General features: G+C 25.7%; 4 protein-coding genes and 1 long non-coding RNA gene across 7 annotated transcripts; 2 read left to right on the forward strand and 3 right to left on the reverse strand.

Annotated features, from left to right (window-relative positions):
* Positions 1-13595: 13595 nt before the first annotated feature.
* On the reverse strand, positions 13596-68599 carry LOC122847443 (putative uncharacterized protein DDB_G0282133). Of its 3 annotated transcripts, none has more exons than XM_044145126.1 (9): positions 68522-68599; positions 67579-67654; positions 49069-49112; positions 23516-23915; positions 21973-23414; positions 21771-21825; positions 21347-21505; positions 20203-20900; positions 13596-15942 (listed from the first exon to the last, which is right to left on the reverse strand). In XM_044145126.1, the coding sequence occupies exons 4-9, from the start codon at positions 23768-23770 to the stop codon at positions 13785-13787; spliced, it is 4767 nt and encodes a 1588-aa protein (XP_044001061.1). In that variant the 5' UTR covers positions 23771-23915; positions 49069-49112; positions 67579-67654; positions 68522-68599; the 3' UTR covers positions 13596-13784. The 3 variants fall into 3 exon arrangements, with proteins under 3 accessions (XP_044001061.1, XP_044001060.1, XP_044001062.1); XM_044145127.1 differs by lacking the exons at positions 13596-15942; positions 67579-67654; positions 68522-68599 and adding exons at positions 16821-17988; positions 18945-19076; positions 64950-65594 and having other exon boundaries at positions 19156-20900; XM_044145125.1 differs by lacking the exons at positions 67579-67654; positions 68522-68599 and adding an exon at positions 64950-65617.
* LOC122847464 lies at positions 24163-26822 on the forward strand. The gene is made up of 3 exons (XR_006373374.1): positions 24163-24321; positions 24408-26445; positions 26526-26822. It is a non-coding gene; the product is annotated as an uncharacterized LOC122847464 (long non-coding RNA).
* On the reverse strand, positions 66512-68427 carry LOC122847910 (NADH dehydrogenase [ubiquinone] 1 alpha subcomplex subunit 5). The gene is made up of 4 exons (XM_044145767.1): positions 68423-68427; positions 67579-67654; positions 66757-66918; positions 66512-66682 (listed from the first exon to the last, which is right to left on the reverse strand). Exons 1-4 carry the CDS (start codon positions 68425-68427, stop codon positions 66512-66514), a joined length of 414 nt encoding a protein of 137 aa, XP_044001702.1.
* Positions 68600-69060: 461 nt separating the features above from the next.
* On the forward strand, positions 69061-69686 carry LOC122847911 (probable ATP-dependent RNA helicase DDX27). The gene is made up of 3 exons (XM_044145768.1): positions 69061-69094; positions 69345-69458; positions 69508-69686. Exons 1-3 carry the CDS (start codon positions 69061-69063, stop codon positions 69684-69686), a joined length of 327 nt encoding a protein of 108 aa, XP_044001703.1.
* Positions 69687-70735: 1049 nt separating this feature from the next.
* LOC122847461 (40S ribosomal protein S5) lies at positions 70736-71893 on the reverse strand. The gene is made up of 3 exons (XM_044145177.1): positions 71802-71893; positions 71171-71554; positions 70736-71067 (listed from the first exon to the last, which is right to left on the reverse strand). Exons 2-3 carry the CDS (start codon positions 71546-71548, stop codon positions 70783-70785), a joined length of 663 nt encoding a protein of 220 aa, XP_044001112.1. The 5' UTR covers positions 71549-71554; positions 71802-71893; the 3' UTR covers positions 70736-70782.
* Between the last annotated feature and the right edge of the window lie 33561 nt (positions 71894-105454).

The raw sequence follows: 105454 nt of genomic DNA on the forward strand, positions 1-105454 counted from the left end.
ATCATCCACTGGGGAGCTTTGAGGACATATCAAAATGACCAACGTTAGAGCTACAATTGTATGCGTTGCCATAAAAAGCGATTTCTTCTCTTTGAAAATGTATTTTTTTATTTTTTTACTATGTAGACGATTCAAGGGTGACTGTTGTCTATCGCGTTTGTTACTTTATTTATTTTTATTTTTTTTTTATATTTCCCATTGATTTCTTTTCTATGGTTTTTTAGCTTTAACACGTAAAGAATTTGGCAAAAGATGTGTATATGGTAACACACGCATTTTGCAGGATCGTATACGATTAGCATGACAACGATGTTGGGGGAGGCGGTACAGATAGTTTGTTACAGACAAAAATTTCAGGGGTAAAACACCCTATGTGAGACAGTATTTTTTATCTAGTCACGGTCAACTGGCTTACCAGGACCTCTTTTCCGCCCATTATTAGCGCCAACACATATACTGACCGGACACTACTCTTTATCTATCGCTTTTTTTTTATAACATTATTATTTTGTTTTCCATCTAATATAACATTTTTTAGATATAATAAATATATCTTAATAAACAAATCATTAAATTTTATTTTTTTTTATATTTATTTTGTTGAATAAAATTAAAAAAATTTTGTTAGTAAATTTAAAATTAACAGTTGAATTTGTTTGTATATATTAGCCGAGATAAAGATTTTTTAATTTTTCTATTTTTTAAATATGCCATGTTAATACTTTTAAATTTCAATAGAAATAATTTTTATTATTATTTTTTTTCAAAGAATATTCAAATTACATTTTTACCAATGTATATAATATCTTTGTTTTATTATGTAGAAAAAGATCAAAACACAACGGTCAAGACAATAAAATTCAACTGTGGGCAGTTTATTCAAGCTGGCACAAAACCACCGTATTGCATGTCAAACATCAATGTGCATTGTGTCTAGATATTATTAAACCTTTTTTTTATTTCATTTTTATATATTTTTATTATTATTCAATATTACTTTTTTTATAATTATTTTTTTATATAAATATATATGAAAAGTGTGGATTTAAAATTAATTTATAAGTGTGATTTAAAATTTATTAACAGTATAATAAATGACACAATGTATATACGCACTTTGATTTATCAGTATGTGAATGGAAATTGTTGAAAATTGGTTGTAAAGGGAATTTAAAATGATCCCCTTGTGACCCCTGATGTTTAACCCGAGTCAAATTCAGTTTAAATGGAATTTCCGTTTTTTTATTTTTCTCGTTTCTTTATGCTTTCTTTTGCGTTTATTTTTTTTATTTTTTCTTAAATATTTTTTTCATTCTTTGAAGGGGGGTAGTATATAGAAAGATTGACGATGAATTTTTGCACGATATAAAAGTACACAAAATCACTGAGACTCTGTGGAGTTCTATAAGTATTCAGGGTGTTAGATTTTTGTGTACTGAAAACGTACGTGGGACACAAACGGTGGTAATGTATAGGGGATGAAAAAGGATAAGGATGCTTTGTACATATATATATAGTATATAAGGGGAAAATATATATATAACTCGTCACAAGAAGCGAGAAACACCGTGGTCGAGCCTTAACGAGGCTAATACACTTGTCACGCGTCAGACTGTAAATCCACTGACATGCTATTAATGTCCTAAAATTGTTGGGCACAAATGTTAAATGTCAGTTTATATATGCTCATATATGCTGGTTATTATATTCACCCTTAATATTCATATCAATATTAATTTTAACAGTTACATAACAATTAAATTTAAAAGAAAAAAAAAACAAAAAAAACATTATTCAAACCAACGAGTGTACTTATGACCTCGCACATTTTTTTTTTCATATTGATATAAAAAAATTATTAAAAAAAAATAATTTAATAAATAAATATTTAAATATTGATAGTAAATTTAAAAAATTAAAATTTTTTTATATTTAAATATTATTTAGAACATAAATAAAAAAAAAAATAAAAAAAATATCATGTGATACATAATATATTTCTGTCCCTTGGTTTCTTCAAGTGGGATTTATAGGGGAAGTTTATTGAAATGGCCAGTTGGACTTGTTCATACTACCCCAGGTAACATTCTTTCATTTCCTTTTTTTTTTTTTTATCTTATACATTTTTTTTATTCATTCTTTTTCTATATATTTTATTTTCTTTCGTAAAATCTTACTGTTGTCTTTTGTAAATGTATGTGTGTGTGTGTGCTAAATCTTTAATATTCCATTTAATATCAGTGGACTTTTTTTGAAATATATATATAGAGAAAACGAAAGACAAGACTGCCCGACACAATCCCACACCCTAAAAACTGAAATGCAATATAAATCAAACGAGAGATATTGGCCTGGTTTTTGCGCGTCGAGGCCGAACCTCCATGGAGCCGACATAATTGTTTTTACGGATTATAAATTTCACTTTTTATCCACTTTTATAATATATATATACATATATATATATTTCTTCCCTTACATACTCAAAACTTTTCTGCCGATTCAATCTCAAGGTTCATGATTTTTTTTTTATTTCTTCAGATTTTATTTTTTTTATTTCTTTTTTTTCATTCATTATTTTATCAATATTAATAATCATAATATTTTATTATAATAAATATTTTTAATTTGTTTATATAGATTTATATAAATACCTAATTCAAATTCATGATATTTATAAATATATATCACAAAGTACCAGAACTTATACTTATTATCACCCAAGTGATATTTATAATGTTTCTATATAAGCATTTGAGTATTTTTATTTTTCCCCTCATCTCAACAAGACTTAACAGGGAGTTAAGATGAGATTTTAGGGTCACTTTAATTAATACTCGTATAAATGTATTGAGAAATTTAACTCATACCACAATTCTAGTCATCGCTTACCAACTACAAACTATCCAAACTTTTTCATTCCCCCCCAACTGCAATACTGTCATTTCATTAATTTACATCAATGTCTTTACTATCGCATGACTGGCAACTTGATAATTTCAATAAGACTTTTAAAAACTTTATTATAAATTTTAAAATCATTTATAATATTTTCTTCTTAAAAAAGCTACGTATTTTATATTTTTTCATGATTAAAAAAATTAAATTAAAAATTATTTTTCTCGCATTAAGATCAAAGTATAATTAAGTAAATCAAAATTATATAATTAGATTTCCAGATGAACCGATTTTTTTTGGAGTTTATTTTTGTGTTAAAGTTGTTGTATTTGTAAAATCAACGATCTAGAGAAATCTCGTTTATCATCAAGGGACCAGATTGACTCTGTAAAACAACAGTTTGTCCTGGTTTATCAGTTGATATAGTAAGACAACCTTTCAGCTCACCGAATGAGGGTTAGCACAAAAAAATAAATAAATAAATAAAATAAAGAGAATAAAAATAAATAAAAAAAAAAAAAATGTCGAGTGTGGTTATCGAGTAGTGGATTCGATCGCATTGTGGTGGTGTTATACTGTGTTACGACGGGTGCCACATACTAATGGGGCATTACCTTAACACCCTACTATACTGAACGTTCGTTGAGTTAGTTACTCCTTGGGGAACAAATAGAAGTGAGATCATATAAAAAAAAAATATATATATATATAACAAATGAAGAAAACACAATGTGGACACACACTGTGCACTGTCTACTGTGTGTACTCTGTCCGCCTCCTGCCTCTGGCGTTTTTCGGCTCCTCATCTTGGCACTCTTTGCTACACCCTCAACATATATCTATATTTTATTTTTTTTCTTGTTCAATCTTACTCATTCTCAACTATCAATTCCCACCCCTTTGTCATTTCTATTTTTCTCCTACTCTTGCTTACTTCAATGTGACATTTTATCCATATACTTTTTTTTTTTATTTATTTTTGTTTTTTTTTTTTTTATCAACATTTTATTTTTATCTGCCATCTACATTACTCTTGATACGTCATATCTTTTATTTATTTATTTTATATTTTACTACTGGATATTTTTAACTGTAAAATATTTATAATTTAAATAAATACTTTTAAATATTGAAATATATATTTTAAAATATAAAAAACAAAAAATATTTTAATGCAAATGAATGACAAGATGGGCCTTTGGGCAAAGATCAAGTTTGTATGATTTAACAATTGTCTTTATAATCTTGGATAAAACTTGAAAATGGAACAATGATGTTGAGAAAAAAAAAAAGTATATCAGTTTGTATAAATCTTGATAGACTTTGAGGTAAAAGAAGAAATAAAAAAAAAAAAAATTAAAATTAAAAAGGGGCGATAATTTTGATGCGCATGAATTTCCAATCGATGTATATTATCGGTTGAGGTGAGTGAAGTTTTGAAGTGTCAGTGGATCGTGATCAAGTGGACCTTCATGTTACGGACAATACATGTTGAATACGGACAAGTGACAATACACTATCATAATATTCAAGCGCATGTTGCTCTTTTGTCAAATAATAATAAAAAATACATTCCCAAGACTTAAAAAAAAAAAACTTCTAAGTACTCTATTCATCTATTTTTTATTACTAGAATTTTTTTTGTTTTGTTTTCTTTTTGATAAGTTGATTTTTTTATTTATTTTTATGTTTCTTTTTTTTTTTTTTTTTACAAAGAAAAAAATAAAATAATTCACTTGAAATTTCTTTTGAATTTTCCGAGTTTTCTTTTACTGTTATTCAGTAAAATGAGTGCAAACTTTTACTCCCAATAACGCCCAATCAGATCACCACTGTTTGGGACAATATATATATTAACGAATAAATGTACATTGGATTTGTTGAATTCGTCTATCATGACGTTAATCGTGAACACCCTGCACTTCAATTGATGAAGGGGAAACAAATCGAAAATATACCAATTAATGTATATAGCTTATTTATATGAAAACTTTTAGTCAAGGTTAAAGAGCAATAAATTTATCTCTTAATGATATATAAAACGACTTAATTGTACTATTGTAATTTCATAAGTAGTATTGCCTTTTCTTATCTAATTGTAATTAATTTTATTCATCAGTTTATTGGATTATAAAACAATACTAATTATCAAACAAAAATTGGCTTTTCATTTTCATATATTCTTTGTAAATTTAAATACAAAGTATACTCTGAAGAAATTAAAAATATAAATAATGTAAAACAATTCTCTTAAAATAAATGAAAAAAAATTGAAAAAAAAAATCACAAGATATATCATGAACTTGTAACGAGAAAAATGGTCAGTAAAATGACAAAGAAATAATAAAATATTGGTAACATATATATTCCAGACAAAAAAGAAAGACATAACAATGATCACACTGGGGGGTCCAAGAAAATATAAAGAAGGGGAAATTTAAACGACGTAGACCAATGGACCGTAGGCTATTCTTTACGTATCTAATTGACCGGGGAGATAACACGGTTGATTCCAAACGGGTAATAACATTTTCTCGCGTTTGCTTTTAATGGTCAAACTAATCGTTGCTGCTGGTACCTTCAAATCATTGATGAACTCACCACCAATTCATCTATACCAGACTTTAATTCAACATTCTTTAATCTCTATAATAAAAATGACTCTCTCTTTCTCTCTATAAAAAAAAAAAAAAAAAAAAAAATACAATCATATAAACATACATACACACATGAGAACGATAAATACCTATAACTATTTTTATTTTATTTTTTTTTCTTTTAGAGTGACAATAAGAATCGGAGTATAAAAATTGAGAAAAAAAAAAAAAAAACACGTGGATCAGTGAAGCCTGAAGCTGAAGACACGTGAAGACTCGATCGTCGTTGGATAGTATAAGTATTCCCGAAGGCGAGGGGCAATTTGTCCCGGTCATTTGGCGAGTCCGTCGGGACTCCCTGACTGTAATCCAATCACTAGCCACACTCCTTTTTTTTTTTTTTTATTTTTATTTTCCTCAACGAGAAAAATTTTGTCTTTTTCCCTCTAGCTTTACTTCATCCTCCCTCAATGAGAGACCTCCTTCTCTCATATATACCTTTTTTCTTCTCATCCCCCAATGATCACACATAACTATGAGCCAACTGTCTCTTCAAACTACATACATTTATACTCACTATACATACTTCAATACCTATCTTTCTTTTTACAAATGCTTTAAGGAATATATCTACTATTGGTTTTGCCCTGTCGCATACTCTAAAGACTCTATCCGGTCATCTATCTGAACAGCTATCCACCTACTGAGGCCTTCGTTTATTTTATTTTTTTTTGTTTTTTTTTTCTCTATACTATACTTGCTTCTTTTTCTTTTATTTTTATTTTTGTCTTATTTTCTCTCTTCATCCACAATTTGTATTCGGTTCACTTTCCCTTAACTTTTTTTTATTTTCTTCAACCCCTCACTATCAGTGCTTGTGTTCACCCATTCTCCCTGGTCAAATTTTTATCCTTTTCTATATAGACTCGAGTTGTCATCGAGACTGTGTCTGACTATGACTATGTATATACTACTGTGAACTCATGTTGACTTCTATCAGACACTGATTGCAACTATCGTATATACTAATGATTTCGACTATATATATTTTTCTTTTCTCAATATTATTTTATCTTTTTAATTTTTATTGAAGGCTAACATTTTCTATTTATGCGTTAAATAAATTTACAATCTAATTACGTTTATATTTTTTCATATTTATATTTTACTAACTAAATATTATTAAATCGAAAAAACAATTGTGAATATTTTTTAAAAATCATAGGAAATATAAGAGGAAAAAAAAAAAAAAAAATTCATGAGATGAATCATGGTAAAAAACGAACAGTATACGTGACATATGCGAGTGGGGTTGGTTGCTTAAACTGGCCTTGTTCCGGGAATCCCTTGTTACCACCAAGTATATATATCCCTTTTATATTTTATTATATATTTTATTATTTTTCACACTTTGTTTGAAATGACCCAACTATGCCAAATCAATTGAACCATTTTTCTTTTTGATAAATTTACATTTAAAATAACTTTTTTTTTGTTATTTGAATAATTAAATAAATGTTGGATATAGATTATATCTATTAGTGGTTAATAATGTTGAATTTAAATATCTTTGTTATGGTAAATTTTGTTGGTTCCGGTAGGTAAAACACGTATCGTCGTTCACACTATTGTAACATGATGCAATTAACGTTAGTTATGATTTAGAGCTTCAACCCCGTTATAGACCAAGTCCCGCATTGATTTACAACCAGCTCGAAAATTAATTTGAATTGTATGATTTATGTATTTTAGTTGAAAATTACATTTATCATTGATTATGACTTTATCATTATTATATTAATTTACCATTTGAATATATAATTTAATTTAAATTTTTCTTATGTTTTCAATTGATAAATAAATAAATTAAATATCTTTAAAAATCTCTCATTAAACCCTCAATTAAAAAAAATAACCACAAGCAAGTAGAATAAAAAAAAAACATAAATGAATAAATAAATTATTAATGTATATATTTTTAAAATATATCAAAAGGATAAATTAAATGTTCTTTGATGAGACATATATTAATTTAAATTTTCAATAATAACTACACGCCTGGTTGATCACGAATGCAACGATAAGATTATCAACTTGACCATAAGATATTGAAAAGCTCCTTGAAGAAACTGAAACTACAACATCAGCATCTGGAAATTTCATAAACCTAAATCTAAACTTATCAAGATATAATATATAAACCCTCAATATAAACTTCAAAATAATCCTATATACAGCTATAAAATAATATCTTTGTAAATATTATCAAATAAAGATTGAAAAAAATAAATAAATAAATAAAAATTTACTTTACTAATACATTGTATGATTTATATAGCCGCGAAAGCACCACACCAGAAATATCAGATATCGTTAATGAATTTTTGGATGTTGTATAGGGTCGAGAGATGAATATATATGCTATTTATTTATAAGGGTGAAAATTTAGTACACATATGAATGACATTTTATATTTCAACTAGAAATTTCAATTTTTTATGTTTTTTAAAAATTAAGAAATTTATCTTTTTATTGATAATAAAATATTGCAATAAAAAAAAAATGCATTTGACAAGTTGTTGTGTATTTCCCATAGGTAATTCAAGATAAATTTACTTTATATATATATAGCTTGAATAAAATAAAGCATGAATTGATCGTGTTAGAGGGAGGAAGATTTGACGCCAGTGAATCGAAATATGCTGGATATAGTTGCACGTTTCTGTTATGGAGATTGGTTTTGCCGTAGGAATACAAAAGTAAGATACATAAAGAGAATATCGACACACAATATACATGTACATGTTAACATTACATGGTAACAACATGAAATGTCCAAAAGGTCAAATAAAAATCATCATGATATCACTTGCACGTTTCACAATAGTTCAAAAAATATTATTTTTTTTTTTTGTATCTAACTAACATTTATTGAGACTGACATCGGACACTCGAATATTCGCAATTTAAATTTCCGGCTTGCATAAAAGAGTATATCAAGAATAAAAATAAAATAAAGAAGAAAAAAAAAAATATATTTATAAAAAAGAATGAAATATAAAATAAAAATTCTTTTTAACTTGAAATGACTGACTTGCCTAATACGATACGAGTAAAATAAAACAATGAAATTAAAGAATTAAAAAAATATATATTTCATGTAAATGAATAAGCGGTCAGTGACCAAAATGCCTTCATTCAAAAATGCTGACTTGACAGCATGCATTTTCAGTGAGTAATATATATAGGAATTATTATTTTTATTTTTCCACACGTTGTTTTGTAATGTCAATGAAATTGTATATTTATTTATCAAATGTATCTATTTAAAATAAATAAATAAATTGATTTAGTAAAAAAATAAAATTACGAATTACGATAAAATATAGTGCATATAATTTTTTAGTATAAAAAATATTAGCTTTGTTGATTTATTAAATAAAATTATATGGAAATTTAGATAAATTATAATTTAAAATTTATGAAAATAATAATATACGTTAACTACTTTGTCAAATTAAAATATTTAAAAAATTAAATTTAGAATTTATATTTATTTATTTAACTTTAGTGTCGATTAATTAAATAAAATATTTCAACTCGATAAAAATTATTTGAATATTTTAAAATCATCTAATCATTTTAATTTTATTTCTATTTATTATATTTAATTAAATTTAGTAATATTATGTTGATCTAAAAATTCATGTAGTTTAAAAGATATAAATACTATATTTATAAATAAATAAAAAATAAAATTGATAGATCAATCTATTTATAATATAAAAATGAAAAAAAAAAAATATAATAATAATTTTTTTATATTCAAAAATGATAAAAAATATTCTTAGCACGCGGCGTATTTCACGCTTAATTTCGTGCCCATTCGGCATTGAATATATATTCTTTGATTTCAAAAACTGGTGTATGCGGGTCCACGTGTGATTTTTTTCATCTACCTCAAGATGTTTTATGCAATATTAAAAAAAATTTACAAAGAAAACGAATGTATAAAAAAAAAAATAAATAAATAAAAATATAAAAATATATTTTCAATATTGATTAAGGCATAAAAATAAAAAAAAAAAAAAAGAGATGGATAAAATGTAATATAAGAAGTGACTTTTCTTTTTTTTTTTGTTTTATATATGCAGTACACATACACACACATGCTTGTATAGATTTTAATAATTATATGGTTTATCGGAAATAGCAATAAATTCAGTATGTCCATCTTATTTCCCCCTTTCGGTCCACCCTAAATTTTGTCCAGTCAATGTGGGGGCAAATGGGGTGGAGATCTGTGTGATATATGTCTTTCCTATAACAACTAGAATCAAAACAGTATGTAAGTCGGTGCATGAGGGGTATTTTCCAATGTCTACTAAACACGTATATCGTCAATATAAAAAAAAAAAAAAAACAGTTGTCCTCCTCCTCCTCCAAAAAAAAAACCAAAACAAATCAAAAAACAAATTAAACCAAAAAAAAAAAAACCAACAAATTGTACTCTAAATATTCCACGTCCTCTATATTGTATAAAAAACTAATTAATTTTATAAATTTTAATTTACAAATAAAATTAAAATAATAATTATTTAAATTACTGTTTTTTTTTAAATTGAATTAATATTTTAAATATTTATTATTAATAAGTTTAAATTAAAAAAAAAAAAAAAAGAAAATAAATCATTATTATTCTTGAGCAAACAAGTGTGTGATAATAATAATTTTAATGTTCATTTTATATCGTTCAACGTGCTGTATCTGGGAGGTAACAAGGGTGTCGTCGCAGTGTGCACATGAGATTAGGGTTGTAGACTGGACCATGGTCACTTTTGTCTATCTATTATACAGTTGTAATATCATAAACAACATTTATACTAAGTTTTGTGTATACATGCCCATGGTTGTTATGTGTAAGAGAGAAATATAAAATAAGAGATCAAAATAGATAAAAAAAGAGAGAAGAAAAAAAATGAATATACAGTTGACTTGGTTGGTTCATGTGGTGTATATACACAAAACGAGCAAGTAGATTGCTCTCAACAAAATTCTATGCAACCCTTTTGGTTTTCCTGCAGTTTACCCGAGACACTGGGCACACAGTAAAATAACCTCCCTTCTAAAATGCTTTTTTTTTTTTTTAATTTTTCTGCATATTTTTTAACGTTTACAACAAACCACAACCACTACTATGTACACCAGGTATTAGCAGTGTGTTTGCTCGTGAATATTCATGTATCTAGATAGAAGAATATATTCACAATGCTTTGAAAATATTCAAACTATACGCATCCCTCAACAAATATACATTATAATTTTTTATTTTAAATATAATAAACGTAGAATTTATATGTATAATTATTTATTTGACTAGCAAGTAGTCAATATCAATTTAGCCTTTTTTTTCTGTTCAAAATGAGTTGAATCGTGAAGTAGTCATGTTCAAAGTCAATATACACATTTACCCTAGACAGAATATTTTTTTATATTTTTTTTTTTTTTCGTCCCTCTAGCAATAAATACGTTGAAAGAAGCTTCGCTATCTCGGGGACAATAAAAATAGATTTGGCCGCGCATTGCCGGATTGCCTGCCGCAAGTTACGATTAAAAGATCGACCGTCGATCCGCCCATGCTATGTTCTGAAATCCTTGGCTTTACTAGTTTGAGTATTGGCTTTCAATATTTTCTTTTTTTTTTTTTAACAAAAAAAAAATCAAACAAGAACACAATATAAAAAAAAAAAACATATTGGTGTATCAAAATATTTGATACAATAAATAATAATAAATAAAAATTATTTTTTATTATTGATGATTGAATAATCATCAATCGAAAAATAATTTTATATTTTTTTCTTCTGACGGATAGAGTTATTTAATAATAAAACATAAAAAAAAAAAATGTTTTTTGATATTCGATAAGACACATGAAAGATTCTTAAAATTACCCCTCCTTTCGATTGTTTTATTTTCTTTTTTTTTTTCTTTTCGTTTTACCCTATCATTCAGCCGACATTCTCTATCAACTCGATTACGAATAAAATCTCTTTTGCGTGGATTAGTTCGCTCAATCAGGAAATATATTCGATGCCCCCATAAAGTGCTCCCCTTAACTTACGTGAAAAAAAATAAAAGCCCCTATGTGTCTTCAACTGTGTTCCACTATATTCTTCATGCACCACATATATACCCCCAAATATTTCCAATAAATCCATCATATTTTATTTATTTATTATTTTTTTTTTTTTCACTGATATACGTCTGTTATCAATTTACTATGTTTTTATTTTTTATCTTGATAAAATAATTGAAAATATATATTGTAATTTTTAATTTTTATGATTACTTTGAAAACTAAATAATCAAAAAATTAAATATTATAATGTTTAAAGTTTTAATAAAATATATATTTATATCCCTGTTTATAATTTATTTTATAAACATAATATTGATAAATATATATATTTATATTTCGATATATACAATCGAGGGTCAGATTTATTTTTAAATCCACATGGGGACTCAATGTACCGCGAAATGTGGCACAAGGCATACGCTTTCATCCTGTCTTATTCCCAAACACCACTGCACACAGATCCGGCTCAATTCCCGAATCCTGAAAATCTTTGAGAGCAAAAAAACCATACCAGTTTTGATATTACCACCCCCCAAATTTGATATAGAGATATGCCATAAAACATACAGCCACTGTACAAATCCCCAAGAAAATTCTTCATATCTATAACCTCGGTCTTTTCCGTTCATATAACTTGACAAAGAAAAAGGAAAAAAAAAAAATAATAATATATATCGAAAAAAAATAAAAATTTAGATGGGGGGCATAGGGAGAGACACTTTTAAACAATTCGTAGTTGAAGCCCTCTCTCGTGTGTTTCATACTTTTATATATATACACATACGAAGGGACAAGAAAATTGCCACAGTAACGTCACGCTCGAAACGATAAGTGACATCTTTTGCTTTATGGATATCAGCCACCCTTATAGATAAAAGTAGTAGAAAAAAAAAAAAAAAAAAACACATATACTAGTAAAATAATTTGGCAACTTATTTTAAAATTTTACGAAAATTCATTGTGGTAATATGCGGAGTTTATATAAAATATAAATAAATTTATTTTGATGGTGAATGAGCGACAAAATTGAAAGTTAATTTAATAGTAGTTAACAAATTGTTAGGGAACGATGAAAAAAAAAACGGGGGGATTTTTGTGTGGTTTATCGTTGGGGATGATGTATATAATACACATTGTTACGCCCTACTACTGATTTGCTAACCACGCGCATGACCTCTTTTATATATAGCAAAAAAAAAAAAAATATCTATACGCAAATTGATGTGGTATTTTTGAACTGGTACATAATTAAAATTGACTTAAATTAAATACAGTTGATTGTATATATACACTAGGTCAAGTAATTGTTTAGGGTGAATTAAAAACCGTAAAATATTTTTCAATGATGAAAAAAAATTAAATATAAAATAGATAGATGATTAAAATTTGTTGGGGGTACTTTATAAAATGATTTATCAATTTTTATGTGTCTTTATTTGTTGGTTGAGAGATTGGATGAATATTGGGGCTGGTTATATGTAACAAGCAACATGAGTATCATATAATATACTTGAGTTGCATGAACCAAGTGACGTAGTTGTTCGGATATTAAACTTTGAAGATGCCGCACTATACTTCAATTTTTTACTGACTCAGCAAGTGTCATTGATAACCTTCAAGGAGAATTGATAAAGTGTTAAACACGAGAAGCAAGATCACATACTTGAGTTATAATACTGCTCGTGTGATCTTGACTTGTATATTTATCAAGGTTTTTTTTTTTTTAATATTTAACATTCTTTTATTAATTTTGAAAATGAAAAAAAGCTATTATATATTTATTTCCCTCTTTGATTGATAATTAATTTAAAGACAGTTTGTTTTTTTAAACAAACAACATTAATAAATTGCAGAAAAAGTTAATTTATTTTTTTTTTAATTAATTATTATTATATTTAAATATTTAATCAATTTTAACGAAAAATTATATGATGAAAATTAAAATTATAAAATAACTGGAGTAATAATTTTTTTTTAAACTCAATATGCCATCTTGCGGATGGTTGAGATAAAATAACGTGAAATAACGGTAACGAATATAGAATTTTATCGTCGAAAGATATTGTCAGTTTCTATCTTACGACATTGAAAATAAAATATAAAAAATTTTGAAATAAAATAAAAATATAAAAAAATATTTATATTTACTATTAGTTGAATCTTGGTGGTAACTTTCTGTAGAATGCTTGTTGAAACCATTGTCTCAATTCATCAACATGAATATTTCTCTGATGTAATTTAATTTCTGCAATGTACTTGAGAATATTTCTACGATCTTCATCTGGATTACATTTTGGTAGTCCACCTTTCTTCATGTATTCAAATAGTTTTTCAGCTCTATCAACAATTGTATCAGATAGACCAGTACTTCTTGCAACAGTATGAGCAAAACTTTTACCACTTTTACCACTAATAAGTCGATAAAGAAATGTAACTTGTTTTTTACTATCAACAATAAATTCAAATGTTTGTAATTTAATAATTGGTGATAATGGTAATAATTCAGCAACACGATGTATATGAGTTGCACATAATACATGAGGACATGAATTACCACGATCAATAAAACCTTTTAAAATACTTGTTAATATTGCTAAACTATCAATTTCTGATGTACCACGTCCAAATTCATCCATAAGTATTAAACTATTTGGTGTTGATGAATAAATAATATTATTTATTTGACGTAAATCAATTAAATATGCACTTGCATCTTCACTTATTGATTGTACTGATGACATTTGTGTTAAAATATGAGTTACAATACCAATAGTTGCTGATTTAACTGGTAAAAAACATCCAATATGTGTTAAATATACAATTAATGCAATTTGTTTCATATAAATTGTTTTACCACATGCATTTGGACCAGAAAAAATTTTAATACAACTTGAATTATCACCAGATATTATATCATTTGCAACATAATTACCAAATAATTCATACAATGGATCTCTTCCTTCTTTAATATCAATAATATGTTGCATAACAATTTCTGGTTTAACATAATTTTGATCTCTTGATACATCAGCAAGTGATAACACTGCATCAAGTTCAGCACAATTTTCAATTGCTTTTAATATTGTTCCAATATATTTACTAACAAATTCAATAAGTCTCAACATTATTTGTTTTTCTCTGCATGTTATCATTCTAACAATATCACCAGTACTTTCATCCAACTCTCTGGCACCATTACTTTTATAATGTCTTGTACCATTTGAAGAAAATACAAATTCTAAACCTGGTATTTCTTCTGGCTCTTCTGGTGGTGCATGATTATTCCATTCTGTTATAACAACAAGATAACCAATACCAGGTAAATAAACATAACGAAAACCATTAATAATGTTTGGTAAATTTTTTAATTCTTTTTCAGCAGCTTCAGTTAATAATTTTGGTAAACATTGTTTTCTATAATTTAACTCATCAAGCTGTGGATCAACACCATCCATAACAATAAATCTTCCTTGTTGTTTACTCATATCATGATCAACAATATAATCAATAAAATAACGTACTCTATGTATATCATCATTTATTGAATTAGCAACTGTTTCAAATATTTTACTCACATCTTTACAACGATTACAAATTTCACCAATAATTGTTAAATGTGATATTGTTTTTGAAAATTTTTTCCAATCAGCTGGTTTAGCTTGTGGTGTTTTATAACGTTTTAATACAGCTGGTGTTAAACGGCTTATTTGTTTTAAGCTTGATTTTAAATTTTTATAAAAATTTTCATTATTTGGATTCATGAAAAATTCAATAATTTTATGACGTTCATTTATTATATTAATATCTCTTGTTGGATGTCTCATTAATCTCCATAAATGTTGTACACCAGGACGTGATTGACAACGATTTAAAAATGTAAATAAATTCATTCCAACTTCAATTGAACATGAGCCATATTTAAATAAACTTGGATGAAATTTCGATTGCATTATATTTAATACATTAAATGTATCTTCATCCATCATTACTAAATCATTTAGCATTATTGAATTAATATAAAGATACTCAATTTGTTCACTTGGATTTAATGTTAGCTTTGACCAATTTTCATCAAGATATTTTAATAATAAACCAAGTCCATGTATCATTAAACTTGAATCAAAATTAAGAACAGAATTTAAAAATGTTATTCTTTCAGCATTTGTTGTATCATCTGGTTCAGAACTTAATTTTAATAATTTAACTCTGTGATAACAATATTCAAAATCATTTTGATTTTTATTTAATATATTTAATGATACTTGTGATACTTGATCAATTGATGATGGTGTTGATGATGATGATGATGTTGATTGTTCTTTTTGATTATTAAATGAATCTTTGATTATTAATTTTTTTAATATACTTTGAAAATCATCTGGTGTACCAGAAGTTGTTACAACATGTCTTGGTTGTATTTGCATATAAAGTGCTTTTGTTATATTAAAATTAAATGTATCTTCAACAATATCATCCATTACAGATAATACTGATGTTGACATATTGTAAGATGCTGCACCTAATTTACCTTTTGACCAGATTAAAGCCAAAACTGTCTCATCAACATCATCCTCAGATTCACCAATTCTTCTTCGACTTGTTGCACTTGATGACAAGGGTGGTGCTGGCGGTGGTGGTAGTGGTGTTGTTGGAACACTTGAACTATCATTTGAATGATTTTTATCTTCATTTGGAGTAATTGTATTTTCTTTTGATGCACTTGTTGAATTATTTGTTGAAAGATCTTTTGTATTTTTATTCGAAGAATTTGTATTTATTTTTGAATCATTTGAGTTGTTTTGTATAATACTTGTGTTCACTTTTGTAACATTTGAGCTACTACTTTTCACTGCTGGTGTTGTATTTTTTTTTGAGATAATTGTATTTACCTCCGATGAACTTGATTTATTTCTTGAAGCACTTGAACTATTATTTATAACACTCACATTTTCTTTTGAAGTATTTGAGTATATTTTTGGTTCACTAGGTTCTTCATCTTCTTCTTCTGATGATGATTCATCAAGCACATTCAAAAAATTCCCTTTACTGTGTATACAAATGTTAACAATTAATACGACAATTTTTGTTATTGTTTTGAGATAAAATATAGAAATTCAACTTACCCTTGTTGTTTGTCACTATCTATTGAATAAGATTTTTCGATATTTTGTTTATTTATTAACCCTTTTGAAGATGACATTGTTGCTTGTTGCTTCAAAGCTCGATTTATTTTATGATGAAAAAAAAAGAAGCAAAATTAACAATGGCGGTTATGATACAGAGTGGGGATAAATATGGAAGGAGTAAATGATCACGTGATACATACCAACTTCATTTTCAAACATTCAAAATCAAATAACAATAGTTTTTTTTTTTTTCTTTTTTTCATACACAATTTATAATCTTTTTTTTTTTTCTTTTACGTAACAAATTAATCGTTCATTTGATTACATTACGTGAGCAAATATCTTAATAATTTTTTTTTTTATCCTGTACATGTTTACATTAATTTTTTTTTCCCCAAAACCTCTTTCCTGCATTTTTTATTTTTTACAATTATTTTCTCGCTTGTTGTAATAAATTTTGACTAAATAAAATCTTTGATTTGGTAACTTAAATAAAATTTAAAAACAATTCAATTTACAATTTAAAAAAAAAAACATATTGATTGTTGTAATTTCCATTTTTTTTTCGATAATAAACAACAAAGTTTAATAAAAAATTTGCAGGCTGGTTAATTATTGTTTTTTTTTTTTGAAAAAAGTACAATTGACTTTCCTGAGTTATAAAAGTTATTTATGAGGTCATTAATTAGTATGCTAAAATTATATTTCAATAAAAGAGGGGAAAATATATTTACAAAAAAAAATACTATCTCTTTATGGATTAATTAATTTTTTTTTTTTTTAATTAAAAACATTGAGCTTTTTATAATTTGAAAAAAGAAATAGTATTATTTATATATAAATATATGTATTTAATATTTTTTGGAAATAACGTAGTATATTATTATAAATTAATTTGAATTATTGACATTGACATTAAACGTGTTAATTACACAAAGAGAATGAATAAGTAAGAAATCATAATAAAATGATGATTTATTATCAACTCAAAACTGTTGTTGTTGGTTGAGGATTAAAAGAGATGGGCCGATAACTTTTTTCACGTACAAATGGTTGAACAGCATTCAATATAAATCCATTAGTTATGTTGACATTATTTCTTTCTTGTTTAACTGGTTCAACTGGTGCTTCCTCTTCTGAGCTGGTAACTTCAAAGCTTTGTGTTGGACTTATTGGTCTCATTGTACTGGTTCCTTGTTGAGCTTCATCTCGTTCAATTGTCTCATCCCTGTTTTATTTATTTTACATTAGTTTATTTATTTATCAAACAACTAAAAAACATTACATTGCACATATGACAAGCAACAAACAAAAAAAAGCAAAAAAAAAAAAATAAAACAATTTATCATACCTCCTTAGTTGTGTTATTCTGAGAAATTATTTCATGAGCGTAGTTAGAAGCGACGTTGAATGTGTTTGCTTTGTTTATTTATATTTATTTTATATTTAATAATTTTTTTTTTTTTTTTTTTTGAGTTTAATTAAGCGTTGTTGTTAGATGACTAGAGGTGTTAAGACTACTTACTTTACATCAACCTTTAAAACCTGTGTAAAATTTAAAAAATTAAATAAATGTAAAAAGCTAATAATTAAATGTGTATTTGTAAATAAATTCTTTCTAAATGGGCTTGGTCCAGGTCCAGGGTGAGGCAATTTTTATATATATATTTATCATCTATTTAAATAAAATATATTAACTTTGTTTATTTTAGTTGATGTGTATCAGTATCTCGTGAGTTTTATATATATTTAATTTATATTTTTTTTTGTTCGTTTGGTTTTGTTGTTGTTGATGTTGTATATATGGTTAAGTCAGTGGGCGAGTCATTGGGTCATGCAACATGCTTATAACTTACGGTCTAGAATTCAAAGTAGGTCATTGCAACGATTTATAAAAAAAAAAAAAAATAAATAAAAACAAGGTTTCATAAGACTTATCGTATTAAATTTGCAAAAAAATTTTTTAATGATAATAATAAATAAACTTGCTCATCTCTTGTGAATAAATATAAATAAATTTTCATTTTTTATCATTATAATTGAGCAAGTATATTAATTTAATATAAGAACACTTGTTGCTGAATGAAAAATTCTTGTTGACCCACTTTGTAAACACCGTTTGTCAAGGATATTTTATTTATCAATAGTTAAGGTCAAGCGGGATTATTAAATAATAATATTTACCTGGTTCTAATAGGTTTTGTATTTTTATTTCCATTTTGTCGTGATTGAGGACGAGTATTTGGCTGTGATAGCTCACTATCACTACTTGCTAATGATGATCTTGCAGCAACTGCTCCATGAGCAAAATCTTTTCTGTTAATTAAAAAATAATAAATCAAGTATTAATATATAATTAATTTCAAGCACATATATATTTAAAATTTTAACTTACCTATAATTATCTGAACGAGGTGTTGAATTTAAATTTCCATTTTTTCCTGCATGTGAATTTGTATCAATAAATACATTAGATGTTTTTGGAATATCGCATACAACTTTTGGATGTACAGTTGTTTGTTTAACATCAAAATGTGATGATGAATCATTGTTATTTGGTCCCCAGTCAAAATACTTTGGTCTGTTATAATCCTTGTACTCTCTTGGTTGTTGTTGATGTATTTGTTGCTGTTGAATTCTATATTTTTCTTCTTTTTTTTTATGATACTCATCACTACTGGCACTACTTTTACGATTGCTATTATTGTTGTTATTAATTTTACCAGGTGATGCTGAAGTTGGTGATGAAGCTGCTGATGATGGTGCACCATCAGGATCAGCTCTTGATAAATTTGTATTATCAAATATTGATGGTAAACTATTTGAATGCATTTCATCCATACTGTATAATCTTAATTGTTGACGTATATTTGCTTTTTCTTTAGCTCTTTTTCTTTGAAATTCTTCTTCAACTTTTCTCATAGCTTCTAATTCATTTTTTCTTTGTCTTTCTTTTGCTTCAGCTTCACGTGATAATTTATCAGACAATCTTTTACGTTCAATTTGACGTACTGTTGATTGAAATGTAAATCTTTTACTTTTTGAATTTGGCTTTATTTTAATATTATTATTATTATTATCAATTTTTTTATCTTGTAAATTTTCTGATATATCTATTGGTGAATAACTACGTTGTTTCATTTCAGATATATTTTCACATGATTTTGAAAAATTGAATGCATCATTTTTATTTTTTCTACCAATATCAATAAATGATCTTTCACGATAAATACCAATTTCATTTTTATTATTATTACTATTATTATAATTAAATTTAAAATTATTATTATTATTAATTAATTCATTATCTTTTTTTCTTAATTTATTTTGACCAGATTTTTTATTATTTTTTTTATTATTAACAACTTCAATTTCTGTATTATAATGATAATTTAAATTTTTCATTTTATTATCATTATTATTGTTATTCATATTTGATGATGGTAAATACATAACATGTCCACCAGATGCAAGATATGAAAATGAAGGTGGTTTCATACTTGTCATTGAAAATTCATTTTTACCAAATGAATCATTGCCATTATAAAAATTATCAATTGTATAATTAATATCCCAACTTGGTAAATTATCAGAATTATCATGATTATTAAATTTATTAACATGACTATGTTGAAGTGATGTTGGTGCACTTGTTGATAGCAACCAATTATCATCAAGTACTTTATCTGTATTTTTTTTCTTATCAAAATCATTTGATGTTAGGCCAAATACACCAGATACAGATTTTTTAATTTTTTGTAATGAATTAAATGAGCCAATATCTTTATTTGGTTTATCAAGTGTATGAATACTATGACGATTATCTTCTCTTGGTAATGATAAAGAAAAAACATGTGGACGTGATGAAAATTTTGTTAATGGTGGCATTGGTGGTGGTGAATCAACACCAGCATCACTACTTGATTCTTCACCAAGATCTTGTTGTGGTGTCCATGTTGGTCTTGGTGTTTGACTTTTTAATTGATTTGTACATGCATCAATTGAATCATCATTTGGTGCACCAGCATCACCTGATATACCAGAATCACCAGAATTTCTTGGATCCAATGCAATTAATGCTGCTGCTGCTGCAGCTGGTGGTGGTCTTGAAAGTCTTTCAATACGTTCTTCATACATTACCTGTAACGATATATAAAGATAATAACAATAATCATTTCATAAATGTAAATTAATAGAAAAAAAAACATAAATAAATAAAAAAGAAAATTCACAACTACTTTACTCGAGTTATTTGAGCTGTTGATAGATGCAAATTGACATTGGAATTCTAACGGTTTATATATTTATGTTAATAAAAATTTAAAATGTACAAATTTTAAATATAATTTATTATAAATAGTTGTAAATAGTGTTAATAAATTTTTTTATTAACACTTAAAATTTGTGATACTAATAAAATGTTGTAAATTGTGTGCACTAAATTTTCAACTTGAGATATTTTATTATGAGAAATATTTCAATGGAATATATATATACAAGTATCCCGTTGAGTTTTCTTTTAATTTTAATGATGATAAATTGTAAATAATGAAAAATTAATAAGTAATAAATTGAATTAAACTTACGGGAAGTTCCTCACTTGCTGTACTCATAGTTGGCCCTGGAGTTTCCAAGGCGGAAAGTAATCTCCAAGCTGCTGAAGGTGAAAATCTTGGAATTTCAAGTTGTTTCTTCGGCAAGGTCGGTCGCAATTTCAAGGCAATATCTTCATTCTGAATTTTATCCTAAAGAAAATAAAAAAAAAAAACAAATTTAATAATCATCAAATTAAATGATCAAGTTCCGTAAGTAAATTTTCCCATTAATTAACATGTTTATATATCAATGAATTGAAAAAAAAATATTTACATTAAATTACTTCCATTCATTCGTTTAATTCAAGTATATTAACTATTTAAAAAATAAAAAAAAAAATTAAATTAGTTTACTAATTACGTTCAAGTTAGAGTTGAAGTTGAAATAATTCAAGTATTTAAAATTAAAACATACCTCGTCTTCTTGACTCGGCAAATTGCCACGAATCCGGTTGGCATTAGATGATAGACTGAAAAAAAAAATTTAATTATTAATTTTTCATATTAAAAATAATAATGATAAATAATAATTAAACAAACAACAACAACAACAACATGCAAGACAAGTTTATAATAAAAAAAAAATAATAAAAATGAATAAATTTTTAATAACTTACCCATTTGTAAAATTCCAGTTTTCTTCAACAATATCCAATGATTCATGACGTATAATAATTTTCTCAGTATTTTTAATATGTTTTTTTTCTTCATTACAAACAACTTCCGACCATTTTTTTTTTTCATTGACCTTGTAATTTTCATTCTTTAAATCATTTTTTTTTCTTCTGGAATCTGAATTTTTTTTTTCTTTATTTCTTGGTGGTTCTGGTGTGCTTTCTCTACCTGAGCCTTGACCTCTAACATCCATTCTATCTAATTTTGTATCAATTCTATCTCTTGATTGTCGTATTACTGGACTTTCTGATCTTGTTCTTCCAATTTCATCAATATTTTTTTTAATTCTATTAATTGGTTCAGCTGTTTTTGATCTAATATTACCATTCATTAGCGGTTTTTTCATACCATCATTATTTTTATTAATATCTTTATTACTATTACGTTCTTCTTGATATTTTTTAACTTTATAAAATTTTGCTGAATTACGTATTTCTTCTCTTCTATTTTCAAATGGTTCAATAATTGTATTTCTTGATTTTCTTGTTTTTAATAAACGTTCATCATTTATAATATCAATATTATTATCAGATATATTTGTTGATGATACAGCACCAATTGGACCAATTCTTTTATCATTATAATTTATTTTATTACGTACTTTTTTAGCAACTTGTATTAATTCAGCTTGAAATTCAGGACTACTGAGACTTCTTTGTAATGTATTTTTACCATCAAATTTTTTTAATTTAGCTTTTTCATTTTTAGACCATCGATCTTGATCATTATATTCACGCCAAACTTGTCGGTTCTCTTTGCCAGATGATACACGATTCTCACTACGCCATCTGCGTTCTCTGTCAAGAATGTTATCGCTTTCCTGCTGTGACGAGTTGTTGTTATTTTTACTATTATTATTGTTGTTGTTGTTGATATTGCAATTATTATTATTGTTATTATTATTTGCTTGTCTCTTGGTTTCAGCACGAGTTTTAAAAAGTCGAGATTTTCTTGGTGGTGGTTGTACATGTATATTATCATCATCATGACAATTTTCACGTTGTTCTTGGCCGCAAATTTCCCATTTGTATGAGTCAGGTGATGAACCATCACCGTTTATTATTACTGCTGCTGGTGATGGTGGTGGCGGTGCTTTGTACTTTTTTTTACCACGATAACGGCTTTCACGTTCAGGATAGTAGCCAGAATTACGTGTATCTGAATGACGTTGTGGTTCTGATGGTGAATAACGTAAATCTGGTTCACTACCAAATTTTTTAATTTCCATCATTTCATTTTTATGATAATTACAATTACATGAACGATAATTACCATTACAATAATTTTGATTATTATTATTATTATCAATACGACTAGTACAACGTGATGATGATGATACACCAATATTTGATGCTGATGTTGAACGACTACGATAATTTCCTTGCTGTAATAAATTTAAATTTAAAAATTATTATTAATTTTTTCACAACAAAAGATATAAAGTATATATGTTATATGGATGTATGTATGTTTGTTTGTATATACCTTGTTAAGATCATGCGGCAATGTCAAAGCTGCAAGTTTACGGCCACTTATGGTCCCACCGTTGTGAATAATACTACCATTATTGGTAGCACGTAATCGATGATTGGGTGGCTCAGGTAAAACTTTATGTCCAGGGGATTGTTGTGTGTAGTTCTGATGTCTTGTCAATTCACGCGGAAATGACTGTGTCCAACCACGTCCCATATCATGTTGTGAAACTGCGTGCTGATGTGAAGAACTGTTGTTGTTGCCCATTTTATTATTATATTTTTTTTATTTTTATAAATTTATTTTTCTATTTCCCCACACCTATACTTTCTTTCAATTTCTTTGACAGTATTTTTTTTTTTTTCTATTTTATTATTTAAAACTTTTTCTTGGTTTGCCATTCATCTCTTATCTGTAACGAAAAAAAAAAATACATATATATAAATTCATCAATTGTCAAGTTAAAGAATACTTTTATTTGCTTGTATACATTTATTGTCAATGTACATGTGAATAACAAATTTATGAATAAGTTTATTTTTTTATTTATTGTTATATTTGTTGTACAAAAAAATAAGAAAAGAGAAAGAGAGATGATATTGACGAAATAAAAAAGAAACTGAAAAGAAACCTTATCCTGGATAAGTTCATTCAAGAAACCGACGATCAGTTGAAGTAAGGGAAACAGGATCGGTACATGCCGCGTCTGGTCGATCTGGACAGGCCAGTTATCTTACAGTTAGACACGTATTAACCTCTTGTCTCGTGTACTCCCCGCAGAGGTCCGCGAGAGTTTATCCGATGCGCTTCTTTCCAAAGTAACCATCCAACAAACACACAATTCTTTTCTTTCTTATCGTTGTTGTTGTTGTTTTTTTATTTGTTTATTTTTATTTTTTTTTAGCTATTCCATTGAGGCACCTGCGACGAGTGTTCACAGTCCGCCCAACCTGCACTCTATATACACATATAATGTGCAAGTATATATTCTACTCTCTCAGTTACTTGATTTTATTTTCATCATCAAGAAATATACACAAGAAAGAACGAGATATATACTCACAAGAGAATCGACTCGAAGTACCGCTAGTCGATGAGCGGCCCCGACCGGGAGGCCGGACTCGTGACCACGGGGAAAATGATAAAAAAAAAAAAAAATCAAGGGGATAAAAAAACACTGATATATAAACAGAATAAAAAAATATATATTTTATATAAAAATAAATAAATATAAATTTAAAAAACAACAACAACAATAACAACATTTGTATCGCTTTGTAAACGAGATGAAAAAAAAATACAATGATCGTGCGCTAACCATCTACCCGCGATATTCACAACGAACCAATGAATTTTATGTATATTTTATACATACCTAATTGAACATTGCATTTGTATGAATAATAACAGAGTGGAAAAAAAAATATTAAAACTAAAATTTATCTACGAATTTGTGTACATTGATGAAGACATAATTTGATTATAAATTATATTTTAAAATTAGCTAAAACTCGAGGTGTTATTCGGATGACAACAAGTGCGATGTAAATGATCAGTTTGGTGGAATGAAAATCTAGTGAAAATATCAAATTATTTCGATCAATCTTTGACATAATTTTGCAAGAACTTGCAACAAGTCAAGAAGAAAAACTATCATAACAAACGACAACTGAAAGTACTGAATATACATGTATATAAACATGGTTGGTGACCTTAACGAACTTGGACTTGGGTGGGTTTATAACGATATCATAGTAATATATGTCTTTTCACGTTTGACCTTGTCTAACATCAATTTTATCTAAAATCTTTTTATCCAATTTCATCTTGGTTTATCTCTGGTTGGTTATATACAAGCGTACATTTTATAGAGTGGTAAATAAATGAATAAAATGAAAAAAGATTAAATATAATAATAAAAAAAAGTATAAGCAGCACAAAGTGCCAAGTGATGCGTGACCAAGGTGGCGGTTATGATAACTCTCGTGATGTAAAGTCATCGAACCCTCTGTTACAATAAATACCCAAGAGACATTATATTATACAACAACAGATATTATTATATAATAATTTCTTTTCTTGTTTTTTTTTTTTTTTCATGAAAAATAATGTAAGAAAGGTCAGTGTGCAGTCGTCTGGCGCCATCATTGATATTTCAACCGCCTACTTGTCTTAAATCCTTCATCATATTGCACCACAATTCCGGATATTGCACTCACATATTTGTGTATAAATAAATGTGGGTATATCTTGTTAAACAACATCATAATTTTCAGGGCAAAATTTAAAAAAAATATTAAAAACAAAACAACGAAAATATCTCAATTTGTTTATTCCATCTAAATCATGACACATGAAAGAAATAAAAAAGAATAATAAATATGTATACTCGAGTGGAGATCAAAGCATGACGATTTTTTACAAAAGATCTTTGTCTTTTTTTTTTTTTTTCAACTATTAAAAAAAAACCTTTTATTTTTTCATATTATTATTACTAACAATAAGATTTCTCAGATATATATACCAACATTATTTTTTGTGTATTATAGTTTATACTCAAGGACGAATTCTTTTCATCTGAATTGAATTGCTCAAGCAAATATAAGAAAATAAATATATAATAAAGCCCCTTTTTTTTTTTTTTTTAATTTAATTTTTTATTTGAGGATATCACACATTAAAATCGTTCAATCATCAAGCTCGTGTTTCAAGCTAAATTGCAGAAATATATAAAATACGCACATAGAGGCCTTTGGGCGCACATCCGGATGACGCAAAATGATGATGAGCGATAAATACTTGATTATAACAACAGCTACCTTTTAAATTTAAAATAAATAATAATGATAATTTTCAAAATAAGAAAGTGTTTTTTAAAAACACTTGACTATCTTGAAAAATAAATAAAAAAAAATATACTATACAGATAATAATCATTGATGGTAATGCATGATAATATATATTTTTTATTTGTTTTTATTGGTTAATGTTTATTTATTTATTTATTTTTGTATATTATCAGACTTGATGGTATATATGGGCACGTCCGTGCACTGGTGAACGAGGATGTGAGATGACTACAAAGTGAATGAATCCAGGAAGGTAACCCGATGCAATGGTGAGGCTTGGCCTCGCACAAGATTGCACATATAGACTTTTTATTTTTTTATTTTTTTACCTAGGACCGTATCACGATGACAAATATTCCCGGAAATACCGTTCAACCAGAACGTACTGTATTCTAATACATATAAATGATCATGGTGATCTTGCATCAACTGATATATAAATTTTAATTTTATATATCAACTATTGAACAAGAAAGACAAATAAAAAAAAAATATAAATTGTTATATAAATTCTTTGATATCACTGATAAATAAATTTTTTCATGACTGAAAAATATTATATTTAAAATGTATTGTTTACGTGATTTTTTAAAAAAAATATTTGCACTAAGTATAATGCATGTTTATTTTCGAGAAATTGTTTTCTTTTTTTAGTCATGGAAAATAATTTTCTCAGTGGATTTAGAACGTGTGATTTAAGTATTTTTAAAATGGGCTAGATACTGATGGAGTCACTCAACCAACTATCATTTGAAATTATTTTTTTTTTTTCTTTCTCAATTTTTAAATTATGATGAAAATTTTTTATGGTTATTTCAATGAAAATTGTGTTTACAAATAAAATAAATTTCTTATTTATTTAACGTAATTATTTAAAAAAAAAAAATTATATTTATACTTATTGATAAAATTAGTAAATTAATTTTAAAATTACAGGAAGTTAAAGTCATGTGACCATCGAAATGACCAGTCTCTAACATTTAAAAAAAAAAAAAAAAATTGTTATTTCTAAGCAATGTTTATGTCATAAATATTACGATAAATTTTGTAAAACACTAGTCTGATTAAATAAAAAATTATATTATACATGCTTGGAGGAGTGAATTTATCCTGTAGAGTTATATAAAAATTTTGAGTTCATATATGATTGATCCCTTGGCCGCAAATGAAAATTACATCTTTGATGGTGTTGGATTTTTTATTTTTTCATCTATCAATTTTTCAGTACTGACCAGAACTATGTAACCATCGTTATTTGATTTTTGATGCGCGTTGAAGCATTTTGTAAATATAAAATGAAAAATAAAATTTGCGAGTATTTTGATACCGTTAGTCTGTAAACTAGGTATAGATATATATGTATTATGGTGCCTATCGGTCATGCAAACGTAACGTATACATTCATTCGAAATAAATATCATGTATTATTTATCAAATATAATTTACAGATATATGGTAATACAAGTACTCAGATAGCCGCAATTTTAACTTGCTTTTTTTTCGGTGACAGTTTTAATTATTACATCAGGATAATTTTTTTATCAAAAATAAAAATTTTAAGGTCACTATCATTTTTTTTTTGAATATCTTCTGATTCATATACGAGATTAATAGCGCGTGATTATTTTCGTCATTTTAATAAATCGTTTTTTAATATTCAAAAGATCAACCACTATTTAAAAAAATATATATTTTGTGTGTTAAAAATTCTTTTCGATACAGTCTGTGATAAACTTTTGTAATAGTTATATCGCCATTTAAATTTAATAGCAATAAATTTTATAGCTGCAGAACAATGATTTCTTTAATAAATAGTGTTTTAATTTTGCTAATGACAACTTCCATAATTTCGGATGCAAGTGAAGTAAGTGGAACAGCTATCATCATTTCACGAGAGGATAATATTTATGATTGTTTTTGGGAGTCATTGTCTGCTAGTTGGTTTTTAACAAACAAATTAACATTGATAGTTAGTTCAAAAAAAATAGATGGGCAACATCTTGCTATCGTGGTATGTATATATTATTAATTTATTTTTAAAATTATTAATTTTTAATTAATTTAATTAAGGTCAGAGGTAGAGCCAATGAATTGTCAACTATTCCAGATGCATACACAGTTATATATTCAAACGATAATATAACTTTTGCCGACTCTAGTAAAGAAACATCATGGACATCATCATTGATCACAGGTGTAGGATCAGGAAAATATTATATTTGTTTTAAAATTATTATTAACGGTGAGTAGATTAAAATGAGTTGTTTGAATTAATTAAATGCATATTGTTGATATTTAATTATTAATTATACAGGAAATAAAACAACAGCAAAAAACCAAGAAGTTAGCTGGAAAATTAAAGAGTTGGAAAAATAAACTCATCAATCATCATCTTTGGAATTTATATTTGTTAAAGATATTTCAAATAATAAAAAATAAAAAATTATTTCATTAGAATATCACGTGATATTTATCATGAGATCAGAAGATACTTTTAAAAACGTGATCACGTTGTAGACGAATGTATTTTTTATCTTTTTGTTTTATTTTTAAATACCTAATGATCTGATGAGAATTGATTATTATTACTTCATAATATTTGTAAAATCAAATCTCGGTCAAACACTTAATTTCTTATCATCGCTATTTTTGTATTTAATTTTTCTTTTATCCAACAATTAAAATTCTGCATTTAAATGTTCAAAATAAATTTCGCAATAATTGACTTCAAACTGTAATATTGTTATTCAATTAAAGTTTAATAAAATTTTTTTTTTAGATCATTTTTTATATAAAAAATATAATTTAATTGACAATAAAATTTACTTCAGGGTTATACATTCAAGAATAAATTTCTTGGTATAAAATTACGCAACTTATTCAACCTAAGTATAATTTTTTTTTTTCTTCATTTTATACTTCATTCAATAAATATATACTCCATCCACAAGCGGAAATCGGAATAATAATATAAATGAAAAATGCAAAAAATAAAAAATAATAAATTTAATGAAAACAGGCTATTGACCTGATGCAAATTTTGGAATATGAATTAAATTTTTCATGTTACTGAAAATAAAGTAATAAGTCTTCAATGACAACAAGGACAACGATGAGCAATCAGGTAGGTGACGTAATTTATCCGGTGACACGACATTTGTGTTATAGTCTAGCCAAATGTCTACACTAATACACTTGAATATACATAAGTGAATGTTACATGCTATTTTTCTAGACATTCATACATCCGGCCATGTTTTATATTTAAAAAATAAAAAATAATCAAGAACAAAAAAAATTTTTAAAATAAAATCAAAAGAGAATTGCGTGATTAAACTACGTAAATCACTGGTTTCACTCCACCTTACCTTGGTATCCTTTAATTAATCATTTAACGCCACTTTGTCACGTTAAATCTCGTCTCTGGTTATTTTCCCTTCTATAACCCCCCCCGTTTACCACCTTTCCGGCAACATCACTCGTTGCTATATAAATCTATGCATAAATTTAATATATTCCCTTTTTTATTTATTTTTTAAATTATTTTTTATTAATTATTTGCAATTATTATTATAATGCCTAGTGGTTATAATATAACAAAAATTTTTAACGTGACATCTACATTTTATATAAATAATTACAAAAATATTTCTGGCTTTTTGCCTCATGGGGTTTTTTCATAACTCTAATTTTTAATTTAAAAAAAAAAATAAATGAATAAATAAATTCTCTAAATTTTTAAGCTGGACAAAAACTTAATGTCTATATATTTCTTGTGTCAAGTAATTTTAAATTTCATTGTTGTTTTTTTTCGTGTTAACCCAGCTATTTTAGTTTCATTTTTGAATTTTTTTTTTTTAAATGAAAAAATTTGGTATTTGTTGGATCAAGATAGAGAGATGATTGAGGATCGTCCTTTTTTGTTTTATGTAGCTGTTACAATTATCACACTGGTACTGAATTATTTTAATTTATTTTTTGAATGATAAATAAATCAATAATAATAAAATTAAAATTAGTAGTTAATATCAAGTGTAGATTGGCCCGCGGTAACATGATGAACAAAATACGTCGCGACATAATTAATATTCTCAAACTAATAAATCGGTATTTACATATGTCTGTCTCTTTTTTTTTTTAATTTTTAATTCTATGTTCATTTATTTCCTTTGATTTTTAATTTGTTTTATTTTAAACTGTTTATGATAGCAAGTGCATCTCAAACTTGATATACACGCACTGGAATTTTCTCTCAAGGCATTTATTTATTCACAACTGCACTGTGTATTAATTCTTATTTTTAATTGTTTATATAGCAAGAGGTTATTTAACCCAGGGCTTAATGCTACTGCATACTTTGCAATGACTTTATGCACATTGTAATTGGCATTTTACTGAACAATTATTCATTTCATTTAGACTTATGATTTTCCTTTTTTTTTTTCAAGCCATCTACTATTACTCGCGAATACGAATTAAAATAAGGTAATCAAAATTTAATTTACTAATAAAAAAAAAAATTTAATTGTCTTTCAAATAGCTGTCGTTATTACGATCACATTGAATCACCCTCAAAAGGATTTAAAAAAAAAACGTTATGCTTGTTTGATGTTTTAGTGGCTTTGATGTCAATTTGATGTCACGTACAGATAATTCAATGACTTGTCAAATATTATTCCTAAAAATTGTCATTAATTAATTTCAATTTATTTATAGATTTATGGAGATATTTTATTATTTTTTCTTTCAAGGATTTTTGTCATTTTGTAGACGACCTCGATTTGTCTGCCTACATTAACTTTATACTACTGAATTAAAATAAGTCTACGCAGTGTTATTAAAATTTTCAAAATTAATTAAACTATAATCTGTATAATTTTTGTTAAATTTAAACTCTCTTATAATTCACATTTTTGTAATAAAATAAATTAACAATATCCACAGTTAAATAACAAAATAAAATAAATTATAAAAATAAAGAAAATTATACGAGCTCAAATCACGCAAGTATGATAAATAAAAATTACCAAATAACTCGTATATAATGTAATATTAAATATTGTTAACCTATAAAATATTAAGAGTAAATTGTAATACCATTAATTTTATTACGTTATGTATACATAATTAATTACAAAAATAGAGTAAAAGCATAGAATAAAATTCTTAATAATCTGCAATACTGATAGAAACGTCGGGGTGTAAAATAAGAATGATATGAGGGAGGAGAAACAGATGAGGTAAAAGAGTTTATATATAAAAAAATGAAAAGAAAAAAAAAAGTTAAATAAGGAAGAGAAGAAGGAGGAAGATCCTCGAGTCTTCTTCAGGGCTCTTTCGCGCGGCTGCGGGTCGAATCATCTGAGAAAATCTCACCACAGCGTTATTATTTACGGCCAGGAAACTGAGCGTGGAATCTCGTCGTTGAATCTGTCACGTACCTTGGTTAAACGCATACGATAGGTGAATGTATCTGTTTATATATACATATATACTTTTTTTTTTTTTGTATTTTTTATTTCTCAAGTGAATCCTTGATGTACGTGTGCAATGACTCCACCACCACTACCATTGCTTGTTGTTGTACTTGTATTTTACATTGGATATTAAATTATTATATATATAGTATAAAATAATATGAGCGCCAGGTAGTTGGTTAGATCGATTGCATGCATAAACTGCCACATCAAAGTCATCAATTACCACTGTTAATTTCATCAGCTAAATATTCTCAATATTTTCTTTTTTTTATCTTTAATATATATCATATATTTTAAACAACTTATATTAATAACTTGATCAATCAATAATAAATATGTACATATAATATTTTTCCTTTTTTTTTTGATTTTTAATCAAAAATATTAATGTACCTGTTACCTGAGTGAAAACGAGAGAATTTATTATAATAAAAAAAAGGGATTCCGATGAGACGATAAAAAAATCGGGTCGTATGTTTTTTTTTTTTTTATTTTTATTTGCTAAAGAAAGTTAAGGAAGTGAGAGTGGAATAAGCCCTGAGGATATATTTGAACAACCAAAATATATTTTAACGTCTTGAATTGTTTATTATTTGCAATTTCTCTTATTTATTTTTTAAATATACAAGCACATTGGCGCGCTACGCGCGCCTGTATCTATACCTTCTAAAAGGTTCATTGTTCATTGATTTTATAAACACAAGTATTATCATAAAAAAAAAAAAGAATGAATAAATTGACGAAAAATTTTTTTAATTTATTTATTTACACATAAATCACACATAATTCACACGTAATTTTTAGTCTAATAACATCAAGATTGAATGTTTACTGAAAAAGTTGTGCTACCTTAATGTCAATTTTTAAAAAAAATATAAAAAATATTTAAAAAAATTTTCTTTCAAATTTATTTCTTCACACATAAAAAACACATAATTCGCACAAAATTTAAAGCCCAATTGCATCGATATCCGATGATTATTAAAAAAGTTGTGCTAGCTTAATATGTCAATTTCTAAAAAAAATATAAAAAATATTTAAAAAAATTTTCTTTCAAATTTATTTCTTCACACATAAAAAACACATAATTCGCACAAAATTTAAAGCCCAATTGCATCGAGATCCGATGGTTATTAAAAAAGTTGTGCTAGCTTAATATGTCAATTTTTAAAAAAATATAGAAAATATTTAAAAAAATTTTCTTTCAAATTTATTTCTTCACACATAAAAAACACATAATTCGCACAAAATTTTAAGCCCAATTGCATCGAGATCCGATGATTATTAAAAAAGTTGTGCTAGCTTAATATGTCAATTTTTAAAAAAAAATATAAAAAATTTTCTTTCAAATTTATTTCTTCACACATAAAAAACACATAATTCGCACAAAATTTGAAGCCCAATTGCATCGAGATCCGATGATTATTAAAAAAGTTGTGCTAGCTTAATATGTCAATTTTTAAAAAAAAGCAGTAAAATTATTTAAAAAAATTTTCTTTCAAATTTATTTCTTCACACATAAAAAACACATAATTCGCACAAAATTTTAAGCCCAATTTCATCGAGATCCGATGATTATTGAAAAAGTTGTGCTAGCTTAATATTAGAATTTTTTGAAAAAATGTGAAAAATAAAAAAAAAATTTTCTTCCAAATTTATTTCTTCACACATGAAAAACACATAATTCGCACAAAATTTTAAGCCCAATTGCATCGAGATCTGATGATTATTAAAAAAGTTGTGCTAGCTTAATATGTCAATTTTTAAAAAAAATATAGAAAATATTTAAAAAAAATTTTCTTTCAAATTTATTTCTTCACACATAAAAAACACATAATTCGCACAAAATTTGAAGCCCAATTGCATCGAGATCCGATGATTATTAAAAAAGTTGTGCTAGCTTAATATGTCAATTTTAAAAAAAAAAATATCAAAAAAAATTTTGTTTACTCTCTTTTTTTTGTTGTTTTTTCGTTACTAACGAAATAAATAAAAAAATAATAGAAAAAGGCAAACAGAAAGAAATTTGTATGAGAGTAAGTGAGAAAAAAACAATGACCAATCAAATGTCCGGAAGACCGATGATGTTTGTCCTTTTTATATTAGGATTTTTACTTTGAGTAGGATGATTTTAATGTAATAAAAAGATTAACAAATACATCATCATTACAACGATCTATATTTAAAATTATTTCCATGTTTTATCATAATATTTTTAGAAAATATAAATAAATATAGTTGAGTTGTTTTTATCATGAATTGCACAGTGGTACAAGAGTAATAGAACAGGATGCATTTCGAGATACCGGAAAGTATGATATCAATCCAAATATAGATAAGACGCATGCTCATGAAATCATAGTCTCCATGATGAACTACTATACAAATATATCGTATAAATATATGCAAGTGAAATAAAGGGATGTATGCTTGAGTTGAATATTGCCTCATCAAAGTATTGTTGAAACTACGATTATCTATTTTTTTTAAAAAAACAACAATAAACTAACTCACAGGACGATCTTCAATGAATGCAATATTATAAAATATTTAATTTATACTGTAAGGAAATAAAATAAAAAAAAAAATATTCCACGAAAAATAATCAAAGAGTTAATTTTTTACGTTCAATTTTAAAAAATTATATGTGCAAAAAATAAAAAAATTTTGTGCTTTAATTTAAAATTTTACAGAATACAGTATATAAATACCAAAACAAAAAAAAAATTAATTAAAAAATTTTTTCAACTTTATTTTATGACTATTGTTGTAATAATTTATTATTATTATTTTTATTAACATAAATTAAAATTCTACTTTCTTTATGAAAACGAAGAAAACAATAGACTTTCCAATGGTATTTAATAGCATGTACTAATCAAGATAAGATTATATATATTTTTATTCGATTCATTTTTTTTTATGTTAATAAAATTGTAAGTAACAAAAAAAAAAGCAAAAACTTTTTATTTTTTTAAAATTCTTTACGTTGATTTTCGTGTTACGCCCTCGTAAGTTCATGGCAAATATTAATTACGTAATGCACATATACAATAAAAAAAAATTAACTTGGCTACTATATAAACATATTATGTATGGTCAGCTGAGTCAAAAAATACATGTGTGGGTGTAAAAAGATGGTAATTTAAAAAATAAAATTAGCATCAAAACAAGTGTACATCATAAATACTGTTAACTTAAAGATATTCTTACATAACAATCTGTCATAAAATAAACATGAGTATATTTATTAAAAAAATTTATAAATATATTTATTAATTTATCTCATTGATGAAAGTAGTTTTGTAATAATCCATGAATAAAATAATATCATACAAAAATGTTGAATGATCCACGTGTTTAACGCTCGTTTATTTTATTCTTCCGGTTGCAGACTTGCAGTAATAATTTAAGTTCATTTTAAACTGCATAGTTTTGAAGAATGGCAGTAGGATTGTGTCTTGAAGAACAAGTGAAAGATAAAATAAAGAATATAATAAAAAAAAAAAAAAAGATAAGAACAAGATGTATAAAGTGGATAAAGAAGATGAAAAAGGACAAGTTGTCTTTAACGATCGAGCTTATATTGCAATGGACTATGAGAGAAAGAATAATAATTCTACGAAGTGATTCTTTACTGAGTTTACAATTCGATTTCGAAGTAAATAAAAGTGAAGATACTCATACCGACCCCACGCAAGACCTTTCAATATGATTCTAAGAAACATTTAAGTTGAACTCTATATACGCACTCCAGCAAACTTATATATCATTGTCTTTTAAATATTATTTTTTAAAATACAAAAATATCTTTGTCAATCATCATCAAAAAAAAAAAACAATACAACAAACAACTACTGAATAATTAATTTCATCCTACAATATATATTTTTAATTTTTATATATTGTCAGAATATATTTAAATACATAACCAAGGTAAATTTAAAAAAAGGAAAAATATTGTTTTTATTTTTGCCAGTCTATCCTTGAGTATATATTGATGTGATTATAATAATATTTTGAAAACAATAATAAAAATACCTGGCGCAAATATAATAATGTATTTGGTTGTCTAGTAAACAAGGCGCCATATATAAGGGTGGTCTTAAACTCAGTAGTACTATTAGTAATTATAAAAATATATAATACTTGTATGAACAAACATTGCAAAGTGGATAGAGGTTAACATAAAGATCCATTGGTAAACACGCATGTGGGTCGCCAAAGATTACATTGATTGCAGCAATTGCTTATATATATTTACTGTGTCTTATATCTCTTCTCTTTAAATAAACGCAAATTATTGACCATTCATTTTTTTAAATATTCCTTTTTTATTTAGGTCAAGATGTAAAATTAATTAAAAAAAAAAATAAAAAGAGAAATTATAGATATTTTTCATGTATGAATATTGAACAACAAAAAGGTCAAAATTTGCATCTATATGTAAAAAAATTTGTATGGTGATAATATATAAATTTTTGTTTAAAAAATGATGAATTGAATTTAGTTATAAATTTACGTGACAGCTGACATATATAGCTGATTTGTTTGTTAATTTATTTACCTTTTTTTTTCGCATCTTTTTGCTGGATTTTATTTTTTTTTTTTTCACTAATGATAATTTAAAAATATATATATTATTATTGCAGTAACGAGAATGTATGGAATTTTAGGGGGAAGACAAGTATACGTAATTTTTATATATAAATGTAGACAGATGCGGAGACTTGAACACGACAACAACGACAACTCTTGTAAACCGTCGAGAGTGTATAACGATAATGTCAATGTCCTTGTAGTCTTTCGGGCCCTACCTATATATTATATGTTTTCTCAACTCACATTAGTGCTAATTAGTGCCTTCCTACAACTATTATATACACAGTATAAATATATCTGCACAGCTTGAATTTCATGATTTTTCACTACTTGGATAAATATAGTTTTTTTTTTTTAATTTTTATAAATAAATAAATATATATATTTCTACGCGCATTTATTCGTCATGCAGATATTTCATTATAAAATATAAAATATTGACAAATTGAATTTATATTTTAAGCTATTTTTTTAACAGGTTAAAATAATTATTTTTATTTGAAAAAAGAGAGACTTGTCTTGGAGGCATTTAAAATTGATGTAAAATAATTATTAAATTTTTCATAGTGATTTTTATTTTTCATTTAATATAATTTTCCTTTCACGGATAACCTTCGTCATGGATAGAACGTAATGCCGTCTGGAAGTAACACCCATAACAGACTATTTCCGCATTCACGCCCGAGTACATTTTAGCGACATTTTGTGAGATATATAATATAAAATAAGATGCATGTATATAGGAAGACCTACCACACTGAACAGTGCTATACATTTTAAATAGAAATATTGTATATCATCATATGGAAATCATTTATTTTCATCTTCACCAACAGAATCACGGCTGGTGGCATTGGTATACAGGTTGGTATTTACCAGTGCCCAGATAGAAAGAGCAATATAACAAGTACACGCCTGATGCTTGTTATTTTTTTTTTTTCTATATACAACTATATATATATTTACTTGTATTTAATTCTCAACTACAGGGCATCAACCTTCAATTTTTCTATCATTTTGTTTTAATTTTTACAAATTATAAATCTCCTTCTCTCAACATGAAAAATTTTGTTTACAGTTAACAATAACCGTGTCAACAATGTGACGATTGAAAAAGTCTATATAATTAAAGTGAAATGAGACCAAAAAAGATTCTCGATATGAAAACAAAAAAGTAGATAATATTATAGTTTATAAAAATGAAAAAATTGTCTAGGATATTCACTTGGGTGCATCGGCCCCTGAGCTCTGATGCCTATACCTTCATATGTATATACATAAAATATATCTATATTTATTATATTTTATATATATGTATAAACAGCATTCGCGCGTACCTAATAGTCAGGCTGAAAATCATCATTGCGATTTATATGCATTCATATATATATGTACGGTTAAACTAATCACAATTTCTGGCTCATATTCACCGATGAGGAAGCAATTTAAACTCAATATATATATACCTGCATGCACACATGCGCACGAGCCAGAAAAAAAAAAATAATAAACAATTATTTTTTAAATTTTATATATATATTTAAAATTCATTTACTATATTATTAAACAAAGCACATACGCTTGTTTGCGACTATAACGCTTCTTTTATTATTTAGGTAAGAGCCTTGTTTTTCATGATAAAAAATATGATTTTTAGAAATTTTTAAAAGTCGCCAGACCATCTGCCAGATGATCCGCTTTCTCAGAAAGACTCTCAATTGGATAAAAAATATATTTAAAATTTATCTAGATATTGATTATACTTTTTGAATAATTAAATTATAATAAATTAAAATAATCAACATAAATAATATAATTATCAAAAGTTTAAATGATTAATATATATTTACAAAGTTTAGATAGTTGAGAGAAAATTGATATATGAAAAAATAAAAGATGATTCAGTTGAAAAATTAAAAATATACATAAAGGCGCGGCGCAATGCTTACTTATCAAAATTTTAAAAAGGTGTGTATAGTTGGAATCTCAGTAATATTACTGCCCGATATTTCTTATCTTAAAGAAAAAAAAAAAGATATACATTACAATGTTTACGGTACTTGTAAGAATTGTAACGGAGATGTGAGGTGACGAATAATAGTATAATAGGAAGAGAGAGGACCGGCAACTTTGTATTTCTTGGGAAATAAGGAAGTACCAAGGCTTGACGGTGAAGCTATTGTTTGGTTGATATAAACATGCGTTAACGTAACACGTTAACAATAATAATTAATTTTTATATTATTTAAAAATATTATTGTAAACTTGAATATGAGATAATATATACGCATGTGTATATACATGCAATCCACATGTTTCAGAGTAATATAATTGTAAAAATAAACATATTTATACGAGAGTAGACAGTGCGAAAGTTAAGTCAGCAGTAAGTTGAATATATTTTTATGAGGAAACAGGCACTATATGGGGACCCCGTTATGATGATTATCGTGTTAAGAGACTTCGAACAACCTCAAAAAGTCCCGCGTGTTTTCAACTGTTATTTTTCCTACGTTAACTCACAACATGTCAGCGGGATTTTCATAATATTAAATATATAATAAATATACAATAGTATATAAGACAAAACCACATAGTCATCTCTCTTTTTCCTGGCTATATTTTATACGTCACGTTTACGTCACTCATTCAGTCAGATTAAATTAAAATTACTATATATATTCATTACATTTTCATTACTAATATACATATAATTTTATTATTTTTTTTTTTTATTGTTTTATATTTAAATTTAAAAAATATTTACATCAAATTTTTTGAAGATTTGAAAAAATAGTTGTTAATAATTTGACGATAGATGTAAATTATTTATGTAAAATAATAAAAAAAAAATATTAGTAAATTTTTTTTAATGATTCTTTAACACGAGAAAGATGAATATAGAGCTTGTGGTGATGTGGCTATCAATTTACGTAACTGGGCGGATTAAAAAAAAAAAAATTTGTTTCAAGCATGAATTGCTGTGGCAAGTGTATAGACCGCACAATTTAAAGTTTTTCGTTTTAGCCCTGAGGCACGTGTTCAATATTGAGATGAACGGCAATATAATCTTTGAATTCTCTTTTTCGGCAGATATTTTTGTTATTTTCTTGTTTTGATTATTATTATTTTTGTTTTATTTTTGAATTGGTGGAATTGGCTCAGGGTATATACATTGAATGCGTCAATTTACGCAGCATGACCATCAACAACGACTCCAAGGAGGAGTTAAAAATGCCGAGAGCAATGCATTGGACTGCTCTCACACGTTGCTTGATCATCACCCTTTGCACAGCGGCACAATTTGCAATAAAGCTCTCGTGAGAACGATCAATTTTTTTTTTATTTTTATTTTTTTCAATCTTTTTGTTTGAAAGCTGTGAGTGAGTTTGCGAAATTCTTCAGATGCATATATAAATATAATGTCAGCCAAGAGAGAATGAATAAAAATAATTTTAACCTTATATGTCTAAAGTACGTATTTTTTTTATTTTTTAATTCTTGATGTTTCATTTATTTTTCAACGAACTTAAAAGTAATTTTTTTTTTTGTCTTTTATTTTATAATATACTAAGAAATAATAATTTTTAATTTTTATTGATTTTAAAATTTAAAATAAAGTAAAATTATTTTTAATTTTAATATTGCGGAAATAGATGAGTCGCGCATTTTTGAGTGATTTAATCACCAAGCTAATTGATCAAAGTTAAATTGATATAGATCTTTCACCTTCTGGACATTCAAGGATATTTTTTATTTAATTTTTTACTGTGAATATTCAGGAATGAAAAAGATCTGGATAACGGAGATTTAAATCACAGTGATTTTATCGTCAGTGTTGTTGAAGTATCGTGAAGATAGGCAATTCCAGCACTAAATAAGTGTTCTATAGTTATGGTTAAACAGTGTTGTATAGGGTAGGTTAAGGTATATAAGGTAGTATATAGTAGCCAAGAAGCAAAAACGTTTGTCGGTCTTTCATTTTATCCTTTTTTTTTATTTATTTATTTTCATGAAGATCTTTGAATGCACGAGTTTTCTTTAGCTATATATAAGATTCTCTTATATGCGTCTATATAATTGAATCTACTCTGTACCTAACTATATTGTATTTATGTATATTTCACTTGAACCACCACCATCATCACCACCACCACCACACGTCTCGCCTCAAGCAAAAGAAAAAAATAAATATAAATAAATACCAGTTGCACGCCATTCAAATTGAATCTCGTGCATTTTTAAATTAACCCAATTTTCTTCATCAAGCTCACTGTTTTTTTTTTCATTCATTATCATTTTTTTAGATTTTTAATTGAAAGTAATTTAGATTAACTGATGATAATGTTTTTTTATATATTTAAAAACTCATAAATAACAAATAATAATTATATATGCAATTATTTTGATATAATTTTTTGTTTAAACAAAGAAAATTGGGTTATTATTTTGTGTTTTGTGTATAAATAAATTACGCTGTAATTTTTTTTATTTACTATCAAATTGGATGATGTCTTATGCAGGTTATATAGAAAGTATATCCTACAAATGATGTTATTTTTTTTTTTTTTTTTGCTCTATCATAAATACATTTTATCGGTTTATATAAAGACATAATTGTGTGGGCTTTCTACGTGACCTAAAGAATCAACACGACGATGGATATAGCCAATCCCTGTCAGCATTTAATCGTTGAATGAAAAGAAAAAACGAAAAAAAAAAAAAAAAGCCGATGTATCGAGGTCAACGACTCAGTATGCATTTCACCAACGAATCAAAGTAATTGAATTGTTGAGATGTCACGTTTAATAAATTTACATCGAAGTCAAGAACATCAAAAATGATCATATCTTGAGCTGAATAATAAATACAAAATACTTGGCTCATAAAATATATAATTTCAAGTTGCAAGTATTGGTGCAACAAAAAAATTAATTTTCTTTTCAATTGTCATTATTTACAAGACTTTTAAGGTATAAAATTATATTCAGTAACAAATACAGAAAATTAAATGCAAAACGATAAACGAAGATAATAAAAAATCTCAACAAAGAATGCATTTAGCAGTAAATATTTTTTTTTTTACAAACAATTAATGTAGGTCAGGTTATTTGTATAAATTTTTCAGAAGAAAAAAATTATTAAGTAGTTCAATACACTGTGTTACCGGTCATCGACACTCAAACTATATCTAAAAAGATAATTGCAATAGACAAGAAGTCAAAATGCAAGAAAAAAAATATATATATATTTATAAATATAAAGAAAGATAAGTGCAGCCTTGCGAAACAAAGAGGATCATAAAATTCAGAAGCATAGTGAAGATGAATTATAGGCATCCAAGCAAGGATTCACAGACGAAAAAAAAAAATAGAAAAAAGATGCAAAAAAAAAAATGAAAAAGACTGAGAAAAGAAAAAAAAAAAAAACATAAATAATAAAAAATGAATAAGTAGCAAAAAGGAAAAAAAAAAGAAAAAGATATTCATTCGAAGTAGTGAAGCAAGTAGTGGAGGCTTCATTAGAAATCATCCTCGAAAGAGCTCCATTGGAATTTTGAGAATGCGGAAGAAAAGGCCAACGGGGATATAGTTAGTAACTTGAGAAGTCAGTCGTTCGTTTCAATATCATAGTCTATGTGCACTGATCCAACCAATCTCTTTTATCAGCCACCAAGTGTTGACCATTTTAATTTATATAAATAATTCTAAAATAATATATATTTATTTAAAAAAAAAAAAACGTCATGTACAATTAAAAATATATATCAGTAGTTTTATCTATAGTTGTAAAAAAGCAACGAGTAAGATGAAGTCAACCGGCACCATCATGATCATCATCATCATCAGGATGATACCTCTGTCTATCAAATACCATTTAAATATGCAACATCTTGTCATTGAACCTATTCTCATGTCGCCATTATTTATTGTCTTATTATTTATCTTGTATCTTATTTCTAATCATCGATCTTTGTTTCTCATCTGACGACGTAATAGCCTTATATACATTACGATACACTACCCAAGAAATTATCTGTCAGAATTCAAGTAATTTTTTCAAAAAACAAGTCAGCCATTTAATTATATGTATATGACTAACAACAATGATGCCAACTTGCTTTTTTTTTTTCTACATCTTTCCTTTTAAATCCTAGATATTTTGTAAAAATAAATTATTTAAATTTTTTTACAGTATAAATTCAAGTGACATTGCAAATTTTAATATACCCCAAAGAAGTTGTTGACTAAATAATTTTTTTAACTATGATAGAGTTGAGCTATCCACATAATTTTTTTTTTATTAAATTGTCTATGATCTAAGCTAATTGAGGAAAAAAAATGATAATTTTTGAAATGGTCAAAAGGGGGTAGGGAGTGGATTTATATGATTTTACGACGACTACTGCTTTTTATTTTTTTTTGACTATGATAGAGTTGAGCTATCCTTGTAATTTTTTTTTAAATAAATTATCTAGGACGTAAGCTAGTTTGGGAGAAAAAATGGGAATTTTTGAAGTGGTCAAAGAAGGGTATTAAAATTAAAATTAAAATTAATTTAATTAAAATCCACTTTCTACCCCTCTTTGACCATTTCAAAAATTCCCATTTTTTTTCCTAAATTAGCTTAGGTCCTTGACAATTTAATAAAAAAAAAATTACGAGGATAGCTCAACCCCATCATAGTCAAAAAAATTAAAAACCATTAAAATCCACCCCTTACCCTTTTTTGACTATTTCAAAATTTCCCATTTTTTATCCTAAACTAGCTCAAGTCTTAGACTATTTAATAAAAAAAAAATTACGAGGATAGCTCTATTTAAATAATAATTGATTATAGAAGTTAAGGACTGGGCCTAAAAATCCTCTATGTTCCCTGTACTTTTAATTTCGAGACGCTAACTCAGACGCTTGCGTCAGGGTCAATTTGCAAATGTATAAATAAAATAAAATAAAAAAACATTATTATTTGTCAAAAAGGATGCACTTAAATGTGCATATTAACATTGTCAAAGTCATTACAAATGAATGATCATTTTAATGATTGGAATTTATAAAAATATCATGAATAAAAAAATAATATATATAGTCATGATATATCGTTATTTGTGCATAACAATTGTGTCTTTATTCGACCTTCACGCATTGAATAGAATATATATTGCTTTATTAAACACAATAATGATGACATTGTGACACGAGCCAAACTATCATTTTAATTTATTTAAATAAAAAAATAACCCTCAGTTATATATTAATTGTTTCTTATTTAGAAAACAATTCCTATTCAATTTTATTAGTCAATTTAAGTTGTATAATTAAAGATTAAATGAAGCTTGAGCAGATAGTTAAATAAAGCGATTTAAAAAAAAATATATAAATATAATTTTTTTTTTCTTTAAACTTCCGGTTTAATTAATCTACAGCATCTTCCACCTACACTAACAACTTATCTTATCTATTTTTCTTTGTATCAAGTATTGTACTTCCTCTTCCTTCTTTACTTTATTATTCTTCATCATCTGCTTTTGCTTTTTTTATTCTTCTTCTTCTTCTTCTTCTTCTTCTTGTGCAACTTGTTCTTATTTTTTTATATTTTTATCTCAGTTTATATACACACTATGATGATGACCAAGTGATGCACCAAAGAGATAGTTATCGCCGCAAGGATTTATCGTTCTTACAGTTGCCGCTGCTTTTCCGATTGCTTCCAAAGGTATTATGAAGTGACGTTGTTTCATCGCCAAACGTGTAATTTAAACCAAGATGATTGATTCTCTAGCACGTGTCTTGTTCACTATAATACACAACGTCATTCTGCCAATAATATATACAACACACACATCTCACCTTTTTTTTTTTTTCTTACATTTATTTTTTTCCCTGTCATATATTTATATACATCAAACAATCGACCACAAAATTGACTGATAATTTTTCTATTTTTTTTTTTTTTATTTATTCATTACTTTTAAAAAATTTATTTTATTTTTTTACTTGTATTCTTTAGTAACTGGTTATTCAAGAACAACAAGACATCTTTTCTATATTACTACATTCTTTGTTGCTTACATAAGAGAAAAAAAAATAAAAAAAAAAACGTGACACTAAACACAATTCAATGTTGTCGTTTGTTGCTATTTTTTTTTTTTGAATATTTTTTTATCAATTCTATGAATGACAAACGAGATTTTACAGCTATATGAAACATTAAAGTTTCACACACCTGTTGATCATACAGTACAGCTAATGAATACGTGTCAAGGATTCAACAAATATCATCATTAAGAAATTAATATGCATAGCATATGTTGTACTATTGATTTCTCATACGCATTGATAACAAAAAAAAAAAAACAATATTATAAATGAAAATGAAAAAAAAAAAAAATTGAATAGAATAAGTTGAAAGAAGAAGAAGATAATAAAAAAATTGATAGTAATAAAATTATAATTTTCTTTTTAATTTGACGAAACAACTTTGTAAGATATCTCATTGTCATGATGATGATAATGATGATGATGTATATAACTATGAAACGTCGAACTAAACGAGTACGTAATCATGTACGTATTGTGCCAACTCAAGAAAGCCAAGATAAAGAAGCAAGAGCCCGTGAATCCTTGCGGAAGACATTATAAAAATATAATAAAATAAAAAAAAAATAAATAAAGTATTAAAGAGAGAATTTGTGCGACTAGGTGAGAGCACAAATTGTGGATAAAGAATAAAATTGTAAATGTATTATCAAAGAATAAAGAAACGTTTAAAGTAAAAGCTAAGGTATGCGCCACTGCAAACAAGCCATAATACTTCAAGCACCTATAGGCAAGTCTACAGGCTGTTTTACCAGGTCTCTAACACAATTTTCTGATCAGAGGTTAATGACACGATAATCATCATCATTATCATCATTCTTCTCGTCATTATCATCATCATCATCAATACTAATCCATAAACTTATACCAAGCCTTTATATCAAAACTTATTTTATATATCCGATGTTGATCATTTGCATTGAACAAGTGCTAATTCAAATTCTCGTATTTAATGAGATAAAAATTCACAAGCTTGCACAAAGCATTGAACCATCAACTGCCTATCAACTATAGAATATAAAATAATATTATGAACTCAAAATAAAATAGGTATATCACGATTTCGATAACAATCAGAATATGTATAAAATTATTTGATTAATGAAATATTATTCAACAAAATATATCAAGATGTTTTTTAGTCAGTGAAAAATTTAGATTGTTTTATTATATTTGATGGTACATATTATAGTTGGCCTAGGGTCTTCAACATGGCTTCAAGCAAAGTACACACACACACAGATGCAATTGCTGATGGTAAACTGATCGTGACTCACTAGAAATTAATGAAGTTATCTGGTAATTTTCTACCTGCTACTGAGAACACAAGGTACTTTACACGTGCAATATATATTTATAAACATGTAACCTTGATACGATGATTTTTTTTAATTTTTCAATTGCAAAATTTTTGAATTTAAATGTCCTAGTCATTTTAATGGTTAAATGATTTTATAATTAGAAAAAAATTTCACGTATTTTCAATTGATTTAAAAATTTCATGGTTCAGTGATTTAAGTGTTTGCTGCATTTTTGTAAATACAATTATTTTTCAAATAGTGCCGCAGAATGAATTTCAAATTTAATCTATTTGCTGAGTCTAGATTTATCTACAGAAAGGGAAATTATATATTTTTTTTCATTTCATTTATCCTTTTTCTTTCATTATTATATATTTCTTCGGAAAGATGAGTAAATTAATGGACAAACAGACGAACCGAAGCAACGACTGGTGGGTGCAATGAGGATGAAAGGAACAAGGAACGAAGCGGAACAATACCAAGAGATGGGAAATTGTCTTTGGCTAAAATTGTTGGTGAGCCCCAGTGAGCAATCAACATTATGCGGCGGTTTTTAAATTTCTTACAATATAGAAACCATATAGACCCTGCACAATGTTTTTTATGTTTAGCTTTCCACGTGATTTCTGTAGGGAACATTGAAAGCCATCCGTGGAAAAATAATATGAAATATTCTCACGCGCAAACTATGAAATCTCAGTTTTAAAAAATTCCTAAGGCTAAATTTCTGTCTTTATTTTTCTACTCTCTCTATTTTTTTTATTCTTTCATTTTCTATGCTCTCTTGTTTAAGCATCAAATTGCATTTTGATTGTATTCACTAAATGCTTGATATATAATCTTTTCTTTCTTCAAAAACACTGTCGACAACTATGTTCTGATTTCCATTTTTCATTATTATTTTTTTTTTTTTAATTAAAAAATTCAAGAAAATAAAGTGAAACACGTGCTTCTATTATTGTTGTAAAATTAAATATTGTTATTTATATGATAAATCATTTAGCAAAGATTGCGATGATGATTACTGATATGCTATTATCTCTTGCATTCAATTGAAAATTATAAATAATTAAATATTAAAAATTATAGAAAGTAATGTCCCAGTGAAAGTCAAATCATGCAAATTAATAATTAATTTATTCACCCCACATTTTAATAGTTTTTTTTTTCATTAATTTTTCATTATTAAAAATATTGTTAAATATTGATGATGAATATATAAATTACTCAATTATTTATTCATTAAATTTAATTACTTTTTTTTTTATTTAAAAATAATATTAAATGATAAAGATCTTGAGATTCTTTTTTTCTTTTTCTACTGCACATTCCAAAATTGATGAATTTCTGGGTTAAAAGCTTCAGGGCATATATAAAAATATTTATACTAAATATAATAATAAAAATTATTACCGTAAAATTGAGATGGATCATTAAAATCAACATGGCAAGAGAAAAAAAAAAAATAAAAGGTGAAAATGTGTCAGAAATATTATTGCCAGTGGCTAAAATTTACAACTTATCACCGGATAAATTTTTCAAAATGGTATATGATAAAGAAAATTTTATAGATAAAATAAAAAATCAAATATAAATTAAAGGGATTTGTTAAAAATGGAAATATGGCTCATCAATCTTTGGCAAATGATGTTGCAGTAATAAACAGATGAAACTGTAATTTCAAAGTCTAGCGGAGCACATACCGGAGGCTTTTCTTTCCTCGTTCGGCACGCGCTGATGACTGCTACTACCTAGGTCATAAATTAAATTACACCGGTGTGTACGATGAAGGCTTTCTCAACGCTACGAAGTGTGTATATGTATTTATATATATATTTGTGGTATATTCTCTGCTGTGCTTGCCTATCACACAGCTGTTTATTCTCAAGACGCCCAAGGCCCATGCGGAAATCAGATGCTTCCAACTTGTTATTATATATATTTTTCATGTTTTTTTTTTTTTTTTTTTCATTAATTTATATATTTAATATCATTCAGTTGAACTTTCCACACTATGTAAAAGAATTAAATATACTTAAAGGGCATTTTATATCTTTACAATAAAACCAAGTCATTCGAGAATTAAAAAAATGAAAAAAAAAAATTTTATTATTGTCTGTAATATAAATTATAATGCAAGAATGTATATAGATGTATTATAAAAGTATTTAAATATATTTTTTTTAATTTCATCAACATTAAAAGTGACGTAAATCACTTGTACTGACATATTTATAAATTGAAAATAATAATCAACTCAAACATGTATAAATTTAACAAGAAAATAGTTGTTTGAATGTATAATTAACATTTATTTATTTATTTATTTTTATTATGATTATTTATGTTTGTTTTTTTGTATTTATTTTAAACTATTTTCAATGTTTAATCTGTATATGAGAGTGCATCTTTTCTCGTTAGGGTTTTTGATTTTGAAAATAGACGAGACACGCCAAGTCGCGTGCTTGATTATACACGAGGTTTAAACTGATAACTATGGCGGTATGTGGTAGTAGATATTTACCATAAATATAATCGCAAAATTATTCTACTATATACTATAGCTCAAACTGAGTGAAAAGATTGTTCGAGAATGATCATCATCTCTGGTGATGCGCATCAATGCACAAAAAAAATTTTAATGTGTTTAATTTATATTTCACCTTTTTTTTTTTTTTTTGTAAATAATACTCTACTATTTTTTTTAATTATCTATTTCTGTTTTTATTTTTCTTTAAAGCATAAATAAATTACTTTTCTTTTTTAGTGAAATCAATAAAACTATTTTTTTTGCAAATTTGTCGAGTTGTTTTGATGGAAAAATAAAGAAAAGTGAAAACCGGAACAGAGCCGTTACGACAAGTACGACATAATATTTATATCGATCACTTAATTTTTTGATTTTTTAAATATTAAAATAACTGTTAATTTATACTTTGGATATTTAGATTTTTTAACTTTAGTAAAGTCTATTGCCAAGTAAAAAAATTCAACAAATTATATAGTTTCTATATTGACGTTGATATTTTTGTAAAATAAAAATCAACAATAGGCTTTTGACAGAGCAAATCAGTTCCAAGAGGAAATGGGTAATCGATCTTGGGTGAAAAGTGCATTCCCGCAAGTTCTTGACCTGCGGCATTATTATGTCTTTCTCAGAATTTAAATGTTTATTTTTCCGGTATTAGTATAGGATTTATCAATAAAAAAAAAAAAATTGTAAAAAACACTCACCGATTTCTTTGAAAAAATGTACATCACAAGATAAATGAAGAAATCTGAAACAAAAAAACCAAAAATTTAGTTAAACATAATTTTTTTAAATTAAATCTTTTTATTTTTTTTTCGATTAAAATAAAGAAAAATAACCCTATCATTACAAATTTGACTGCATCGATAGTCAAGTGCATATATTTTTATGAAAAAAATTTCCCCGGAGGCTGGGAAAGTCGTTTTTAATAATGCCAAGATCAAAAAGAGAACAACTTTCATATATAAATTCATATTCGCACACACATACACATTAAATAATAATTATTAATACAAGAATATCGCGAATTGTGACCCACATCAGTGTAACAGCCTTAGGGAATAATATCACACTTATTCAACATGTCACTGTGTATAACCACACACTATAGGTAAAATAAAATAAATGAATAAATATAAATAAATAAATAAAAAATAAACAAAACGTTTTTCAACATCATTGCAATGTTTTTTTTTATTGCCATTCATTTCTTGAACAGTAATCGCGACCGCCCAGAACCCACCTGTCTTCTCAAGCACCAGCCACAGGCAATTTTCATTCTCGCGACATTCGAAAGTTTGTTGCCATTCTCTCTTCTTTACTTCATCATCACCATCATCTTCGCATCCTTTCTCGTATTTTTTTTTTTTTAAACTTTAAACTATCACGTTGTGATTTTTATTTCTCAGATATTTTTATTTTAAATTTAAACTTGATTTTAAAATTATTTCAATGACCTCTTTAAGGGTCAATGAAAATATATATATTCACTTCCTTTTAATTCTGGTGTTATTTGTAATACCTTTTTTTTTTTTTGTTTGCTCGTTAACTTTCATAATATTTTAGTATATAACGAGATTCGCACGCGACCAATTTCGACAAATTACTAAATAAAAAATAAAAACATTTTTTTCTATGTTGATAAATACAAATTAAGTTTATCCTGATTGTAATAAATTTCTGGATTATGAATAAATAAATACACATGCAATGTATGCATTATTTAATTCAAGATAAATATGTAAACATAGGAAAATTATAATTTTTTTTTATATACTGTGATGTCATTTGAAAGCTTTTTCTTTCTTTTACTGTATAAGCTATGATTATTTATTCATTTTTTTCTCTATTTTATTTCTTTCATACTTGTTGCATCATACAAGTAATTTAAAATGCTAATATACCAGCTAGTAATTCATATACTTGTGAGTCGTAAAAATGGAAAAAAAAAGTGAATGAAACACACAGTTTTAAATGACTTCAATTATTGTCATGAAAAAATAAAAAAAAATTATGTGACAAGTGTACAAAGAATAATAAACATATAATAATATATTAAATTTATTTTTATATACCTATTTACAATCAATCTTAACAATATCATAAAAATTTTATAGCCTCATTTGTTAACTCATTTCTACGTATCGATAATAATAGAAGAAAAAATTTTCTTTTAAATTTAAAGAGTGTATATGAATAAATAGTATTTTGACACTAATAGTTTTTTTGAAGAAAATAAAATTTTTATTATTCATCTCTTTTAAATTATTGCAGTTCTCAAGGAAGTTTTACGTTATATTCGTGAGATTCTGTCTCATTAATTAATTAAAAAAAATTTTAAAATAGTTAAATTACTATATTTTTTTTTTTCCTTTTTAGATTTGTATATTTATAAATAGTAAATTTAAAATTTGTATTTTAATCTTATATAGCATAGTTATTTTTCATTCACACATGTTAATTGTGTGAACAATGAACAACGAAAAACAAAGTGAACGAATTAAAAATATTATTATAATGAGGATTATTATTTTTGACAATTTTAAAGACGATAAAAAAAATATTAAGATTGAAGGAAGAATTATAATAGATAATTTTTATTATAATTTGCACGCAAAAGTGTCATTTTAAGAATGCAGTACAAGTTGATAATATTGTTTTATTATTTTTTTTTTTTTTTCAAATCTCATTAATGCTCGCTCGTGCGATTTAAAATTGCTGGGTATATTTAAATATATATTAGTGTGTGTATACAAAGTATGAGCCCGTTACAGTATCGCACCTGACTTCCGGAAGGTAAAGGACTTTAGATTTCTACGTACCAATTAACGCCACGGAAACAAGTACCACCCAAGATAATCAGTCTATAGCGTGTGAGGCTTATTTGCGATATACTAATTCATATAAAATCCATTTTTTTTTTCTTCAAATTCATTTTGATTTTGATTTAATTATTGTTTAATTGTCAAATTTTTTTTTTTAATATCAACAGCAAGTTTTGCTTACAGTTCAAGCAGTAAAATTTATGTTCGATTGTTATTATACAAAAAAAAAAACAAAATAGAGAATCAATAAAATTTCATAACATATAATACATAGAATAAATGAATAATTTTATTTATTTATATTTTTGATAAAATTATTTTTAGAAAAATATGAATAAATAATAGGAAAATATATAATATATAAAATTGACTGACGCATAAATATTTCCCAGGACTAAATTTGACCCCGTAAGATATACCGTATTGCATTGGGGAGTGGAATAATATATCGGGCGAATCGATGTGCACGATCGCAGGCCAAGGTCACGGTCCCACGGATTCAATTGGATCAGGACCAAGCGAGTATATATGGATATCTCTTAACTCTTTTATATATATAAAAACATACCGACATAAACCAAGATGCGCTTTCTTTCTCCTTCAATACACATATAATAATAAAACAAAAAAAAAAAAATAAATAAATATGTATTGAGAAAATTTTCAGTGTCCCTCTGACAATTCCCGTTGCTTTGGGCGTGTACACAACCAACACGCATTATAACCCACGATTTAGATAGAAATAGATGACCATTAGATACTGTATGTTCATCTATATATTTTATAATATATGTTTTATAGCTTAAAAGAAAAAAAGCAATGGCAAAGGCAGAGCCGCAAGGCGCAAGATAGCTTTAAACATCGAGAAGCGACTTACTTTCGCTTTGTTCCTTCTGTATATAGCGATCACAGCCGCATTCCAAACGAATGGCAAGGACCTCGCGGGCCAATAATCGATAGATTGTCTTGTCTATCGAGGCCACATATTATAAATATCAACAAAATAAATATTAATATTTTATTTTCTCCAACAACTGCTACATACAGATAATCGTTAAAGTAAATAAACAAGTAAATAAATAAAAATATACAAAATCAAGATTATATATATCAAAAATCAAATAACTGATTGTAATTAAAATTTAAAAAACACACACACTCACACATGCATACATGACCCACGTGAGGATTACTGTCAACTTTCAACGTCAATGTCAAAATTTAAGCGTTGTAAATTTGACGTCAATCCTCATAACACCCCCTTCATTCAAATCTGATTTTAATTTGCTAATATTTAAATGAATTTAATGAAAAAGTTTGGTTAAATTAAAAATTGCACACACGATTAAAAAAATAATTAATCAGACAATTGAAACTCATTTACTCAATTTTACTTGAAGATAAAAAATAAAATAATAATATCAGCAGTTATATCATCTCATAATTTATCTTGCAATAAAAATATTAAATTATAATATGTTAGAATATTAATTCACAATAAATACAACAAAAATTATATAATTTTTAATTTTTATTTGAAATATTATTTTGTGTGTATATCTATGAAAGAAGTACCACATACTTTGTGGTATTTTTTTTATAATATACGCATTCATGAGAGAATATGGCACGGATGCTGAAGGCAGACATAAAGGCATTCTTTATCTTCATATAAATAAATAAATAAGAGGCATATTATGAAGAGGAAAGCGCAAGAGCAGCAGCAACAGGCCAATACCTTAGCTAGTTCCTTGCATCGTGCATTCCTTGCGTCACAGTATTACCAGTAGTAGTGCAACGAAGGTCGAATAAATATATATATATTGTAGAATTTACTCTTACAGGTGCGTACCACACACATTGATATATAATATATAATATTAATATATGTATATACATATATACACAAGCTGTTTTATTAATGTTTGCATTACAACCCTAGCTCTCTCAAGAACTCTGACGATGGAAGATTCAAGATTATATGAGATCGAAATTCTTCACATCTCTTGCAAGTGCCTCATTATTATTATTATTGTTATTATTATCATTATTATTAATTTTATTATTATGAAAATAAAGTTGATGTTCATCAAACAAAATTAAACTGAATGTGTATATTTATTTTGTTTATTTTTTTTTTTCATTGAAAGTAAAAGTTTGTAATATAATTTTTCATCATTTGCTGAATCATTGGCATTTACAGGTTGAATAAAAAATAAAAGTGCGTCTCATAATTGACCCAAATGTACAAATCAAAATTCAACAAAAAAAAAAGCAACATGTCAAAAGTTTATTTGTGTCAGTAATATCAGTCATAAAAGAATAACAAAAAAATGTTATTTATCAGACAAATATCTTTGAATGTATTTGTGTTATGCAAATGATTGTAAATGATGTTATTTATTTCATCTTATATGAATGAAATAAAAAATTTTAAAAATTTACGCATCGTGGCATTTACTAAAAGAAAAAAAAAAAAGATATAAATTTCAAATAGATTTTAGAGTTGTTTATACTTTCTCTCTGACCGACATTGTAACACGCATAATTTATGTGTACGTGCGTGTATGCTTTTGTTTATAAATACATGATATATGTGTGGGTAAATTAACTGTGTATTTGTGTAAGAAGCAATCAGTATGCTACAGTTGGTAAAATGCAAAATACTCGAAATTTATATCGAGAAAGACAAAGTGATAAATAGAGGTATAGAAATTCAAATGTATGAGTTATTTACGTGGGTAATTGTTGCATTATACCACTTGTTAAATTGGATCTCTCATCTCATCAACAAACAAACAAACAAACTCAATCATCAATGGGAATTTAACTTGATAATTTCATCATAATTATCTTATTTTTCTTTTCACCATATGACTATTATATTACTTCACACGTCATAAAAATATACTAGTTATAATCATTTTTCTACCCACTTTTTAAATATCTCCTCTATAATATTATTTATATAATAAATTATTATTTATATGCATTTACAATTACCTTTCAATTTTCATCATCATGGGTTAATCATATTCGATGCATATTTTAAAATAATAGACTGAGAAAATATGCAAAAATATTATACAAATTTCTAAAAATAAAAAACTTAATTTTTTGTCGATTTGCACTCAATAACAAGTAATGAAAATAAAAAAAATTATAAACATGTATTAATTATCATCTAGAAAAATTAAAATTGTAAAAAAAAAATTAAAAGATGAATTTTTTTTCTTTTTAAACAACATTTTTTAACTTGACTAAAAAAATTATTTTTACAAATATAAAATTAAGTATTCCAACGTATACTAAATACTATGTTATATAACTAAATGTATAGAAAAAAATTAAAGACAGGAAATATATATTGCCTGATGGTATTCAGCTCACATAGTTGTGCGTGTAATGGCAATTTCTATGCCAAGTTTGTTGACGTTGAATGTCTGCTAATGTTAAACTCATGCGATTGCAATATCTAACTAATCGTATTTGATATTTATTTTTTTTTCAAAATATAAATTCCTTCTTTTTTATACTCAACAAAATAACATACTAGTAATACTAACTGCTAATACCGACAATCGTATATTTTATGGTTTAAAAAAAAAAGTACATTCGTGTCAATCACACACATGTTTAACTACGAGTGTGTTTACTTCAATCAGTTGTAAAATCTTTGGTAACTTAAACAAGTTGATCAATATATATATATATCATTACATGCAGTTAAATATATTTGAAAAAAAATATAATTAGAAATATCTCACGGTAGGTAAATTTTAAACTGATGTATATTATTATTTATTTTTTTGAATATAACAGTAAATATTGAATTGAAGAATAAATATCAAAGTGGACAAGTTGATGAATATTATTTTGTAAGACAGAGAGTTTCACCGTTGCCGAGAAAACTCACACGATTGCCTCATTGACACAAATATGGACATCCATAAAGCATCAAAAGAAACCAGAATTTAATTGTGAGAGTCAACAGAAAAATTAAATGATAAAATTTATTTTTTAATGCAAAGTGTAAACAGTCAATATCATCGCTTAAATTATAATATAAATAAATATTATAAGGGGAGTTTTTAAACATTATTTTGTGTGATTATATTTACACACATATATAATTATTATTTCGCTACAGTTTATTTATACCCACTAGTATTTTATTATTTTTTTACCAAGTCAATCTGATGATAGGATCAGTTTTATTTGATGTAGGCACGTACTTTGCTAGATAAGTATAACTTGCACGATAGCCTATCGCTAACATATTATACACACAAACATGTTTTACTATTTTTTTTTTATTTTTATATATTGATGCAATAGTTTGTATTGATGATGTTTGTGTGATGATGATACTCGATGAAAGGGTTTGTCTATATACGATTATTAGTATTTCTAAATTGTTTCAATCCAATAAATAAATATAGAAAAAAAAAAAAACATTGATTATGGATATTGTGAAAATGATGCGGAAGTATATTTATATATCGATGATGAAAATTGCTTACTTTTTATATATACAAAAAAAAAGTATTTTTTATTTTAAATCAGATATACAAATATCGTATTATTTACAAATAAAAATATTCATGCAAAGAACCAATAAAATAACATTCTGCAAATGACATATCGTAGATTTTTTTTGGCGATTAATGATAATTTATTTTTTTTTCATGGAAAAATTATTAAGTTGAAAGTTGCATTGATGCATCTTGTGAATTTTTTGGTTTATTGCAAAATACAAAAAATAAATAAAATAAAATAATTGCATTTATGTGAAGAAAGTATTTTTGCGTGTCGAAAAAAAAAATAAATAAAAATATAAAAATCTACATGAAAACAATAGCTGATACATTGAAAGCGATATTTTATGAAAAAATAAGATTGGTTTAAATATCTTGTGAAACACTCGCGTGGGAATTTATGTGTTTAAAAAAAAATTAAAATAAAATATAAACAGATATATTGTTTAGAAAATGTTATCAGTTGATTTTTCCATGTTTTTTTATATTAATTTGATTGGAAAAAATTAACGGAATCGAGTATTTAAAGATGTGTTACGTGAAAAATTTTTTCACGTGGCTAAAAAAATTGTAAGATAATAATTTAACTTTTATTACAAAGTTGGTATAGATTGTAATCGGGTAATAATCTTGTGGAGAATTGCAATATGTCTATTCATTGCTTTAACTAAGAAAATTGTAACAAGCAACTAAAGATATCGTTACGAACATAAACTTGGATATAAACGATATCTATTATTTTATTTCTATCACGAAATAAAAAGTTGAATGAAATTTTGAAAATCAGATAAGATAATTAATTTAATATTTTATTTTATATTAATTTATATTTTTAAATATCATATCGTAAATGCAATTATCAATTTAAATATATTCACAGTGAAAGTTTTAAATTATCCGGATATTAATTATTTATATATTAAACCAATCGATTTTTCATTATTATTTTTACATTTTTATAAGCAAATAAATTCTCAGCACAAATACACACACGTGCGTGAGAAGTTGATATACGAAATATATCTTTTCCTATACAGATGATTCATTATAATCATTAATTCGGAAGATTGAAGAATCACGATTATATTAAATTATATAATTGCATCAATTAAATCGATTCAAAATGAAAATAATCAAGGAAGTTATTAACATCACGAAACTGTCTTTCATATCATTTTTCAGACATTTTTAAATTTATAAATACGAATTATCATTTTAAATATTGCAAAATTTATTTATCATCAAAAAAATTTGAATATATCTCGAAGACAACAAGTTTGAAAGTCCGCGAATGCAAGATAATCTCATAATATATTCAAAAATAAATACGAAAAAAAATTTCAGTGAAGACATTTAGATATTTTTTTTTTTAAATATCATATGATGCTTTAAATAATTATGTCCAAATGACTCTATTCAACTAATCTGATGTTAAAAATATGATGTCTGTTATATATATATTAAATCTTTAAGTAAAAAAAAATATTTCCAAGTAACAGTGAAAGGATTTTCGTGATTTTATTAAAGTTTATATGATGAAAAAAAATAAACAATATTTTTTTTTTTTTCATCCATGTCAGAGCATTGAAATAATCTGTGATTAATAACGGTTTTGAAAACCAGCTGACATTGTACAACAGGTTGTCGTAAACTATAATTATTAGCGGATCAAATTTAAATAAAATGCGCAAATATTTATTGAATAAAAAAACGAAAAATAAAATAAACAAATACGAGTAAATAATAAATTAACAAAAACATATTATTTATATATAAAATATTTGTTTTTCATTAGAGAATAAAAATTGCTGGCATATGGTGTTTGAATAAATGTGAGGCAAGTATACAAGTTGCCCTAGGGAATTAAAATAAGGCCACAAGGCGTGTGGTGACATCGATGATAACGCCAAAGAATTTACACTGGCCTCAACCAGTCATGCGTCTTTGCGCAATTAGGTAAATACCTTTCTATCGCTTTTAAACAGCCTTATTTTATTTTTTTTATTATTCTCTCTTACTTCTTCTTTACCATCTTTTTTGTCCTTATTCATTCACATACTATTTTTATTATTTTAAACCAAACACACCCAATGAGTTATTGATACAAGCATTTAATAAATTCTCGTTTGTACATCGTAAAGTCAATTTTTACTTGTTTAATAAAATAAATAAATTAAATAAATTAAATAACAATAATAACAAAAATTAATAATAATAATTCAGATCCACACGCGCAATAGTCAACGAACCTTATCCACTGATTTATTACTTTTAAATTTAATTTTTTTCGCATTACAAGCAAAGTATAACCAAGTGTTTTTCATTTTTTTATTTTTTGTTTGATATCAATAGTATATAGAAGATATTAGTCATATATAAAATTACATAAAGATAATAAAAAAAATAAGCATGTTTTTTTTTGTTCCAATATAAATTCCGCGGGGAGATTATCTTGGTGATATTATCAAATCAGTTGAAATAATATTGAAAAAATGTTATCAATTTAAATACAATTATTTTCCTGTTGACAAAAAATACAAAAAAAAAAAATGAAAAAAATAGACTAAAAATAATTGTATTGATAATATTTTTAGTTTTTTATTTTTGATGAAAAAATATTATGTAGAATAAAAAAAAAATGGATATATTTTTTTGATTTTAAATGTATATAATGTATATGTAGTTTAATTATATCATCTCAATTACTTTCAACATGTTTACATAAATTGTTTAATACTGTGGTACGTAAATATAACATTATTGTAATTAAAACATTGAATCACGTGAATGCATGACCTTGGTTCAAGATGAAATAGTGCATTTTATAATCTTATTTTATTGGTAGATATTATCTTTGAGTATATAATAATTTAAAAGAAATTTCATTGAACAAGAATTGAGTTTAATTGTAGGTATAAGATTTCTAACGGATCTCAGAGAAATATACAAAAAATATAAAATCCCATCATCAGGTTAATGCTCGTCTCGTCTGGATCATCTTTCCAAGAGCGTCTCTTGTCGCAAATGTGTATTAAGCATCGAGCTTTTATTGCTTTTAACTTTATTTAAACCCTGCTTTCCGGTATTTTCATTATTTTTTTTTTACCCCGCATATTAATAACAATATTCTTTTTTTTTTTTTCAAATAGTTGAATATAATTTGCATATATACCTAAGCAGATAGTGAAACTTCCAGAAGTCAATATTGATGATAAAAATTCTACAAAATTATCTATTAAATTAACTAATTTAACTCGTAAAAAACATAAATTTATTTCATAATTAAATATACTGATTTGTCCATTTAAAAAAAAAAAAAATCACACGAAAGAAATATCAATTTTAAATAATTTAAATAAATATCAATAATTTGTTTTAAAATTTATTATTAATTATTTATATTTCCAATGATTTTAAAATAAAATTATTCAGCAATTTTGTTGGTATACGTAATTCTTTGAAAACTATACATATGCATTCCCATTATTTATATAAAAACATAAAAAAAAAAAAAAAATAGTATACTTATTTTTAGAAATTAAAAAACAAAAAAATAATATATTTACGCCTTTTTAAGGAATTTAAAATGCATCTACAATAGACAGCAAATATCTGTTAAAACACAAATGCATTTATATACATTATAGGTATGTCGACGTGAAAGTCGTATGTACCACAAAGTTTTCCTTTCTCGCACGAGTCATAAAAATTACGCATTGTGTTTGGGCTTACTAGCGGAAAGATGCGCTCTTATACTATTCGGCACACACACACACACACACACACACATATCTATCCATTGTTCTTGCAATAACTACAACCATATTTTAAACTATCGAGCCGTTATATATACCATCTTCACTAACATTTATTTATTCATTTATTACCTATTTATATTTATGCAAAAAAACGAAAAAAATTCCACAAACTGTAATAATAAATTTTACATATATATATCCGCATATTTTATTATTTTACATATGGTATATATGCAAAAATTAAAAATAAATAAACATGTCATTTTATATTTAATATGTATTAATTTTTTTTTATTAATTTAAAAAGAAATTTACTAATTTTCTTGTCAAACATAGGTATGAAAATAAAAAATTTAATCGTGCGAAAATAACGGGGGTTATTGAGTTATGCTAAATATATATTATAGAAAACCATATTGAGATATTTTTGCGTGAGAATGCGTGCATATATAGTTGGTAGTATAAATATGTGCGTGTAACAAGTCAATAACATTTCACTCATTTTATATTGTACCCTTATAGGTATAAATATATGCTGATGGAAAAAAAAAATTATTTCAAATATTTATATTCATCCGGTGAAATTTTTAATTTTTTCCATCAATCATTATAGTTTCATTGATTTATATAATTATTTGTGATTATAAATATTATCATTTTATTATAATTGAGTGTGTAATATAATTAATAGTAAATTTATATTTTAATTATATATTTAACCGGTAGTATTTAAAAAGTAATTTTGAATGTAAAAAAAAAATATATTTAAAATAATTTAGTGCGAAAAAAAAATAGTTAAATTATATTTTAAAATTTAGACAGTATTTAGAAAATTTTGAATGAATTTTAAAATATATAAAACTACTTGTTATACTTTCTTTTTTTATTTTTCAATTGAATAATTTACGATAGACTGTAATTAAAAAATGCAGTTGAATGGAAAATATATCTAAAATTAATAATACGTATAATTAATTAAATTTAGTAATGATAATAATAATGATAGAAACACCATAAGTGGACATGACACTAAAGTATAGCTTCAACAATTTTTAAGAAAATTGATATTAAAAAAAAAAAAAAATTGTTTGGCTTCTGAATGACTCATAAACGATATAGAACTGATCGTTTATCGATTATCGTGAGCCCAAGTTTACGTAATATTAGTACAAAGTTTAATTTTTCTTATCATAAATCGTTAAATTAATGTGTCGTATATCAATAAATCATAAAATTGAAAAAAAAAAGAAAAGTAATCTCATTATTTAAAGTAAAAAACGACTTGGTAATACTCGATGAAATTTGTGTGGTTATCGTTATCAGTTGTAAATTGTTTTTAAATTGGAAAAAAAAATTATCTTAATGAACTATAAATTAACTAATAATTATTAACTCATTATTTTTATATATGAATTTATTATTTTTAATAATTATTCATTAACCCACAAGTTTAAAAATAAAATGTAATAAAAAAAAATAGTTAATAATAATATTTATAGATGAGACAATAATTAATAGGTTAATGGTTATTGTATATATGCGTTTATAAATAATGAAAATCGTTAATTACCAGTGAATATGCAATGCACATAAAAAAATAAGGATAATATATTTCTTGTTGTCGGTTTGTAAAAGGTTCCTACACTTGTATCATTTAAATTGTGCGTGTCCTTATATATACAACAACACAATCTATCTCATTTACTCTTATAGAAACTTTGTTTAAACTCATTTTCTTAAGGGTTTTAAATAAAAATTATTGAATTGCATCTAGCACACGATCGATTTATCTACGCATACGGTAAGTTGGAATGTACGTAATCCAACTTTGCGCGCGAGTAATACAACAACTATACAGACATTTGTACGTCTTGAATAAAATGAGAAAACCCTATATAACGAGCCACTATATAACTCGACTTTGTATATAACTAAATACCAAAGCGTGAGAGCAAGAGACAAAATTATATACAGAATATAATGTAAATAAAAAAATATAAAATAAAGATTGCAATTTTAGTTTCGAAATTTATAGTCACGACGATCAATACCTTGGCTTGTTTGCCAATAATATATAAAAGCTAAAATACAGAGAGAGAAACTGATCCATCGATCGAGACTTTTTAAGTGTCACCAATTTAACAGGTTTACTTTTTTTTTTTTTTTTCTTTTTTACATTCAATTTCACAATTTACAAAAAAAAAAGCGAAAAAAATAGTCTTCAAATGCGCGTTCTAAATAACTTGACTATTTTGTTAACTAAATTTTATAAAAATATAAATTTTATTGATAAATTATCAGTATTATCAAATATATAAATCGCAAAAATTCATGTCGTACTCGAAGGTTTTAATATAATTTAAAAAGAAAATCTTTTCTTTTTTCTGGATAATAATTTTATTAGAAATTAATTGAAATGTTGTTGAAGTATATGCTCATTGACGTTTATATCAGATGACGAGGCATCATCAACAACCATAGTCATGTGAAGTCAAGCGTTTCTCTATATGGTACAAAAAAAGAAAAAAAAAAAAAAAAGCCCGAGAAATCGAGAATACCATATATAAAAGAGAGACTCCCTCACACAACTTGTCGCTACAATACCTGTAATATTAGTTTTTTAAATTTAATTTTCTTTCTCTTCTTGAAATTATATATTATCTCTTTATGATAATAACAATATACTAAAATTTCATTCAACTTTTTTTTTTTCTTTTTTTAAATATAACGTGACAATTTCACTTTGAAATAACAAATTAAAAAACGAACGAGTGACTGACTGACAAATATATACGGGTCGAGACATTAATCACTAATGTAATTTATTTTTTTTAATTCATTTTTTTATTGTTATTATTATTGGTGTGTATTAGAGAAACATGTTTAAAGAGATCGAGTGCAAATAGGGCGTGTAGCATGGCTTTTTAATGCTCCAAAAAAACATGCATTTGCAAATTAAATGAGAAAATGAAAATTCATAAATAACAAATAAATTGAATTTAACAAATAATGGATGCATTGCATGCAAACATAGTAGTAACATTGTCGATTAAAAAAAAAAGAAAAATCAAACATTCAACATTATCACTATCTATCTTAATTGTTTGTTATAATTTTTTTAAATCGTGAAATTAGATCGGCTGACCAGCTTTCCGTTTAACATGCTATGAAAGGTTGGAAAGTGTTGATTTTCTAAAATAGATACACACATGAAATCTTATCACTATCGTAAATAATTTATAAATATATATCATGTTTTTTTTTTTTAATCTTTTTCTACTTTTAACTAATATATCACTGTTTATAATTTAAGAAAAAAAAAAAAAAAATCTATCATTGATTATCTAAATATGGTAATGAATAAAATCGACAATTTGTTTGTTTATTTTTGACCTTAATAAAAGTGTCAACAAGACTTAAATAAAAAAATAATTTCAATGACCCACATATATAATTTTTCGTAAGTAAATTAAATAAATATATGTTAAAATTTATATATATAAAAACTTTCCATCATAAATAGTATTTGTTGTGAAATAAAAAAAATATGCTTTTTCGTCAAAGTGAAAAAAAATATAGCTTTATACTACAATAGTGTGAAAATACAGATAATAAATAATTAGGAATGAGGTATAAGAGGTTGATTCATTTGTGTGAGAATATAAACTAAAAAAATTTAGTCAATGAGAAAAATCGAAATATATATGTGAAATCAAGTCAAGATCATTTGTGCACATGATAAAAAATGAAATGACATGTTTGGAGGGGATGTCATGTTTTAAAAGTCATCAAAAAAATTCATATATAATTTTATATGAAGGCGGTGTCGTTATAAATGTATTTACGTTAATCATCGTCAAGTCTTAACGAGCCTTACGTTAAATGGCATTTGAATTTATATATATATGTAGAATCAAAGAGAAGGAAGCCAAGGTGGACAGCCGCTGGTTGTTAGATATATATTCACGCATCCTATGTATGCAAGTAAATATATATTATTTTAAAGTGCAAAAAGCAATGAGAATGCACAAGATGAATATAACAAGATCACGCAAAATATATTAGTCATGTTGTATCTAGTATATTGAAGGTGTTTTTATATTATTTGTAAAAAAAGAATTTCTTAACACAATTTTAAATTATTATATTGAAAATATAATTGAAATTTTTTAAAATACTATTGTTGTAAAAAGAATAGCTTTCGTCAAGCATTATTAAATAATTATAAAAATAAATTTTAAAAAACAAAATTATGTCTTTTTTTTTGTTTGATAAAAATAGGCTAATTATTAATTGAAATTATAAATAAATAAATCAATTAATAGATATAATTTTAAGACTGTAGAATTATTTTTAAATTAATTGCAATTTTAGAATTGGCTGACTATTTATATGGCCAAAGTGTCAAATCACTGATGTCCGACTAAACACGACTACAACCCCTGATTATTAAAATTAAAAAAAAATTAATTTTATATTTTTTTAATATTATTTTCCCATATAAATTGACACTTTCTCATTATTATTGCAATTTTGTAATTTATTGTTTCGTAATAACAAATTCAAATGCAAGTGAAAGTCATTATTTATATATCAAAAAATACTAGCTATAAAATTACGCGGTATAGGATAATAACAACCTCCGGAAGGTAAAAAAAAATTTAAAGTATATATGTTGATATTGAAATAAATTATCTATTTAAAAATAAAAATAGTATGACCATTTTTTATTATAAAGAAAATAATATGTCCTTTGAAAATTCGAGTAAATTGTTTTGCAAAAAATACGAGTGCCAATTTTTTTTTATTGAAAAAAATTGATGCTTCAAGTAAAGCAATTCTTTCTTGGTTGATGTCAATAATGTGTATGTCGGGATGCTGATTCAAAGAATAATAATAAAAATATATTATATATAAAAAATACAAAAATCAACACTACAGATAATCATGCCTTTGGCGTGCCAGTGATCTCTTTCCCACGGCGTCTACCAATATTTCAATCCAACACACAACAACTAAACAAGATTTATAATAAAAACAAATAAGAAAATATATATTCTCTCTTATTTCTCTTACGGTATGCAGAAAAAATATATAACAAATAAAAAAAATCAGCAATATACATTTGTCGATTGTTCAAGTCCAAGTCCAATGAGCCCTCTGAGTAATTGCACTTGGAAAAATTATATAAATAAATAAAAAACAACAAAAACAAAAAAAAAACTGACACGATAAACAATAATCAATTTGTTCATTTTAATTTCACGGAATGAACTTGAAGAAAATATATATATAAAAAAAAAAAAAAAAACATCTCACACAATACTCGATAACTCATTCGACAAGGTGCATGGTTCCTGATCTTTTTTTTTTTTTTAATTTCTTTGTTCTACATAAAAAAAAAATAAATAAATAAATGAAAAAAAAAAAAATCACTATGTAAAGTACACTTGATTAAATTTACCTTTGATCGTTTGTAGTTGATATTTTTATTATTTCTTTTTTTTAATCCGAAAAAATGTTATTAAATTTTTATGTTTTTATAACTCAATAGTTTTGTCATTAAAATTATTGACTGTTAATTAATACAACACAAAGCACAATAACACATAAACAATATTAATGTAAAAAAAAAATAATAAATTTACATTAAAAAATTATAAACAAATTGAACGAGAAGAAATTAAAAAAAAAAAAAAAAAAATTCAAGCCACTTGGCGTTTTGATAAAAACACGCGGATGCAAGTTTGTTTACATTATATCGAGAATAGGTGAATGCACGCGGTGTGGCATAGACTGTGTCTCGAAGGCAAGTGCCCACGAGTGCCAACTGGTGCCAACTGCGGACCCCCATGCCTTCTCTTAAACACGGAATTGCGATCGTTGATCATTTTATTTTTTCCCCCCACATAAACTACGTTATACTCCTTTTTTTTTCCACTCACAATAATACCCCACCTTCGACAAATGATGATTTCATAGTTTACTATTTTTCTATCATACTTTACTATCATATTTTATACGTCAAACTATAAAAATGTATTTTTTTTCATCTGGTACATCAGTGTCACCAAGTTGCATCAAAGTATGACAATATGATGAATTAAAAAAAATTAGAATTAAATAGATATAATTAAAAAAATTTACATACAATTAATTTCGAAACATAATGTAAATTTTTTAAATAAACAAATAGTTATTTTGTTATTAATGAATTTTTGAAAAAATAGCTATTATAAGGCATTTTATTGACGAATAGTTTTAAAAATATTTCAGATAAAATATCGACCAATTAATTAATTATTAATTGTTGAGAAAAAAATCGAATGGAAATTATATATTTTAAATTTAATAAAGAATTTATAATTTTAATTTGACCCCCCAGGTTGAGATGTAATCTTTGAAAAACTAGTTTTATATTGTTGAATAAAATTCTGATATTAAATGTGTATATTGTTCGAGTATGTCTAGATTATACCACAAAGTCTTGAACAAGACAAAAATATGTATATACATAGCATATGGTATTTTGATAATAATGCTGTAATAAAATAAACGTCAGCCAGCGGCTGGACAAGTGTTCAACATCATTGTAATACTGAATTATTTAAGTATCCCGCCGATTTAACGATGCGAATCAAACATGAACCTAATCATTCTTATTCACTTTCTACAATTATCATTTTTTTTTTTTGTCTTTTAAATATTAGTTGTTATTATTTTTAAATATGCACTGCCGACAGTAAGGGTATTTTATTTATAAAAGAGAATCTTCATTTGATGATGACAAGTTAAAAAAAATAAAGTGATATATTCATTTCATTATTTTCTTGATGGCAATGTTTTATGTATTTTTTTTTTGTTAAATAAACACATCAAAGCACATTGTTTTGTTTGAAATAACTTTTGTAATTTTATAAAATCAAATAATCCTTTTTTTTTGTTTTAGACACAAGATTGGAGTGTATTTTATTTTAAATTTGAATAATGATTTTTATCTAATGGACTAGGATTTAGATAATATAATTATTTGTGTGGTGGCCAAACCCATTGGTGCTTGGGTGGTTGAATTGTTGCTTCCCAAGGCTTCCAGTTGATCATTCGACGAGTAAGAAGTAATTCATTTTCAGCCTGAAGGATCAATTCTTCAACTTGACCACATCCAATTTTATTCTCAATTTTTGCAACATCTTCAGTCTAAATTGGATATTATATTTTTTAAATTAATATTATGTGAAAATGAGTAAACAAAAAAATAAAATTTAACTTACAGATTTAACTATTGCAGCTCGTTCTTTGACAATTGATTCAACATTTTTTCTGTAGGCTGATTCAGCTGGACATTTTTCCAATGAACGAAGAATTTTAGCATATAAATTTCCAAGTGTACGACGAGGAAGTTTAGAAACAGCTAATCCAGTTAACAATGTTGACTGTAATAATTGATAAATATTTATTTATATTAATAATGTCAACTCAAATATAAAGTTAGGTTATAAAAACTTTGTAGCTTGTGTTAATGTTATGTAACTTGTGTAACACTATAAAATATATCAGGATAATATTAATAAAATAATTGGATAAATATTTACATGTTTTGCAGCACTAGCCATTGTTGATATTGTCCAACAAATTAAATATTGTTGTCAGGATAATCAGAACAACAACAAACAACAACAGACAAAATTTTCAACACTGAGTCTGTACTGATCTTTAAATCACTGTTTTATCACTGTTGACAAAATAAACGACTACACTACCGATTATTGTCATCATAATGATTTTAATTTTTAAATAAATAATTGAAAATTTAATAATTACTTACCTTGACAAAAAAATATTAAATAATGTATAATTAACTTGCACTAAAATTTTAAATAACCGATTTATTATACGTGGTTTTTATTATCAAGACGCAATGACAAATTATTTATTTTATTTATTTTGTATTGCGCTCAAAGCAGCAGTATACAAATAAAAAATATTAAAACGGAGTAAAATTCAGAATTAACTTGCTCATTGAGTTAAATTTTTAAAAAAATATTTGTTATATTAATTTATTAATTATTAGCAATTTTATATGTAGCACTCACCTCATCAGCAACCTCTGCAGCAGCAGCAGAATTATCAAGGCATTCAGGTGTTTCCAAGCAGACACATTGATAAAATCTGTAACATAAATTAAAATACAAAATAATATTAGTTATTTGTTTATTTTGTCATAGTTTCAATTAATTAAAAACAAATATAAGGAGTAATAATAATTTTAAAAAATTGTTTTTATGTAAAAATCCAGTTAAAATGATGAATATAATTATTCAAAAAAGATCATTTTATTTTATAAATGTTGTAATTAATATTAAATTTAAAAATAAATAATTATTGTTGAATTTATAAAGTGTAATCCAAAAGAAGATTGAAATGGAATTTGAATTGGTCGAAAAAAACGCGCGCTTTTTGACCGAAGATGGCGGATTAAACCAATATGGTGTCTCTACCTATTAAAAAAAGATGGCAACAAAAAGACTCCGTTTTCGGTGGAGATAAATATAATAATAATAATATTACGAAAAATATTTAGACACAAATATTTATTGAAATATCGAACGAATAATATGCCCGATATTAATTAATAACGATTTATTTCATGAAAAAGAAATAAAGTTAAATAAAAATGGACAACGCAAAATCAATTAATTGTGAGCAACTCCGAAAAAAAAAAAAAAAAAATTCCGGCTCGAACAATTAATTGATTTATAATTTTTCATCATCAACCTAAATTAAAAATAAAATAACATGTACACAATATAGCGGTGTAAAAAAAAAACAAGGATATGAGATGATAATTAAGTCGAAAAAAATATGAATAATAAAAAATTATAAAAAAATAAATTTTCAACTAAAATAAGCATCCATTTTGCGAGCCAAATTTGGCACGCCATGAATATGATAAAAAGATATGACGCATAATTAATTGAAAATTTATTTTTGTAATGAATGAAATAATAAAAATGAATAATGATTAATGAACTGTACCAGAAAAGTCACAACAAGCAGGAGCACCACAAAAAGCCATATCTTTTGTAAATATTTACACACAACACAAGTCACACACGCATACGCTGAGAAATCCGAGTAAACCGCGAGAGAGCAAACAAACAACGCGTCTTCTCACTTCAAGTACTTACAACACTGATTCACACCCCCGCAACCCGCAAGTTCGTCTAGTGGCGCTCCATCAACAAGATGGCGACTCTTGATATTCTTGCGCATGCTCAAATTCAAAAAATCAACAATAATAATAGTATCAACATTAATAATAACAACAATTTAAACAGTAGCAAGTAAACAAAAAATTTATTAATCAATTGTTTAAAAGTAATAAATTAGTGACAAGACTGATAGTTATAAAAATCATTGTTGATGATGAAAAGGTTCAGAATTTATCTAAAAATTTTGATAAAGAAAATGACGTATGTATAATTTATTTTATTATTAAAAAATAATAAATAATAATGTTATATAATAATAAATTTAATTTTAGTACCAGTCATGTCAACAAAATAAACAAGAACATGAAGCAACATGGAAAAAAGAAAAAAGCTGAAAGTAAAAAATTAGTCTGTGAACAATTGGTTGATATAAATAATGTTCATTCATTTTATCAAAGGAATTAATCAGGACCCTTGTTAAAGGCAATTGCAACAATAAATTTTCTAAAACCAAGACCAATTTAAACAGCGGCAATACCAGTTGCATTAATGGGTCGTGATATTTGTTTGGTTGTGCAGCAACAGGTACGTTGATATTTAATATTTGTATTCTAAATGTTAATTAATAAATAAAATTAATATTTTAGGTACTGGAAAAACATTAGCCTACTTGTTACCAATACTTGAACGTTTGTTATACCTATCATCAAACAGTCCAGCAGTAACAAGAGTATTAATATTAGTACCAACACGTAAACTTGGTACACAAGATTATCAAACTGCAATACAAGTTGCACATTGCTATGCTAGTTGGTGGTCTTGATTTACAAGTTCAAGAAGCAATGCTACTTGAAAATCTAGATATTGTTATTGCAACACCTGGTAGATTGATTGGTCATATTAAAGAACGTGAGGGTGATCGTGAGGCAGTTTTAGCAGCATCAATATGTCGTACATTTCATGATCATACATATTACTTGGTTTATTGAGTGTTAAAATTGGTGAATTACATGGTAATTTATCACAACCACAAAGAATGGAAAATATAAAAAAATTTAAAAATGAAGAAATTGATGTATTAATTACAACTGATGTTGCTGCATGTGGTTCAGATATATCTGTTGTTAAAACAGTTATTAATTTTGTAATGCCAGCAACAATGCAACATTACATACACAGAGTTGGTAGAACAGCACGTGCTGGTAAAACTGGTGTATCAGTATCACTTGCTGATGAACAAGAACGTTCACTTGTTAAAGATATCCATTAAACAAGCTAGAAATCAAGTTAAAAATTGTATCATGCCACCAAAAAATCATTGACAAATATAATAAAAAAACTTGAATAAGTTGAGCCTGATGTTGAAGCAGTATTACAAGAGCAAAGAGTTGAAAAAGAAATTGCTAAAATTTGATAATAGATCAAATAAAATTATTTAAACATTATTTAAAAGGTCAACAAGAAGAACAAAGAGGATGGTTCTAAACAAAAAAAGCAAGGATACCAGCACAAAAAGAGTTAAACGATTAAGATATGAGTAAGTTATATTTCTTTTAGCAAATTCCATCAACTAAAACAAACAAGTTCTTGGATTTGTTTATTTATATGTATTTACTTTTATTTTTCAGCGAAAATAAGAAACAAAAACACAAGTTAGGTGGTAGACCTGATGGAAAATCAGGAGATAGACCAAGTGGTAAACTAAGTGGTAAACCAAATGGTAAACCAGGTAGTGGTAAACAGAGTGACAGATCCAGAGGAAAATCTGGAGGTCCTCAACAATTTAAAAAACTTTATATTAAACATTGTTTTTGTTAATTATGTTTTTCTTCAAATAAATTATTTGTTTTTTAAAATATTTTCATTAAATTTGTTTTTTTTTTTCTATCTTTCTGTGTTGAACAAGTGTTCATAAAATTAAAAAAATAAATCAGATTATAAAAAAAAAAAGAAAATACCATACTAAAAAAAATTACTATGTTGTTGTTAATTAAACAATAAGGAGTATGAAATAGTCTAATTAATAAAATAAAATCAATTATCAAGGAAAAATTTTTTTTTATTACTTTTAAGAATGACAGATGATTAACGGTTAGATTTAGCAACACGTTCAAGTTCATCCTTTTTCTTGATAGCATATGAGTTTGATGATCCTTTAGCGGCATTGATCAACTCATCAGCGAGACATTCAGCAATTGTCTTGATATTACGGAATGCTGCTTCTCTTGCACCAGTGCATAATAACCAGATTGCCTGATTGACACGACGAAGTGGTGAAACGTCAACAGCTTGACGACGAACAGTACCAGCACGACCAATACGTGTTGAGTCTTCACGTGGTCCTGAATTGATAATAGCTGTGACCAAAACCTATATGACAAATAAAAAACAATAATATTATTAGTTAGTAAAAGAAAAAGAAAGAAAAATAATAATATTTACATGTCAATAATCAATGTAATAATTTATTTACCTGAAGTGGGTTTTCACCAGTCAACAAATGGATGATTTCAAAAGAATGTTTAACAATTCTTACAGCCATTAATTTTTTGCCATTGTTACGACCATGCATCATCAATGAATTTGTCAATCTTTCGACAATTGGACATTGTGCCTTTCTGAATCGTTTAGCAGCATAACGACCAGCAGAATGAGGCAAGTAACGAGCATTTTTTTCCTTAACAGCAATATAATCCTGAAGTGAAATGTCACTTACTGTGACATCCTCACAGGGCCAACGTCCGAACAACTTAATTTCAAGTAATTCAGATGATGATGCCAATGTTGGCATTGGCATTGTTTCGGTATTTTCAGTGGATACCACCGCAGCCTCATACGTTTCTTCCACCATTTTAATCTAAAAAAATTATAAATTATAAATTAATAACACGTCTAGCTGGGGCAACATAACCACTAAAGCCACGAGGTTAATGAACAAGTTTTTTTTTTTTTTTTTTTCGTTGCACTTGATAAATAAACACTACAAAACATCATAATAAATAAATTAAATATTTTTATTTATTTTTTTTTTAATTCTTACTTATATTTATGTAATTATGATGTTTTTTTATAAAATAATAATGAGAGAGTAAAAAAATACTTACTTCTCGGTTGGACTTCAAATAGAAAAGAAAGAGAGGTTACATTGTCGATGAGCGACAACAAGCAGCGACAAACACATTCCACAAGCGACAAGTCAGCCATTTTTTTTTTTATTTATTTTACCGATAACATATCGTCACTTGATAAACTTTGATTTGGCGCGCAATTTTTAAAATTTATCACTTTTAAAATTCACGATTTATTTATAATTTTTTGCAAGTATATATTTTAATTTGTAAATATATGTAATATATATATAATAAACATATGTATTATATGATAATTTAATTAAAATAGAATGAGAAAAAAATTGCATTATTTTATCTAAACGATTAATAGTATTTGTTTGTGCCGTTAGAGTGTGTTGGGGTCTTCAAAAAAAGTTGGAATGAGTTGATTAATTGTTATGATTTTGTAATTAATATAATTTAATAGAATAATGTCTAATTATTATTTTTTTTTTCGAATTAACTTTACAAAAAATAAATAGTAAGAGGACAAAATAGATCTCAAACTTGTAAAAATACTTGAATTAAAATTCCCTCAAAAAAAAAAAAACAAGTTAATATATCCTGTTTCTTTTATATTCTGTATTTCTTTAAAGCAAAACTAATCCAAATTTTCTCAAAGACAAAAAAAGGCGTAATTATCCGGATAAATATTTCCATCAAAAAACAGAAAGAAAAAGTAAAAAATAAATGAACAAAAAATAAAAAAAATAAAAAAAAAAAGAAACGAATAGAGCAGAGTGAAAACAGCAAATTTACGACCCCTTGGTTTCGAATCGTCGAGCCATCTCAGTTTCCACTTTATTACTTTGAGAAAGATTAAGCTCTGCAGTCCGACGTAGGTTCACCACACAGTTCTTAACAAATTATCTCTTTTAAAAAGCTTCCTCTATTACACTTTTACTCTTTTTAAATTATTCACTCCAAACTGACGTAAGATTATTTTTCAAATACTATAAAAATATATATACATTTTTAAAAAGTTTTTCATTTTTTTAATAATAAATTATTTTGTTCGATGCATTATCAAAGTTGTATATATATGTATCTAAAGAAATACATGTATACAAAACGAAGATTGCGGAACAAAATTAGTAACGCTTACGGTGGTCATTATATTCGGCGAGTTTCAAAGTCTTGGCACCACCGACCTCATTGCTCAGAGATGAAAAAAAAAATATATATATATATTCTTCTATATATATATATGATAAAAAGAAAGAAAGAAAAAAAAATAAATAAAAAAAAGTTCTTTGAAAAGTTTTATTACTTTTTCTTTCACTCTCACGAGCGGCACCGAGGTCATTAGCGGTGCACAAGCCAGGTGATGAATAAATATAACAATAATAATGCTATATAATAGTAATACAATAATAAAAGATGACTTAATAAAATACGACCAACATATCGGGCTCCTATTTTTTCTTTTTTTTTTTTTTCTTTTCATATTATCATGAGTAATGAGGAAAAAGAAAAAAAAAAAAAATTGGAGTACAACCTTTACTACTTGCATGGTCAATAATTTTTTTTTTTTATTTATCTTACTTAATCATTTATTTATTTATTCAATTATTATTATTTTTCATTTACAATATAATTAACACGTAATTATTTATCAATCTGATAATCATTTCTATTAATAATTTGCATATTATTTTTCATTTATAATCAAATCATGATTTTCAAAAATAAATATTCATCCTATGTGTGTTTTTATACAATACAATAATTAAAAAAAAAAAAAGTATTTTTTTAATTGCAATAAAAATATTGTAAGTGTGTGTGTGTTTGCGTGAGTGTATATAAATTAATTGCCACTTTCATGCTCAAGCGATTATCTAATTAATTGTGTATATATATTTTTTTAATTTTGATTCTTTTGTTTATTGTTTGATTATTTTATTGTATATAAAATTTGAAATAATTATTATCATAATTATAATAAAAATACAGACAATATGAAAATATTGTTTGACCATTTGTTTATTGTATATTTGTCTGGACACTCGTCTCTTTCCATTCAATTAATTTTGATGAAATGTGAATCGTTATACACTGATGTAGTTTCCTTTGAATAATATCTATCTCACTCTTATACACTATTGAATAATGTATAATATATTTGTTCTTGTTTATTTTATTCAATATAAACTATGATGTAAACAAGGACAGTGCTAGTTTGAGGGAACAACATCGAGCCAATGTTACATTTATATATTCTGTGGCTTGTAGCCTCATATAGCATTATTGTCATGTTTCACCGACACGATTCGCTTCAGTGATGGAGGGTAAAAAATGAAGAAATAGAACTAGCTGATTTTTTTTTTATATTGTTAAGATTGTTATTTAGTTTTTCTCTTTTTTTTTTTTTATATGATTTATATTTTTATGTTTTGAAAATCAATATAATAAAAAAATTATATGAAAATAATGCTTAGTCGTTGGGGTAGTTTTTTGGGGTGTGTATATAAAGAGAGAGGGAAAATGTTTTGGATAACTTATCAGAGAATATTCAAGTTGGGAAACAACAATTATATATATTGTGTAGAAATGTCCTTTGTAAACTTGCCACGAGTTAAATCAGTAATATTTACCGACTAATTTGTTCAAAAGCACTGTAGTTTTTAGGGGATGAATTTGTCGTTTTCTCATTTTATTTATTTCTATCTCACTTTAATTTTTTTTTTCATTTGCTGTTGGCAACCCAAGCCCAATATCCGATTCAATCCATAAACGACCCAAAACTTTTTTTTTTTTTTCTTTTTTTACTTTGTTTTTTTTTTTTTCCTCTATTTGTCGACTTTTTTTTTTTTTTTTATCTCGTTTTTACGTCAGAGAATTTCGTTTGAACAAGCTTTCAACTTTTACACAAACTTTTTCATTTTTTTTTATATATATATTTCCATTAAATTTTTCTTTTACAAAAGAAAGCAATTTTATATTATTTCAAAACTTGTTATTTTAACAGTACGATAGAACTTTTTATCCTTATGCTTATTAAATAATATTGAGTCTTTTGAAAATGATCTTTATCATGATGTATAAAATAAAAATAGCTAACATCTGGACTTGATATGAATTGAATTTTCGTTTGTTCAGTTGGATAAATGAACTCTGTTCAAACATTCAATATTTATTTCAATATTTATATACAATAATATTTGTGAATAAAAAAAAAGAAAAATAAATTATTTAAATTATGTCATGATGATGACGAGGATGATGATGATGATGATGAGAAAAAATAAAGACATTCTGCGAATAATGACTGGAAGATAAGAGATTGTCCTTTGATGTTGGCGCCACGACAATTATTGACGTCGACGTAGTCACATAAAGTCGTCGTAAAACCAAATGGATTTTATATATCTATATATACATGCATGTATTTAAATCATTAATTTATCATACACACACACATACAGTATATGTTGATTATAGTATATTGTTGATAAAATATATATAATTGACGAATAGCCAGTCGTAAAATCATAACTGCAGTTTTAATCGTATAAAATATATAATATAGTACTATCATTTAAAAGAATTTTTTTTTTACACTTTATATATTCATAAATTTATATTACTTTGAGCTATATTATAATATTTGTATATTAAAATAAAAATAAAAAAATAGTCAAGTATTTTTAATTTAAATGTTATATACTTTTAAAAAGTTTTCAATTCAAAAACTAACGGCGCATCGATCTTTGCAATTTAAAGTTTATGTTATATATATGCACGAAAGAAAAAAAAAAAAGGAAAAAATAGAGTTATTATTATTTTTCTTTTTTCATTCCAATTTTCCATAGTTGTATAACCCATCAGACATTCCGCTGTTCCTTTATAACTTTCAAAGAATATAATATGACTTCCATGTTCAGCAATCCGTGGGAATACTAATTTTAAACTCTAGTGCAGTGCTTTGGACCATAAGTATCACTATTATTTTCTAAAATATTACAAATGTTTAAATTATACTCTCTTTCTATTATTCATTTTGTATTTTTTTCTTCTATTTTTATTTGGATTGACTCTGATACATATATATAAATAAAATAAATAAAAAATAAACAACAATTTGATTTTTTTTTTTTCAACACCTGTGTGTAAATATAACCGGTGTTTTAATGGTACATACACAATACACATATTAAACTGCGTTTTTTATTTTATTTTTTACTTTATATTATTTTCGTAACTTAATATTGGATTCTATTCTCGAACGAGTCGCATTAGGATGACGGATATCCGCTTCGAGAATATTTTTGGTATATAAATTTTGAATAAAATGCGGTGTGCATATAGTAAAGCTGAACAGTTGCTGTTTTATTTTTTTTTATTATTTTTTATTCATTGTGTCATTCTCTCGCTTTTATTTTGCAAAATAAATAAATAAAAAAAAAAGTAAAAAAATAATATACGAAATCACAAGGGATGAGAATAAAAATATTTCTGTATCCTTGTCTGGTATGTTATATAGAGTAAAGTGGCAAAGGGGTGTTTCCTAGCAACCCTACAAAATCCTGCTGCTGGGTTGGCGACCAGTGACGTAACAAGGGTACAACGAGCCCGTGTTGATAGATTTATGGGATATAACATCCCTCTTGACAACTACCAAAAAGACATTGAATGCAAAGGAAAAAAATATATATAAGAAAATAAAAAACACAAAGAAAGATTGACGGGATTGTTGAAGATAATAATGACACTTGACGATCAAATGGCATCACAAGTATTTACTTTATTCATTATCTATACGCACGTATTATTTTTATTCATTTCCCGGGATAAATTTTCTTTTTCAAATGATAAAATTATCAACGAAAAGTTTTTTACTAAAAATTTTAATAAATTCTTCAATCAAAAAGCTATCTCTATCTTATATAAAAAAAAAAATAAATAATCAATAATTTATTTAAGAATAAAAAAAAAGTCTTTTAATTTAATGCCTTTAAATGTATATAAAAATAATTTATATTAGTGTCTTAAACATTTTACCAATTGGTATTTAAATTAAAGCAAAAATGAATTAAATTAATATTTAAATATGTGTTGATGTTACATGACCAATTAATAAATGTTGATGTAATAAATTATAAAAATGTCAAGAATATTCGCATTTAATTTAATTAACAAATTTTATAAATGACATGGTTAAATTTTAATCGTAGGTGTACTAATCATTTGGTTTGTATATAATCTACAGTTAAATCTCGTTACAAACCACTGATGATAATATCTTTAGAATATATATAATGGATTAACGTGTAAATGTGTGTATGTAGACATGTATGTATAACCGAATATACACTTTTATTCGATAGTCATCCGCCAACAGATAAATAAATCGTTTGATCGAGTGTGAAAATCTAGTCGAACTGGAAATACATTGTGTGTGGATATACCTGGTCTTTTGTATAAAAAAAATACAACGTAAATGATTGATTGAATTATTTTTTAAATTTAAAAAGATTTATCAATAATTTATATAAATTTATAATGTGTATATTTTATTTATTAATCAAAAATAATGTTAATAAATTATCAAACGGAAATGAAAATTTTGCAAGAAGCGTTGTGTATTGATTATTGAAAATATTTTTAAATGTATATTTTTTATTTATATATATCTATTAATTTTCATGATAAAACAAGTGTATTTATATATCGATTTGAACTTTGAGCAAGTTATATATGATATTGGCGAATATATTTTATTATCAATCAATCAAATCTATTAGTAGAAATATCTATTAGTCGCACTTGTTATTATCTTTAAATAATTCTTGGTAAGTTAATTATACTTTGTAATAGCTGTGTAGTAACTTTAAATAAAAATATATAAAAAAATTTATATATTCAAGATTATTTACGGCTTTATATTGAATTTCTGACTGTGTAACATGGCAGACCTGGTTTTAGTTGTATATGTAGAAGTCACAAAACGCGCTTTGCTTCAGAAACGACCTGCTGGATAAAATTGAGGTCGTGACTTAATGTTTACACATATACTCTCATACAAAAACTGGTAAAATAAAAAATATATATATACAACAACGTATTAAAAAAATTTTAAATAATAAATTTTTTATCATCACATTTATTATTATTTAATATTTTTTGAGTAAATAACTGTTGAAATGTGATTAAATCAGTGCTACTACTTTACTCGTATATAGTTTTATATTTTTTTTTTATGATAAATCTGTGTGTTGTTATTTTTTTATTTTTTATTTTATCAGATATTATTGATTTAATTGTTATCTTAAGTATTTTGGAATATTTATCAAATAATTGCCAATTTTAAATATAGAAAAATAAAATGAGTTAAAAGTTTGGAGCAAATACTTCAATGCATACTTTATATTCCTAATCAATTTGAAGCATTTTTCGAATTACACAGTTAGCACATTTTCTCCAACTCAATATAAAAAGAAGAAATAAAAAAAACTCGTTTATTTAAAATAAAAGAATCATCTTTCTCATCTTTTCAACGATCAAAAATTATTATTGACTTGTGATATTTAAATTATCATCACGATAATAAAAAAGTGAAAGTAAATTTATAAAACAAAAAAAAAAAAAATGATAATAATGATAAAATGCTTATAAAATTTATTCAATTTTGTATATGAAATGATTAACATGAATATTTGTCGCAATAAAAGTCTCACGCTTGTTAATTTAATAAGTATATATAATGAGATTTAGTTCTATCATCTTTAAATCGATGTAGAAAGTTGAACGACAGTGTGGCTTGAGTAAAGTGGTTTAATCGGTGGTAAAAAAAAAAAAAATAAAATGATAAATAAATAACGTTAAAAAAAAATTATAAAATGATTAAAAAAAAAAGCAAAGATGGATTAAAAAAAAAAATCTCAAAAAGAAGAAGCTGTGTAAGAGCTAAATTATGAGGGTGCCAGGCGAGAAGAAGAAGAAGAGCGGCAGTAGAATTTTACAAAGAGAGCGTGCTCATCCTGTATCTTTTGTTTCCTCCTCAGTCTCTTGTAGATATATATATATTTTTTTTTTATTATCCTCTCGTTTTTCCTTTCTTCATCTTCTTCTTCTTGGTCATTTTTTTATTTATTTATTTATTTTGTTTGCTTCTTTTAACTTTATATATATTTTTATTCTTGTATGCCCATCTTTATTTTACGAGCATCTGCGCAGTCAACTTGTTTTATCTATCTCACTTGTACTATTATATCTTTCTCATTTTATTTTCTGATCTTTCGGTGTTTTCATCATGAAATACAAAATACTTGTTTCTGTTGAGCCATTACTGCGATGAAATATCTCTTGATCGTGAAGCTATATACTCGATTACTTTTTGCTCATATAAAGATTCATTTCTGATACCAGGTATATATATACTACTAAATGCTTTTTTTTTTTTTTAAATATACTTATTTACGACTTATTAGCACTACTTGTTTCTTTTAATGGATATTTTGAATTGTATTTTTATTTTTATCAAAACTGTCTGTCTACGGTCATAATCAATTCAAACAAGTGACTTTAAAACTTATTGCACGATGATAAATATATTTTACACCATCAGCATACAACACACACACACAGTTGGATATCACAAGACACCTGTTTTTTATTTTATTATATTTTATTATATTATTGATTATATGTATATTATATTTTAATTAAAATTTATTATGTTTATGTTGACATTATCAATTTTTAACAGTCACTTTCGTTGGACATATAACATAAGTGGTTTCATGATAATCATGACAGTATTAAGTACATCTGTATATATCTATACCAAATAATTTTATACAGCAAGTTTGATAGTTTGTTATTTAGTTTGTTGAATCTATGACATACAGTAGTAGCATATATATTTTAAACTTTTTCTCTTCCTTCATCACTCATCAAGTTGTTTTTTATTTATTTTTATTTTTTTTTTCTATGTGAACTTACGAAACCTGTTATATACGAATGTCTTTGATATTTTTTTATCTACTTGATTGAAGCTTTTTGCGGCATGAATGATCACATTGATTGGCATTTTGTTGAATCAATGTGTCTTTGAAAATTTTACAATTTTAAATTACCTGATTTTTTTAGTTTTAATACAACATCACCCACTGTGATAGACATAAGAATAATTTTTATATATTATATAGATGGACATTTGAGTAAAATTACACAGTTGGATACATTGATGGGTCATTTTTCATATTAACAGTTATTATTTTTGGCTATTTTCCAAGCCAAAACTATGGTTTCTCAGGTCATTCAAGAGGTTCCAAAGAGTAACCATCAATTTTCATGGTATTGAAATAAACACAACAAGGGGTCTTAAATTCAGTGATGAGAGTAACAAATAATTCAAGTATTAACTATATAATAAAATATAGAAAGCTTGAAGTATACCAATCATTCTTGGAATGCAGTGGTCATGAGTGTTGCTAAGCACAGAAAATCCCTAGGGCTCAACCTTGTACCAATGCACACTTATATAGAAAGTTGGATATATACATTTATATATGGAATATGTATGTGTCTGTGTGTAAATGAATACGAGAAATTACCCACTGGGATGTAAATACCAAGCATTTGGACCTCCAATAGCTCTTGGCAAATTATACAGACAAAATTCTAAAAGAGCCAAATGTTTTCGTGCTATTCTTTTCAATTTTTTGCTATTTACTAAAATTAAAAAAGGTTCTAGTCGTTTTTTTTTTTTTTTTTTTTCTTGTAGAAAGATTCATGGTCGAGCTAACATAAAACGACACAAGCGCCAAATAATATTTTAGATATATAAAATAAAAATGTAGAGGTATAATTTTTTTAAATTAATATTGTTTGAAAATTAATTAACAACTTCAGGGAAATTTTTTACAGAATAAATTTCATCATAAAATTATAAAAGCTTATCAAAAGTTTTTATAACTATGTTAAATTTCATAGAAAACTCGTTAATTTGTTTTTTTTTTATTTTTAATTATTCTATTGTTAGAGATTTAAATTTTTTTTAAATACTTGGAATATCAATTGTGTTGTACGTAATTGGCAAAGTATCAAAATATTTACCGAGTAAATTGATCATTTTTATCAATGTTTGAATTTTTTTTTTTCAGTGTAAAGTTATAAATTTTTTAGTCAACATATTTTCAACTGAATTATATGAAAGCCAATAATATATTTATCATACCAAAAATATCTAGAGTATTTTAAAATTCACATGAAATGCTTTTTTTTTTTTTTCAAATACATACCTGACAAATAAAAAGGGAAAAAAAAAAAATGTAAAAAATTAACACATTGCCCGAGGTAATTTATAAAATTACCGTAATACCAATATTTCAGTTTTCTTAATTTTAGTATATAAATATTTTTTTAAATCATTATTCAAAGTATTCGCACCACAGGCAAAAATAAAAAATCTTTTTCTTTTTTTTTTTATTCTCAAAGAAACTTGTCAGTTGTAATTTATTTAGTCCTCAACTATGTCTTTTATCTTAAAGCACTTTACCCGCTGTTTTTCATCTTGTATATACATAGTACATATAGCTATTTCAAAATTATCATATTTTGACAAACGACGCCATATACTCGAAGTTTGCCAGAAGGAATTTTCAGCAACATTGAATATCCAATGATGAAGCAAAATATTTTACTCTTTTTAAAAAAGACATAAAGTAAAGCAAATAATATTAAGCTCTAAATGTATTATTTATATATGGAATATACATCAAGATAAATTATTGAATGATTTTCCAGTTGAAATTCTGTCGATACATATATGCACACATATGGATAGACTAGTTTTACCTTTCTGAATACAATAAAGCCAGAAAGCCAGCTGTTGTAAATTCAATGTAACACAAAGTTTGTTCCTTTTTATATTTTCTCTCTTTTTTTTTTTTCCTCAATGGAGACACACTATCGTGTTCCACAGTGTGAAATTTAACAGACATATATATATTCATCATAAGTGCATGAAGCGATATTGCAACTACCCTCAAATGCGTAAACAGCTTAAGCAATCAGTCAAATACATATATACACACATACATTGGACACACATACATATGTTTATTGGATGGAATATACTGTACTTTAAATGCAATATGCAACGGGAGCTACAAGCTCATCACAGAACAATTGCAAACTCAATCTATGGGGATCTTAAATGCCCTGATCCCCCAGCATATACATATACATGCACACATACAGATAATCGCTACCCTCGTTTGATCCCATCACGATTAAATAACCCCTATATATCGTTGTAATATATTTTATATATATACTTTAATGAGGATAATAATAATATAGTAAAAATATTTTTCAAAAAGTATCATGAAATTTAAAAAACTCAACTTGCAAAAAATTCGTAATAATAAATTCTCAACACCTGCATGTGTTCCACTTTAAAAAATATATAGATGTATATATATATGTATACATACGCATATGATTTTTTTATTTTAAAAAGTAGATTCTCCTCAGGGCAATTGGAATCTTCTAAAAAGCCGTCGGGTATTGAATCACGCCCCCCTTTTCTCTTCGACAAAAAAATAAAATAAAAAAAAAAAAGGAGTAAATAAAGAAAACCTGTTCGGCATTTGGTTGGGGTTTCTTCGTTTACCACATTCACCACGAGTAAAAAAAAAAAATAAAATAAAATAATAAAAAAAACTACAGAGGAACAGAGTGCACAAGGCTTTGCCTCAAACGTGAGAGGTTCATTTCAGAGAATAGCAACATAACATTTTATTTGAAAAAGCCACGTTAAATAAAATGTAACCAGTGGCACTCAACAAAATCTAGTAGATTAAGGTGTTAGACATTTACCAGTAACACAAGTATTTGGTAAAATATATATAGCTACTTTGTACTTAGTACATACACACGCAATTTAATATGTTTGAGTTGCATTATCTGTGTAGGCTTTTCTACAATTTATTTTATTTTTTTATTTTTCATTCAATGAAATTCAATATGTTTATCATGACATGTCAGTTCAATTAAATACTACTACTCAATGACAATTACTTGCTAGTGATGTCATGGTCATCAATAATGGTCTTTATTGTTTTTTAAATTTTTATAATATAATCATTAAATAAAAATATAATTATTATTAATGTTTAAATTATTTTTCATCGCAAGTCACATAATTGTTTTATTTCAATAAATATTTTTTTGATATAAAAATAATCTTTGGCTGTGTCATCATGCTATCAGCCGGTCTGCATACGAATTTTGGATTTGAGATTATTTTCTTATGTATATAAAGTCAATTTATATAACCATGAAAAAGGGGCGTTATATAGTTATGATCATAAAAGAATTAAATCTATGAATAGAGGGTGGATATAGATAAAATTTATTTGTGATAAAATTTCACCGAATTATTTGTTATAATAATCGAGTATGTACTAAGTAATCTATAAAAAGCTGGTCGTAACATGAAGATAATTTTGTGATTTATTAAAAAATTTAATTTCAATTATTTTTGAATATTTTATAATAATTAAATAACAATGAAGCTCTGAAGGGATTATAATACCCAAAAATAAATTGTTAAAATATTCAATTAATTAGTGATAATTTTTTTTGAAATTTGCTAATTTGAAAGAAAAACGATTGTAGTATAGAATGACAAGTGGTATTTTAATATCACAAATTAATAAATTTAATTGATGGCATTGATATGATTGGAGTGAGATGAAAATGAAATAATAAAATATAAAAAAAAAAAGAGAGCAAAGTATAGATTGAACACGTGCTGAGAGAAACGTTAAACACATTTTTGTCGTTTGTATAGAGCAATTAGTATTTATAACAAGGGGTTAGAAGTTGTGAGTAAAATAAAGATAGGACTAGTTCATTTATACAATGTGCAAGTGAGATAATAAGTGAACCGGTGGATTAGGGGAGAGCTAAATAAAAAAATAAAAAAAAGGCTCTTTGCAAGCAAGCATCACGCAAATAGGGGAGAATTTTATGAAATCTAGCTGAAAAAAAGTGAAATAGAGACACGGAGAAATAGAGAGAGCATGAGAGAAAAATAATATAATAAAAAAAAATAAAAAAAATACGACCACATGCCGTGAACAGCTCGTCTTTGCTCCCTACTGTTTTTTTTTTTTTTTTTTTTTTCTATTTTTCCTCTTCGAACGGCGTCGAAACGTGACGAGAATCTCGAATAAGAGACTCTATATTTTTCTCTCTTTTTCTACGAGACGCAATCATTTTTTTTTTTTTTTTCTTGTCTCACACAGAGATATATATTCCCGTAGGGTTTCACAACTGTCTCCTTTTTTTTTCGTTTTCATTCTCTCTCGTTGCATTATAAAAAAAAAAAAAAAAAAAAAATGTATATATAAATTTACATTACGATGAAAACCAGCAGATGAATTTTCCAACTTTTATTTTTCATGATAATTTTAATCGAGCTAAAATTTAAATTTATTTTTAATGATAGAAAAAAAAATAATTATATTATTAAAAGTTTTGAAATATAATTGTTTTAAAAATATAATAATAAATTAATAGTGAATTGAGTTGATATAATATGTGCATATACATATACTTAATAATATATGTACTCGGGGTAATTGGCTACATTGTACCTATGAATTGATACGTCATTAATATTGATTGCCCGGGGCTCAATGCGAACAAGGACGTAACGAGAGACCACAGCGTGAGTTGCTATATAAAAGCGAGAGAGAGAAATATGTATATATATTTACAGACAGGTTCACCAAACGATCTACGTGAACATAGCTTTTCTCTCTCTCTTTATATATATATATATACAGTACAACCCCTGGGGGACAATTATACCAGTGACTAAACAAAGACACAAAATGAGATCTCTTTTATTGCATTTGCCTGACCACTCTTGCTTCTCCAATCACTCTGTTTCCACGACTCCATTTTATATATATATAAGTGGTATTTGCATTGAAAAAAAATCATCATATTGTATGGTGAACCAACGTTAAATTAAATTATCCAAATATATATATCTGTATCTTAAATAAATTAAGCTACTTGTTTTGTTTTTCTTTTAATTTTCTTTTTATCATTTTTTATTGCAAATGTTTATTTTATAAATTATCGTAAAGATGAAAAATCCATTTCAATTTAAAGTACTTTATAATAAAAAAAAAAAAACGATTACTTTATGATCCAATAATCACATTTATTGCTATTTCAACAAAGCGATAAAAGTTTTTTTTTTTTTCATTTTTATTATTGTAAAAAAAATTTATATAGGAAAATAAATTTGTGAAAAAAAAAATTGAAATATGTATATTTGTAAATCACAATGTTGAATGATAAATTTTTTTTTTTTTTTTTTTTTTTTTTTGAATTTTAAAAAACCATCAGAGTATTATCATTTTCAATTTGAAAAAAAAAAAACGTAAAAAGTTTCAAATCGATTTTTATATTTATGATAGGATATCAAACTGAATTGTTGATATATTTTAAAACTCAAGGCTGATGGAATAATAGTTATTCAGGTCGATTTTACATATAATATACATGGTTTATGACAAAAAGGGTAGAACACTTATGTTGCTGAATTGAATATAAGGGTTGAAAAAAAAAAAACAAACCCCTTATTCATGAACCGGAATATGCATGTCACGATTGTGTTTGGCTTGAGAAAATAAAAGTAAAAAAAAAAAACCTTAGATGTTTTAAATATGCTCTTTAACCGACTATGTACTTTTAAATATTATAAATTTATAACAATAATAACTCAATAAGTTATTTAGTTGTATTCCCTATACATTTATATATACAATATAATAAATAATATTATTTTTCATTCAGAGTTTATCCAATTATTATCAATAGCTAAAAAAACTTGAGTGATAAAGATAGATATTTGTATCGTGGGTGTAGATAATAGCTATACCAGTGAGGCGTGTTAAGTTTGAGAATGCAGTTAAATGAAGTAGATAATAATATTTACGACGCGTGTGCAGATACCAGAAATTAGTTGTCGACAGCACAAAAAAAAAAAAAAAAAAGGAAATATAAAGAAATAAAAATTACGGTATTTATATATAACTTTATACTTGTTTTTGAAACAACTCAATGATTATTGTTAATAAAATTTTTAAATTATTTTTCATGAGAAATATATTTAAAAAATATATAGTAAATCATAGTTAAGTATTGGAAATTTAATTTGCTCAGGTAGCAATATAATAAAGCGTATAAAATTGTTAAAAACAAAGTGAAAGTGAGAAGGAGAAATAGAAGAAGAAAAAAAAAACTTTGATCTTAACAAATCACTGGAAGATAAAAGAAGATGCGCAGATGGAAGGTAACATCCGGAAAGGATAAGAATGAGTGAGACTTTTAGATTTGATGTGCTCAAGTACATCTGTGTATATAACTGTGTACCATACATTGAAAAAAAAAAAGAGAGAAAGAGAAAAATAAAGAGAGAAAAATGTGCGCCTGAGAAATCGATAGCTATGCGAAAGAATGATTAAAGTAGTGGGGTCGAAAAATAAGGGGGGTTCATAGGGGAAATAAGGGAATATTGAAGTGAGATAAACATGAAGCTAAAGTGAAATAAAGAGTCCCATAGTGAGTACAGACTTTTCGAAGTAAGTAAGTAAGTGCAAGGTAGACGAGAGTAATTTTTTTTTTTTCCTTTTTTTTAAGCAGGATGATGCTCAGAATTTTTAATGACTCGACTGCGGGATAAGACATTTTTTTCTTTTCATTCTTTTAACTCCCTTTTGTGTATCACTTGATACAATCTTTTTTTTTTTTTTTTTTCTATATATCCTTCGTTATCGCTATTCTATTTTTTATTTTATTCGAAATGTTGCTTGTTGATACAACTGTGCTTTTTTTTTTTTTTTTCATCCCTGTGACCTTTGAGTATATGTATACGCGTACTTAGTACCTAAACTAGATACACTATATATATATATTTATTTTTTTTATAAATATATGCACCAAGCACTCGGCACTTTGATGCTTTTGTTTTTTTTCTTAATTTTATTTTTATGTGTTATTTTTTATATATTTTTTTAATCTTCTTTCTTGTCTCACTTATCCGCCGGCTCATCTCTCATACACCTTGTATTTTCTCATCCCTTCTTCGTGTCAGACAACAACGACGTTGAGTTAAAAAAAAAAAAACCATAAAAATGAAAAATTATTTTCATATTACTTGTCTTTTTTTTTTTTCTGCTGATTTTTTTTTTTTACTTCACTTTATTTTTAATAAAGTAATGCATAATTCAAAAATTTAATGCGTCTAAGATATCAGGAGAACATCCTAATAACATGAGAAGGATATCTCGAGGAAAGGACGGGTTGCAAGCCATTTCCCGGTCGATCGCTTCTCCACGAAACGACATTCCCTTCCGTTTTTGACGTCGTATTGCTTCGGGGTATAAAAGGAGAAAGATGGAGCAATAGTCAGACGGTTAATGCGACAGATGCTGCTTACAAATAAAGGCTACAAGAGAGAAATAAGAGAGACCACACACATACATATATATTTTATATATACATATACACATATACACGCGACATTGCATGCAAGAAGCAATATAGGCGTTTGCCATTTCCTCGTTCCACTTTATACATCGTTGATTTTATCGTTCACCGAACCATTGCCACCCTCAAAAAAAAAAAAATGAAAAAATATAAAATAAAAAACATATATATAATCGAAATTCGCTGGGGAGGTCTTGTAATTCTCAACCACTTTGAGCATTTGTCAACAAGCTCTATTATGAAACAACAAAAATAATTTGAAAAAAATTAAAAATAATCATAATATATTTTAATAATATTGTAATCAATTATTACTATATCATTACTTTGATTTTATATTTAACTTTGAATATATATTTTCAATTAAAGTAATTACTCAAAATTCAATTATTATTTTTAATCCATTTATAAAAATTTTAATACCATTTTTTTTTTTCATCAAATAATGTTAATTCGTTGATGGATGAAAAATAAATTAATCAATTCATTTAATAATATTAATAATTCATGATTTAATAAATGATAAAAGCTGGAAATTTAAATATAACAAAATTATCAGTTAAAAAGTTAATTTATCGGATATTATTAATTATTAAAATTGAATAATGTTGTAATAAATTTGAAGTCATTAAAAAAAAGTGAAAAGATAAATATACAAACAATGAAATTTATTAAAAAAATAAAATATAAAATTAATTTTAAAGTTTTTTAAGTAAAACATGAAAATCTTTCATCAAGCTAATAGCCCAAGGGTAAAGAGAGGATAGAAAAAGCATAGAGTTATTAAAGTAATATATCATTGAGCTAATCAAAGAAGGGTAAAAAGTAGTATGAACGTATATATGTGGCGACATCATACATACACAAGGGTTTAGGCAATTGTTTATTAAAAGAGACCGTGACAATGAACAATGCTCGAAAACAACAACAACAACAATAACAACAACTTGAATTATCGTTGATAAACAGTGGCTCCGCCATACGGATAAATTGCGGTATTATTTTGCAACACCAGTCGACAGCTACAACATGGAAGGCGGAGCTAAACTGCCGGTCGATATGAAATATCCCTCAATGATACAAGCCGAGAGTCGTTCATATATATTTTTTTATTTATTTTTATTATTCCTTTTTTTTTTTCTTATTCTTTTTTATTTTATTTTATGGTTTTTTTTTTCTTTATTTGGCCCGCATGCTCACAACTGACTTTACTACTTATTTTTTCCATCAAAATATTTTCAACTCTACTCTTAACATACATGAAAAATCTCATCTTCAATCTATAATCCTTTCAAATCTTTTTTTAACATCAAAAATTCTACTCAATGTTATTATATACACCCTGACGTATTTCTAACAACAACATGAAATTCAAATTGAATTAATCAGATCATCAAATAAAAAAAAAACTGTAAACTCTTTTATTTCATTTTTTTTTTTGCAAATTATAATTTTTTTTTTGATCCTCATGTCACCATATTTTACATATTTTAAAAATATTTAAAGTTTAATACTGCGCGCAGCTTTTTGGTTTAATATTTATTTTCAATATATATTATTATAAAAGAATTTTTTTATTAATTTTCTTGATGGTATGTCGATAACATGTCAGGGGTAAAAATGTATATTCTATTAATCGTTTTACTATCGATCCAATATAACCATATACAAAATTTGTGGAGAGGTCAATCATTGTTATTCCCTTATATACTCTATCTCTATTTTTTTTCGCTCTTTTACTAACTGATCAATTCAACTACGTTATTTAATTAAAATCATATTTACTTCCGTTGTGCACATTGTTAACTTCACCATGTTATATATTCAAAAATTTATATCGCTATATATGATTCATATATGAACATGGACGTCATTCAACCGAAACAATATATATGTATATGATTTCCAATGTACGCAAATCCCGCAGACTGATTGCATTGGTCAAGTGTTATATCTATAGCTTGAATAACGAGAAAAAAAATAAAAATTTAAACGAAAAAAAAATATTAATAAGCAGATTGTTATTACTATTTTAGGTTTTGTGGTTAATCGAATATATCGTTTGTAAATTTAAATTGAATTCAACATGTATAAACCACATTGAATAATAATAATAATAATAATTTTATTAGTAAATATTTTCAGAAAGTTTCAATTACAAAGAAAAATCTGGAAATTACTTTGTAAATTGTTTTTAGATAAAAATTTATACTTGCAAGTATGAGAGACTTTGTCATTTATTGAGATATTAATATCGTGAAATTTTAAACATAGATATATATATTTATAGAAGGGTATTGTAATGTGTACTAAATTCACACAATAATCCCGCAGGGATATATTATATAGTCGACGCGGTGTTACGATAGATGAAGTAATAATATTTCAAATGTAGATGAGATGAGTCAGTATATAATATGCCAGTTTACATTTTATGGAAATATAATATAATGCATGACGTTGAGTGTTTGTGTATCCGGTTTATGTATATACAAAAATAATAAATACAGTATAAAAAAATATACATAAAATATATAATAAAAAAATAAAATAAAAAACTTTTAACATGAGTAAAACAGCAAAGTTTAAAAAGCCAAACTACAGATTGTTGTTTTTGTTTATTTTTGGGTCGATATAGTAATAATAATAAAACAAAAAAGTTATAATGTATTATTAATTTATAAAATTTTCAATTCAATTGCCATATTTATAAATCAATAAAATAAATAAAATTAAATTTTACATCGTAGATAATATCATTGTTTCTCTGATAATCCTCGATTTAATTTTATTTATTAAGCATTTTATATCGAATGAAATAATTTTGATTAATTATTATTCCGGGGATTAAGTATTTTTTTTATTCCTTTTACTTTTACAAACAGAACAAGAATATCATTAATCAGTCTAATCTAATCTTCTTCAGTCTGTATAGATTTAGATATACCCAAATGATATTGGTAATATTTAACTTTTTATTTTAAATTAAAAAATAAAAAAAATTGCGTGTTTTATTATCATCATTATGATAATTTAATTTTAATACATAAGTTTTGTATTTATAAATATATTTTTTTTTTATCAAGATTGAATAATTAAATGAAATTAATTTTAAATATATTAGCTCGTGTGTAAATGATGAAATTTAAATTTGAAAAAAAAAATATAAATAAAAAGCTGCTGAATTTGATAAAATATGTCGGAGCGTAAATAACTGGTAAACTTTTGTACATATATTTGTAAAATAGGTGTATATGTGTATATACATATAATATAGTATTTCGAGAATAGCCCTCGAGCATTTTGCTGTTTCATTTTGTTCCCGAGAATGAACAGAAATTACGTATCTTCGTCTTGGTCGTCAGTATATATAGCTATATGTATAACCCTTTAGTTTTCGCTTCCCTTTGTAAGCTTTTTGTCTCACTTTTATTCACATATATTTTATGGTTCCATAGCAACGTCTCATTTTCTCTTGCTTCATCTCCATCTCATCCTCATTTTTTTTTTTTTTTTATCTATTTCACTCGAAAATCTTTAGTCTTTTTTAGTCTCTATGTACATTTCATATCGCTCTATCCTTTTTGCACAAATTTATTTTTGCTTTAAACTATCTTTATCTATACTTGTTTTATTTTCTCTCTTACTCTCGCTTAGTTCTCTTTCATTTATTATTATTTTTTTTTTTTAAATATATCTTTCTCTGTTGCTCGGCAATTTTCTACTGATCCGAATGTTTTCTCACTTCTACCAACGATTCTCTGTGAACCCTGTTATTCAGTCTGCATTGCCGCAGAGCTTCGTATCCCAAGGTTTTGCCCAAAGCACCTTTCAGATACTATACTCTTGAGTGCTTTGTGTACAGGTACATGCGCTTCTCTCTTTCTCTATCTATCTATCTCTTTTTTTTTTATTATTATTTTTTTTTTTTAACTCTTCATCTCATACCCTCATTATCTTTGTCTCATTTTTATTTTATTTTTTACTTTTTCATTTTATATTTTACTCTTCATCATTTTATATAAAAACCGATATGATATTGTCGTTTTTAAAATACAAACTATATAATACCATGTCAAAATAAGTCATAGTATACAAAAGAGCATCATTTTTATGGACAAAAATTTGAAATTTTATTTTCTTTTCTTTAATTCTCATATTGTATTGACTATTTTATTATTATTATTTTTAATTTTATTTCGTTTTTAACAAAAACTGACTACAAAAAAGAGGAAAAAATAAAATAAAATTTATTTCATTGTCGTTGATACGATCAGATTGTAAAATAAAATAAAAAAATAACATAATAATTATTAAATTTATCATTGAACTGAACTATATTACTTTAAACATAATTAAGCACGATAAAGCTTGTAAATAAAATAAAAATTAATATATAAATTAAAACTTGAATAAAATATAATACTCATATATCTTGATTAAATAAATTATATTTTTTCTTTTTATAAAAAGTTTCATATCAAAGAAATATACTTGACAGTTTTTATATATAATTAAAACTGTCAAGTTAAATTTTTCTCTGTAATTTTATCCTCAAATTTTAAACAGACATTTTATTAATTTGACAATTTAACATGAAGAATCATCATCAGTAAAAGAAACAAATAAAATTTAAAAAATGAAAATATAATTTTAATTAGTATATATGCGTGTATAGAATTAATTGAGGCAATGAATATACTGCATATAGAAACAGAGTATTATATGAGCAGGCTGTAACTGTTAAAAAGGCAAAAATCAGTTGTGTTGTTATTAGCAAAAGGGTAAGGATTATATATGTGCAAAAGTGAGTGTGAGGGTAGAGTGAATAAACAGTAAAAAAAAGAAAAAAAGAGTGAGAAGATATGAGGCAAATATATCCGCAGTATACTAGAGTGTATAGAGTTTATTGTGGGTACTGTGCGGGTATGTTGAAGGACAGTAGAGACAAGCGATGGCGGTGGTGGTGAAAATGGTTTTGATGCGAGGGTGCGTTTATGTATATATGCCTAAATGCACGGTTGTTCTGTTTTGAGTTTCATCATGGGGATTGTACCGAGGGTTGCTTATTCCGCATGTATATATCTGCCTTCCTTTGCAGTGGTATATTATCATATATATACATCTATATATATTGAAATATTTAGTATACATAGATAGAACTGAGTGTAAGGGAGTCTCGTCGACCCTTGACAACTCTCTGGTTATACCCTGGCTAGATGTACATTGGAAAAATGAAAATAAAAAGAGACAAACTCGGTAAATGCATTACCCGAACAAGAGAGATAAAAAAATTGCCGGCTGTTGGGGATTTTTATTTTTATTTTTTTTGTTTATTTCGGTTCTCTGTCATATTGTGTATATATATATACATTATTCTTTCCGGTTGGGATTCGTGTCGAACGTGCACAGCATCACTCGATCTCTCTTGCAACGTGCTCACGCCAACTCATCTATATAACTATAATATAACACAGACATATATGTACTAAAATGTACACAATTCTTCACCCGCAAAATAAATTAAACAACAAAAAAAAAAAAATATTAAAAATAACAATTTTATTTTATTGTTATTATATTTATTTTTATTTATTTATTTTAAAAAACTTTTTTTTTTTAGTTTCTGCTTTACTGTTCTACCTCATATATGACCTCAACTTTTCAAATATCAATTTTGGAAGAACGTCACATGCAGCTGGTAGTGGTATATTTTTTTTTTTTTTTTTTGATTATTTATTTTTTTATTGCAACATGGTATCACGCGATCGATTGTATCGGAGTGCATGTGCAAAAATATTTAAGCACAAATATAAAAATAAAAATAAAAAAGATTTTTTTTAAGTTAAAATATATATGGTTTATGGTTAGAGTTTAATATAATGATAATAAAAATAATCATGTTGAGTGTGGTATCGGGTGACAACCAGCCAAGTGGAAATCAGAGGGATGTAAGGGAAAAAAAAAAAAGGTCTAATTACCACCCCACAACGATGTTTGTCACCAAGAATCTCGTCAGGTCGTGCCAGTATATTTTCTTTTTCTTTCTTATTTGATTTTTTTTTTTTTTTTCTTATTCTTCTTCTTGTTTTTTTTTTTTCTTTTCATTTTATTTTTCTTATTTTTTCAACGATCGTATGGCAAAGAAGGGACTGGACCAACTTATAATACACCACAAGCTGAAGGGGCTTTTGTCTCGACTAGTAGTAGTGTGTATGATTGTGTGTGTGTGTATTATATTATACAGTATATCCAGCAGGAAAAAAATATATAAAAAAGATGCAAACTACATTCTTACATATATGCTCAAGAAAGAGCAAGCAAGCCAGTAAAAATAATAAAAATAAATAAATTTAAAATGAAAGAAAAAAAAAATTAAAAAAAAAAACAGAATAAATAAACACGATGAAACGGGTTCTGACATCAAGCATTTTTTTGGGTCTTGGTATATAACTTGGTGCTGATGTTCATCGTCCACCAACACACATTTATACCGGAAATTTTAAATGTTCTCTTAAAAATATCCCTTGACCCAAACCATTCACCCCACATGCTTTTCCAGTTTGACAACCACTAATTTTATTTATAAAATGTAATTATTTGTGTCTATAAAGTTTTGTCAAACTTTTAACACCCCTTTTGTTGTATTATTTGTATTTTGATTACTTGAAAAAAACATATAATAATATATAAAAATGATCATAGTAGTAATAGTAGTAGTAGTGGCTTTATACATATAAAAAGCAAAAAGAAATAAAATAAATATGTGCTGCACACAGTGAATAAGATGAACAAGAGGGTGGTTTTGATATATACTGCAAGTTTAAGTCTAGAGGGGTATGAAAAAAGGGTCGTTAATGGTTGTGCCATAAAGAGTAAATGAAGTGTCAGTGCTTTAGATTCAAGGAAGAATGTCAGAATAAAAAAATGTCAGATGAAAATAAAATACGAAAAAAATTTATATATAAAAATAAAAAAGATGCTGGGCATATATAAAAACGAAAAGGACGAGGCCCTCTTTTGTTTTTTATTTTTTTTTTACTCAGAGTTAGGCGGGACAATGTCACCCCATGGCCACAACATGCCTCGGGTGTATGAAGCAACTTTAAACAAAGAACTTGGGGACAAGAAGAGTGATTAAGAAAAAGAAGTTTAATTGCGGGAGTAAATAACTGGCGATACGTGACATGAACATTAACTTGCTTTTTTTTTTGTTTTTTCATTTTAAAAATTTAAATTTTCTTATATTTAAAAGTAAAATTATAATTATAAATATAATTTTTTTAATATTATTGTAAATATTAAATGAAGAAAATAAATAAAAATATTTAAAGTTGATTTATTAAATATATATATGTGCTTCCGTACGGAAGCAATGGAGAATTGTATTTTACATTTATGTACACTGTGAAAACAACACGTATACATTGCTGGGCCACCCACGCACTTATATTATGTCTCCGTAGGGAGGAGAGGATTTATGTCCCTCTCGGTCTACTTGGCCAACGACAAACTCGTTAACTTTATACACACACAAACACACATATAATATATAAATACAATATGCGTGTAACATACAACAACGAGGCTTGAAAGATTAGGTTCAACCGTCGTATCATTCAAAAATAAAACAAAAAAAATAATAATAATAATAAAATAAACATTATTATTCTGCTCCATTGAAATTTATGAATATAATATTTAATATTATTATTTGTTTTTTTTTTTTTCGACTCAATGTATCGTAAATATCATTGATGACATTTTTATATTAATGTTGCACGAGATAAAGCCATTAAAAATAATAATAAATAAATGAAAAAAAAAAAACTTTTTAAATGATAAAATAAATAGTAAAAAGCTTAGAATGGATGGGGAAAAACTGAGCATGGTGTTTATGACGTGGGCGTAAATTTGATTCGTCAATATGTTCATGTCATGACTATTGAATCTATGAATTTAACTGAAAGAGACTGAATTGAAAGTTTTGCTAAAGCAATGCAGGTGAATGAATAAACAAATGTAAAAAATAAAAAATAGCTAGACAACGGAATAAAAGAGCTCAATCGATTCTAGTGAATATGGAAATCAACATTGGAATTGCCAATGGTTTGAATTGGTAAAATAGATATACGATGCTTTTTTTTTTTTCAACCATATTTCTATCCCTTTATAATTTTTTTTTTTTGCTATCTATATTTATATATATACAATTTTGCATATTTTTTTTCCCTAGCTGTGCCAAATTTTTGTATTAATATTGGACTTTTATAAATAAAAAAATTAAAATATATATTTGAAAAGTATAAAAAGACAAAGATTGATTATGAAACTCCCATTGGGAATGATGGTATTTGTTTTTTATATGTATTTTTTTTTTATTTTTCAAGCACATCGATAAATCTTTGTCGTCTATCTACACATCTATACACGTACACAATGTTTGCTTTCGAAATTCACGATTCAAATAAAATAGCTTTGATAAATTTTTTGTGGTTTTGTAGCAAAAATTGAACGTTATAACAAGAGATGTGCAGTTGAGCAAAAGAATAATCATCACCTCAATTGCCTTTACACGAGAGTCTATATGCATTCCAGATGTCATTCAACCAAGTAGAACTCAATTTCCTGCCATAGAAAATACGGGTTGATTTTGACAGTTGACCTCTTAAAATACTTTAAAAGCCCTCCAATTCTTTTTTTTTTTTTTTTTATTCTCCTGCATGTTTTTTTTCTCCCCCTTTTTATTCTTTCGTGTTTTTTTCACTATTTAAAACAGGGAAAAAAAAAAAAAACATTTAACCAATTCAGAAGACTTATTTTTCTATCAAATCCAATAAAATTTTCAATAAATAATTGAATAAAAAATAAAAAACCATAAAATACAAGAGTTAGAATTTTATGTTTTTTTGTTCAATTGAAATATTGAGAGTGAAAATGAAAGAAAGAAAATCATGAAATTGGTTGTGGTTGAAGAGTCACTTGTGCGGATATATATATACATAAGAACGAGTAAAGTTATAGAGTGCACTTGAAAAAACTCTTGAGCGAAAGAAACTACTTCTAACCACATTTCCGTTTGCCTGGTTTTTTTCAAAGCAACTGTGTGTAGAAAATAAAAAAAATAAAAAAAAAAAACTACATATATAATCAAGACTCTAACCACCACCACATATGGAAGATGTAGAAAAATATTACAATAATCATTTGAAAGAAACAAAAAAATAAAAGCTCATTTATAAATAAAAAAAAAATTCTGATAATTTTACGTGACACGAAACAATTAATCAAGATTTTCGATGAATTCAGCTTATAGCCATGCCAAGTGATATAGCACTAAATATGTGCCGACTATCTTTCTCTAATTCGCACATGTATATGTATAGCATCGTAATCGTCGATTATCCAAGTACACTTCAAGGCATTTTGCGCAATTAATTACGAGGTCTAACGCACATAACACGTTGTGCGTTAAGGGGGTATGTATATATGCAAGAACGAGCGGAAGCCACACTCTCTTATAAATTCAGTCAGCAAACTGTTTAACAATAAAAATCATGAAAAAAAGTAAACCTGTTGTGTATATAAAAATATAAAGAGCTATTAATATAATAGCAATAACAATAATTATTATTATGTTGTAAAACGATGAAAAAATAAAGTAAAAATTTAATTTTGATGATATAGCTAGAGAGAAATGTGACGGAGGTAGAGTATACTCCGTCCCTGGTGACAACGGCCCTGGCCGAGGTTGCTCGATCCAAACCGGAGCCAACCGATCTTGCCGGAGGCCTGTAGCCATGTGTTATGCCTGTACCAAGTGCTTTGTGACGCGGGAGGTGTAGTCTTGGTAATTTTTTTTTTTTTACTACATATAACTCATTATTAAATACACAAAAATATATAAACAGTATTTAAAAAAATTCAACACAATTAGTCAATTTATATACATAAGTGTATATATGAATTAATTATTAAATGTTTGCAAAAATCAAGTATATATTGATTTGTTTTAAAGCTTAAGCTTTTGCTTTAACTAAATATGAAATATAAAAATTTAAAATATCATAGAAAATAGCTTAAATTCTTTGGGATTTTTGGGGTGTGTCTTATGTTACATTGGTCATGGTATTTGTGTTGTTTTTAAAAACTTTTATTTCAATTTTTGCAATAGTGGTAGAACATATATACATGTATAACATTTAAGTTATGTGTTAAGATAAAAAACATAAGTGTGTATATAAATGGATTCATACATTTACTGGAGTGAGTGAATCGTTTCAAGATAAAGACAGGTATTAATATTTATTATAATATATATAAAAATAGATTTTTATTATTATTTTATTTTTGAATAAAAATATATTAATAAAAAAAACGAGAGATACCGGTCCCTCGGTTAAGGACGAGTTGAGTGTTGTGTATGTTTTTAAATCCAAAGAGATCCGACCTCGCAGGAAACTCGTCCTCGGTCTTCGTACGATACCTGCATACCATCGGTGAAAAAAAAAAAATTAAATAAAAAAAATACACAGTACTCATTAAAAGAACCAAAAAAAAAAAAAAACAAATTTATAATTTTAAATGAAAATAAAATTATTATATCAATAATTATTAGCTTCATAAACAAATATAAAATAATAATAAAAAAAAAATTCAAACTTTTTAATCTTTTTTAATTTAATCTATTAAAGTATTAAAAGGAATTTATTCTTTAGAGCTTTTTTTTTTGTTCCTTTTATTATATGTATCCTTTTTCTTGGTATATACACATTTGTGCGCCGGGTGTGACGAATAAGTGTGCGCGCACATTTTATGCGATAGAAGATAGAAAAATTCGCGCAATCGCTGCTGTCGGTGAAAAAAAAGGGTGTGCGCGTTGTAATCGACGAAAAATAAATAATAAAAAAAATCAACATATATGTATAATATGTAAAGGGATAAACAAATAATAATAATTATTATTATTATAATACTTGTTAATAATAAAAAAAAAAAAAAAATAGTTAAATAAAAAAAAGAAGAAAAATCTGATTGAGTGTACTTGATGATAAAAGGGTCGTGTGATTGATTTAATTTTAGTGATCGGAAAATATCTGGTGAAAGGGTGTTTGTAGTGTACATTGTGTTTAAAAATGTGTGTGTGTGTTTTATATAAATGTGTTGTTCTTAATTTCAGTGTGTATATTTTGTCTGAATCAGCTCAGGTATATAATATTATTAAAACAGACAACAAATCAATTTAATACCCAACTATTTAATTTTTATCTGAATAATGTTGTTTTTTTTTATTTTTTCAAGTGTTCAAAGTGTATAATTTTAAATATAATAAACAGAATAAATTAATAACAAAAAAAAACTACGAAGAAGTAGAAGAAAAAAAACTATAATTTTGTGTTTCTTTTTTTATTTTTTTGATTGATAAAAAAAGAAAGAGAAAGATAGGTGGCAAAATATAAAAAAAAAAAATATATACATATATATAAAAATTGATCACACAGACACAATGGTGAGCTTTTAAGTCAAGTCTGATTAGTGTCTACTTATCGTTCTATACATATTTTTAATGATTTATATATGTGAGTCTATCTCCAACAAAAATACTTGATTTTTCTATTTATTTATACATGTGTGTATGTTATTTTTAACACACACACACATATACACACAGTGTAAAATTACATGTGTATTGTATACACTATACATGTACTTATATTATACACTAGAGTGTTTCTTTTTCTCGTGAATTCTCAATACACATAAAAATTATTTTGTACATATATGTATACATATCATACACACGCATTTGTACCAACTCATGTGCGAATTTTTTTTTTATTTTATTTTTTTTTTCATCGAGGCGAGGCTCTCGATTCTGGGCATTACAATATATATGTATATAAAACCGACCAAGGCTCCCACGGATCGTCGTCATCTCTACACTATACTTGGACCTTGCTCCTCCAGACTCCAGACAAAACTTGATTACAATTTTTTTTTATTTTTTCCTTTTTTTTTGTCCATATCCCATTTTATTATTATCATTATTTATTTATTATTATTATTATTTGTATAAATTTATTCTCTGTGAAACAAAGTGATGAGTTTTTATTTTAGTATTCGTCAAGTAGTTTTTTTTTTTTCAAGAAGCTACTTGTTATTTTGTTTAATTTATTAATTTTTATTTTTCTTATTAAAGCTACATAAATTGTACAATGCTTTGTCTTTATGATAGTGATTCGATGAGAACGCGTGCGCGCAAAATACACACGCAAAATTCGTGTATATATATTAGTGTTGTAAAAGGCAAGATATATATATACCACAGAAGCGCATTGAATTTTTAAAGAGCTTTTCACTTAGAGGCTTAACGCGGTAGGCGAACCCTGACAACCCTACTCATTTTTTTTTTTCCTTTAAATTTTTTTTTATTTTATTTTTTTTTTTCTCGCTCTCTTTTTATATTGTTTTTTTATTCTTTTTAAATTCTCAACTGACTCGTTGATGGTGGCCAAAGTGATTATTCAAGTATAAAAAAAATTTTTAGTTTATAATATCAATTTTTTTAATTTAACAAAAATAAATTATGTATAGTATAATTATGTTTTTGTTATTTATATTTTAATACAATAAATATACTTATTATTTATTTAATAGTAAAATAATATTTAGTTTCATAAACACGTAATATGCCTTATCGTTATATATATTTTTATTATTTATTTATTTTATTTAACACGCGTGCATATATTTTGTAGATTGGATTCACTCGTCCATTTCTGTAATTTGAGTCTCGCATATATATTGTTCATCTTGCTCTTCTCCACAGGGAATCCCTTCGGTATATTGTATATATTATTTTCTCTTTCTATCTGTTTTTATGTACACATGAATACACACAAATTCAACTTATACATATCATACGATCATCCAATGTAGTTGCAAATGCTTGGAAAACAAAAAAATAAAAAAAAAAAATAAACTAAAAGAGGGGATATAGTCAGTATATAGTCAGCCTTCGTAATTACGATTTTGCGGTTACACGCACCGTCGAATAAATCATTTTCACATATGTGCGCATAAACTCTGTACCTCTATACTATGTAATGAAATGATGCATTTCTATCTGATTATCTCTTTAATTTTTATTTATTTATATTTATTTAAATTATTCATTCGAAAGATTATCTTTTTATATTTTTTTTTTTTTTTTTGCTTTCTTGTAAATGAATTTATATTTGTGGCTTTTTTTGCTAAAAAAAAAATTAAATATAAATATCTCGTTGTATGGCTGCTTTTGGAGTAATCGTTTATGGCGCACGCGCGTTAATTGGATATAAAATTACCACAATTGTCATTGAATTATTTTTAAATCATGATGACTTTGTGACAAAAAATTATTGAAATAAATTACCTAGCTCTAAATATTTATTTTTTTAACAGTAAAGTTAATCGATTTGTCATTATTTGTTAGTGGGTTGAAGATAAGGCCTGCCTCAGCTGGATTTAATCGGTAATAGCTTGTTATCTATCCACACACATACACACACACACCCAAATACAGACATAATAAATCTTTTTTTATTTTTTTATTAACACAAACTTGGTATATTTATTTTAACGTATACTTGTATGTTAAAAAAAAATGTTTAAACTTGCGCGATTTTTTCAATTTAAAATGTATTGTTTGAAATGTATTTAATATTTATTTAATTTATTAAACAATATATATTTGTTTAATGTGATAAAAACAAGTATATATTTTGGTACTCTTGACAAATACTCATTAACAAAACTTGCCTCGTATTATCTCGCATTGTTAGTTGCAATTGTATATAATGCATAATTTTATATGCACATAAGTTCCCCCTATTTCATGCAAATTACATATGCAATTGGTACTTACCCAATGTGTCATGAACATCTACGTGAAACAGCATATTGTACGCACGAATCTAAAAGCAAAAAAACAAAAAAATATATTAAAAATCATAAACACATAAATAATCTTATAATATAGACAGTTAAATTATTATTATTGTTTTTTTTTTTTCCTTTAAATTTAATGACTTTACTGTTTTGCATGTGTTGTTATTTTTGTTGTTATTATTGCGGTTTTAAAAAAAAATAAAAAAAAAGAGTTAAATGAAATATTTAATACTTTATATGCGCACATATAAATTCACACAATCTGCATAAATTATATTCAGGTGTATATTTCAGAGACATTATTAACTCATTGTTAATTGTTGAATGTTATATTATGATGATAATGATTATGATGATGACAATGGATTTATGAATATACATATTAATCTGACATTTGCCAGCTATTTACTTATTGTTTATGTGATATTAGCAAATTAATTGAAAAGGAAAAGAAATTTATAAAATATATTATAAAATTATAAATTAATATTTATATTATTAATATAATATTCATATAAATTTTATATTATTAATATAAATATAATGATATTTTTATATTTTTTTAAAATTATATTAATAGAACTTTTTTATATATATGAATTTTATTTTTATTTATTATTTATATTGAGTTTTTTTTAATTTTTTTATTTATTTCAATAATCATCATTGATATTTTTATTGTAATTATTTTATGTGTGAATAAATAAATTTATATTTTACATATTTTCTATATTTTAAAAATTTATTAATAGCAATTTTTAATAATCATCGGATCTGAGATGAAGGCTTTGAAATTTTGTGCTGTTTTTTAGAAGAAATAAATTTGAAGAGACATATTTTTTATATTTTTTTAAAATTGCATATCAAGCTAGCACAATGAAACATTCAATCTTGTGTTATTAGATAATTACTGTGGAATTATTGTGATTTATGATTGATTTTCGCAATTTATTCATTCTTTATGATATGTGTTTATAAAACAATGAACAATGAAAATTTTTATAATTATACATCAAAATTATCGTATAAATAAAAATTATAAATAGTTTTACATAATGAATTTTATTTTTATTAATTTATATTGAGTTAATTTTTTTTATTTTTCAATATCATGATATTATTTTTTAATTATTTTATATTGATTTTTCTTTATTTTTTTTTTTTCATTTTATATTCGGTTGAGGAAGGTAGAGAAAATATATACAGCATAGGAAATGAATCCTGATAATAATCTGAGAGACTGACTGAGAGCTTGGGCATTCGTGGTATTTCAAGGCTTGGATTATTTGAGGTGAACAGTGGTTTCATCTCGTTCCGGTCATTCGTCACGCGTTCAAACTCATCTTTCTCTTTTCCCCTCGTTTACTTTTGACCCCTTCGTTGGATTATACCGATAATACCACAATTTTTTTTCCCTTTTATTTTATGTTATTCGTTAAGCTTCTGACAAATTTTTCTCGTTTATACATCCAAAAGATATAAAATGAAAAAAAAAAATATATATAAATGGAAAATTAAATAAACTGAAATTGTTTTTTTATTTATTTTTTTTTTTAAATTCAATTTTAAATATTTAAGTATATCACGACGATGATAAAATATTGATATATAATATACATGAGTTATCATCAATCAAAATGAAAAGTCAATGTGTGACACATCTTAAATTCCAATAGTGACATGGTTAGAAGTTGACGTGAAAATAATTAATTGACGCTTGAAGAACAGTGAAAAATATGGAGTGAGTAAATTTGCAACGTATGTTCCACACACATTTACACACTCTGTATATGTTGATATGAATATATACAATTTTTTTTTTTTTTTAACAATATGTATATGAGGGTCTTAAGGGGAGCTTATCGGCACGCGTTTGCTTCACGTAAATATACGCCCCTCCACGATAAAAACGATTTTTCTACAAAAAAAAAAAAAAAAACAGTTTTTTCCTCTTCAATTTATTTAGATAGTTATATATTTTTTTTTCAAACACCATATGCTTGTACTTGCATTTTATTATTTTGATGCTTATATACATTCACAAGCTACTTGTATATATACCGTTAAATAAACGACCGATCATTGCACGTAAAACTTTGTAATGTACAAATTTTTTTTTTTTTTCTCTTTTTTCTATTATTTGATAAGAATTTAATTTTTTATATTTCAATTTTAACGTTTATATATATCTGTTAAATTTTTATGATTTATAAAAAGAAAAATAAAAAAGTATATTTATTATTTGTATGATGTAAAAATAAAGACAAACCATCTGGCATATCCAATCAGCTTTTTGCTAATTGCACAAGATGATTTCTGAGGTTTCCCACTGTGACTTGATTATCGAACCGTTCAATGTATATATACATATAGCCCGCAAGTACGAGCAGATTATTGTCGGGTTTTACTCGTATATATTTATAGAGATATAGATACCATCATCAGACATGACGATATTAAAATATACAAACAGGTTTTTTATTCATCTTGTAATATTAATATTCAAAAATAATAATCAATTGTATATTTATTTTTGTCGTTGTTTCATTGTTCATATGAAAATAATAATGCGTATTAACGCCCACTTTTTTTTTCATTTAAAATAAACAATAAATTATTAACATATATTTTATTTTATTTATATATCAACAAACAAAAGTGGTAGCACGATGATTGACACGGAAAATAAAAAATTATAAACAAATATATACAGTCAAATTTATTTTTATTTTTCATTCAGTTTATTTATTATGAAAAATGTTTGTATAGTCAAGTCATATATAGCATGTATTAAAAAAAAAAAAAAACAACAAGAAAGGGGGAAAATGAAATAAAAAAAAAGGTATTTATATACGTGGCTCAATCATGTGGTCATCAGTCACAAAACGGTATATTTTTCAAGTTTAACAAAAAAGCAATGTTGTGAATAACTATCGTGCAAAGTTGTGTGTATTATAAAATATGACAAAGTCACTTGTTTAAAAGAAGGTATATATATAAATTTTTTATAAATATTATATATACTTGCCAGTTTGACAAATGTATATAGCTATCAACATATTTAAAAACTTCTTGAAAGAAAAATTAATAAAATAAAAAATGTATGAAATTGTTAAAGAGAATGTTTAAAATTTCAACTGTAATCAGTTTAAAAACGTCGTTGTTGGCACGAGTCCAGAGGATGTTGTACCGAAAATGTGGCTCTATATTGTACTTAGTATATATGTATATATAAAAACACATATATACACTAAAAAAAAATACTCAAAACGATTACCAGAATGAAAAATAAAAGAAAAGAATTAAAAAAAATACATTAAAAAAATAAAAAATATATTCGCGTGATTGCCGCAAGACTTGTTTAACTTGTTATCACGTTTATCAATCAAAATAATAAAATAAAATAAAAAATACGTGTGAATAAAGAAAAGTAAAAAGAAATAAATAAAACAACTGATTTTATTTAATTTGGTTTATTCATATATTATTTTTCATTTTTTTATTTAAATTCTTTTCTTTTTTTTTTTTCTTTATAAACACTATTAACTGTAGAGAGACACAGTTATTTTCGCGTGCTCAGTTTATCACGCAATTTCAGCCTCAAATTATATTGGAAAATTTATTACTCTACATATATTTTATCGTATATGGTCCTAGATAAATTGACGACCTACATCATATTGTCGTATTCATAGGACATGACTGAATCAGTTAACAACTAAATGGTCGATTTAAAATGAAAAAATAAATCAAAATTATACATGTCAATTTAGAAATAATATAAATCATAAAAAGTAAAATTAATTTTATATTTCTATGAGGATAACTATTTATCTATATTATGTAAATGATAATTATATTCAATTTCCGTTTGAATAAAATTCCAGTATTTTAATTATTTAAGATTACAAATTAAATTAAAAGGTTGACAATTATTATTTGTATATGGTTAAAATTCTTTTTTCATTTTTTCATTTTAATAATTAATTACATGTTGTATATGTTGGATAAAGTGGAGTAAAATAGACATGTTAATTAAAAAATTTAATTAAATAAAAATCAATTTAATAATTAACTGAATATTTTTTAAAAAATGTTTTATAAATTTTTTAATTTTTGAAAAATTGTTAGCGAGCTTTTTTTTTAAATTGAGCTTTTTTTTTTTTTTATCTCTGATGGTTCATTTTATCTCGGGT

Source organism: Aphidius gifuensis, linkage group LG1 (assembly GCF_014905175.1).
Source record: "Aphidius gifuensis isolate YNYX2018 linkage group LG1, ASM1490517v1, whole genome shotgun sequence".
Lineage (NCBI taxonomy): Eukaryota > Metazoa > Arthropoda > Insecta > Hymenoptera > Braconidae > Aphidius > Aphidius gifuensis.

Bases quoted from the DNA above. Each gene is read 5' to 3' on its own strand.
- LOC122847443 (XM_044145126.1), bottom strand. From the start codon at position 23,770: ATGGGCAACAACAACAGTTCTTCACATCAGCACGCAGTTTCACAACAT. The intron at 21,506-21,770 runs GTATGTTTTAAT...TATTTTCTTTAG, and splicing joins TGCCGAGTCAAGAAGACGAG to GATAAAATTCAGAATGAAGA. The intron at 20,901-21,346 runs GTAAGTTTAATT...ATATCGTTACAG, and splicing joins CAGCAAGTGAGGAACTTCCC to GTAATGTATGAAGAACGTAT.
- LOC122847910 (XM_044145767.1), bottom strand. The intron at 66,919-67,578 runs GTGAGTGCTACA...CAATTATTACAG, and splicing joins CTGCAGAGGTTGCTGATGAG to TCAACATTGTTAACTGGATT. The intron at 66,683-66,756 runs GTAAGTTAAATT...TATCCAATTTAG, and splicing joins GAGCTGCAATAGTTAAATCT to ACTGAAGATGTTGCAAAAAT.
- LOC122847911 (XM_044145768.1), top strand. From the start codon at position 69,061: ATGAAGCAACATGGAAAAAAGAAAAAAGCTGAAA. The intron at 69,095-69,344 runs GTAAAAAATTAG...TTAATATTTTAG, and splicing joins AAAAAAGAAAAAAGCTGAAA to GTACTGGAAAAACATTAGCC. The intron at 69,459-69,507 runs GTACACAAGATT...TTGCTATGCTAG, and splicing joins AGTACCAACACGTAAACTTG to TTGGTGGTCTTGATTTACAA.
- LOC122847461 (XM_044145177.1), bottom strand. From the start codon at position 71,548: ATGGTGGAAGAAACGTATGAGGCTGCGGTGGTATCCACTGAAAATACC. The intron at 71,068-71,170 runs GTAAATAAATTA...TTTGTCATATAG, and splicing joins CTGGTGAAAACCCACTTCAG to GTTTTGGTCACAGCTATTAT.